Source organism: Squalius cephalus (assembly GCF_949319135.1).
Source record: "Squalius cephalus genome assembly, chromosome: 11".
Lineage (NCBI taxonomy): Eukaryota > Metazoa > Chordata > Actinopteri > Cypriniformes > Leuciscidae > Squalius > Squalius cephalus.
The window spans coordinates 11290385-11434563 of NC_137132.1; the positions used below are offsets into that span (position 1 = coordinate 11290385).

The 144179-nt window shown below is 36.8% G+C and overlaps 1 protein-coding gene across 2 annotated transcripts; it reads right to left on the bottom strand.

Annotated features, from left to right (window-relative positions):
• Positions 1-403: 403 nt before the first annotated feature.
• LOC307166831 (leucine-rich repeat and fibronectin type III domain-containing protein 1-like protein) lies at positions 404-111591 on the bottom strand. 2 transcript variants are annotated; one of them, XM_079885528.1, is made up of 8 exons: positions 110892-111591; positions 63129-63321; positions 43845-45235; positions 15317-15948; positions 10289-10402; positions 10034-10119; positions 9581-9904; positions 661-937 (listed from the first exon to the last, which is right to left on the bottom strand). In XM_079885528.1, exons 3-5 carry the CDS (start codon positions 45221-45223, stop codon positions 10335-10337), a joined length of 2079 nt encoding a protein of 692 aa, XP_079741654.1. In that variant the 5' UTR covers positions 45224-45235; positions 63129-63321; positions 110892-111591; the 3' UTR covers positions 661-937; positions 9581-9904; positions 10034-10119; positions 10289-10334. The 2 variants fall into 2 exon arrangements, with proteins under 2 accessions (XP_079741653.1, XP_079741654.1); XM_079885527.1 differs by lacking the exon at positions 10034-10119 and having other exon boundaries at positions 404-937.
• Positions 111592-144179: the final 32588 nt, after the last annotated feature.

A 144179-nucleotide genomic window follows, 5' to 3' on the forward strand; every position in this document is an offset into this window, starting at 1 on the left:
GATTTATAGCGTTTTGGAAAAGAGCTCCTCATTTACCGTTCGTTGCACTGCAAACAAGCAGACACAGTCCAAACTGTGTAAAGGGTGACCAATAGTATTTATGTCCATCGTATGCACACTTCAGAATCTCGCTGGAAGCAGAAAGTCATCCGGGCACTTTTTGCATACTCTTTTATGAGTACTGTGAATTCTGACATATTTCTTTTGTCACATACTGTTTTACGCCTACTATAGTAGGGAAGTGTGTGATTTCGAATGCAGCCATAGCTTTCCTCAGGTAATTTACAGTACAGCTCTTTAGTGTTCATTTATGTGGGTGTTTACTTTCTCGACCTGACAAAACAGAATCTTGTTCAAGCTTTGACAAATTTAGCACGTGTGAAAATAATTTAGCATATTTAGTGATAATTGTATTGCCTGCAACTTTATTGTTTATAAAGGGAAGAGGAAATTAACAGTTAGGAGAGTGTATCCATTGACAAGAAAATTCCTGAAAGGAATGTCACACGTTAAAATGAGACCATTAGAATTGATCTAGTCTTTTATTTTATAAAAAAAAAAAAATTCACACACCATAAAAATTACATGTACAAAACTATAAGATCTTAAATTGATTTATGTACAGTTACAAAAGAAAATGGCAAAATAAAAAGTGACCAAACAAATTAACATGTATACTTGTGCTCCCATTTGAGACTGCTGCCGCCGTCTGTTTGTTGCTTTCAGTCCTTTGAGTTTCAGTTCTCACTGGGCAGGAGGGTCATGGATGACACTGTAAATCCAGTTGAGATGGAGGAGGATGAGGGGGAGGAGGAGGAGGAGAAGGGCAAATTGATGAAAGTGCAGGAAGCACAGACATGCTGTTTACTTTGTCCCATCTGAGTTTCCTCTCACTGGTGCAGTTTGCATGACTGAATGGGAGGAGGATGATGAATATCTAGAGGAAACGAGAGAGAAACAAGATCAGAGCCCTTGGCAGAAGGTGTGAAGCGTCTAAAGAGATAAGAAAAGACTGCAGCCCTTGCCTAGTCATCGTGGAGCTGCTCGCAGGTCAGCTAACATACAATTTAGAAGAATGATTCAGTTCGATACAATTTAAACTCTATCGACAGCATTTGTGGCACGGTGATTACCAGAGTGAATTTATTTGTATGGAAAAATATAGAGAATTCTATCTATCTATCTATCTATCTATCTATCTATCTATCTATCTATCTATCTATCTATCTATCTATCTATCTATCTGTCTATCTGTCTGTCTGTCTGTCTGTCTGTCTGTCTGTCTGTCTGTCTGTCTGTCTGTCTGTCTGTCTGTCTATACTGCCATCCAAAAGTTTGGGGTTTTATTTAATGCGAAGAAGTATTAAATGAAATGAAAAGTTTTAAATGAAAGAAGTATATCATGCTCACCAAACATTCATTTGATCAATAACACAGTAAAAACAATTTAAAATAACTGTTTTCATTTCAATACATTACTCCAGTAACCATTTACTCCAGGATCACATGATCCTTAAAAAAAAAAAAACAACAACAAAAAAACAATTAATTCTAAAATGCTGATTTGGTGCTCAAGAAACATTTATTATTATTATATTTTTGTGGAAACGTGATTCTTTGATGAAAAGAACAGCATTTATTTGAAATTGAAATCTGAGACATTATAACTGCCTATATATAATAAAACACCAATATATTAAAATATATAAAATATGTATGTACTGTATGTATATATATATTCCTGTCCTGTATATATCCATGGTGGAATACTGTAACACTGTCACTTTTACTTCAACTTGCATGCAAACCATACATAAATACATACATACGCTAAAAATGAAAGGGCATAGTCAAACAAATTTATCCTATGACCAACTTTATGCCACAAATCCTGTCAACTGAGCTTAACTTCATAGTCTGAAGTCTTCAAAGACCAGAGGGAGCGGGTAAAATTGGCTTTCATAAGTGGAGATTGTGACATCTAAAATTATATTGATCTTATATGCATAAAGGAACAAAAGGAATCAACAGCAGTGCTGGCATTCTCTCAAATCTATGATGGTGGTCTCCTCTTTGGGCTTCTGGACCCTTTGGATGGGAGAACAGCTGATATAAATGTTAATTTGTTGGCAGGAGCAGCAAACGGTGCCGCCAAGCTCTGGGAAGCTTGAGAGACCATGAAAGCAGCCGGGATTAGACCAAATCTCTGCCAGTGACTCGACCCCGTGCCTTTTCTGCTTCTTTCAGATAATGTATTAGCCGACACCACCTTTAACAGCTCAACACCTGGACAAGGACCTCCATCCATGCAAACACCACAATCAGTCTCATATCAAAACCTAAATGAACGTCCATCAATATTGATCTGAGCATGTCACGAGTGATTTATTTTTAGCTCGGCCCTGACAAAAGAAAATTCACCGGCATGAATTTGGCCTCTAGAGCGGCCATATGCTCCAGCCAAGCGTGCTCAGCTCTGAGACAGATTCTGGATGTTTCACACCGCATGTGGCCTCCGAGATGGTTCTGTCTGGAGCCTCGCGGCATACTGTAGATGTGATAGAAGACCGAGCACACAACCAAAATCATCCAAACACAGCTAAGATCAACAGCTCCGGGCATTTGCATATTAAGTGAAGTTTCTGTTCCTGCTTGTTTTTAATCTCAGCCGTTTTCTTCTCTCACCTACCCCGAAAAAGCCGTGCGGTTCCGGTGTTTAATCTTGTTAGGTGAAAAATGAATGTTTTCAGTTTGGAGTGTGACGACGTAAACAGACTACTTAAGATACATGGGAGTTAATACAAAGAGAAAAGACATGCCGGTTGTTCCGGTGAAGAGACTATTTCGAGTATAAGAAAGAAGATAAATAAACTTCAAACTACAATCCCATTGTGTCATAAAAGCTTGATCCCTCAGCTCTTCAAATGCTTGCCCCGAAATCTATTTATAATTCACGGCAATCAAGTCTAGATTTGTTAATATCTTTCGATTGCCCTGAAGCTTCTCCTAATTTTTGAAATATATATGTCAACACCAGTGTATTCAAATATGCTCTATTGTTCAAAAGTGTTGGGTCTGTCAAAAATGTATTTATTTATTCTTATTGTTCAGCAAGGATGCATCAAATTAATCAAAACATGACAGTAAATACACTTATAGTATTACAAAAGTTTTATACTTCAATTAAATGCTGTTCTTTTCATCAAAGAATCCTATTTTCACAAAAAAAAATTAAATAAATAAATAGCAAAACATATAGTGATACATGTCTCTTGAGCAGCAAATCAGCATATTAGAATGATTTCTGAAGGATCATGTGACTGAATACTGGATGGAGTAATTTGTTGCGGTAATATTTCACAATATCACTGTGTTTACTGTATTTTTATCTAATAAATTCAGCTTTGGTGGACTTCTTTAAAAAAAAAAAAAAAAAAAAAAAAAAAAAATTACCTACCCCAAACTTTTGAACGGTTGAGTAAATACTTTTTTTTTTTTTTTGTGAACAAAAGTACTGTACACATTTAAAAGTATGTTATTTTATTTATTTATTTTTGTTCTGTTGGCAGTGCAATTTCTTTTAATCAGCCAATCGAGAGGACTTTTTAAAGACTAATCCACGCTTAAATTAAATTGATGAAGAACTATACTAAACCCGTAGATGAAAACTTTAGCGTAAACAAGTCCAATCTTTTTCATCAGATAACGAGGACGGTATTTAACACTCAGAGAATCGTATTACTTGGTTTGGCTGCCATTATAGCTTTCATTATGAGTTATATTAGCACACCTTGATTCTCGTCAGCACTATTGATTCTGCAATTAAATCCAGCCGACCATTAGATATCAAATAAAGGAGTCTTTCAATGGATTTTGTGCAAACCCAGGGGCAAACAGTGAATGACAGCTGGGTATAAATCACAGAAAGCTCTTTAATAAAACAGCAGTCTGTCATGCAAATGACACACAGGGGAATGACAGCCACATCACTTTCCAAAAGAGAGAGATAAGTAAACTCCATTTCAAATCTAATCACTTTAATGCTAACCTATTTAATTGACGCATACACTTGCACATATGTGTATGGAAGAATGTGTATATGCATATAATGTTCATCTTTTTCTGCATACACTGAGTGTAAATAATAATAATTATTATTATTTTTACTAAAAAAAATGCTACAATAAAAACCTGTTAATTGGTGAACTATGAATTATATGTTTATGGTAAAAACAGTCAAATAACATTCTCAGAAGTCCCTGCGTGACACATCACATGATTACATATTTAGATTTTCATAATATTTTTATTATCAGTAATGCACCATGTTATGTTGCATTTTCTGTTAATGTTTAGTGCATTATTATTTTAGTGTCGTGTGTAACCCTAAGGTTTTTTTTTTTTTTTTTTTTTTGCGTGTACGACACTGTCTATATGTGACCCTGGATCACAAAACCAGTCTTATGTTGCACGGGTAAATTTGTAGCAATAGCCAACAAAACATGGTATGGGTCAAAATTATAGATTTTACTTTTATGCCAAAAATGATTAGGATATTAAGTAAAGATCATGTTCCATGAAGATATTTTGTAAATTTCCCACCTTAAATATATAAAAGATTTATTTTTGTGAATGGATGCAGCACAATCGCCAATAGAAATGGACAATTTGAAAGGCGATTTTCTCAATGTTTCGATTTTTCTGTACCCTCAGATTCCAGATTTTCAATAGTTGTATCTCGGCCAAATATTGTCCTAACAAACCATACATCAATGGAAAGCTTATGTATTCAGCTTTCAGATGATGTATAAATCTCAGTTTTAAAAAAAATACACATAAGACTGGTTTTGTGGTCCAGGGTCACATATATGAATGTTGGCTATAATTTATCTGATTCATCATGTCGCTTTCTATTTTGTCATCTGTATTATCATGGTGGTTATCAGTATATGTTTAGGTAAAAACAAAAGCAGATTTTGTCCAAGTAGCTTGTTATATTATAGCACTTACTGATCTATCTGGTTATAAAATATAGCGCCAATATGTCATCCTGAAAAGGTTAACATTAGGTGAAATCTCTGAAAAGATGCTTGATCAACATCACAGTAACCTGGTTGCATTCAAATAAAAATTGGAGAAAACTCTCAATTTGGTGAATGTTTCAAAAACTTCAATCAAGGAAAGAATTGGAATGTGAATTAACAAACATATTAACATTGTGAATAATCCATCAATTTTCCAAACCACCTGTCCTTTGTAAAATTAAATAAAATTAAATAATTTTTTTTTTTAAATGTATTTCTTCAAATCACAAGCCATGGAATGTGGGCATTATATCCTGGCTGTTGCAATATTCGGAAAGGATTTTGTGAGTGAGACCTCCTCCGAACGAAACAAGATGCATTTGGAGAAGTCAATGTGGGCGACCATTTAAATCCATCTGGTTAATCTAAGCAGTGAGTAAATTCGCGTTTTCTCTGACCCTATGAGGGGAGCATATGGGCTCATGGAAAGGGCAAATTTGTGAGTCATTATATGTTTCATTTCTAATTTCAATTAGCCAGAAAGGAAGGGTCTCCAAGAAACAAAACATTAGCAACAAAACCAGCAACGAACCGTTAATTTCGAGGAGCGTGGCTGTACTATGTGATTAACAATGTTGTGGTAATTACTAATTGCGGAGTACTTATCTCAAAGAGGTGGAAGGTGGAACAAAGAATTAAGGTATCAGCAAACATCCCCTCTGGGTGAGCAGACATAGGCCAGATAACATCGCCGTGAAAACAACAACAACAAATCACAAGAACAGCTCATTAAAACAGCAGCAACTATGCTTTTCCCAATTCCAATCCAATCCAACACTGGTAAAGGACATTTCAAGGTCTTTACCATGAGCCAACTGTCTAAACCAGAGGTGAGATTGCATTTACGATCCCGATATAATTAATTATTACATATCAATATGTAAAACTGCTCTTGTAAGTGTAATTTCTGTATTAATGGCATTTCTGTGATTAAATGGCAAATATGTAATCAAAACGGACAACCTGCATAAGCGTCTGTGGCAGCAAAATGTGTTCAGTGAGCTTATCGCTGTGTCATCGGCATGGTGAAGTGATTAGTCACGTAATGATTTTTTAATTGGCGAAGAAATGAGGCTTGACAAGTCAAAACGAAATGCTAAGTGTGGCGAAGGGGTGCCAACAACTAAAATACTGTGTAATTGCAGTTCAGTTGGACTTAAATATAACAACTTAGATGCACCACTGAGAAATGAAGGTCTGAAATAACAGGGTTGGAAAGCTTAGTCATGGAAAATGTATATTTTTTAGCATCATTACTCCAGTCTTCAGTGTCACATAATCGTTCAGACATCCTTCTATTATGCTGATTTGCTGCTCAGGTAACATTTATTATTATCAATGTTGAAAACAGTTGTGCTGCTTGATATTTTTGTGGAAGTTGTGATACATTTTCTTCAGGATTCTTTGAATAGAACAGCATTTATTTGAAATTTTATGTTTTGTAACAATGTAAATGTCTTCATTTGTGATCAGTGTAATGCATTGTATGCATTATTGCTGAATAAAAGTATTACATTCTTTAAAAAAAACGAACTTCCCCCAAACATTTAAACAGTAGTGTATAATTTATGTAACAATTAGAAATGATTGCTCATTTTTCTCTCAGCTATTGTTGCTAGATGCCTGAATAGCTATGTGGATAGTTTGTCAATGGCCCTTACATAATCAAGATGGTATCACAGAGGCAAATCTCAGTTGACACCTGAGTCCTGATAGCTAGGGTTGATTCACAGCTTTAAGCATTGAAACAGGGGAATAAACATCTCAATCCATCTTAACTTTGCATCTCGAACTTTTAACTGCTCTCGTTTCTCAAAGTCATGGAAAAGAAGCAGAAGCTTTGATTTTGGGATCAATAGCCACGTGAAGCGCCAATCGTTGGCCTGTCAATTTATCCTTGTCAGCTCCTTTAACAGGAAGACTTTTAAACAGAATCCCACTGATTGCGTATAACATCGGCATCAAACACCTTTCTCAGGTCACAGACAGCCAGGCCACATGTGTCATCAAATTCAATCAATATTTAATCAAGAGAGTTGCAACTTAATCGACAGCTAAAGTTTTTGAGTGCTGTTTATTCTCTGACAATACAGTATGTAACCATTAAGTATTAAAACAAAAAGTATTATATTACACATAATATACACATATATATATATATCCTCCTATTTCCTTAATATCTTAACTAATTTTGCTTCTCATGTAAATTTCTCTTGATTTAAGAATTTTTAGATATCTGTACTGGAAAACAAGACAAAAATGCTGAGTAAGAAAATATTTTTTGTAGCGAACAATGAAAGAGAGATCACTAGAGTACGTTTTACAAGAAAATAGTAGGTCTTTCTATAACTTCAAAATGTCACGTTTAATTAATTGTTACCAGCAGATTCTTTGTAATTATTTCTGAAATTATAAACCAACTTTTTTTTTTTTTTTTTTTTTTTTTTTGACGTGCTATTTCAATGGATTGTTCAGTGTCTGAGTAACATTCCCTGGTGCATTTGGTTTGCGTGCAGCATCCTGTATATTTCTTTTGACATGCTTTGTCAGACCTCTTTTCTGACATCACCAAGCATGAATGGTGAGGGAATTTTTAGCAACAGTTAAAAAATAAATAAAAAAACAGTATGATCAAATAATTCATGAGGCTTGTTGCACTGTTTCTGAGTTTGAATACAATCCTTATATCCACTGTGCAACAACTTATGCTGTTAAGTCACCTTAACCGTAATGTAAATTGTAAATTGTAAATTGTGAATGGTTCCATTATAACCTCTGCTTGACGTCAAGTCTTAAATGGGCAAAATGTACATACTTGGCATTTACTATGGCCTTATGTTGGCATTTGTTTGTAGTCAGAGGTGATACTTGAAGATGAAAGGTACTGATTATGCAACACAAAAAAGTTAATTATATTTCCACATGAGTGATCATGAGTTTTGGTAGAGCTTCTGATACATGAAGCTGAGGTTCAAGACATTAACTGATAACCTCAGGACAGACACAGCAATGTCAACACAAGAGCTGAGAGCTTCCTAATCACTGACTCTGATCTCTTTTGAGTGAGCAAACCTTAGTGAGCAAACCTTACTATATACATAGACTCTTATGCTCATATTGCAAAATATTATTACAATTTAAATTAAATGTTTTGTATTTTAAAATTAGAGCTGCACCGATTACATTTTTCTTGTGGGTCTCAGTAGGTTATTATTCAGGTAAGAAAGTAATCAAATGTAAAATAACACTGGATAGTCTTCATTGTAAAAGTTGAATACAGATTAATGTTTACAATTAAAGTAACACAACTTATTTAGTAAAGAGCAGAGAGTGATTTTCTTTGTCTTTTGTTCTTTGAATAACATGACAGAAAGCAGCAGGAATATTAGACTACTGTCACTTTAAGAGTTTATGCACGGATCCAATACACTTTTACACAACGTGTTATCTTTCTCAACTATTCCAAAACTGATTGTGTTTAACTGAATACTCGCCAAGATGGGTATTTTTTTTTTTTTTTTATTGCCGTTTTTTGCCTTTATTATGCCAGGACAGTTAGTTGACAGGAAGCAAAGTTGGAGAGAGAGAAGGGGATGGGATCGGGAAAGGCCCATGAGTCGAGATTCGAACTCGGGATGCCCGAAGCATAACTGCGCTATTTGCCGCCGCGCTGCCCACGAGGCTATTGGCACAGACCAAGCTGGGCATTTTGACATAATTTTGTGTGTAAACCACTCATTTTGGTACTCACGACTCACAAGCTGCTTGAGACTGAGAGGCGGCTTGTTCGCTTCAATTATATACATGTAGATCAGTGGTCTGAGCACGAAACTTGCAGGAATACTAAAATGATGCACAATACAAACACTATTTAACCGGAGCGACTGAGAGGAGTGAGTGAGAGGAGGCGGGTGTGTGTGTGTCACTTTGCCGACGGAGAGAAGAGTGCAAGATTACAAAGCTGATGTTGTTTCCTGTGCCGCTGGTAACAAAACAGACTCGGGCAGCTCGGAATCGGAAAGACATGAGACTGGACGAGTCTCGGAAAGACATGAGACTGACTACATTGTAGATACAGTATTTATGTGTACACATACACACAAATATAGTGGTATATAGAGTGGCTTTTTTATGCGTTGTTTTAATTGTTTTGATTTGTTTTATTTAAAACTAGATGGAATTGGAAGAATTACAATAACTTTGGATTCTATTATGTCTGTGTAAAATGAGCCCTATGTCACATACAAAAGCATTATCGAGAACAACATTCTACATAATTTTATTGACAAAACATTTTGTGTTGTTAAACCAGTGAGAACAATAATGAAAACTGATTGAATTTTGATGTATTGCATCTTGATAGTATACGTTTCATAAGTAAAATGTTAGACCCATTCAACTTTAAGGAAATGTTTCTAATGTTTCAGTTTGCACTGACAGGTAGAGACACATTTAAGGTGAATATTCGCTTTCCAAAAGAGCAAGTGTATACTCACCCCTTCCAGTGAGGTGTTATTCTCGAACCCAAACCGTCCAGTAAACAATGCATGCTGAAGTCGGCAGCAAACACATAGACAGTCCCGGCCGCGGGGATGTAAAAGGCAATATGTTCCAAAAGCCAGCAATGGAGAACAATTATTGTGCTCCGTTTCCATTCGTTGCAGTAGTGGATTGAGTCCTCAAATATGTCCCGGTAGGAAACGGTTGGATAGTCCTTGGAATACAGTGTGAGAAGTGAACACTCAAGGGAGAAAGTCCAGTAGGGGTTCAGACAAATTATCCCATATTCCTCTCCCCATAATCGGATGACCTGGCGAGCTCTGGGATGGGTTGAAAACAGAGAGAGAGATATATAGAGAGAGGCCAACAATAAACAAAACAGTTTCAAAACCCAAATGAAGAGCAGATGTCTCAGCTGGTAGTGCAGATTTTTTTTTGGAAATACAAACCCGAATAGAGAACAAGTGCATCTGTCACACTACACAGAACAGAGATGAAACAGAGCTGTCATATGCACCAGACAGGACTGCAGAAACTACGCCAGAACCCGTGTAAAGAAAAAATGTGTTTGTTATGTGTAGGACAGTCTCTTTGTTTTCAGTCTCTCACAGCGAAGTTTTGACCATTTACAAAAATAAATGAACTACATAAAATTCCACATAGCAGATGACTTTAGAAGAAGTAAAAAAGAAAGGTGGCATTACTCTTCAGGGATGATGGCTGTCTCTTGCGGGACAGCGGAAGGAGTCATCAAATTTTAAAGTCGCTCCAATCTCGTTGAACCCTCTTCTCGTCACTGACCTGTGGGTTTGCGGCGTCTAGGGAAGACAGAAAAACAGCCGTGAGGGATGGATAGGACTGTGCTAGTGACAGCACAGAGCGTTCTCTCGCCTCTCTCAGAAGACCACTAAATGGGAGTCTGCTGGCGGAGGTGAAGGAGAACAGCCGGTCTGTGGTGTAGTGCAGCTGATCTTCGCTACTACCAAAACTGCAATATAATGTGTCACAGAATAGATAAATAAGGGATAATATGCAATCAGCTGATTGTGAAAACAAGATAAACACTGATAAGGTGATCAGGAAGCAGAAAAAAACTGTGAAATATGATATCAAAATATCGTAGTAATACCGATACAGTATTTGATTTTTATCCCAGTTATGTGGCTATACACAATAAATAAATAAATAGACTTGACTTTTTGTGGCATTTAATTATAATAAATGTATACTTCAAATCTTAAAAGTATGTTTTTTTTTTTATTATCATTATATAGTATTAATGAAATAAAATGCCACTTAAGTGTGCTTAAAGAGAGTACACTTTCATGTCTGTTTCTTAAAGGGTTCAATAGTTCACCTAAACATGAATATTCTGTCATCATTTACTCACCCTCAAGTTGTTCCAAACCTGTATGAATTTCTTTATTCTGCTGAACACAAAAGGAGATTTTGAAGAATGTTGGTAACCAGACAGTTTCTGGTCCCCATTGACCATAGTATTATTATTATCATTATTTCCATACTGTGGAAGTCAATGGGGTCCATCAGTTGTTCGTTCAACAGAAGAAAGAAATTCATACAGGTTTGGAACAACTTGAGGTTGAGGGTGAGAAAATTATGACAGAATTTTCGTTTCTGAGTGAACTACTCCTTTAAGTGCACTTTTAAAATGTGAACTTCGTAATAATGCCAAATTAAAAGTTTTACTTTATCAGTTTAAATCATTGTTTTATTAATATTTTGTTGAGCACATGTAAAGTACATGATTATACTTTTAACTTAGTTTGTTATTCGATATTACTTCACATTCAAATTTCAACACATATGACACCATAGTTTACCATACATTTTCGTCAGTACATTTGGAAGTACACGTGAACCATATTTCCAAGAATATAGTAAGTAATTATGAAATAACATAAAGATGTACTTAAGTTGGTTAATTTCAAATAATTTAATTTAATGTAAGTTTAAACTATACATTATTTTCATTTCATTGCAATGAAGTGTCTTGTGCACTTGAGTATATTATTTCCGTAGTAAGTACTCTTCTTAAAAGTATGCTAAAGTGTACATCCTATTCACAAGGGGAAATATTAATATGATTGATGAGATACGAGACTAGCAAAGCTGCTATCACAGAACAAGGACAAGCGTCAAATATACAGCTGCAACTGACCAATCAAGATCAAATATTCTAGAGAGTGTGATCCTGACTCTTATGTAGTGCCAAAACAAATTCTCTGCTGGTACGAAGTCTTTTGATTTACAACAAGCAAACGTCTTTCAGATGTCAAGATCTGTCACTACTCTTGCTGTTCAACTAATCAGCAAACTGTTTGTTGCACATGAACAGAAAGTAAATACAACATACTCTTCCATACACGGATTCCTCTGATGTATTATGTAATGCACAAAGCCATTTTGTATCACTCCATGTTGTTTATCGACTGTGTGTTGGTGGGATGCCATTTTTGGATCAGTAGCTATACAGAAATGCAATCCTGTGAGGTATATGTTGGCGCTTTTGAATCCAATGTTTTGTTTTGTTTTGTTTTGCTGTGAAAACGTATAGATATGTTAGGTAAAGTATTATCACACATGCAATTAACACATGAGCATGACAAGTAATATGAGTATCAAATTCCTGTTTGTACATTTGCATTAAGTAATTAAATTCATATGACTTTGTTATTTGACATAATCAGCTCATACTACAATTCACACACTGTAGTAAAAACTATTTTTTTTATAACTACCAAAAACATACCGTGTAGCTAATACTACATGATTTTCCCAATTATATATATATAAAAAAAGATCCTCAAAAAGTGTATGTTTGGACTGTTTGGAAAAAAAGTCAGCCAATAATAATAATACAGTTTTCAAATTTTTTATACAAATTATAGATTTGATACACCAGGCTCAAATTCAACCCTATTATTCAAGAAAAATGATTCACACATATTATCCACACATATGTTTTTCTTTATATGCTTTCTTGCGTGGTAACGGGGTTGAAGCTAATCAGAAACCACATATAAAATGAATATTAAATGAACCAGCACATATTATGCACTAGCATATAGTATTCTACTATCTATTGAAGTTGCCTGTGAATATTATGTAGGTTAAGCCTCTAATTTTTATAACCATTTACTGAAAAAGCTAATAAAAAAAAATTCCCCGATCTTAAAGAGCCTATCTGTGTCATCATGCGCCTTCAGACATAATACATTTTAATTCACATCCTGTGCCAACTTAGTTGATTGATGATTGCATTTAATTCGTGGTCATTAGGTGTCTGAGTGACTGACGGGATCAGGAGAATCATGGAAGTTCAGCCTTCTGCATCACCAGCTCTTGACTGAATGGTCTTTATCGATTTAACGATTTAAGGATGAGGTCCTCTTGAATTCCATGAGCATTCATCTAGAAACTGCAATTACCTGATTGGACCCATAAATCCAAATTCCACAAAAGGAAAAGCTCTTCAAGGAATACCTAGACGTGGTCCATTGAATCAAGTGAATAGCTCTATTCCTGGCAATTACAGGAGTCTATATATGCACTCCGAGCAGCTGTAAAGTGCCAAGGCATTGTTAAACGCACACTGTCAAAGGGTCATATGAATGTGCAATTACCTGAAAGCAACCTTAAGCATTTTAAATCAAACGACTTGCCTTTGGTTTTGGCGTGCTTGCTGTTGTCTGGTACCTAAAACTGTATTAACTATCGCCTGGTACACACTGCACAATTTTCCAAGTCATCGGATCGCTGTACCTCTCACACTTCACAACTGTCTGGGGTACCATTTAGTTGCTTTTGTGTGCACAGCACACAACATTTTAATATCACCGACAACTCTGTCTGGTGTACAAACTACATTTCGTGAGCTTAGAATTATAAGGTCAACTTTTGGTCGAAATTGAGTTTTTGACATAATCTGATCCATTAGGTGTTTATTAATGCCTGTGTGGTGTTATTTTTGTAATAAAATATGTTGTTAGTAGTTATTAATAAAATAAAAAGGTTCCATCTCAGTTTTGCCAGCTGGGATGTAAAAACTTTGATGCTCAATATCTCGGAACTACCCTAAACGGAGATAGAACCTTATAATTCTAAGCTCACGATTTCACAACCAAACACAAGCAAGAATGGAGACAAGAAATAATGAAGCTCCGAATAAACATACTGTTTAATCCTCCAACTCAATCTGGGACGGCATTAAAACAAACCATTTACCTGCTCATGACTCTGGAATCTTTCTGAAGTCCATAAAGAGATGCAAACAAGCTGTTGAAACTAGACGCGTCAAAGCGAACGCTCTTTCACTTTTCCTTTTGTCCTGTTCTCGACAGACTCAAGTGCGTGGAGTATGTCAGAAACTGAACGCGCATCTGTATACTGAATCCAGTGTAGACAGTGATTAAAATGGGTTCTATTAGCTTTTTGACGCAACGCTCGCATCCCGTGTAGGCAAATGTCAGCCGTCAAGCAACTGGATGCCAGTGGGAGGGCGCCTATGTATTGCTCTTGCTCTATCTTGCAAATACTCATTGAAGTCCTGTATCATTCTGTGTGGCGTCACAGATCACGCAATATTAAAATGAGCCATTTTTGGAGCTTGATTAAATAAATGCTTTGTTTTTAATAAGGGGGCATGTTTTAAAGGGGACATATCATGAAAATGTCCATGTTTAAGTGCTATAATCAGGTCCCCGGTGCATCTACCAATCCAGAAAACGTGAAAAGTGACAACCCAGTAACTTTGTTTTGGTAAGCCTTTCTCTGCAAGCATTTAAAAAGATAAGCCGATCAGATTTCGCTACCCATCTGACATAGGAAAGGGATCTTATTATAATATTACTGCCCCTTAAACTGCATGTTTCCACCCACAGCGCCACTGTGGTTTGGTTTTCGCAAGTGACAACAGTGTAACCAGTTCTAACGCAATGGCAAAAGTTTGTGCAAAGCATACAAACTGTTCTGTCGTTGGTTGCACAATCGAGCACAGAACACTATTTAGAGTACCAGCCTCAGAGGAGACAAGAGAGCAGTGGATTTATTTTATTATCAACGGAAATCTCCCAGAAACAGTAAGCAAAAACCTGCTTGTGTGCGCTAATCACTTCAAGCCGGAGTGCTTTCGCAACCTTGGACAGTACAAAGCAAGAATTGTTTCAAAGTTGAATCAATGTAACTCCACAACAACAACAGAAATGTATCCACTAAGCATTCAGAAACATCCCGGTTCAGTCTAAAAGTTGCAACCTCTTCCTGAGTCTCTCTGTAAGGCTGCACTCCGCTACTGGCTATTTCTGAGATTTTGGATGAGTGTCATTATAGTATCCGAAGCTCGTGTATAAGGATTGGCCCTCTTCTGAACAGGGGCAGGGAGCAGCAGCTCATTTGCATTTAAAGGGACACACACAAAAAAAGGCGTGTTTTTGCTCACACCCAAAAAGGGGCAAATTTGACAAGCTATAATAAATGATCTGGGGGGTATTTTGAGCTGAAATTTCACAGCCACATTCTGGGGACACCACAGATTTATATTACGTATTGTGAAAAAGGGCAATATATGCCACCTTTAAGCTATGAAACTTTCAGGATTTTTTAATGGTACCTATTATATGTCAAAAATCAATGCAAATTTGATCTCTCATGTCATGACCCCTTTAACAAATGTAACCTTTTTGTAAAGTGTTACCACATTTTCTTTGACTTACCTCCTTGTGTGTCCGTTGTGCTTGTACCCTCTTTTGAGGAAAGTGAAGGACGCCTCTTGAGCTCTATACAAGTTCTGGGATGGTGCCTTTGTGTGGGGGAGACTATGTCCTCACAGGTCATCTCTGAAATCTGCACAGCTGTCTCAGAGTCTGTGACCAGCACCATGGCAGTGGAGTCTTTTAAACTAGCGGTGGCCCCAGCGGCCCCCCCTAAACCCGCTCCCGAGGCCTCCTGGCCCTCTACGATTTTGGAGCTGGAGCGTGGGACCTGCCCCGCCGCTTGACCCCCGTTCGTTTGCGAGCGTACGTTCGTCATGGCGGTTCCCTTTCCAGAATCTGCCCCCTGATGGCTATAGACTTTATATCGGATCATCAGGATGATGATGAAAACGAGGACGGAGGCCACGATGATTCCTCCGATGATGATGATCATGGTGCCGCCCAGGAAATGGCTTCGGAGCGACTGGCACTGGCTGTACTCGGTCTCCGTGACAAATGAGACACAGCCCACCTGGCGCGTGGCGGTCAGCGAGGTCATGCCATCGTCGTACACGGCCAGAACGCACAGATCATACTCTCGTCCGGATACGAGGTCTCGCACCAGGAAGTCGTAACTTGTGGAGGGAATCATTCTGCAAGAGAGGCAGGGAAGAGTTGAACATTATCATGTATTCCTCAGATAATACATGAATATAATTAAGATTAGCCAGCATGTGCATGTATTATCTACGGCCACATGATCACATTAGAGAAACTTGAGTAATAATATCATAATTATGAATAGTATGGACATTATGTTCATGCTCAATGATGAATTTAATATACTGCAATGCAAGTTATTGCAGAACTACTTCCCATCATGAAAAAAAGAGCAGGCAAAAATGTACTCTTTATTAAAAGGCTCCATCAACATAAAGTCAAAATCAATACCCAAGATATTACATTGGTTTCCAATAAAATTTACAACATGAATAAGGTATGCTGTAAGTGTAATGAAAATCTATAGGTGCAGTGTTAATATTTAAACAATATACAGTATAAATATGTTAGAGACTCTTCCCCGGAAAATCTTTAGAAAGTAAAAATTAAAAGTAAAAATTTCCCAGAAATAAAAAGAAAAATATACATATGAATATATCTTGTATCTTACTGTATTCATTGTATCACATCATTTTATCAGACACTGCACCAAGATCACAACAAACAAATTTTGATTGGATTTGAATGTTTTATTATTATTATTTACGGTGCAATTACTGAGACAGTATGGAAAATACATTATTTGGAGGCATGTATTAATCTGATTTGCACATACTACAGACAGTGTGCGTCTTAGTATTGCTTTTAAAATTATTACAATTACATTTTATATGCGACACTCTCCTTGAGGTTGACATCAAGGGATAAATTATTTTCTTTTAGATAAATAATGTAAGAGCTTGACACAATTAAACCTACATTAAGTATTCTATTGCTTCAATTGACTATTCAAAAAGTCATTAGAGTTCATTGAGGGTAACTAAAAATTGACCATTTATCAAAGCAAACATTTCTGTGAATCTCTCAACTACAACGATTAGAGAGATTTTCAAGAACTATGGTACCCATAACACAGAACTCAACAGTCATTAGATTCAGTTCAGAGAAATCCTGGTTCTTGTTAATCTGTGCATTTTCCAAGCACTGATACTGTACATAATAATCCCACATATCATGACTAAGCATCAAAAATACCATTACAATTCGTGGTAGACCAGTGTTGATCTCATTGTTAATGCATTGATATTAACATAACACATCTGCATTATACATTGCATGTGAAATGCAAATGGTGACATTGAGGGATATTTTAGTATTAAATGAATAATCTTATGTCAGATTACTTGCACAGTATTGCTTGTTAAAAGAAATCACTTGCTTTTATGGGAGCTTCTCATTCCATCTCGGTCTGAAAAAACAAAGTTCTGTCATGAAACTCTAGATGGCACAGGCTGATCCTTAACTCAATATGCTTGTACTCACATCGTCCTCTGTAGGACACATCTGATTGGTTCCTGCTGTATCAGCAGCCAATGAGCTTGCTGCTCAACTTTCAAATACTTGGTCAGCTTTTGCTGTAGCAGTTGCAGCACACTTTCAGAAACCCTCCACCTTCCCCAGCTCCACCTGTATAGATCTGCTACGGGTAATTCATGTATGCTATTGTACAGCAGCAGCATACTTCCTCACAGCAATGTGCCGTGTATGTATTGGACGTAGCATGTCCAGTACATGCTCTGAAACAGCAACAGCAGCATAACAAATGCCAAGACCAAACCTAATATATTATAAATGAATCTCATAAAATGCACAATATAAGCTTGCTGATAATTTAGTGGGAATCATAAAAGTTATTAGTGATGTCCCACTCATTGAGCCAGTGCTCAAATGGCAACACTGGAAATCTACTGTAAAAACAAAATAAAAATAATAAAAGATTCTGCATTCAGGGATATTTTGATTGAGCAAGCATGCAACATTTGAACTGCTGAACCCGAGAGCAGAAAAAAAAAAAAAAAAAAAAAAATCCAGCCTTTAATTCCACAGAGGTCACTGGAAAGTCAAGTTAGATGCTATGATTTTTCTCCCATACCTTTTTCACTAAGAGTATGATGGTGAATAAGAATATGGTGGTGTTACACATTTAGGTCAGCCAAAAAAAGAAAACCTCATGTTTATTTCAACCCTTTATGCTGTGATCTCTCTAGAACACAAAACTAGAAAATGTTATGCAGCTCCTGCCATTAAAGCCCCAAACAAGCCAAAAAATGATAGCTTTATTTGAAAAAAAGACTGAAAATTCAAGTACCGATCAACACTATTATTAGGAAAAAAAAGGTTTGATGTGGTTCAATATAGAACCCTAGAGTTCTTAACTAAAATTTAAAGAACCCTTTATGCCAAAAAAGGTTCTATATAAGGGTAAATGTCTTAAATGATTACTTTTATGTGTTTTTTTCCCTACAAGCTGCTTAATTCATAAAATGCATTAAACAATGAATTAAAACAAAATTAATTGATTACCGGTAAAACTAAATCCATAAAATGATCCCATGATGGGAATCCCTAAAAGGTTTTATATGTGAAGTGCCTGACAGAACCTTTGAGGTAACCTATATAGAGTGCATTTCAGGGGCTGTTCACAGAATGCGTTTTTTCCAATCCACTGCTCTATTTTTCCATTGTTTGATGTGTTTGACCGTTGCGCTCACGTCTTGCGTCTTTTGCAGTGTCTCGTTCATGACACTGTGTTCTAAAAATGTGGCGCTCAAGTTAAAAAGATAAAATAACAATGATAAATTGAGAAATATGCATCATGTTACAACGTGGCAAAGGAAAAAACAAGCAACTTCTGGTTATTGATTTTAAAGCCCTCTTTGAAGTGTTCTTATTTGCGTCCGTCCTTCTGTTCATTCAACAAGAAACTGTGCCTTTGTTTTTCCCATTGAAGATGACATGCGTCAGATCCCTCTGCACCTTAATTCATTACTCAAACACACTTCACACACGCTCGCTTCATTTGCATGCAGTCGAGGGCCTTTCCTTTCTGTATGATATTAGGGCCTCCAGTAAAGTCTCAAGTTATTACAGAGGTATTCCAGGCAAGAAAAGATCTGCTAATAATGAATCAAAACATAATACAATAGAGGACTGTGTGCAGCTACGACACAATACAAATGTTCAAATTAAAACACCCAAAATTTGGTGAACAACTGAGAATCCTTTTCTCTCTGGTGCCACACAAATCAAAGCCGTTCTCCATTTTTGCAAAGTGCTTTATTGTTGTCATACTCGATTCTGTTGATTTATTAACATCCCCTGTCTGATAAAGGCTGGAAATAATGAAAAACAGTATCGAAAGACTGTAAGTTTGAGTTTTTAAAACACACCTCACTGATTCTTCAACGGAAACATGCATTACGAAACAAGGTATTAAAATAACGTCCTTGAGGGAATCACGTCCTCCAATCCCTGCATTCAACCAACAGTAATAAAGCACTGCGGCATGAAAATAACACGACTGCTAAGCATGACAGTGTTAGCGCACACCTGCCATAAACCTCAGTCATTTATTAACTTTACTGAAAAGAAAATATAAGAAAACTATGCTCTCAAAGAGAAATCACACTAATATGCAGTGGGGGAAAAGCAGTTCATTTCAATGGCGAGGTGAAACATTATCATAAAAAATATTTGGCTTTAAGTAATGCCTGGATGCTAGTAAGGAATTGCCTCATTTGTCATGCTTACAGACAAATGATGCACAAAATACAACATATGCTGCTTTTTATAGCAGTTCGGGCTAAAAAAAATCGAACAAAATGTGCTGTAAACCTATTTGTCAATGCAGTTTTTCACAGTATGTTTTTTTATCAGGCAATATAAGCGAACATATAAACCCACATGGCATGAAAAAGGCATGCAAAGGCCTACACTGCCGTGCAAAGGCAAAAGACCGTAACTTCGTTTTTGGTCGAAAATTAGTTATTTATATTTTTGGCACATTCGAGACCTCCTTTATCATGTGGATGAGTATCTTGATTCAATTCCGTTGTTTTTTTTCGAGAAAATAGTTGTCTTAACAGTAACTTCCAAAAGCCCATGAGAAACCAAGGCAGAACACCATAACACCAGTTACCGCTCTTTGGCTTTGTTTTGGAACGCTCAAATTGAGTTACGGTGCTCTGCCTTTGTTTAGCTGTGCGCCAATATGAAGTTACTGTGCCTGTGTTCTATCACATAATGCAACCTACCAGACTGTACGGTTATCTGCCTTTGTTTTACTGTCCTTTAAAATTAAAATTACGCTCCACCGTCGCATTCCCGTCTAAAGGGTAAAAACGCAAACGTCTGCTAGACAGTGACGGTTGTACGCAGGCACGCTGACTTGTTGTTGTGTGGCAGACAGTGCTTATAGCCGCCTGGAGTGCATACTACATCGAGTTTCACACACTTTCGCATCACCATATGCACACAGATTTCCCCCCATAACGCTCGTCTAAGCGCATAATAAAAAGTGATAACGCAACGGCACTTTTGCGTTTTCTCTTCAGATCGTTTCCGTGTAAACATAGCCTAAAGCCCGCCTCACCCAGTTCGGGTACAGGACCTGGTTGAAACACTCATGCATCTAGCTGGCAGAGTGCCAAAACTTCGCCGGCACCTTCAGCACCGCCTTCAGTACCGCCCTCAGCACCGCCCTAAACACGGTCGAGCCAATAATGCTGGACTAATATATCTATGGAGGTATTTTGTCATGTCAAATGTATTAATAATGCCATCAGAATGCAACCAAAGCACAGGATAGCAATAAGTAGATGGTTATAAATAATTGTAAATCATACAAAATAAATGCCATGATCACTATATTTTATACAGGTGTTACTATAATGATTTTGTTAATGGTGATCATCAACTAAATATTGATAATGTGGAAGTTACTGCCTTTTGCCTTGGCATGACTTCTCACTTTTTGCTGACAATACAAAGGCAGAGTACAGTAACTTTAAAATAGTGGTCAAAAGTCAAGTTTGAGCTCAAGATTTTTTTATGTATATAATTTTCATTACTAAAACATCTATTTGCCAGATTTGCAGTGTCCTACCTATAATTAATTTGGCGGGACAACTAAAAATCTTTAAAGTAATTTTTCTCAGTTCCACACTCTAGCGAGTTAAGGTCTTTTGCCTTTGTAGGGCAGTACACTGGTCTCGCTGTATGGTTTTTGATTCACTAGATTTACTAAAAAGGATCGACTCGCAAGAGAACTGGCCCATAAGAGTAATTTGTTTTGCAATTAGACTACACAACATTGGTCATCCTATATTTTGATTTTCTAAAAATAATAAATTCACAAGAGTCATTTATTTCAGGAATCAGGCTACTCTGCCTCCACCGTTTGTTTCTGATTCACTAAATAAAACCAACAGAGTAACTTTTTTTTGAGAATAAGGGAGCATTAGTCCACACAGTAGAGGTAGTGACCCAAAAACATTGCGTGCATTGCAGATTTTTCCAACACAGTTGCATTTTTTCCATACGTTAGCATCCTCTAAGCTTATTTATTTGTATAATTATCAGCGCTGTAGTCTCCTGCGTACCTGACCAGTTTGTTAACAAGGGTCTGCTTGGGGAGCATCGCTGAGTTCAATCTTTCTGTACGTGCGAGCAGAATCCCGCCACAGCAAGATTGCCTCTCGCAGGTTATGATCTCAATGCTGCTCAGTTTCAGGGACCAATTTATTACACCAATTTATCTCATATCAGGCCACAGCTAAAAGCATGCCAGCTAACTCGCAGCTTAAAAGCTATTCGTTACAAAATGCTTTATTCTCATTGCATCAAGGTAATAATCAGGTTCTCAAAATTATATGTACAGTCAGCTGTTAAAACAAACTGAACCAGAATCGATGAAACTGTAGTTTATTAAACTACAAGCTAGTCATAAAATGAATGAATCAGTCAAGCTAAACTTTTAAAAAAGCAGTTAGCTCACTATGCTACTAACAAAAGGTAGATAGCTGCTAAAAGCTATTCAGGTAGTTCATTTAAAAATAACAAATTCAGAAATCTTAATTAGGGTGATAGTATTCACATTTGTAACTTTATTTAGTGTGGAATGTTGCTGTTTGTGCATGAAAAAGGTCTATTATTTCTGAACTCCCTGAAACACCTTGATCGAAGTCGAGTTTTCTTCTGGGAATGTACACGTCACAATATTCCTCATTTAAATAATTCCCGCTCAAAGCATATACAAAAAGGCCTGGTTGAGTTGTGTTAGTAGTGTGTTGAATCTCGTGGTTATGATAAGGGGCGTGACATTTCTGAAACACGCTGGAAGCAGCTGACCAATCATAACACACTGATCCAACTGACCAACCAGAGCACATTGTGCTTTTCAGAAGGAGGGGCTTCATGGAGACAGGAATTAAACAGAGTGTTACTGACAGACTGAGAAGAGAGGTGCTGCAACAATGTCAAATATGTGAATTTTTTTAAGCATAAAAAAAATATTGTAGTAGTCCCCAAAAACTAAATCAAGATTTTGAAAAAGAGCTTAATAGGTCCCATTTAAAAGTCAACCGTAAATACAACTAAGCTCCCTAATTTATACATCTTAATTAAAATAATTTTTAAATTGGTAAATTGTTTAATTTCAATATTTTGTGACATTAAACTATTATAAAAATATCTAAAAATGCCATACCGACTTGGTGCAAATTATACAGGGCAGTGTTTCAGTGGTTAACTCATCTTATTCAGCTATATATATATATAAATATATATAATAGTTTTTAATTTTTTTTTTACTAAAAAGCATCGACTCACAAGATAACTGGCTCACAAGGAGTAATTTGTTTCAGGAATCAGGCTAGCCAGGTTGTGCATGTTTTTGATTGACTAAAAATAACCAACTCATAAGAGGAATTGGCCTATACTGGACATGCTATATGTATCAATTCATTAATTTTATACATATATCGCATATTTTTTAGCATATTTTTTGTATTTATATGAAGCCTCAGAACCTTTTTCTAGTGGAATGCAACATACATTGTTTATCAATATGTTAACAAGATAGAGATTGATGAATTAACTAAGATATGTTTCTATGGGATTGGTGGATTGAAGTCTGACTTGAATGTCACAGGCGGCATTGAATATGTGCCAGCTGATATCTGATTCCGGACTGTGGAAGCACACAGACATCAAGACAGAGACACAGAACGTTCTTCTGCCCAGCATAGAACTCAAAAAGACATAGAACTCAGTTGGACGTAAAAAATATTTCAGTTAAACTCAACATAAAACAGCATTCACAACACATCTCACATTATGGAAGTAAAATATATCTTAAAAAATTGTGAAATGTGAGTGTTAGAAAGTCAACACCCACATTTGAGGAGGCTGACCAGAAGATGAAGGCTGAAGGTCAAGCTCACCCTCGAGAGCATCCTGACATATTCCAATGGTGACGCTTCTTTTTTAAAAATCTATTGTTATGGCTATTATTGCTGTAACCTTTACTACATGAAGATTAACCAGCATTAAATTACTATTGTTGACTACTCACACAATTTTAGAAAGGCCACATTACCTACAACTCCACAATGCCTGAATAGCTATTTGGCTATTGGTTTACATTAAAATGAAAATAGAAATAAAATAAACAATACATTGACATCCAAATCCACTTTTGGTTTAATGTTTAATTCAATGCTTTACTTGTCTGTCACAATAATGTAATGTTTTCTTTTATTTATTTAACTATGTTCATTTGAGGGCTTTTCTCAGCAAATTTTGACTTGAGCAATTATTTGATTGAATTAATTACAAGATATTCTGATTAAGTAATGAAAATGACAGGCCTAGTTATTACATTCTAATAAAATAAAATCAAGACAAAAGTAAGTGCTCTGACAAATCATACAAAATATGACTAGGAATATTCATAAAAATACTTTGACTTTAAAATCGTACTAAAGGATGGAATAAATACATTATTTATTTACACCATTCAATATTTTTGAATGTTTTTGAAAGATTATGCTCACCTAGTCTGCATTTATTTGATCAAAATACTGTAACAATATTATTGCAATTTCTGAATTTTCAGCATCATTTCTCCAGTCTTCAGTGTCACATGATTCTCCAGAAATCATTCTAATATGCTGATTTGATGCTCAAAACAAATTTCTAATCATGAAAAAAAGAAAAAAAATCTGGAAACTGGTACAGGTTTTTCAGGATTCATGTGAAATAGGAAGTTCAAAAGAACAGCATTTATTGGAAATATAAATCTTCTGTAACCTCATAAATATCTTTACTGTCACTTTGGATCACTTGGATCACAAAACAAAACATCTGACTAACCCCAAACTTTCGAACGGCAGTAAAAGTTGTAGTATAAGTTGGAGGACAACAAAAGTCAACCCAGACTATATGAAGCTTCATGTTACATGGAGCTGTACTTCATCAGAGATATTCAGAAGCAGTTGACATTGGGATGTCAGACTGCTGGCAGGCCTGTGGAGAGGGATGGAAGAATGGAGGTTTTGCCCATTCCTCATTCCCAGAAGAGAGCCAAGGAGACCATGAGCCTCAGGCAACTCAAGATGCTCTCTATCTCCTTTCCCAGCTATAGAGAAGGTCTGTTTCCAGTTTGCATGCGAAACGGAGTCTCGCAATGCATTTGCAAGTCTCGCGTTCCCAAAAAAATCCCTGGGAGCCCAGTGATGTACAAATACATTTTTCAAAAGATGGAGACATCCAGAGAGCCACTAGGTAATGAATTCTCCAGACTTCACCCCGTTTTATGATACTTCATTACCATTGGCTCCTTCCTCATTTGAATTCCGTGATAATAATCGTATGCAGTTGCATAACAGCTTCCTCATTACAAACTCACGGTAACGTAGAGCCATTGCCCTCCGTCCCAAATGCACATTACACAACGGCGAGCTTCTGCGTGTCTTCGTCTACCTTGTGCATTGTGCTAGGACTTGCATTATTGATGTGCGGTGAATTTCTAAAGAGCTTTGCAGAGGGTAGCCGGTGGGCGGCAAATACAACCCGTCTCCAAGCCCTCAATGTCCCTCTTCTTCTGCACCAGGACACCAAGCATAACCGACTGCGGATTCACTTATCACTTATTCATAAGCTCACATCAGTGGTCTGTACCTAGCAAACATAATTTGAGTAATAGAGGTCTTCAGTTGAATTTGGAGGTCCTTGAATATTGATCCTTGTAACCAGAACAGCCAGAGAAATGGCTTAATGCTAACCTGAAAGCGCAGACCTTGTGAAAAAAAGTGCACTTACCTGTACCGAATGTGCACTTGTATTGCACTTCAAATCTTAAAAGTATATTTTAAGAAAAACTGTACTTGTAGATAATATAATATTAATGAAAAAAGTCAATTTAACGAGAGTACACTTTCATGGCACTGTTTTGTAACACACTTTGTAATGATATCCAGTTTTACCTTAAATATCAAGTTTTACCCTGAGGTTCATTTCTAGTCAGTTTTAATAATCGTTGTGCTATAAAGTAGTACACTTATATAGATGTGCTGACTTGCATACTAAAGCACATGTAAAATACTAGATTATTATTTGAATTGTATTGTGTTTGTTGAAAATACATCTAAAGTTTGTTTTACTAAAGTGCAAATTTATTATTGCAACATGTAATTACTAATATTTAAATATATGACATACAAGTTTTAATAGAAATGACATTAAAGTGTATTTTAGTTTACTATAATTTCTTGTCAGTATATGCAGCAGCCCTACTGTACACAAAGACAACAGAAGTAAATATACATATATATATACTTATGTCCTACTTAAGTAGATCAAAAAAGTAGATCAGTCTAAAGGTCAGTTCTGTCATGACAACTCTGTAATGGATGCATGGTAATGGATATGAATGTTGATATGTTGGTTTGGCGGAATAGATATGCTACGCTGCTGCTGTTGGTTATTGCTGCTGACAGACTTGCTACTGTCAATACACACACAACACACTGCTGTGAGCAATTAAGACATGCTGCTGCTGTACAACAGCATATATGAATTACCCGTACAGATCTATACAGGTGGAGCTGGGGAAGGTGGAGGGTTTCTGAAAGTGTGCTGCAACTGCTACAGCAAATGCTGACCAAGTATTTGAAAGTTGAGCAGCAAGCTCATTGGCCAAACAGCAGGATCCAAACAATACATTTTCATTACTTTAAGTGTATATATATATATATATATATATATATATATATATATATATATATATATATTATATATATATATATATATTATATATTGTAAAATGTTAAAGTGTAATAAAGGTATGCTAAAGTGTACTTCTTTTCCACAAGGGTACAAACCAAAAGCATGTAAACATTTACTCTGAGAAAAAGTGAATGTTGGTGGAAATGTAAAGCCTTGTTAATAATTAATGCAATGCATTTCCACTTTGCTCGGACACTCCTTTGCTTGTAAAAGGACACCGCTACTTCACTCTCCCGTTACTGAGTATAAATGAACGGCTTGTGTTGGTTTTAGCAGAAAGCCGAATGACCGTTCAGTCAACTGTGAAATGTCTGGAGCATGTGTGTAGATCCATGCATAAATACCAGCCAACACACAAATGTCCTTGAGACTGCAAGTTGTTATTAAGACGCTGTAATGTCTGAAATCAATCTTCCAATTAAATATGAATTATAATGTTGGACGTTCTTGAATTAGAGGTTTTATAGGTTGCATTTATTGCCTAGATAACATGCATAAGATCTGAGGATATGAAAATATGTTACAAAATGTATTTTTCGAGCTGTCAAAGTTCACATGTGCACTTAAAGGTTCACCCCCCCCCCCCCCCCCCCCTATTTTGAAGAACACTGGGGTTAAAACAACATTAAACCTATCACTGAAACATTTTTTTAAATATGTTTGGCTGAACCATCCCTTAAAGATGTCAATGTTTAACATAATGCTTTTGATGTTTGATAATACATGATCATTTATAATGATAATTTCATTCTGGTTTCTAAAGACTGGTTGGTAATCTTGCGATTAATTGTGCATTTTATTCTATTTAAATTTTAATCTGTTTGAGACTGCTTTGTCCAATATACAATACACACTATTCAAAAAAAAAAAAAAAATGCATTCAATTTTAAAAGCCATAGATTTATTAGTGAGAATATTTATGAAAATGTTAAAGTCAGATGTCAACATAATACAAAAAAAAGTAAATATTTTCTAGATAATACTTTATTGCAAATTTACAATATGGCTTAAGTACTATAACAAATAAATAAACAAATGGCAATTGAAAAAAACTTGATTACTTGATTATTGCCTTTCACACTTAATATTTGCCTCACACAATATAATATAGTATTTCATGTACTGGGAAACCATAATGCATATATGAAAACATAAAGCTACAGGAACACTTGAAGGTTATGCGTGTCACAACTAAGCATTAGAAATATAAATGAAATATATTATAAAATACAGTCAATCTGCTTCATGGCCAACTTTAACATTTTTCCATCAGAGCATCATAATTATGAAGAATTGCAGAGTGTGCCAACATTTAGCAGCTTAGATTTAAATTAAAGCACTTATTATGTCATAGCCAATTATAAGAGGCGCTACCAAAGATTAACTCAGTACAGTAACTTACTGAAAATTTAAAAACATGAATAAGTCCCATTTCTTTCCCTAAACACTCTATTTTTGTATATGCCAGTACCATTTAAACATAAAAACTCAACACAGCTTTATTTGCATTCAATGTAATACTATTTTTGGCAAACCGTCGCACTTGCTCATCACAGACCACAGTGAATAGAAGTGTTCAAATCGTTCTTCCTTTCCAGTCATCTGAATAACATCAACTAATTAAGAAAGACGGAGACTGCTTGTTTCCTGCAGGTAAACAGTGGCTTGTGTGACATCAGTCTGACAGTCGCCCTGGAGTCGAATAATCACCGCAAATGAAGGTATAACGGTAGCTCGTGCTCAAGGAGATGTCTGATTGGAGTATGATTACATCCAGTCAGAGAGAATATCTCTATATTGACATGAGAATGCGGTTGAAATTGCATTTAGGCGTGCCTGCCAGTAAAGAGGCGGTGACATGCCAGTGCTTTCCTCTGAGAAATGTCAATTCTATCCTCACATGGCCCACGGTCTTCTGGTCAGCCCGCACTAGTGTGAGTTAGAGCTGTCTCTGAGCTAATGTGGTGTAAAGTGAGCTGGGCCTAATAAAGCATGGAGAAATGGGAGTCGACAGACCCAAGATGTCATCAAGGAGTGGGTCAAGAAAATGAGACATGCTGAATTCTGCTATATTAGTCTGGCAAAACTCAAAACTAAGCTGCCACATTTGTGTTTGAGTCTGTTTAATTGTCTGTTTAATTTCCTATCTGCTTATGCAAGAGATCAGATAAACTGTTAGATGCATCCTGGCACAGTCATTTGCAGTTTTTTGTCCCGTAAAATACTCGTAAATGAGAACATTTCTAATACCATCTGTCTACAATCAGTAAGTGGCAAATCATACTGGTGTTGTGCAAGTGTGGCGTCAAGCCTCAGATAGGCATTTATTAACATAAAAATAAACATAAAATGTCCAAAAAGGGGAATAAAGTGTCTATGGGGATAAAAGTGTCCAAAATAAATAGGGGATCTGGTGTTCTTACACTGTAAAAAAATTCTAACCCTCCCAAATCAAAAATTGCAAGTGACCGATAACATCTAAATTTTTCACTTGGGCCACGTGAAATTCTGTAAATTTCAATTGGCCCAAGTGAAAATCTGTAAATTTAATTTTATAATTTACAGAATTTCACTTGGGCCAATTGAAAAATTTAGATGTTATCGGTCACTTGAAATTTTTGATTTGGGAGGGTTAGAAATTTTTTACAGTGTATTGAGCTGGGGCAATTGCAGTGACGGTAGTGCTCAGATGGGTATGTCCGGGTAAACATATTATATTAAAATATTATATATTAATTAAATAATATATTAAATGTATAAAGGTTAAATAGATGTATAAAGATCAACGCGTAAATACCAAATACAATGTTAATAAATATGTTTACTGTTATATACTACTATACGGAGCCCCTAAAGGGACATGGTAAAGAAAAAAAGCTGTTTTTGCATTCTCTCGCAAATGTTTTGCGTTCCCCTGAGAAACTTTGTGTTCCCTCGCAAAACCGTTTGGGTTCCACCAAGAGACTCGATCACAAAGAGCTCAAAAGGTTTTGCGAGGTTTTGCGAGTGAACGCAAAGATCTTTTGGGGGGAACGCAAAAACAATAGGGGCTTTCGCACTGGGAAGTTCAAGGAACTAGCCACTAGGGGGGTTCCCCGAGAACTAATGGTTCCCTTGAGAACATTTTCCTGGTTGCAAGAAGTGACATAAGCCGCGCTTGTTGTTGTGACTTTTTTTGTTGTTGTGATTTTGTTGCGATTTTGACGGCGCAGCGGACCTTTATTTTGACGGCGCAGCGGACCTTTATTTTGACGGCGCTGAGAACGCCAGAGCTCACAGTGCTCGCATTCTCAGTGTTCATTAGTTTACGATCTGTCTAACAGTCCTGTCTAATGCGTTATTAGATAGAACTGTTATACATAGAAAGTAGACAGCATATGAAAATGTACAGTATTAGTGTATACCGTGTGGTTGATGTCCAATGTTGCTAGCTAAGCAGAAATACATAATCATGTCTGGCTTGGTCCCCTCAAAGTTGCGTTGGATTTTCTCTTTAGCATAAAAGTTAAGAGGCCCATCTATCACTGTTTTCCATGTTCGTACAGTTTCTGGAGTAAATATACAGGCTGTAATCTGTATGTTTACACTACTTTTTTTTTAAAATGCCGAGTGTTTCGCGTGCATTCGGCCAATCAGCGTACACTAATGTCACTGGTAGTTCCTATAGTGCTGGTTTAGACCTACTCTGAAGTACAGTAGGAGCTAAATTAATTCCTCCAAAAGGAGTTCCTAGAACTAAAGTCGTTCCTAGTTCCTGCGTTGCAAACTCGTTAAAAACGTGAACATGTTCTAGGAACTATGAAAAGGTTCCTCCGGTGCGAAAGCCCCTATTGATTTATTATTTTTCCACTATCTAATTTTTTTCCCACCACCATGTCCCTTTAGGGGCTCTGTACATCCTGTTATTGATGTAAATGTTATAAATCTAATATCCTCAAATGTAAGTTCATTCGGACATTATCCCAACACAATGCAAACTAAACCTCGCCAGAGGGCTAAGCTTCCAACTGAGGTTTCTTCTTATTTCACAAAACATATTTAAATCCCACCTAACCGCCTTAATTGAATATTAGGAGTTCATATTTACTTTATATTCACATCTCAGTACTGGATTCTAATGAGTTTCCTTTTTTTTTCTATCAGCCATGGACATTTGAGCTGGCCATAATTGGAAGAAATACAAAATTGGAAAATATACCAGAGGCAAAAGAAGCAGAAAGCTACGAGAACATGAGGAGTCAAACCGCATTCTCATATTTCTGTGTAAATACCGTGGGCGATCCGGCCACACTGGGAAAGATGCATTCCCGCAATTAAATCGGTACATGCTTAAACAGTCCTGCTGACTCCTCACTGCAGTTCTGAATGCTATCTCGCGCTCAGCCAGGGGAGGAAACTGTTTGCGGTAACTGCCTGACAGACTGGAGGAGAGGAGGATCTGATTGTGTTTCACAATGCCGGCTAAACAGCTTTCAATGCCAGTGGTATGGAGAGATAGGGCTTTTGTAGCAAAGCTGCTGTCCGACAATCAACTCGTTAAGTCTCACAATATGGCTTTTCAACTCGCAGACCTTGCGTAGGCCTCAGGTGGGCAGCGCAGGATGCTTCATCGTTTTATAGTCACATCTGCCAAAGCAATAGCTATAATTTTACACAGCATAGTGAAAATAAATGGCCTACTGGATCCAGGTCAAGATCAAACACTCAACAAACTAGGCTCATTCGCAAACTGCCCGGATAATCCATCAGTTCCAGTCCGAAAGAAGATTCCCAGCCACCTTGAATATTTCTATATGAATGTCCTCAAAGGAAACCTCTCTCTCTTTTTTTCTCAGAACGTTGACTGGCTTTTCTTCTGCCACATCTTCAAAAAAAAAAAAAAAAAAAAAAAAAAAAAAGATTTGCTGGCAAAAGTTGCACAATAAACAAAGAAAAATGGTCAGAGAGAGAGAAAGAGAGAGAGAGCAGAGAGGAAAAAGCTGGTTCAACAGAAGAGCGTGGCCTCATAAATCTCTCCCCTTTCCTTCTAAGGATCGATTGATTTGATAAACGGGGAAAAATATGATGGTGCTAGTCACTTCTTCAAATCTGCCTGGTTTCACTGTAAGCACAGGGACTTTAAGTAGCTCTAGGAGGAGATGGTCTGGCTCAGAAATTCCTTTATTGCATTAAAGTGAAACCTCAGTCACACATGCTAGCTAAAGGGCTTTGCTGTCTAGCTTAAGGGGAGGGGGTGTACTTACATTACAACGGATGCATTTCATCCTACATAGCGTTCTTTTGATCGCTGAACTGCACTATGATTTTGAACGATTTGGTATTGAGACCCTTGTAACTCAACCTCGTGTATTCACGGTAAATGTTGCTTCTGAAACGGACCGCTCAAACAAATTTGTTTCACCCTCATGTTCTGTTAAAATTCACTTTACGGTTTTTGTTTGAGGTCTCAGACCCCATGGTTATTTGGAAGCTAAACTCTTATTTTCCCTTCAAAATCTTTTGAGATGTTCCTCTGGGTCAAAGCCCAGACAGATATTACTGAATCTGTATCCCTCAATTTTAGACAAGCTCTTCACACTATTTGGGGGAAAAATCAAATTGCTTTTTTTTTCTGTGAACAGGATTTAAAATGCCCTTAAAATAATTAAAAAGCTGTAGGTTTGTTAGAAGGGCTGCACAATTTGACTAAATAGTTTGTGATTATATCTCAATTAGTGTTGTCAAAAGTACAGACTGCGTCTAAATGTACTAAAAGTACTACATTTTAGAATGTGACAATACCCGCATTTCCCTCTAGCATTCTGAGCGCTGTTGAACGGATTAAACACCTCTGATAGGCCATTGTGTTGATGCGCTCAACATACATGCCTGTGATTGGCTACAATGATCAACGCTTCAAAAACATGTTGTCTTCACCGAACGCTTACACAGATACACACGGGAGCGTTTGAAAGCAGGCGTCTATCAGTGGATCCCTAATAGATAGCTGATAGATGCTGATAGACGCCTGCTTTCAAACGCCCACGTGTGTATCTGTGTAAGCTATCGGTTAAAGGAGAACTCCAGTCAATTTTAACATTGACCTCATTTTTTTTGTACATTTGGAGTGCTGTCAATACAGAGAACAACGACAAAAATCGGTGTTGCCTACACCGTGTTATCCTCTTTTTAAAATTTGCACCCTGTTGACTTCAATGGGGCAAGTTTTAAACCTGCTTTTAGCCTCTTAACATCCTTGATGTGTCATTACAAGTGCACAGGTCATGTGAGTGATTCCTTTAGAGTGAACGCGGGTCAATCTGACTGCAGTAGATGTGAAAGATATGAATAAAAATTATGTTTATTCAGCCAGTGCACACACCTGTATTTACATCCTGTTTTCGGTCGAAGTCCATAGTAATCGATTGTCGAGTTCACGCGCATGATCATAGGTACTAAACCAATGCGCGTGAACTCGACAATCGATTACTATGGACTTCGACCGAAAACAGGATGTAAATACAGGTATGAGCGCTGGCTAAATAAATATCATTTTTATTAATATCTTTCACATCTTTTATTAATATCTTTCACAACAGTCAGATTGACCCGCGTTCACTCCGAAGGAATCACTCACATGACCTGTGCACTTGTAATGACACATCAAGGATGTTAAGAGGCTAAAAGCAGGTTTAAAACTTGCCCCATTGAAGTCAACAGGGTGCAAATTTTAAAAAGAGGATAACAAGGTGTAGGCAACACCGATTTTTGTCGTTGTTCTCTGTATTGACAGCACTCCAAATGTACAAAAAAATGAGCTCAATGTTAAAATTGACCGGAGTTCTCCTTTAAGAAGAATCTGTTCAACAGCGCTCCAAAATCTAGAGGGAAATGCTGGTATCGTCACATTTTTAAAATGTCAGTAACGAATTGGTACAGAAGTCGGTGCTTTTGACAACACTAATATATGACTAATAATATTTATTATTACTGTATTTTTAAAATAAGTAAACACAGCATTGTCAAAGTTGATATTGTGGATTTATATATGGCCAGAGACTTGCATGTGTCATTATATTATTAACATTTGACCAAAATCAAGGTCAAATGGAGTTACAAGGTTTTTGAACAGCAAATTCCTGAGATTTTAGAATGCATCGCATTACATTTTCATCAACTTCCAGGTTAGAAAGTTTACTGTAGCTATGTGGGCGCTCAATTGTTTCTGCCATGGCCAAAATCTCATGTTCTTAAAAACTATTTATGACAGAATTGACCATGACTCGATGACAAATGCTAGACTAAGAGTAGACACTCTTCTCCACTCCTTAAATGCATAAAACATTAGCCTTTATTTGTATAATGTTTCTTGAGTAAAGAAAACGCTGCACTTATTCAAAGAACCAGTTCTTTATTTACCCTCCCACTGCAAACAAGCAGAGATGGTCCAAACTGTGTGCGGCACTTTAAGCTTCTGTTTTGTTGACAACAGCTGTTAGAAAAAAGCAATTAGTCTATTTTCAAGTTTGGCGAAAATGTTTGGCACATGTTGTGCTCCCAAAAAGCATGTTATAAGCAACTCAAACTCAGAGCAGTTGCAGAGATGAGAACATGTGGAGCATTTCGTGTGAACAGAGCTGCTCTGAGACACTGAAAACAGCAGATCATGAGTTGCTCACGTGTAAATAAACAGTGCTGCGCTTCACATTGAAACGCGCAGCGCATACATTTATTTAATTAATCACAGCCTTTACAATTTAATAATCGCACTATGCCATGTCACAATTAATCATGCAGCTCTTGAGACTGCTATCCATCCAGCAACATTGTTTGTGTTGGGGTGAGAGTGACCCCTGCAAGAACCCATATGTGACCCTGGACCACAAAACCAGTCACATGGGTCAATTTTCTGAAATTGAGATTTATACATCATCTGAAAGCTGAATGAATTAGCTTTCCATTGATGTATGGTCTGTCAGGATAGGATAATATTTGGCCGAGATACAACTATCTGAAATCTATCTGAGGGTGCAAAAAAATCGAAACATTGAGAAAATCGCCTTTAAAGTCGTCAACTTTAAAAATTGCCATTTATGTTCGCGATTGTGCTGCATTCACTCACAAAAATAAATGATTTATATATTTACGGTAGGAAATGTACAAAACATCGTCATGGAACATGATCTTTTCTATATGTAAAGCAATCAATATCCTAATGATTTTTGGCATAAAAGAAAAATCGACAATTTTGACCCTATTGCCACAAATATACCCGTGCGACATGTGACTGGTTTTGTGATTCAGGGTCACATATTACAAAAATGCAGTGAAGCAAATAGAAGTAAATACCAAATAGAAAATTATATTCTGAGACCCTGAACCCAAGTAATGTATAATTTTTCAGGAAGATTAAATTGAAATGTACTTTATGAATAGATTAGGAAAAGTCAAAATGGCAAACAGAACATGAGAGTTAAAATGCATTCTTCTATAACACCGAACACCCAATATCTATAGTAGATAAAAAATCCCCAGTGTCGCAGCTTACTAATACATGCTAATTACACCCCCACAAGGAAAATTAATTTCATGCTTCGTTTAGAACGACGGCGGTATAGAGGATGGAAAAGACATGAAAAATGTCATAAAAATCAATCAATAGGTGGCTGATTCTCCAAAAATGGTAAATAAATGCAATCCATAAAGACGAGGTGCAGAAATGTTTAATAACTGAAAGGTAAAGTGTTTCAATGTTAAAACTTCTACCCCTGCTTAATGTGGATAGACAACAATTAGTACATCTTATGTACGTATAATTCTCTCTTAAACACAAAGAAAGGGAAATGTTTTAGTAGTACTAATTAAATATGTTTTGTGATGTAATTATAAAGACATTAACATATTTTCATGATTAAAAAAATTTATAATAACAGCCAAGTGCTTTATTATTGTAATCAGGCACCAAATATTAAACCTAACAGTTTGTTTTAAATAATTGTTAGCTTTCTGCAGATATAATTGAACTTTATGCTTTGAAAACAGTCATCATCATTATTATTACTTTTGCCATTATGTTAGGCTAGAATGTGTTCTGTTCTGAAATTTCATTTTTAAATTATTAAACCACTATGTATTCAAGAGGACAACATGGTCTGAGGCAGAAAGAATCTTGTTATTTTTAAAAAGTTATTTTGTTTTGCTAGATTAGCATCTTTTTTTTTTTTTTTAAGGCTACCTGTTGTCGGCTGTCATTAAAATCACTATCTAGGGCAGGGAGAGCTGTTTTATCTGGAGGGCCATGGCACGTCATTTTAATTAAAGCGTGTCGTCTTGCTCCGGTATAGAGGGAGGGGAGTCATAGTGACGTCCATAATTAAAAATTGATCTGGGGCACTGCAGGAATGATGAAATTCCTGGGAGGGAGGAAGAAAAGAGGAGGATCGGTTGATCGAAATGCAAACTAAACATTTTGACAGTCTGCATCTTTAAGTGGTTAATAAGGTATGCATTCATTGCAATAGGGCTGGGTGGGAAATAAACTGTAAAAATGTAGTTAATAGAAAAAAACAAAAAAACATTGTATGTGTTCTGCACTGTTTTTCACACACGCACAATACTGCTCAAAAGTTTGGGGGCGAAAATATTTTTTTTATGTTTTTGAAATAAGTCTCTTATGCTCACCAATGCTGCATTTATTATCATTATTATTTATTTATCAAAATGTATTTATCAAAAAAAAAAAAAAAAAAAAAATCCAATTTAAAATAAATTAAAATGTTTTCTACTTTAATATATTATACATTGTAACTTATTCCTGTGATGCAAAGCTGATTTTTTTGCATCATTGCTCAAGTCTTCAGTGTCACATGATCCTTCAGGAATCATTCTAATATGCTGATTTGCTGATCAAGAAACATTGGAAAAAAAATTGTGCTAATTAATATCTTTGTGGAAAACATGATACTTTTTTTCAGGATTCTATGATGAATGGAAAGTTCAAATGAAAATCTTTTTATAACATTATAAATGTCTTTATTGTCACTTTTGATCAATTTCATGCTGAATTTCTTGCTGAATAAAAGTATTAATGGCTAAACAACAACAACAAAAAATCTTACTGACACAATTTGAACTGAAATGATTCACAGAAATTAATCGAACTTACCAACTAACATTGGTTTTCTATTGAAATATAAAACAAAAAAAAGTTCTGAAATTATCGAGAACAAAAATGTAATGATAGATGTCCAATGGCATGATCTTTATGAAAATGTACATGCATTTATTGTAAGAATTCTACTAACAAATGATTGTGAAAATATCACATTCTATTTGTTGATGAGCTATAATATATTTAGCGACAATATGCCTCATTCATGAAACTTTCACAAATGTATAAGTAAATGTTAATAAACCTTTCTCTCCAGATTTGCAAACACTTCCTAAACCTCAGATTTAATTGTTAGACATGTGACTACTGTCCAATGAATAAAGGCAAGAAAATGTTAATATGCACACTTTGAATTTGTATAGTGAGCAACAGTAGTAGCTCTATCAGCAAGATTGACAATAGCAAAATTGCATTACTAGATCACTGACAAGTTGCTAATATTGTATGCACAAATATAGTATTTGGATGGGGATTTGTGCACCAACAGTAATCTAGATTGCAGCCTTTAATCTACCCAGATAATGGCCTTTCATCACGATAATGCAATGGTATCACACTTGCAGAGAGTTTGGCATCTGAAATGGAAGGAATGGTGCAGATAACACAGACTTCACGCTCTCTTCTGCAGTCCAGTGATGCCCTTGCTGGGAGTCTTTTTAATCAGCTCATCAGTCATTCATGATGAATGAAACATTAGCCCTTCTCTGCCTCCCAGTTCACACATTAACCATCTGCTAATCAGGACTGATTGGGCACAGCTACTCTTTAAGTTCACCCAGGGAAACATGACCACGACGTGTACTTTCCTTCTCCATACATTTCCCATTACAGCCGGCATCCCGCCATGATCAGTATGTGGGCTGTGTTTGTTTGCCATTGTAACATGCAACAACCTCTCTGAGTCACGGGAAAGAATCCTTTAGCTGGTTAGAAGCCTGGTGGGAAGATCCCATGCTAAAGACCAGCACTCAAAACAACACATAGCTGTAGTCTGCTCAATAGAAATATATAAGATGGCACTATATTTTAACATTCATATACCAGGCGCATCACATTTATGTAATCATGGCAGGTGGTGCAGGGTTATGTTTCATTTAGTTTCATTGACATGTTTCACCTAGTTTCATTGTCAAGGGCTGCATCTGAAATCACATACTCTCTTGAGTAAGTACTTATTTTGAATAAGTAATTACTTTGTAATCACTAAAAAAGTATGCTTTATATAGTATGAATGTGTGTAGTGTGAATGTAATTTGGATGTTCTACATTCTCCATGTCATTATCATGTGACCTACCAGCGCCACTTACGTCGCTTCACTGCCATTCACAAATCCTCTCCCGTGGCCTCGTGGGATAGTAATCTCATCACTTCAGAATCTCATCGAAGCTAGAAGGTCATCTGGGTACCGGCCTACTCTAGTATGAGTACTGTGAATTTGGACATACTTCTTTAGTCACATACTCTTTTTCTCCTACTATAGTAGGGGAGTATCCAGTTTAGGATTTAGGATGCAGCCATGGATTTCATTGTTTACTAGTTGCCTGAGTTTGTGTAAGGCTTGTTACCATGGTTTCTAGCTGACTTGCGCACCTGTTACTTGTTCCGATCATTCTTGTGTATTTAAACCCTCTGTTCAGTTCAGTTTGGTGTCTGGTGTCTTCAGGGTTAGGTTTGCTCCTGTGTACTTTTCATGTACCTTACTATGACAGATTTTGTTCTGTTTGTTCAGTTTAATAAAGTTAGATTGTTGCTAACAGATCCTCTACTTGCTTCATCGGTTCCAAAAGTTCCAAACCCGTGCCATAGGGTGAACACTAAAATGGTGAGCTATAACACATAATGATGGGTTCATGAAAATTATAGAACAAAATACATATAACTAGGAGGAAAAATACTTTTTTACCACTAAAAAGAGCTTTTCGGTGGTTACAATCACATAGCTATTGAACACAAGTGGGTGCCAGACAGGCAGGTTGCACCAACCATCTGTCCCCTGTTTCAGTAACAAGCATATCCACCTTTTCATCCAAAGGCACAATTTACATTGACTGCTTTTAAAGCACACATGTTCTGATCTAATTAAGATTTCAGGGAAGCTTTGGACTTTGCTTTGGTCTGGCTGTGAAGTGGATAATTGCTGTGTTTCTTTAAAAGCATCTGCTGGGGGCCCAGTGAAAATAAACCCCTGAATTTTTCGGTGCTGGTTTAATATCCATTAAGAAAGCAATTAGCAGATTGCTAAGAGTAAAACCTTTCTGCCATTTGTATTAGCAGAACACCCATCTGCCTGTGTTGGGTGGCAACTAATTAAAAGTAGCAACGCTACTTACTTCAATTCATTTTCAGTCACATGAAAGTAACTGGGCTGTTTTTAAAATAGTAGCTATACAGTCTTGTCAGTAACAAACTTTTTTTAAGTTTTTCATCTATTATTTATATATTTTCTCATTATTTTAGCTTTATTTATATCATAAAACGATTTTAATAGTTTAAGCTTTAGTTAAAAATTACAGTACAAAATTGCTTCCAGGTAGTGTAAATTTATGTATTCAAGTCTAATGCAACTTTATATGAAATTCTTATTTGTTTTTTATTAATTTTTTGACACAGTTTTGATGATGGTAATTCAAAATGGTAATTCACCACTAGTGAAAGTTTTGCTTTATCTAATTTAATAGATTTTTTTTTCTTCTTCTAATCCATTATCCATCCATGCATCTCATGTTCAGTGACATTCCCACTGTGTGATTCACAGTTAAACAGTGCAGAAATAACCAATAATGCACATGAACATACCCACAATACTCATGGTACTGTCACTCGCACCAACTGTGAATTTCAGCACGTCATTCACTATTTGCTTGTCACACTGTATTAATTATTCACTATTCAGACAGGTTTTCCCTGAGGAGTTTGTGTTTTGCAGAAAATCCTGTTTAATCCCATCCGAATTGAACATGTCCGGCTAACTCTACTCCTTCGCTTATAATATATGTTGACTATGTCAAGTTCACTACCTGGTGCACCTTATATATTTCAATCTTTTGGTCAGGGTAAAATAACAGTTGGTGGTTCCAGTACTGCTGGCATCCCATCCAATGTACAAAAGTAAATAAATAAGGAAAGTCTGATCACAAACTCTTCTGAACTACTTTAAAAGTCAAGTATGGTGCTCATTTGATTTAATTCCTCCCTTATACACATAATGCTGAAATTATATCGCATATGCAAGTCTTGCACATTTCAATGGGTTTCGATCCTGTCCGAATCAAATCACATAATAATTGTAAATTAAACATTGTTCGGAAAATTAATCCTATCCGAAGAGTGCTTATCGGATTTCAGAATTACAAGATGGAATGGAAACGGAACAAAAACCAGCGTTTTAGCTGTTAAACAACAAAGTGCTCAGTCTCTGATTTATGAGGAGCTGCTTTTAACCACTTTTACCATGCGCTACATGGATAAGCTTATTTTCTGCAGTCTTACACAAGGCTTTCTTAAGGATCTTTATTTAGGGAACACAGCTGTGCTCTTTTCTTTCTCAAAATAAAACACTCAGTCTCAGAGAATAAAAGTATTACCCTCACAAGATGTGCTTTAAAGACAAAGCCAAGCATATGCTGCTGCTCAGAGCATTCTTTTGAAACAATGATAATTTGCAACTGAACTGAATTTGTGATCACTGATGTGTGATCACTGATTATGCTTTCTTCCCATCAGACACTTCTATAAGCAAAGCCACTTAATCAACCCTTTCAATGATTTTCAATGACAATTAAGGCACATTTTTGTTAACTCTCCTGTACACATTAGCTTATGGCTATACTAGCACCAAATGCTACTTTCAGCCAAATGATAGCATTGAATGTGATTTGGATTACTTAGATAAAAGCCTACCTAAATGTGCATTCTTTCGCTGCTTACAAAATCAAATACTTCTCTACTATATAGTATGCGAAGTACACCAAAAAAGTAGTATGTCCAAATACATAGTTTCCGGAAAAAAGTGGGCGAAAAATACCCACATATCCTACTACTTCCGATGAAACTTTACTATCCCATGAGGCCACGGGAGAGGATTTATGAATGGCAGTGAGTCTGGCAAGTCTGGAATTTTGAAATGGAAAATAACCCTGTACCCTTATTCATACTATATAGAACATCATTTCTTATACTTGACAGTCACACAGTAAATTCAGATTCAAATTCCTACTCAGATAGCATCCAATTTCGGGTGCACCACATGTCTACGTGTTTGTTCACATTTTGCCTCTACTTCGTGCTGATGTTCCTGGATGTTATTCTGACATGTATTGGCCTGGATGAATAAAGTGTTTTTTTTTTTTTTTACTGCAGCCACTTCACACTAAAGCCATCTGTCCCCAAGACTTTTTATACTTGGCTTTGCGATTGTAAAATTCAAAGTTTGCCTTGATAAACGCTACCTTTTTATTTACTTTCTATTTTACTTTCAATTCATATTCAACTCAAATTCAGAAATATAATTAGAATTTCAAGGTCATTCAATTAATTTCTGAATGATGCACAACCCTGGCAAACACATGAATTTAACAAATTACTAAAGTGCTGTTGCCTATTCGTACATATTCATATTCACATACCTACGGTGCAGTCTTTTTGGTGCAAGGCCAGGGCTGCGTTCCAGTCCAAAATTGTCATGCCCTTTACTCGCTAACTTCCCTCCGTCTCGTTCACTCGGATGTACGTCATTGCTTACGTTGCACGAGTGCCCACTACTGGCGGAAACTGCGGCGGGCTGAACTGGAACGTCCTAAGCCCTTGATCACTTGGAATCAGCTATGGAGTTGATTTATTATTTGCATTTTTTTTTCCTTTAAGAATTTGTGTAATGCAGCATACAAATGTTTATAGGCGTGTTTGGGTTGTTTTAAATTAAAAAAAATATATAATTAATATATCATAGAGTTGTTTGTTGTGGTGATGATTAGATGAGATCTGTGGGGACGTCACAATCATACTGCATTGTGGGACATATAGGTGCCTGAAGTGTACTTTTGAAGTAGACTCGCTCCCTCTGTCAAAATCAAGGGAACGAGGGTCTGTCCATATAAACTTCCCTCGTCCACTTCACGAAGTGGAACGCACTTCAAAATGGCGGCAGGGATTCCCCCGAGGGGAAGTGCTTAGGGAAGTTCGCAAGTGCGTGTCTAAAAGAGGACTGGAACGCAGCACAAGTGTTTGGTTGGGCTCTTTGTTTTCATGTGTCATGTGATCCCCATGTTTCCCTTGTGTTCATGCCATGTGTTTGTTTAATTTTGTATTATGTTCTCATTGGTTCATTGGTTTCATTAAATTCAGGTGTTGCTCAATTGCTCATTAGTAGTCTGTGTATTTACAGCCCTGATTTTGCCTTGCGTGTTTGTCAAGCTTTATCATCTTTTGATGCTGCAGTCAACTCCTGTGAGTTTCATGTCAACACCATGCTTTAGTCAAGTTTAAGTCATCTTTATTTTCAAGTTGTTGCTTTGTTTGTACACTTTTTTCAATCATGAAATAAACTGCATTTGGGCTCAGAAAATTGGCTCTGCTTCAGTGGAACCATTACAGCAAGCTCAATGTTACACAAATGAAAACAAAAGCAAATGGCATGAACACAAGGGAAACATGGTGATCACATGACACATGAAAACAAAGAGCCTAACCAAACACCAGCCTTACAATAGGCAGCCTTTCATTTATGGGATAAAAAAAAAAAACCTGCATAAAGTGACGTGCTGGTTCAGTGTTCTTGTCCCCTCCAGCTGTCCTCTAGTGTGAAAAGAAAGCAGAAACCTATTTTGATGTCTCTATTCGTCTGTTCTTTTGGAGAGGCTGTTCAAGGTGTTACTCTTAGCTGTCAGTGGTACATGTACTTCCTGTGGCATCCTGTCAGAGGGAAGTGTGGCCAGTATCATCACTGATAATAGACCACAAGTGCCTGTCCAAATCCAGCATAACCTTTATGGATTTTTTACTGTTTTTGTACGTATTTACTCATATCATGACTCTGACTCTAATAGAGAAATATGGTACAATGTGGCCTAGACAAACCTATTGACGCTTATTCAATCAGAAGCAGGAGCAATGTGGAGATTTGGTTAAAAGGTCAAAAAAAGAAAAGAGAAAGCTTAAGCAAAAGTGACTGGATGCCTTTTTTAGAATCAATCGTTCTGCTTTAATGCGCATGAGGTTTGGCAAGCTGGACTTCTCCTTGGGATGACCCAGTTTCCCAGAATTTCACAGTAATCCACTCTTAAACATTTACTGTAGTTCAGCTGAAAAAAAAAAAAAAGGAAAATATAAGTGCTGCTTATTGCTCTACTTATACATGTGGTGTGAAGTCTTTTGATGTTATATAGCTTTATATGAATCAAAATTATAATTTGTAATTCCCTTTTCTAAAATCGTCCCCTGGACTCCTTTTGTGCAACACGAAAGAAAGAAAATCATATACTGTAGGTTTGGAAGGACATGAGGGCAAATAAATAATGACAGAATTTTCACTTTGGGTGTACTTTAATAACTTTAATATTTTGGGTCCCTTGAATAATGTTAAGGCATATTTATATTATCTGCATAGAGATAGCAATATTGGGAATGTCATTAGTATAATTAATTTGAATTAATGCATAATTTCCATTAGTGCCCCTTGCCTTTATCTTCAAATCCAGCATGCACAGAATGTTCTTGTATCCCTGAACTAGTATCATTGATTCATAAAGCCAAATTATCTTTCATCCATTCAGTTTTTCTTTTCTTCCAGAAAATGTGTTTAGCTTTTATGGCCATTCTTTCACTGTAGCATATTGCCCAAGGTTGTGAGATGGATGCTAATTCACGGTCTTCCCCAGCACCCAGACTAATTAAACATACAGAACAGCTGTGAATGAGAAGATATCACAATTGCTGTGGATTCTAAACATTAGAAAAAGACAAATTAGCCTGGTTTGTGCCCACCTCTCCCAGCACATATTTTGTTTTCTCTTTCACGTCAAAAAGAATCATCTGTTAGTCTGACCATAGAGTCATCTTCTCTGATATTTCTGTCTTCTTTCATGAATGGGATTTCTGAGGCTCAAAGAACATTGAGCACAAACACTTTGAATTCTGGATATCCCACAGCTTTAGAAAGTGCTCTGGGAATACATGGTCCATAAACAGTGCAACTTCTGACAGATGAAGCAAAGATTTTCTCTTTTATCGTGACAAAGACATCCTGCAGTGCAATACAGATAAAGTTGCACCTGTCATTTTTTGTCATACTGAAAAATGAAGCACAAGGCAGGTCCATGGAGATGAAGGCCATTGATTGTTCAATTAAACAATACAGTAAATAAACAGCAGCAATATTTAAAGCAAGTCCCAGTAATGACATCAATTGAGATACTTAACAACACAAGAACATCATATCATTGTGATACACTTATAGGAGAAGGCTAGATATGTTATTAGATGCCAAATTGCACCACAATAACATTGCCATGTTAGCACAACCATATAGCCTTCTTTGTAATTAGATTTCTTACCTGTAGACCAAGGTGTCATCTGCCGAGCTGTTGTACTGAATCTGATACATCCTGATTCCAGGGAAATGTTGTTGCGAAGGCCACCTGATGAGTGCCGAATTTGCCGTAAGCTCAGCAAGTACCACCTTCCTCTCCTGAGACCTGGTCTCATTGCTGACTGATGAAGTCGACTTAGCAGAGGTTAGAATATCGGATGGACCTGGATCAGGTTCTCGGATCCGGTTAGTGCTGTTAGCTAAGTGTGGCAGTGGGCTGACCACCAACTCCACAGTGCCTGTAGATTCCCCCGCAGCATTTGACGCAATGCAGGTAAAGACTCCCGTATCCTTCAAGGAAGTGATGTTGATCTCCAAGCTCCCGTTGCTAAAGCTTAAAGTACGGGAGGTGTTGGCGATTAGACGGCCCTCTGGGGAGATCCAGTGAATGTCTGGGTCTGGGTCCCCATTGGCCTTGCATTTCAGGCTGGTGGGTTGACCTTCCATGACAAAGGTTTTGGGAGATTTCCTTGTAATCACAGGGGGATCACAGATGAACTCCTCTTCTGGAATGGTCCAGAAGTACTTTGCCATAAGGTCGGGAGGTGACGCGCAAGTTTCCAGGTCATCCTCTCGCGTTACCCTTCTTAGCCAGAGTAGTTCACAGTTACAATGTAGTGGATTCCCTCCAAAACTTAGGACGAGGGAGGAAAGGGGTGACCCTTTTGACTTGGCATAAACTGGTATCCTAAGGAACAATGGGTCAGGGGGTATTTTCTTTAGCTTGTTGGATGTCATATCCAGGCGTGCTAGTTTGTGTAGGTTCGAAAAGACTCCTAGAGGGACATGCTCTATGAGGTTATGGTCCATGTTGAGAGTGTTTACATTGGTGAGGCGTCCTATAGTGTCCCATGGGATATCCACCAGGTTATTGTACGAAAGATCCAGGTCCTCAAGAGTCCCCAAAAAGTCATCAAATGCATGTGGCGAGATGTTGTGCAGTTGATTGTTGGCAAGGATAAGGTGCCGTAGGTTGGTGAGTCCTCGGAAGTGGTCGTCCGTGATGACGCTTATGCGGTTACTGTCCAGGTGCAGTGCACGCAGCCGCTTAAGATCGGCAAAAGCATAAGGCAAAATCTGGCTGATGGTATTGCGGGACAACGTCAGGTGCAAGAGACTGGTCATGTTTGCGAAATCCCTCCTCCTTACTGCGGTGATAAAGTTCTCTGTGAGACGCAGCTCCACTGTACGCCGGTCGATGACTGTTGGCACAAAAAGCAGGCCAGTCTTGGCACAGAGGATGGCTAGAGATGGCGACAGGTTCTGGCACATGCAACGCTTGGGGCACAGCTGCCCCGAAGCAGACACAGCCAGCACCAGAAGGGAGAAGATCAGCCACTCCATCTCTCGGGGGAACTGCAAGACAAGCAAACACAGTGCGCCAGTGTGACAACATGTACTCCACAGGTGAAGTTCTAAGCCAATGACTTTGTAAAATGCAATGTCACTGTATTGGATGAATACATATCAACAACATCATGTTGCTAACACTGGCCTAGAGTTAGGGCAATAGTTTGTAAAGTATTTTTTTTGTCACTATTGGGCTCTGTATACAAATCCACAATCAAATTCATGTTTGTTACAGCCCTGCCCCTGTTCTTTAACTTTAGTTTTTTTTCTTCGTTTTTTTGTGAGAAATCTAGGACCGACTCATTGGTGGGCGGGATTGCCCTAAAGAAAACCAGCTGTACATGTGGCAACCTATTTAAGAAGCTCCTGGATTTTGTCTATTTCTCTCTCATTTTTGTTTTGTGTATTTTTGTGAAGAGTGGGTTCTAGGCATTATTTATTTAACTTTAAATAAACCTATATTTTCTCTATTGAAACCCATCTTGTGAATTGGCCTCTTTATGTTATGACTTTGATCCGGGTCGTAACAATGTTCTTTTTGGGATCTCAGAGATTCCAAGGCTCTATTACTACCTTGGAATGTGCACTTAACAGTGTATCAAGTTGAAACTTCATGGCTTATTTTTATTTTTTATTTATTACTTTATTTCAATAGGGACAGTACGCAAACATGATTCCAGCCAAAAGCTGAAAAATATGCATTGCGAATACATATGTATGCATACATATATACACCCATAAAAGAACACTAGATACCTATTTTAGGGATACTTCCAACCCTGGCAGCATATATATAAATGAATAAAACAATTTATTACATTTAAATATGTGACCAGCTCTGTTTTTTTTCCAAACCAGTGCTTAACCATAATTGTGAAAGGCTTTATAACATGTACTGCTTTAATTTAAATTGGAAACATGTCAAAACAATCAAATTGATCTCAAACAGAAAAAAAAAAAGTGATCAGAATGGATGGCAACCACATTTCCAAAATAGTGCACTACTTCTATTTAGTAAAGCTGAGAGGTGAGGCTTCAATAATATCTGGCTCTGAGTCTGGGCTTTGACTAAAAGAGAATCATATTAAAATAATTTGAAGGGAAAATAATAAGTTATTTAAGTTACTCTCATTTGTTTCAGACATACGTTTTTGGGGCCTCTGAGAGAAAAAAGAAATGATATCAATACAGAATAAAGGTTAAAAAAATAGGTTATTTATTTCACCATGCATCACAGCTTACAAGATACACTGATGTCAAAAGTAAGAATCCTTTTACCACAGCAAAAGCAGAATATGGCTTTTCAATGTTATGGTTGCACAGTAATGTAGAATCAACTCATAAGTAGTGTGTGTGGAGATGATGCAAGGTGGCAGAAATGTGTAACCACTTGAAACTACATTAGCAAGTCTGCACTGCAAAAAAGAACAAAAAAAAAGAAAAAAAGGAATACAGCATGTTTTCCTATGTCAAACTAGATTCCTTCGAGTGCAAACATAGAAATATCAGAAGAAAAAAGAGGCCAGTAAAAAAAAAAAAATAATAATTCACACATATTTAATTGTGTTCTCCTCTCAATCACAATACAACCAGTTTTCATTTTACAGAGAACGTTCAATCAAATATCTGCACTTCATGAAATGTGTGCATCTCAGCAGGTCTTAAGGTAAGTGTAAAATAGAGATTAATCTTTGTGTATATTAAGCTGCCACGCGACAGGACTGAAACCACAACATTACGGAAGCAAATCTGTCCTGCTGAAACAAAAAAGTATTTTGCTGAGATGCATCTTGTGATCTCTTTAATAGATGTATAGCGGTTATTGTGATTATGCTATGACATCATACAGCAGCTCCTCTTGTTGACAATATTTATGACAGTTTCAGCTGCCATACCGTTGGTTTTTACAACATAACGGTCCATGTGAGACTCATTATTGGCCATTAAATTGTGTGTGACTTTGGAAAAAGGAATCATACACATGGAATTAATAAATCATGCCACTGTCTTCAATATGTTTTTTTTTTTTTTTTTTCTGTTTAGGCATTTAGTACTTAGAAATGAACACAGATTGAATCCAATGTAACCATGGATTTAATTATAGTTGCCTTGAGTGAGCCAAACGGATTTGCATCTCATACAACACAACATGGGCATGTTAAAAAAAAACAAAAAAAAAAAACAGATAAATTCTCTCATGGGACTTAAGACTTGTTTCATAGAAAGTTCTCTCTGATGTACCCATCTGATTTGGCATCCAGTTAAATGTGTGTTTTTCTGCACCACTGGCGTCAGCAAAAAGCCTGCTGTTCTTTGTACTTCATTACTGAATTATCTTTATTTAATTGTTGATGATGTGACATGATTCTGGATTGTTCTTCAAAGCTCCTCTCGGATTTGCATTTATATCAACAGGTCTATAAGCTCAAAACTGAGCAGAAGTAGGTTTATTTAACTAACATGATTCGATTGCAGCTTTAAAAACAGTATATAAAATATACTACCATTCAAAGTTTGGTGTCACATCCGATCTGTGTTAGTGTTTTGCTTGAGTTGGACTTTACTTGAGTTAGTTTTGCGCTGTTCTCAATTCAGTTTCCGGTGTTTGTTCATGCTCTTCTGTTGCCATGGGTTTTGATTTGCCCTCATGTGTTCCACCTGTGTCTTGGTAATTATTTTGTTTAGCCCCAGGCTGTGTCTGAAATCGCCCCCCATACCCTTAAATAGGGCACTATTTGAGGGTACAGCCATTTGTAGTGGTGTCCGAAACCAAAGTGGACATTATCAAGTGCACTCAATCAATCCCATAATGCACCACAATAACGAGTGTACGACTGATGTATACTCAAAGGCTTGATAATACCCATAATGCACTGTGAGGGTTGTGCCGAATTAATTCCTGCGTCTTGCCAGAAGACTGCGCTCACAGATGAATCAATTTCGAACACATGTTCATTGTGTCTGTGTATTTGTAGCCCTGTTTTTGGTTCAGTCTTGGTCTGATCTCCTCATTATGTAAGCGTTTTTTTTTTTTTTCTGTTTCTCGAGTTTTGTTTCCTGTTAACCTAAGAAGCATGTCCCTGGGTTTATTTTGATTACAAAGAGAAATTGCTTGCAAATAGATCAAGCTCTTTTGTTTTCGTCTTTGTTTGCAACACATGACATTTGGGGGCGAAGTGACACATTTATAAAGTTACAAAATATTTATATTTCAAATAATTCCTGAAATTAATCTTTTGAACTCGAACCCTCTATTCACTGAAAAATCTTAGCATAATATATAGCATAATCTAAAAAAAAAAAAAAGTTTTCAGCATGTTTTCTACATTTACCATTTTAAGAAATGTTTATTGAGCACCAATATCAACATATAAGAAAGATTTATGAAGGATCATGTGACTCTGAAGACTGGAGTAATAGCTACTGAAAAATTAAACTTTGTAAGTGCAGTGAAAATGAATCAAAAAAGAACAGTTAAAATAAACAGTCAAAATAAATAGCTCTTTAAATTGCAATGATATTTCACTACACACACACTTTTTTTTTACAGTATTTTTGCTCAAGAGACTTCTTTCAAAACCATTAAAAAACCTTACAAACCTCAAACATTTAAACGACAGTGTACATTGTTTTTTTTTTTTAAATGTAACACTTGTTGAAATGCAAGGGTAAAGACAATGCAAATTATTTTTATAATGTATATATTGGTATAATTGGTACAAAGAATCCTGAATATCAAAAGAATATCAAGAGTCACTGAATTAAGCTAAAGCCACACCATACACAATATATCGGAATTTCCACTCGGAATTAGTAAAATATTAGTTCATGGCAATTCAGATACAAACCTAAATACCCTTCAGAACAGTAGCCATTCCTTCTTCTTAAACGTCTATATCTGTAAGCAGCTTAGATTTAAAGAACAAATGGTGGATAAAACTAACTGAAGTAGAAGGAGAGAGAAACACTTCTCCACTTTACTCTGATGTAAGTGAGAGGCGGTAAGTGATTTCCGGAGTCTTTCTACCGTTCCGTGCCTCTGCGACTGACAGAATTCCTAGCCCAGAGAGCTGTGATGCAATGGAGATGGATTACCAAGTCCATGTTTCTTTCTACCAGAGTGCCCATGGGCCCTGTGAGGTAAAAGTGTGGTGAATCGATATGAACTTCCTTTTCCTGGAAGGAATGGAGAAAAATAGCCTTACAGACTCTCAGAACTCTGATCAGATGCACCATTATTTTTAGCTTGTTTTGTTTTTGTCCGTCCATTCAAAGCGGCTGCGAATTAGTTGCAACTACTTTGCTGCAATACAACATGTATCATCATGTGACTCAAACCCCTTTGTGCTTCAATCAGTGTCATCCAGTGGAGAGCTCTAGAATCAAGCAATCACAGTAATCATATGCTGCCTCGGGACTCGAGACGTGACCCGCAGGGCGGATGTCATACTTGTCTGTCACTCACAGTGTGCGCCGAATTATGAACTGAATGAAGGCTACCGTATAGAGCTTTTCAATTAAAAATTCTCAAAGGATTTCATTTGGCACAATGGAGGCCCAGTTGGGTGTCATCAAAGACGGAGACCCCTTTGGGGTGCACCAAATTAGCTTGCGAAACCGAGTAAAATTATAAAAATACAACTCTGAGACCAGCAGAGACACAGACCTGAGCTTTTTACACGGGATATCAGCTGTCTCCAGCACTCATTCATCTTGGGTAAAATTATGCCCATTAGTTCATGTTGCTATGACAATCCAAAACAGAGAGTGCATTAATCACATCCCAGTATCAGGCATTTTATCTTAACAGTGGGCCTGTGGTTTGCCTCTCAGTATTGAACACTGATCTGAATTATATCAACACAATGACAACCTGCAGAAACAGGCGTTTTTTCAGGGCCGAAATGCTTCGAATACATAACGCATTCAAATAACAGCAGTTATCCATTTCCACTGTTTCCATGGCCTTTGAATCCATCACAAATCTCCCTAGTTACTGAAGGCCTCATTTGACTGCAGATGTTCCCTGGTCCATTTAACATGGCTCAAGTTTCCAAATGAGATGCAGTGGATTCAAATATTCACAGTTTGAAAGTCTTCTCATTGAAGAATATGGAGACGTTGCACTCAAAGACTCATGCAGGATGGGTTGTTAATTGTTTGTTCTGTGTTAAGTCTCAGAGGGAGACGATGCCCTGAATATCCTTGGCGCTGGATCACGAGTAACTTCCAGACTTGTTTCAAATGTTCAAAACAGTTCTTTAGGTGGTCTGCAAAATCCACAGCTCCTTTATGGAATCATTTGTTTTGTTTGTGGTACTCGATAGCATTAATTTCACAGAGCTCAAGGTGTATTTAACCCTGAAAATGTATTTAATTAGTGACGGACAATTTACAAATGGTTCATAAAACATTAAAGGCCCCGTTCATATGTAACTGTATTCCTAAACATTTGAAAATGTAATTTAAAATCACTATTGATAAAAAAAAAAAATATATATATATATATATATATATTAGGGCTGTCAAACGATTAATCGCGATTAATCGCATCCAAAATAAAAGTTTGTTTTTACATAATATATGTGTGTGTACGGTGTATAATTATTTTCTATATATAAATACACACACATGCATGTATATATTTAAGAAATATTTGCATGTATATACTGTGTATATATATTTATATTATATATAATTTATATTATATATAAATATTTTATATATAAATAACACATTTTTCTTAAATATATATGCATGTGTGTGTATTTATATATAGAAAATAATTATACTCCATACACACACATATATTATGTAAACACAAACTTTTATTTTGGATGCGATTAATCGCGATTAATCGTTTGACAGCCCTAATATATATATATATATATATATATATATATATATATATATATATATATATATATATATATATATCAGAGGAGAACAGTCAGGGCTAAACTATGTGTAAAAATAATATTTAAAAACTTTAAAATAAATCTATAGTAAATATTTTTGAGGAAAAAAAAAAAACCTTCAAATCTGCCTATTCAGTTTGTGTTGTGTTGTGTATATGCCCATTTTCTCCATATTCTGATTTTTCCACCTAACGCTTTCAGCTCTGTGATTGGTGGTCCAGCTGTCGAATTACATAGAGCCAATAGCAAGTCAATGCTTTTGAAAGCATTTCAGCCCCAGCAATTAGGCCTTTAAGCGAAACCCCAGGATGGCAGCATCAACCAAGAAGGAACTGTTTGCTGTTTTGGTAGTTAAATGAAAAAATGAGTCGATACCTTTAATATGAATTATGCGCGTCAGCCGCTCCCATTCATAAAAAACTCCCGTGCTGTCGTCATGACAGCGATACACAAAACAACGTCCCTCAGGGCTTTAGCTCAAAAATGTGCAGATTTGGAGAAATATTGATAGATTCTTTTAGATTCACATCATATTTCTATAGACAGGAATAATATTTATTGAATTTATACCCAAATGCGTCAATGTAATCTTTATGAGCGTTTGGTATTCTAATTCACAGTGTTTTCAATTCATACCAATAGCCTGAGGGCGCTATATGCACAGTAATATAGTCCATATATGGCACATGAAGAAGAGCCATGATCATGTGACATTCCAGGAAGCCTCGAACACACACACAGCTAACAGAGATCGGCTGTAATCATGCAGATAAAAGATGTTTTGAAGACAATAAACATGATTGCAATGATATCTGATTTGCCTGTGTTCTTCAAGCCATGCCAGGTATTTTTATAATAATAGATTATATTTATAATGTAATGCTAATCTATATAGACTTCATCATTGTGCATAATACTATCAAATAATATATTTTCTGTCTGATTTTTTTATCTGAAGCTAAATTAGATCACAGAAGATTATTTAAAACATTCGGCTTGAGTTATAAAGTACGTTTTGAGCATAAATATGGTTTTAATCTCATATATTGTCGTGTATTGATGGTGTGCTAAGCTAACATGCTAGCTAGCCCTAACTGTTAGTCACATGACATGGTCTTGAAAAACATTTAACTAAATACAGAGTTTTGGGCTTATTATCTTCAGATTTTAAACATAAAATGTTTAGACATGTGGCTTTAGCTGTAGTGCATTTCTAGATTGCTCCAGTGCCAATTTCAATTTTATTTTCATGAGGATGTTTCATAAAAAATAATTTCTAATAACTTTACAAAACTTTGAAGCTATTTATAACAATTTTTGTCATTACGACAATAATTAATTCTACATTTACAATAAACTGCCAGGTGTCAGCTTTCAAACGAGATCATACTTGTGCTTTTAGTACAAAGGGTTCATGAACTGTATCTGTTTTAGTTTGGGTATGTCATTTCTGGGGATTTTTCAAAAGTGGCGTTGCAGCTTAACAGGTTAAAATCGAACAGGTCACGTGCCAAAATATTCAATTCTGGCCGCCGCTGCCACTGTTTTATTTATGTTAAGCTTCATTTGAGAAAAGTCATTTTGCTGAATTACCGGTCAATCTGTAAATTTACCAACCATTTTTCCCAAATAAACCATACGTTTATTACGGTCTGTTATAAACATTTAATCATCTGCTGTCTAATGATATTATTAATTATCAACATTGGTTCCAAAACGCCACGATCGCTGTTCACTGTCTATGATGCGGAAGTGTCTGTCATTAATTTGCTTTGGTCTGAGCGCTAAATTAAATTTAGTTTTGTGTGTCATACATTTTGCAACCTGGCCAAGTTGTCACCATATTCAGCTTAAATGCAGATTGAGATTGTGTGACGATGCAATTATTTGTAATGAGGATTTGCATTTTATTACATTTAGTTTTATTTTGGTGACAACCCTCAAACTCACTTCGCTGACTGCTTGTTGCATTTCTAGTCAAAAGTAACTAATGCAGTACTATTGAAGAGGACATGGTAAGCTAGGCTAATGTTATGCTGAGTTTATTTTTTCCCGATGAGGGAAGGGGGTGAGAGGGCCAAGGTTCAAGAGTCACACTAAACTATTCTGACATGTTGTTGTTGTTGCCAACACTTATACACTCATATGCTAATGTCCACACACATAAGTACAGATTTAACCTACTTTATTCATATTAATGCTGAAAATCTCTATCTCTACTTTGTGTTTGGTAAAGGTCACACTGTAGGACACAGAATAAATGAGCATGGAACCAGGTGCACATAAACAGTGCAAAATGAAATGACAGTAGGAGGCAAAACTTAAACTATTTTTAAATTGAAGAAACTTTACTTCCTGTTGGGATCCTGATTAGCAAAATTATGCTAAGAGCACCAATAGATTGCCTGGTTAAAAATGTTATTTTTCACTCGACACCCATCAGTAACTGGTAAAATGTTTTACACGTAAGGTAAATGCATTAACAGTCATTTGTAGATAATTGCAAATATCTTCAGTGTGTATTTATGTCCATCTTTGCAGTCTAACCAATTCATCAAAATAAAATAAAAAGTCCTTAATTAACATGCCAGCTGTAGCCTATATAAAAAGGTTGGTCGCTGATTTTGTCAAATATGCTGAGAATGACAGTTTTCTGAATTAAAGAAGTCAAAACACACACAGACATGGAAATGTAAAGCTGGGTCAAAAGAGGAAAAAAAGGAAAAGTGGCAGTTTGGTTTGATGACCCGATGTGAATTCCAGAGGACATTCTTAAAGAGCTCTTTAATACACAAAGTGCTGCAGAAAGAGAAAACACAACACATACTGAAACATAATTGGCCGTGACCTTTGCGCAGGGCTCCTGCAGAACTGGGCAGCTCTTCAAAAGAGCTGTTTCAAGGAGAAAGGAAAGCAGTGGCATACTCTTTGAGACAGGCTTCTATTCAGCATCCCTACATGCAGCTGTCCCTCTAGGCCACTTTCTTTGATGTGATAAGAAAAATTATTTAAAGATATACGCTGCCTTTTGAAGATAGCTTTCCATGTGTTTTCCATTTAGAGATATTCGTGTAGCTTTCCACAGTGACTGTAAGATTCTGTAACTGTCTGGGTTTGATCATTTCGGGAGTTCAGGGGGCTGCCGGGGGGGATGCTGCGCCTCTAGTGGCGAAAGCTAAACTTGCGATGTTATTTTTTGAGCAGGTCAATAAAATAAATAAAATGAATGAAAGTAATACATAAATCAATATTTGTAATTAATATTTTGTGGATATAAATGTAGACCATGACCAAGCTCATATCTGTTTACCCTGTATCGTAGAGTCTTTTTTGTCCAATTTTTTTTTTAGAAAAATAGTTTTCTATTTTTGCTTGTATAGAGCTGTGATTGTGATACTTAGACCTCACTGTTCCTCCATTGACTACCACTGGTATGTAAAGTCTTTGGAGTGACTCCCGCCAGCGTTTGCAAAGACCCGCCCCCTTTAGTTACTGTTGCTGTGTCCGACAAGCCATGCCGCTCTCACGTCACACATCATGTTCTCACACAGTGAAAAATACATCGCGGAGCAAAGAGGACACTGACAACGCGCTGACAGACAGCAGCTTAATTATAATATGCAACAAAGACTCAACTTTCAAATTTAGTCATTTTTGAAAGAAATATAAACAATTAATACCTTTTTGTGGCTCTAATGTGTCGAGACAGATCGCTGTAGAGCCTCAGTTAAAGCTGCTCGTGAACCGATCATCAAATCCCTCTGGTTAATTTATAGCATCAAATAAAAATGAATGAACATCAGAAGGAATGTTGTTTCAACCTTGGAAAAACGTCAGTACACACCGTTTTTTGAGTTCAAATCCACCAACGTTAAGACGGCGGATTATGATTGGTCAGATCGCCTGTCAATCAAACTCCCTGTGAATTGTGATGAAAGGTCAATCTAGAGTGGCATAAAAGTCGCATGAATTCCAATATGACTGCATTTCAAAACAATCCGACTTTGATCTGATTTAGGCTTTGTTCAATCTGCCAGCAAAAATCTGATTTTTTTGCATATCCAGATTTTATCCAGGTGGATTTTTGCAAAGTCTGGACGGCACTCTTAACGCGACACACAACAATCATGTCTAAACCTGTGTGTAAGGTATGATGATTTTGGCCATGACTGCAGCATGGAACATCACAATACCAGTCTCCTCCACCGCTGAGTTTTTCTTGTGAGACAGAGGAGATCCGCACTGCGACTCGACATATTTTTCCTGCACGCGTTTTGAAAGCCTCATCAGATACACGGGTACGCCTACATCATTAGCAAAGCAACCCATGCAGATTGGTTGGTTGGCTGGACGCACAGACCTGAGTCACATTTTAGCAAAAAAAATATATATATTAAAAAAATTGGCCACTTTTGCTTAGAAAGCAATATCTATGGTCAAATGTCCAATTGATGTTCGATATTATGATCAGTTCCGGATTTAAAATGTCTCTTGCATATCTCCAGGATTGATTTGCCCTTTTAAAACACTGTCTGTAAATCTCTGAGTAAAAGCTACTGTCTACTTGAATCTAATTCTTGAATGATGAATCTAATAAATTAATCAAATGTGAAAGTACTAAGCTTTTATTGAGGCATTATGGCCGTCCCTGTAGAAAGCTGTGACTGTGCAATATTTTGTTCTGTAGGTTTATAAGCAGCTGCATTTATTGATTGCCAATCCTAAACATCCCCAGGCCCTAAACATACATTCCAATATGTTTATATATTTTTTTTTTATAATTGTAGCTTTTAAATATGTAGAATTGCCTTCCCCATTGCCTTGCAACAATTCTAAAGAACTTTTTGAAGACAAACTTGCAAATGCAACTTGTAACACTGGGACTCGGCCTGCCTGTAATATGGTTCTTTTAGTTGTTTTGGAGTGATATTCCACATCCTGTTTACTGCACATTTCATGTGCTCTCATTTTTCTGTCATTGATGTCTAACTTGTTCCCTCAGCTCACTATTCTGAATAGCAAAATAAATACAGAGGCCTATTTAGACTAGAAAAAAACCTAAAACTGCCACTGAACACAAGACAATTTCACAATTTGACATCATGAGCTCCAAACAAAACTCAGCAAAATAGAAAGGAAGTTTGCAGCTGTCATATCTTATTCTGTCATCCAAATCACTTCTTTGTGGAGATTATACAATTCCATCCTTTTCAACTAAACAATAAATGATGTAACCATATGATCTGCAAATCCATCATTGTTAAATAAACCTGATACACAATACATGAAAAAGCCGGTCCCACATTTTTGCACACAGTATATGCAATATAAGTACTTATTTTGTGGAACAGCTTGTGTTAATGTTAATGTAATAAAGTATATTAATGCAGTAAGAACATGATCATATGGGCGTGATGGTGTATAGTGTTAGCAATGAAAACTAAACTGTTAGTCACAGCATTTTCTCAGCCATTAAACATGAAGGTCAAACTTCATTGCACACACAAACACACAACTAAGATCTTATCAGCTCTTGAGACAGTAATTCAACACTCCAGAGCCCACGCTGATTTAAACCCCAAACGGTCCCTCTTCCAACGCGGTAATCTTTCCCTAAACAAAAACCAAATCACTGATGTTTACGGCCATGTAAGCAGGGCATTACATCACCAGAAGGGACATGCAGCAATATCTACAAAAGTGAATATAGTGTGTCTTACAACATTACAATTATTCAACTCTATTTAGAAAATAAATAAATAAATAAATAACACTGACACATCATGTGCCCTTGGATGTTTAAAGTGGACAAATACAGCATCAACAACAACAACAACAACAACAATAATATTTATAATTGTATTATCTGGCAAAGGGGACCAAGTGGACTGCCACATAAATTGCCTAAAAAAGGGTGTACAATGCCCTGGAATGAACACCAGTCCATTTAGTCCATTAATGCCTTTCAAAAGTACTCTTATTAAACTGATATGAGGTTTTTGTTGGACAGACATAACAGACTGCCTGAATGGATGTATTCTAGCCAGAGTGATTTATACTAATGCATCTGAATCAAAACCTATTGTCTATTCAAACTCCATTTTGAAATCACTGTCAAATGAGTTCAAGAGGTTTCGCACAGTGAGAAAATCACTGCATGAAGCGCATCATTGTTGTGATTGATCGCTTATATAAGTGCGCTCAAACAACAAGCCTCTATGCCGACTGATAATTATATCAACTCAACGGCTTCATCAAAAATTCTGAGATAATTTAATCTGACCCAGTTTGTGTGATTTATTTTTCTAGGCCTTGAACTCAAGATGTATTTTTCAAGTCAATAATCCATCATAAGATGCTTAATCCTGCCCTACAAACATACTCGCAGTTCAGCCGTTGTCCTCTCGGTTTGTCTAACTCTTCATGATGTGTTAGTTTCATAGTGAGATTCAACATAAGGAAAATGTAACCAGCGCATAAAAACTCTGTGCCCTTGAATGACTAAATTCTGCTGGGCGTTCTGCTGATGTTTGCTTTAATTAGCGCAGCGCCGCCTGGATACCCTCAGGAAAAGAATCTTGGCAGAGAAGCGACTGGGCTCGGTTCTGAGATAACCTCTCTCAGTCAGTGAACATATAATATCAGTCAACTCCCTGCTCTACAGCCTAAATGACCCTGAAACGCTCTGCCGCCCATCCTCTCCAGATACTGTCATCGTCTACTCTCTTCTGTAGTGTCTGGGCGAGCATGTGAAGCTCTACCGCTGAATGAGGTCAGCCAGACAGATGTGGTCTTGACACATTACCGCTGGTTAGCATAGACAACCTTTCAGACCCCTACTGCTATTCATTCATTGCCCACAGCGTGATAAGTTAGTTATATCAGCTGTTGCTGCCCTAACTCGCCATGTTTCACACTCCTACTGTATATGTGTGTATAAAAAAAACAACAAAAAAAACAACAGCCATTCTCTAAACTGCTTGTCGTACGTAGGGTTTTCAGTGTCTTTTTGAGGAAGACAAAAACAAACAGAACAAAACAAAACAAAACATCCATTCTCCAAATCGCTTGTCCTATGTAGGGTCTTTAGTGTATTGGGCAGAGGAACAAAACAAAACAAAACAAAACAAAACAAAACAAAACAAAACAAAACAAAACATCCATTCTCCAAACCGCTTGTCCTATGTAGGGTCTTTAGTGTATTGGGCAGAGAAACAAAGCAAAGCAAAACAAAACAAAACAAAACAAAACAAAACAAAACAAAACAAAACAAAACAAAACAAAACAAAACAAAACAAAACAAAACAAAACAAAACAAAACATCCATTCTCCAAATCGCTTGTCCTATGTAGGGTCTTTAGTGTATTGGGCAGAGGAACAAAACAAAACAAAACAAAACAAAACAAAACAAAACAAAACAAAACATCCATTCTCCAAACCGCTTGTCCTATGTAGGGTCTTTAGTGTATTGGGCAGAGAAACAAAGCAAAACAAAACAAAACAAAACAAAACAAAACAAAACAAAACAAAACAAAACAAAACAAAACAAAACAAAACAAAACAAAACAAAACAAAACATCCATTCTCCAAACCGCTTGTCCTATGTAGAAAAAAAACAAACAAACATCCATTCTCCAAACCGCTTGTCTTGGGCCGGAAAACAAAACAAAACAAAACAAAACAAAACATCCATTCTCCAAACCGTTTATCATATGTATGGTATTTAGTGTCTTGGGCCGAGGAACAAAACAAAACAAAACAAAACAAAACAAAACAAAACAAAACAAAACAAAACAAAACAAAACAAAACAAAACAAAAACATCCATTCTCCAAACCACTTGTCCTATGTAGGGTCTTTAGTGTCTTGGGAAACGAAACGAAACGAAACGAACGAAACGAAACGAAACGAAACGAAACGAAACGAACAAAACAAAACAAAACAAAACAAAACAAAACAAAACAAAACAAAACAAAACAAAACAAAACAAAACAAAACAAAACAAAACAAAACAAAACAAAACAAAACATCCATTCTCCAAACCGCTTGTCCTATGTAGGAAAAAAAACATCCATTCTCCAAACCACTTGTCCTATGTAGGGTTTTTAGTGTCTTGGGCAGAGGGACAAAACAAAACAAATCTATTCTCCAAACCGCTTGTGTTGGGTCTTTTGCGCCTCAAACAGCGCAGCAAAGCAAAGCAAAAAAATCCCCATCTATTCTCCAAACTTGTGTCTTTAGCGTCTCGAGCCGCAAAACAAAACAAAGCAAAACTAAGCAATATTGAGCAAAACAAAACAAAACAAAACAAAACAAAACAAAACAAAACAAAACAAAACAAAACAAAACAAAACAAAACAAAACATCCATTCTCCAAACCGCTTGTCCTATGTAGAAAAAAAACAAACAAACATCCATTCTCCAAACCGCTTGTCTTGGGCCGGAAAACAAAACAAAACAAAACAAAACAAAACATCCATTCTCCAAACCGTTTATCATATGTATGGTATTTAGTGTCTTGGGCCGAGGACCAGAACAAAACAAAACAAAACAAAACAAAACAAAACAAAACAAAACAAAACAAAACAAAACAAAACAAAACAAAAACATCCATTCTCCAAACCACTTGTCCTATGTAGGGTCTTTAGTGTCTTGGGAAACGAAACGAAACGAAACGAACGAAACGAAACGAAACGAAACGAAACGAAACGAACAAAACAAAACAAAACAAAACAAAACAAAACAAAACAAAACAAAACAAAACAAAACAAAACAAAACAAAACAAAACAAAACAAAACAAAACAAAACATCCATTCTCCAAACCGCTTGTCCTATGTAGGAAAAAACACATCCATTCTCCAAACCACTTGTCCTATGTAGGGTTTTTAGTGTCTTGGGCAGAGGGACAAAACAAAACAAATCTATTCTCCAAACCGCTTGTGTTGGGTCTTTTGCGCCTCAAACAGCGCAGCAAAGCAAAGCAAAAAAATCCCCATCTATTCTCCAAACTTGTGTCTTTAGCGTCTCGAGCCGCAAAACAAAACAAAGCAAAACTAAGCAATATTGAGCAAAACAAAAAACATCTATTCTCCAAACTGCTTGTGTTGTGTCTTTAGCGTCTCGAGCCGCAAAACAAAACAGAACAAAAAACAAATAAAACTTCTAACAAATCCAACTAAGTACAGGGCTGATTTATTTAATTTTTTTACACGCAATAATATTTTAATTAATTTGTAATAATGTATAATATTAACATATATAACATTGGAAACATATATTTTTTTATGCAATAGTTTCACAGCCCTAATATACAGTACACACTTGGATTGTAACAGTTATGTATTCCACCCCTTAAGGAATAAATGCACAAAACAATGCTGGGCACTGCACCAAAAAGTACAGCACCATTACTCACAAAACATCATAAATTGCATCTATATTTCTGCCCTATACAAAACAATTTAAGGACATGCAGACACAATCAACTGCTCTATATATGTACGGTACATTGACAGCACCATTTAGCTGACTTCATTCACTCAGTGCATTCAGAGCACCTGCATCGGTTTCACGTGTTTCTGTGGCATTTCGGTCATATTATACCCAAAGAAAAATGATGTTTCGGACTATTGATGCGACATTTAGAGTCAGCTGCCACTGAAATGCATTGGACTGAGGCTATTACCCAGAGGGCCTCACCAGTCAACTCTGAAAGCATCATGTTTCTGGAGCTTTAAAGAACCCTTCACGTTGAATTAGGCAAGGTAGGGTATGCGCCAGACCGTGGCAGGCCTGTTTTCCAGAAAGAACATACCTACTTCTTCTGTATTTCATTTTTTTACCTTTAGTTGACCTCTGACCTTAGCTGTGACTTTGTTGAGCTGGATCTAGCTTTTTTTCACGAATGCTACTAGGCAGCAAGCAACTGTATTTATTTTTCTTATACAACTATGACAGTAAAAATATTAATCTCTATGCCACCAAGTATGAGTTATGACTAATGGCTAAGGCAAAATAACAGCTAGAAACAGCTGTGGGAGGATATTAAATAACAGAAATATGAAAATTAGCTTGCAGTTTGAGTCGTATATAATACATGCCTGTTCTGTAACATGCAAATATGAAAGATGGAAACCATTAAGTATAAGAATATGAGCTGAGGAGAATATATATATATTTCTATTTCTATTAACTTACAGATTCCTATTTTAATGAAAAAGTTAACTCTAACAGCATATCTTTGTCTTTTTGTCCATTATATTGCCACTCAAAAACAACATCATACAATCTAAATTGAATCACGTGTGGAGAGCTTTGTGTGCCTTACAACTTGATTATGTAAACGCATCATATCCAGATGATTAGACAATAGAAAGCAGTGTTTGACATGGATGTGTTTTGAATCACACATCTGTCATTTTTGGATATGAAGTAATAAATGAGGAGAAAACATTCTGATTTGTTTTCTAATCTTTAGAACTGACAGTCTGCACTGTCATTTCACAAGTAATGAAATCAGATTGGTTTGTTCAGACAGTGTAGTCAATATCCGTTACAGTACATGGTTTACATAGTAATGACTGATGCATTTTGTAATGTATGAAGCTTATATGACATTGGGCATGTAAAGAACTACTTGAAATCCAAGCTGAAAGTCCAGGCTGAAACATCTGTCCAAAAACAAGAATCTGATTATAGCGTTATTTTCTAAACTCTAAAAATAAATGTTTTCTATTTGAATATATTTTTAAATGTAATGTATTCCTGTGATGTCAAAGCTGAATTTTCAGCATCATTCCTCCAGTCTTCAGTGTCACGTGATCCTTCAGAAATCATTTTAATATGCTGATTTGCTGCTCAAGAAACATTATTATCAGTGTCGAAAATGGTGGTACTTAATATTTTTGTGGAAACCGTGATACTTTTTTTTTCAGGGTTCATTGATGAATAAAAAGATGATACAGATTAAATGATACATTTGCATTACTGTTGAAATATTTGCATTACTGCTGAATATATATATATTATTCAGGCAAACAGCATTTTTTTTTTTTTTTCAAAAGTTGTTTATAGTATGAACAGCAAAAACATTGGATGAGTATTTAAATATATATATATATATATATATATATATATATATATATATATATATATATATATATATATATATATATATATATATATATAATATATTTAAATACTCATCCAATGTTTTTGCTGTTCATACTATAAACAACTTTTGAAAAAAAAAATAAATGCTGTTTGCCTGAATAAAACCTAAATGTCTCAAAGAATGTTAATAAAGATTCCTCTCTCAGAGTCTCATCAAGTTACGGCATGACAGCTGCCAACATCAACATCTCTTCTGCTTTTTCATTTTAGGTGTGAAATTCCACATCTAGGACAATGTTAAAGGGCCAGTTCACCCAAAAATGAAAATATAGTAATCTCGTTCCAAACCCACATGACTTTCTTTCCTCCACAGATCACAAAAGGCACAATTTAGAAGAATATCCAATCTGATCTTTTCCACACATTGACTAAGGCACCATAAAAGTGATCCCTACAATGAACTATATTTGATGTCTTTTGAAACCATTTGAAAGCTATGTTTGAGGAAAAGTCCTAAATGTAAATTATTCACAGTTATAATCTACACTGCAGCTCTCAAATCTAAAAAAAAAAAAAGAGCCTAAGGGAAGACTTTCTATAAATAACTAAATATCTAAATTTCAATTTGCTTGGCTTCAGAAGACTATTTAGTGCACACGTCACTTGAACTGCTTTAAAGAAACCTTTAGTTTGCTTTATGGTGCTTGACATTCTTTGTTCACTCTTCATAAAAGAGCAGTGCATAACATCTTCTCTTGTGTTCAAGGAAGAAAGAAAGTCATATTTTAGCAGGCTTGTGAATACATGATGACAGAATTGTGGTTGCATTATTCCTTGAACACCTCCCGGCAGTGTGATCTGAAGTGTACCTCTATCTGAGAAGTGTAGAAAGGCTGGAGATGCTCATGAAGGCTCCACTGGCAGCGTTAGCTCTGAGTATAGCTGCAGACTCGGGACAGGCTGGCAGAGAGCAGAGACTCGAGGCATTGGCCCGGGAACATGAGAGTATCTGCCGCTCAGAGCCACGACTGACAGCGTTGCCGATTCTGGAGCTCCATCCACCTGTGAAAGGAGAAAGGGAGGAGGGACATTTACACGAGACACAAAGCATGTCTGTCTGGATTTTTCGCCTCTCGGGACAAGACGGCCAATGCATTTCCAGGACAAAAACAAGAGCTAGACACCCGCTTTTCTTTTCGACTCAGAAAACAAATGGAACAAAAAGAAAACGGAATGCGGCAAGAGCGAGGACATTTATAACGACCCAGAAGTGTCACGCTGTTTGAACGTTCCTACCATCACTCTTGATAATAGCTGCCATACGCAATATATTTAGCTCCATTCTCTTTGAAAACAAATCCTTGTTATTATTTCAAGTGTTTCTTTTACAGTTGTCTGCCTCTTGCGATGCTCTTGGTTGTATCTGTCCCACTGGACAGTTGGCACAATTACAGTTTGTTCTGTTTTAATCTCTAAATGCATGCCACTGCACAAACAAACGCTGCATAAACCAGCACTTTTTTTTTCTCTCTCTCTCTGTCGATTGCACCATTTTAATTACTTCTTTCAGGGTGAACTGACTGTAGGTGTAATGTAAAATTTCCTCTATGAGCTTGTGGTAGTTGAGTAAATCTCAAAAATATGAGTCATATTTTAGGACCATTAGCATTGTGACACGGTTTTCATGATCATTTTGATTAATCTGATGACTCCAATTGAACTGGATTATGCAATAACTGATTGTTGGTCATGAAAATAATGCCACAATGCAAATAAAAGATAATAAAATATTTTTGTGGGATTCTGTTAGTTGAAGTGTGTATCATATTAACCCTCTTTCCCTACACACCCCATTTTGGCAAGTGGGGCATAAATGACATACCCAAAAATAAAAAAAAGTGTACTGCTCATAAGTCATTCTGAATATACACATAACTATATATAAAAATTTTTTTTTTTTTTTTTTTAGAAAGTCAACACTTAAGGGTTTACAGTTTAAAGGAATAGTTCACTTTAAAATGAAAATTCTGTCATCATATAATCACCCTCATGTTGTTTCAAACCTGTATGAATTTCTTTCTTCTGCTGAACACAAAGGAAGATATTTATAAGAATGTCAGTAACCAGACAGTTTCTGGGTCCCATTGACTTCCATAGTATATTTTTTTCCTACTATGGAAGTCAATGGGACCCAAAAACTGTCTGGTTACTGACATTCTTCTAAATATCTTCCTTTGTGTTCAGCAGAAGAAAGAAATTCATACAGGTTTGAAACAACATGAGGGAGAGTATATGATGACAAAATTTTCATTTTAAAAGTGAACTATTCCTTTAAGACTTATATTACTCAGACTGTTACTAAAATGGAGATATATGAGCTCAAACATAAAAAAACAAACAATAATGATATTAGGAATATCTTTTCAACATGACATTTGTTTATGGAATATTTCATTGTTCCTTATAAATGAATAATATGCACATGCAAATTCTTTTATTAATGTGTTCTCGTAATCTTTAACCCAAAAACGTTTCTGCCATGACAACTCTCGGAGTGTTTGGCATGGTAATGGATATGATCTGCTACGCTGCTGCTGCTGGTTATTGCTGACTTGCTACTGTCAATACACAACATGCTGCAGTGAGCAAGTAAGACATGCTGCTGCTGTACAATTACCCGTAGCAGATCTATACAGGTGGAGCTGGGGAAGGTGGAGGGTTTCTGAAAGTGTGCTGGAAACTGCTACAGCAAAAGCTGACCAAGTATTTGAAGGTTGAGCAACGAGCTCATTAGGCTACAGATACAGCAGGAACCGATCAGATGTGCCCTTCAATAGAGAATGATTTGATTGCAAGCAGATTGAGTTAAGGACCAATTAGTCTGCGATATCTAGAGTTTCATGACAGAACTTTGTATTAACTTCCACTCTCTTCATGTCGACTTGAAGCTGTCAGGTGCTTCCAAGTGGTTTCAAAATGTGGAGTTTTGTCAAAATGCTGTTTGGTCTGGAAGCAACAAAAAAAAAAAAAAAAAAAAAAAAAAAAAAATATCAAAAGGGTCGCTGAGGCTGTACGCTATTGTATATATAATTTATCTCTTCACCCAACCAACAATCCCCCCCCCCGCCCCTCCTCCTCTCTCTCTCTCTCTCTCTCTCAATCTCGTTTACTCTCCCTGATGATCTCTCAACTCCATGTACCTAATTAGAACTTCTTAATTAGACTTTTTTTTTGTCCCTTACTTTGATGAAAGCCAAGCCAAAAAAATCCTCTTCCTCAGATATCTTTTGTGCAAATTTTGCAGATTTTGTTCCTGCATAACTATTTCTATTACTGAATGTTTCTTCAACTATGGGCAGTTTTGGCCTTGTGGACAAAATGTATCTTAAAACACACTTTCATGCTCTCACTAGCTTAACAATGTGCACTGTACACACAGTCACAGGAGAATTCTGTCTATTTTTCTGTCACATACAAATGTGATTTCCCTCATATGTTGAACAATGTATTGTATTGGCCAAATGTTGTATTTTACTACTTTCACATGTTCTAAACTTTCTTCTCAAGGTCTTCATCAAAAAAATGTAAAAAAAAGTTTGTTGTGGTGGACAGGATGCCAATAAATGTATTATGTTTTTTTAACGCACACACACACAAACACACACACACACACACACACACACACACACACACACACACACACACACACACACACACACACACACACACAGTTAAAACGGTGTGGTGTAAGCGGCCCCTAATTTAATAACTAATGATTTTTACAACGGAAATGGATCAATCAAAAACTTACTTTAGCTGGACAATACCTTTTTTCTAGAGCTGCTGTAAAGCCAAAACAATCTCTGTTCCATTAATTTCCTATTACTGTAACACTGTAACTAAGCTGCTTTGAAACAATCTGTATTGTTAAAAGCGCTATATAAATGAAGGTGACTTGACTTGACACAATGCACACACATTGGGTTTTCATGTTTTATGGGGACATTCCATAGACATAATGATTTTTACACTGTACAAACTGTGTATTATATTCCCTAACCCTACCTCTAAACCTACCCATCTTTCTGCATTTTTACATTTTCAAAAAACATGACTTAATATGATATATAAGTTGTCCAAAAAAATGTCCCCACAAGGATTTCGGATATCTTTGTGGGGACATCTTTGTGACGTAGGGTTTACCAGGACCACCCACCCACACACACACACACACACATGCTTTAAATATTGGGGAAATACAAAATGGATGCACTTTATTTTACAGTATGTGCACTTACGTGCATTTACAGTGTACATACCTAAGTACTGGCCCTGGGCAATAAGGTAACAACATGGGTTCAGGTTAGATTTAGGGGTAGGTTCAGGGTTACCTAGTTATTACCCAGTTATTGCAATTACTATGATAAATGCATAATATGTACATGGGGAACAGGACTGTAAAATTAAGTGCTACACAATCATATTGCATAATCTAAAATGTGTGCCATCATTGATCTTATACATGCAAAAGATGTATATGTCTCCTGCAAGAGAATATGTGCTGACTGAGTTGATCAGCTTAACAATGCAATATCCTCTCATCACACCGGCTTTAGATCACAGAGCTCCCAGTCCCTATATCGAGTATGACACAGGGTGCAGATTAGTGTCTATGTACATGGCCGTTCTCTCCTCAGTGCATCATCAGAATGAGCCCAGCTGCCTCGGGAGAACAAGCGTTTCTTTGTCAAGACTCTGACTCACTTTTGGCCTGTCCTCAGTGACTCTGTGTTATCCGCCTGCTCTGTTGAGCCCCAGAGTGAGGTTAAAAAGACAGAGGAGCAAAGAGCTGTATCCAATATTCTAGTGGGGTGTCACGGCACCCTCTGATCGTTCCATTACCCACCGTAGCACTTATGTATTAATGGCTGCCGTAGATTTTTTTTTTTTTTTTTTCAATACAAAGGTCATTTTTTCCTGTTAGTTCCTCTCTTTTGCTTTGAAGTGAAAGTTTCTTTCACAAAAGCCCTGGCATCTTAGGCTGAGTACACACTGTGCAGTTTTTACCACAATTTGGCCAACTGGGACACATTTCAGGATTTCTTTCATCATAGAGCAAGATCGTGTGTAGGCATTGCACATTTATTTTGATGGCCATATTAACAGGGAATAGCATCCACATTGCCTGCATAAGTGATGCTGTGGAGCAGGAACAGAAGCATAGATGCAACTAGTATAATTTAGGCACTGAGTCTATTTTCACCACACATATTAACTAAGCAATAAACTTAACAGAAAATACATTGGAAATGCATTATAATCCTGTTATAATAACACACTATTTTGCATTACGGAATTATTGCAAATTGCTAATTTATCCACATTTATTAAAAAATAAATAAATAAAATAAAAAATAATATATAACAAGACGACTCCAAACCATATTTGTGTGTTTTAATGAGAATGTCAGACTCCCCCACAGAACCTGATTTGAAATTTACAATCGTTGTTAATAAGTGCTTAGTTCTGCAGCCATGATGTGTTGAGCCAATCATCTGAGCCATAAATATCATTTTACTAATTACTTGATGCAAATAATTCTAGACAACATGAAATTAAGATTTTCCGGACTAGTTATCTGGATGGATGGACGGACGGATGGATGGATGGATGGATGGATGGATGGATGGATGGACGGACGGACGGATGGATGGATGGATGGATGGATGCAAGCATGCAAGCATGCATGGATGGACTGTTTTCCAATATAAGAAAGACTGTTCATGTTAAATATGTATATCTGCTTAAAGTTAATTTTATCAATGTGCAGTGCTTATAAATGGCCTCAAAGCTAAGAGACACAGACTAAATTCCGATTTAGATTTCACAGAGTCTATAAGCTGCGTTCAACCCACTCGACAATGCTAAATCTAACATGCTGGAACATGTGCTCACGCCCAGCCGGCATAGTCTGGGAATCGCACGAACACTCTCAGTGGGGGTTGCCGTACGACTGAACGTGGGCTCGGTTTGTGATTTCAGATGCCAAACTGCTTTGATTTGAGGAGACTGCGCTTAACTCAGCATACGATATGCATCCAGGCACACGCCATTTACATCTCTCTCTTTATGAAATGAGAGAAAATATATAATTGAGAGGATCCATCCTCTAACGATAGGGAGCAGCAGTAATTGGCGAGTAAACACGGCACTCAAGCCTCTCGAAGGAAATAAAAGTGGGAGCACACCAAGCCAAACAGAGAGTGCATTAAGATGGGATAATGATCCCAGCTTGACTTAGATATTCCGGCTTTATCGTTCCCACCCACACTTCAGGCCTCAGCTGAGCTGCTCTGCTGTGACTTGCGCATGGAGTTCGGTTTTTCTCTAAGTGTTCCGTGGAGACGTGGTCCTCCCTCCAAACTAGTCCATTAGAGGCTGGGTCAATACCACACAGTGGGTGAGGATGAAGGGGTGTGAACGTGCTTCTGCTTGTGTCATCTCAGAGAGTGTTTCTGGATGTGTGAGTTCACATACGTGTCCCGATGTCAGTGCACTGCCTTTAAAAGCAATCACAAATACGGCTGACATATTGTACATGAACAATTTGATTTGTCGATTGCTATTGAAAAGATAGATGTCGCTTTTCAGCTTACAAGGGGGTACTTGGGGGGATGAAACAGGATATTCAGGATATTCAACTATAAAAAAAAAATACTGGACAAGATTTGATTTTTCAATCAGGAATTGATTGGATGGTGAAAAGTGGGTGTTGCACTCTTAAAAATAAGGTTTAATCTATTGTTCAATCAATAAACTTTCACTGCACAAAAGATTGAAGTGCCACTATTATGTTATTTTAAAGGTTCCTAATTCTGTTTTGGATATCTCCTAAAATAGGTTTACATGCATACTTTTACAGTCACCAACTGGAGTGCCCTTGAGAACCACCAGAGGGCACTCCAAAGACTGCATTACCCATAACCCACTGCCCAGACTATCAGCCATGATTGTATTCAGCTGTTGCTTGTTAGTTTCTGCCTATATAAACCTGGTTAATTCAGTCACTCTTCACTAGGACTTGTTAGTTGTTCAAACACTGAATAGCTCCAGCATTGAACTGAAAACAGCCAGTGTGGATAGTTACATGGCAACAGCTTTGCAAATAAACAAGCTGTTTTTAAAAATATGTTGTGTATTCATCCAGTCAGTGTTTCTGACCTCTTAATTTACAGTGTGATATCTCAAAACCAGAATTCTCAGGATTAATTACTAACCCATGGTAATGAGTATGAATAACCATTCATGAAGCAAAGACTTCTTAATACAGTTCATAGAATAGAATAGAATAGAATAGAATAGAATAGAATAGAATATATTCTATTCTATTCTAGAGGTCAGAAGGAATATATATATATATTCCTTCAGACCTCGAATGCAAGGTTTCAGACTACACAATATCAGCCCGAATTTGGCACAATCCATTTGACATCAGATGCCGTTTTGATTTCATCATTTCATCTCGTATAGTGAGTCATAATGGAGGACAAACAACTCCATGTCTGCAACGCTTCACAACGTCACAACATAAATACTAGGGCTGTGTCTGAAATTACCCCCTATACCCTTAAATAGGGCACTATTTGAGGGGACAGCCATTTGTAGTGGTGTCCGAAACCATAGTGGACGTTATCAAGTGCACTCATTCAATCCCATAATGCACCGCAATAATGAGTGTGCAACCAATGGATGCTGAATGACTAAAGAATACCCACAATGCAGCTGAGTCAATCATCCATCCATTTTCCGAACCGCTGATCCAATGTGGCTACAGCGTAATATCATACAGGTATAAATTCAGTTTAAATTGATTAAATAGTTTAATTAAGGTTTATACATGCTAATTTCCACGACAGATTTCAATATTATTTTCATTACTACTGGAGCTACCAGTTTGCTAAGTTTCAAATGATTATTAAACAGCAAGCACAAAATATACAAAAGCGGCAGCCCTTCTGGAGCACTCAGTGTCCGAATTAGCATCACACTAGTACTGGGATTAGCATTAGGCTAGTACAACTATTGTTTGTTTATGCTCTTGTGAAGCCAGTTCCGCCTTCTTGATGACATCATGCACATCATTAAAGGCAGCTAGCGATGATTGATTGGGAAGCAACGTGTAGTCTAATATGTTTCTTGCCCACACACAACAAAAATTTAGGAGTCAAAATCACATAATCGTGCCTATCGTAACACACACATATTGTGTAGTTTGAACCTGGCATAAAAAAAGCTCATCTGACAAAGTGGACAGATGAATAGCTTGACAAAGCAGTATTTATAAAGGTAAATCTGTTTTGCTATGCAGTGCTGTGTTGCACATTTTGAGCAATTCTTTTCATAAATTGCCGCAATAAATGTAGTGCTCTTGCCAAGGCTCGTGATTTTGTTCTTGGCTTAAAAGTTCTGCACTAACTTATACAGCAATTCATTCAAATAGGTCACACTAAAAGCACTCATAATGAACAGCACAGCATTTGAAAAGTCCATTCTTTCTCATTTATTTTGGTTCCAGGCAGCAGATGGGCTGTGGTTGATAACCAGTAGATGTAGGCTGCCTGTAATAGGCATAAAGTTGTTCAGAGAAGAGAGCCAGCTTTATGAAAGAGAGGCTTTAATGGCATTTAAGCAGAGGAGGGGAAAGACTTATGGTATGAGAAGCTTTTCTTAGTAACCTGTGGAAGATTCAGCTAGATAAAGTAAATGGGACGACCAAAAACTAATCGATAAACATGATAATAATCAAAGATGGAAATTACAGATTAGTTGGGTCTTATGGATTAGTAGGGACAAATAGAGTGCAATAGTAAAACAATACTCATTGCTCAAAATCAAATATTGTATTTATTTACCAGTCACAATCCTAATCTGGTTTGGCCAAGCAAAATTTTAAGAGTGCTATTATTTAGTTTAACAGCACTGGAATGTTTAGCCCTCCAAATTTGGGTAATTTTGAAGAAAATGGGTAACCAAACCAAACCAGTTGATGGGCCCCATTGACTTCCATTGTATGAAAAAGAAAAAAAAAAATACTATGGAAGTCAATGGGGTCCATCAACTGTTGGTTACCGACATTCTTCAAAATATCTTCTTTTGTGTTCAGCAGAAGAAAGAAATTCATAGAGATATGGAACAAATTAAGGGTGAGTAAATGATGACAGATTTTTCCATTTTTGGGTAAACTATCCCTTTAAGCAGCAAGTTACGTCCTTGTACAGGAAACTCATCCCAGAGAGTTACTGACAGACTTGGAAGTAAAAATGTTGAAAAAAGTGTGTATAAAAAAATCAAGCATAAAATCCTATTCTAGTAGACCCCCAAACACAAAATCAAGACATTTTTAAAAAAGTGCCTCTTTAAACATTGTCAGTAATTACCAAGGTAGAAAAAATCCTGACCTCTGATGTATTAAAATACAGAGTTGAATGGCTATTAAATATCAGTAAGATTTCATGTGTTCTGTGTAGTTTTTATCTTTTGGTAACCTCGGAGGAGGCAGTTTCTCCCTCTAATTGAGCATCTGCCTTCCTCCAAGTCTAACCGAGCCCAAACTCCCTCTCAGCACAGCTAATCATTTGTGCTATATTTAGCTGGAGTTGTGCCTGCCTGCCCATGTCTTCATGTTTAGCCTTATCCCTGGGCACACGGTAATTGTGAAACTTGTTTCGTAAAAACAGTACCACCAGAGGAAAAATAAACAAGTCCTTCAGCAGTGTAGGGATTTTGACTAAGGGCAAAATGCCAGCAGGTGGTCATGTTTCGCAATCGCGGGGATAATCGGTGCAAGGCCACCTCAGCTCACCACGAGGGGCTTACCGCATGACTCAAAGAAAATGTGCGTCGAAATATTTAAAAAAAAAAACAACAATGCCACCAGCATTTGTGTCCCAATTCACTAAGCACATAGTGCCAAAGGCTCTGTTTCTCTGCACCACAATCAAGAACTTTTCAGAACAGATAGCACAATCTCCCAGAATGCCCCCCCCCCCCCCCCCCCCCTCCTCCTAATGTTTGTATATGTGAACTAAAAATGCATTCAAAACAAACACAAAAGTGACTTGGGGACTCCAAATCATTTTCCAGCATGCTTTCAGGAAACAAAACATGTTTTATTATTGATCATCTTTGCAGTCTTGCACTCGAAGGCACCATTTTGCATATTTAACTGATTGGGTTACTCTTTTGTTCTAGTTATGGTTGTTTGATGATGAGTCAAGAGAAACTAAACGAAACGGAAAGACTATGGTCCGAGATGCTGGGATAGGCTCCAGTATCTCAGCGATCCGACATAGGGCAAGCGGTTTGGAGAACAAATACAACAAAAAGTAACGTAACGTAACATAACATAAAGTAAAGTAACGTAGCGTAACGTAACGTAGCGTAACGTAACGTAACGTAACGTAACGTAACGTAACGTAACGTAACGTTAATTAGGGGAAAAAATACAAAATAAAAAATCTAAATCAAATAATCAAAATAAATAACATTTTGCTCTAACCGATTACCATTAGGAATGCTGGAGCCAAAGCATAAAACACGGTATCTGCTCAAAGAATGAATCAAAATGAAAACATTGAGTTTCTAATCCCTGGTTTTAAGAGTCTATCGAGCACTGTAAATTGCATATTATAATATTTTGCAGAGGGTTCATTGTGATCGTTATCAGTCACTAAAAGTGGCAGGCAATGTTCTTTCCCACACACAATCTATATCCTCAGCTCTCCATCCGTTCTAGTGAAATCACAAACAAAATGTACACAAATCACATTCACATACATTTACCATCGGATTAAAAAGAGTCATTCAATCCTGTCATCATTTACTCTCCCTCAAATTGTTCCAAACCTGTCTGAACACAAAAGAAGATATTTTGAAGAATGTCAGTAACAGTTGATGTACCCCATTGACTTCCATAGTATTTGTGTTGCCCTACTATGGGTTACATCAACTGTTTGACTTTTTAGAGTGACACCAATGGATATGTGTATTTTTGTCTTCTGGTGTTTCTGCGCTGTTATACTCAGCAGAAAAATAAATAATAAACTAGATATAAAAAAAAAATATATATATTTTTAAAAAATAGACTCAAAAAGGCATCATGCTCTTAAAGGCCTCCATACGATAAACAGAGAAGAGAGCACAACATTCATGAAATACATTCTTGCAAAATCTTTCAAACATCTACCTTAAAAGTGCACATCTTTCCCATGGCATCCAAAAATAAAAATAAAAAATGCAACTCTGTGTATTGTTTATGCTGCATAATAACATATACGTGGCAAGTACCGCCACATCTCTGTATGCAAAACCTCTCTATACAGAGCCACGGGAAAAGGCCAGTGCTCAATGAGCGTCAATGTTAGGAACTCAGTGTAGACTTAGTGTTAAGACGGGATGTGAGCCGTCATGCAAATGGAGGCTAAGAGGGATCGTGAGACGGGACCCCCCAGCAAGCCCTCTCATCATTACTGTGAGGAGACCACAGTACACGCCTAATGGGCTCCCCTATTAGAAGCCATCATTCACAAATCCCTTTGTCACGTACCACTGTAGCGCTGCTCATTCGCATAGAGATCCAACACGAGTGCTTAAAGGGGCTGAGATCAACATGTTCATGCTAATGAGGCAGCATGTGGCCACACAGAGACGTCTGTGTGATAATAGTTAAATAGTCACTTGAGAAGTCCATAATAGTGTAATACTGCAGAGATGGGGTTGAAAAATCCACAAAATTATACTATTCATGCTGGAAAGCACTCAGATCTCCAGTATTGGTTGTGGCTTTATGAAGAAAAGGAAAGAGACAGAAATATGATCATTGGTCTATGAGATATAAAGCATGCCTGAGTGTAGTATCAGACTCGTTTGCGCATAAGCACTTTCTGGAAAAATGCACGCACTGATCTGAAGTAAATGAATAAATAACAAAAAAAATGACAATGAATGCATAAACGAATGAATGAATTATAGAATGAATGAACAAATGACAGAATGAATGAATGAATGAATGAATGAATGAATGAATGAATGAATGAATGACTAAATTAATGAATCCCCATACTAACTAACACGCTTTGCCTTACATAAAACGCCTATACAAACCAAGCTTTTTTGCACTTAAAAAAGTAAACAAACAATAGCATATAAATTAATTAACATGCAAACAATAAAATAAATACATGCTAACAAACAAACACAAATACATGTAAACCCATATACAAACTACAGTAACTAGCTTTTTTTTGCACTGTAAATGAATAAATGAATGCACTTAAAAAATCTTATACAAAGTAACTAGCTTTTTTTGCACCATGTAAACAAACAAACAAACAAACAATTTTACAGCAACTTGTAGTTTGAAGAAAACGTGGTATGGTAACATTACATCGGCTGTGTATATACTTCACATTTGTGAGTTGCTTTGAATAAAAGCTAAATGAATAGACATAAATGTAATTGCTCATCAGGGTCTGAAACAACAACAAACTAAGGAAAAAACTATGATCAGTCATTCGTTCAGACAGTGCATTTCAGTCTGGAATAGACTGGTTGTTGAGCAGAATAAGCTGCAAAGTGGATCAGACTTTATGCTGACGAAAAGTCTGGCTCTGTGAAACTAGCCTATATGCACCAGTATCCGGTTAAAGCTAAAGCGCTCTGCTAGGAAAGTCAAAAATCCGTAATCCCAAACCAAGACTTAAAGATGACAAGACAAAAAAGACTGAGAAACTGCCAAAAAAAAAAAAAAAAAAAGACATCCCCAGTCTCTGCTGTACATGGACAATTGGACAGCAGTTCTTGTCAGACTGTCAGTTCCAGTTTAACTCCTGTGAAAACAGAGAAAAGAATATAATAGCAGAAAAGGGCAAGGAGTGCAACTCGACGAGAAACAGGCCATGTGCTTTAGAAGACATGATAGATGTTGTAATTAATGTTATTGTTAATTACAGTGCTGTGTCAGGTGAAAACACTCTTTATGAAGCACTATACAAAATAAAACACTAGAGGCAGAGCAAACAATGCTTAGTAGTTAGTCAAGCTTAACAAACCACTGTCTGTTTTTCTACTTTATCTGACACTAAAAATATAGTTTAAGTTGATCTAGTCACAAAAAAAGAACAACAAAAAAGAAGTGCTGTGTTGATTGAATGTGCACTTGTACTTCAAATCTTTTAAGTATTGTTTTAATGGTTGCAGAGAATATAATATTAATGAACTAAAGGGCATAAAAGTGTACTTTAGAGTTTTAACTGATCGTTTTCATTAAACTTTCATGGCCCCCAGAATATTTTTTTGTTTTTGTTTTAATATCTGAACATGCAATATATCAAAAGAAAGAACAGAGCCTCTGCTTAGAAAAAAAAAATACAAACTTTTATTCTAGCTTCATACTTTCTTTTTTAATCAACACATTTGAATGTGGGTTCGATTCATAAAAAAAAAAAAAAAACATTTTGAACAAAAAGCGGAGAAAATTGTGTTTTTGTCCAAGGATCAATTTCACGTCCGGATCAGATTCAGAACGATGATCAATACATATATGGAATAGATTGAATCCATCAACACCCACAAAGCTTCACAGTCCTGTACCTCTTCCTGGGTCGACATTTCATTCAGCAACATTGGCAGTTTTGATTCATATGCTGTTTAATATTGATGATCGTATTATTTTACATGTGCATAAGCAATGCTTCTATCGCTTTTATCTGCTTCTTCTTCGCCCGTTTCTCGATCTGGAGATTCAGCACTCTTTCAGAAGATGCGTGTACGCATTATCTATTATAATAGCGCCCTCAACCGTATAACAGTGAAAACATGGATTGTTGGAAAATTCTGTCAATGTCAGGGAAGCGTTGTGTCATAAATTACGGAAAATGACATTAATGGCAGGGAAAGAGTTAAGCACTGCAGACGAGGAACACTTTCAACAACTACATCTTCAAGTAGTCAACTTAGTGTTACACACTAAATTAAGCATTTTTTTTTTTTTTTAAACTGACATGACATTTTTATAGAGTGTAGATTTCAAGAAGGCTTCTGAACATTCCCAGCATCTGGCCCATGTCTCATTTTACATGACACTTCTGAAAGATGAGACGTTGGTGGGAACAGCTTCCAGAGAGTCCCACAAACATGAATGAACTCTGAGGGTAAAAGAGTTGTGCTTTTGTCACTCGAGGGATATATTAAAGGTCACCAGAAAGGTGACCTTCAAGGCAGATGAAAAGAAAATAGACCTCTCCTTCCACATACACTTCTCTGACAAATGTGATCCAGCCTGGAGTCAGAGGAGCTGGCCGAGAGAGTGTTTAAAAATTAAACCCACTCCATCTTAAATGGCTCAGCTTCAACTATTATGCATCATGAAACACGTGTTCTACATGGTACTCGGATATTGAGCTTCATATCTAATTTTTAAAGCATCCACCTCCCATATACAGTACATTTATTAAAGGGAAATATTTGAATATTCGGTCATCATTTACTTACTCTTATGTTGATCATAACACATATAAGGTCCCTTTAACATAAAGGAGAAAGAAAAGAACCATGATGATGCTTCATTAAAAGAATAAAATTACATTTTAGTGCTATTTTGTATTCTGTATGTGTATATATATATTAGTGGTGGGCCGTTATCGGCGTTAACATGCTGCGTTAAAGTGAGACTCTTATCGGGCGATAAAAAAAATATCGCCGTAAATCTATTCTCAAAGTTGGGTTGGGAGCTGGGTCTGTACTACGCAAGCAAGCTATGGTGACTTTCACCTTGATATTTTAGCGCGGATGTATACCTAGCCGAATTCGGTTCGGTGTTCGGTACGCATTTTCAAACCGAACGGTTCGTTGGACCATTTTTCCTGCCGACCAAAATTTCGTTATTTCAAATGTAGGCAGGTCGCGCGTGGCAAGCGCACTCATAATGTAAGAGACGCTGGCGCGACCATAACATTGTCCGACATCAAATGGCAATTAAACGTAATGTAAGCGGAACGAAACTGAGCTACTCGTTATTGTGTGGTTGACAGACCCTTGTTTATAAGTTTGGACCAAAGCAGCGCGAGCCGATCTTGATCAAGCGACACTGTTACTACACAGCGCTAAGAGTTCAGTAAATAAGTATCCAGTAAATAAATCATTTGAATTCGCTACTTAAGTAATAACATTGCTGCGAGATCTAGTGAGAAACATTCACATGTCTCCGTTATTAACGGATCAAACAAGTGCGTGGAAGCCAGGAAGAAACATTGTGCCATGAATAAACTATCCAGTGTCCACAGATCTGCAACATTTACCATGGATTTACTGTAGTGACACTAACTGCAACCATGGAAGTTTGGCAGGAATAGGCTATAATGCTTTCAAGTAACATTACGTTGGTTTTATTTTGACATTATGAATAAAATTGCTGCCTTCAATAGTTAATCTGAACTAAAAATAGACCTTTGTTATAAACTATATTTATACTACTATATTTATATATATATATACTACTATATCTTTGTTATAAACTATATTTATACTACTATAAACTATATTTAAACTATACTACTACAATATTAGGCTACATTTCATTTTTTCCAAGGAGCTGTTTTGTTTTATATGCTCATAAGGAGAGTCTATTATAACTCCATCATTGCTCAAAGTAAAAAAAAAAAAAAAAAAAAAAAAAAATCATACTTTATTATGCTAGTTTTAATAAAATAAAATAAAAATCTCTGGCATTTCTCCACAAGTTCATTTAAATGTCACTTTGTATTTAAGAAACACGTGCCCTTTAGTCATTATTTGGGTAGCACACATATTCTGAATGCCTTCGGCAGAATTCAAATGAGCCATTTTAATCTAGATTAATCTAGATTAATTTCAAGATTACAGTGAGATTAATCTAGATTAAAAAAATTAATCTATGCCCACCACTAATATATATATATAAACTTTCTTGAAAATAATGATGTGTACAGTATGTACAGTACACTTATGTATGAAAAGTTTATGATTTTTTTTTTTTTTTTTTTTTACTTGATGGTTACACCACATGACACCTTTAGAGTCACTAAATTGAAACACTCATTAAAATTTAACACTACAACAAGGTTCCATTAGTTACCTTTAGTTAATGCATGAACTAACATTAACTAACAATGAGCAATAGCTAAATTTGTTCCAGTAGTTATTAATCTTGGTAATTGATAGTTAATTATATTACAACTGTTTATTGTTAGTTCATGTTAACTCAGGTCCAATAATATTAACGGATTCAACTTTTGATTTTATTTATGTATTAGCAAATGTTGAAATTACATTAACTAAGATGTGTTCTCTTTCTCCACATTGGTATATCTACATTCAGTAATAACCAATGTGTACAAAGTTGTATTACCAAAACGTTATTTCAAAACCAAATGAACCCAACATGAAAACCAAGAATACAATTTTCCTTTTCATTATCATGTACATTTTGATCTGTCACTGACCCACTGATGGAAATAACATGTTGCCCTAGCTCAGTTTTCAATGAGGAAACCAAAACGACATTCTCAACTTGTTGTGTCGGCTGCGAGAGTGCAGCTTGAATTATAAATGTATCCCCTCAGCAACATGCCACAGAAATAATCACACTTTTTTTTTTTTTCATTTAGAGGTGAGGAAAGATTGAAGCAGACAGAGAGGGGAGTAAAATATCTCTCTGAGGAGTCATGGATCTACTATAAACCAGTCTAACCTCATTCTCGGCTTTAGTGTTTTCCCAATGAGAAGAAGCATACAGGGAGTAAGAGAAACCAAAAGACATGAAACACATTATCCACATACCTATTCCTGAGGCTTTGCCGCACGGGATCTTGTTGCTAATTTATTTCATTATTTCAACATCGCTGAAATAGAGAGAAAGAGGGGAGAATGTGATCCGAGGCACTTCGGGAAAAGCAATCTCAGCTTCAGGCTACAAAATGCATGAGAAAAACGGACTACTTTTTATTTAAAATAAAGCCATATGATGTGACTTAAACTGTTAATAATGTCTGCATCAAGGGAAGAGAGTGATAAATTTAAGATTAGGAAATGCTTATTATTGTAATTGTTAGACACACCAAAATTACATGTTTAACTGTGTTGCACTACAATTATCCCGATAGTTCAGTTGGGTGGGATCTGCACCATTGTTCTTTGATTCAAAATGTCTTTTTTGATAGGTTCATCAAAAAGAACACTTTTTATTTGGGTTACAAATCTTTTAAATGGTCCCAAATCACTTGATTAAGAGAAACAACACTGCACACTGATTTGAATGGCATTCCCTTTGCAGTGTAGCTTGGACCTGGGATCTTTTTTGACGATATTTATTGTGCATGCAACTGACAATCACACACAGGCATAAGTAGTTGTGTAGTTGCTTATTTGATATTTACCATGGGGATGGGTGACCATTTAAATGTATTTGATGATAATAATCACAAAGAAGTATCTTTAAAAACAACCAAGGCTGCAAATATTTGATCGAAAATACAGTACAAAAAGAAATACTGTGAAATATTACCAAAATAACTGCTTTCTATTTGAATATATCTGAAAATAATACTTCAGTCTTCACTGTCACATGATCCTTGCAGAATAAGGCATTAATATGTGCTTTATAAGTACTAATAAACATCCTAGTAATACAATAATATTAAACGAGCGGTTTAATCCAAGCCCATCTAAAGAGACATGATATCTTAATATGATGAACAGATTTTAATTTAGTCTTTTATTTACATATAAACATTGATAATTTACCATAACAATGATCTCATCTAAATGTTTGCTCACTCAATGTATCTGTGTGTTTACAATGGGGTAATTTTGTTACACACAGCACACGAAAGCTTTATTTCAAACTTTGAATTGAATTTACAAATTCATAGAATAAAATAAAGATACAAATGATATAAACAGTGCTTTAAGTTTTTCAGGTAGGTCTAACAGTGTAGTATTCAGAGTTGAGGGTGATTTTCTTTTTAACATTAGTGACAGACAGCATCAGGAATATTAGGCTGCTATCACTTTAAGAACAAATGCACGGATCCAATATACTGATACACGTGTTTTTGCCTACACTAACAATTATTTATTAGGTAACCAAAAAGTGCTTCATGTGGTAACATTTCATATTTTAAAAATCAAAATATGTCAAAAAATATGATTTAATATTACTCTTAAATCGGACTAGGTAACACCACCGAATGTTATTTTTAACTAGCAGACAATCTCTACTGGTTTCTCTTTTAACTCAGAATACATCCCACCCGCAAGTGCCACCCTCTTCCATCCTTCAAAATACATCATCCCTTTCACGTGGTCAAACGTGTCTCTTCCTGAATCTTTCAACTCACATTGAATCTTTGACTATTGAGACCAAATAGGAAGATTATAGCCCCTCTCCACAGCATGCTTTTGAACTAAAATCTACAAAGAGACATGACATCAATACCATGCCAATATCTGGCTCAGCATTAGGGATGAAGGTGGCAGCGCAAAGCAATTTAACAGCTGAGGCTTATTCCCCACAGAGGAAAATGACTTCGGTGCCAACTTACTTTTAACTTAATGGATTTTGCCTTTGCTTTCACTAAGGCATCTTCATGTTTGCTGTGCTGTGTTAAAACCCTTTACTCTAACCTAATACTCTTCATAGCCGGAGTACCCAAGACACCACTTAGCCATGGTGTTCTTAACAACCCCCTACAGTTTCAGCCTGCAGATAGAGGAAACCTTCACTAAACCTTCATTAACCCAAATACCTATTTGATTATCCCAGCTTTAACATCTAATGAATTAAGAATAAATAAGAAAACACATACAGTATATATGAGCAATATCACACAAGTGGGAGTGTGACATGGCTCCTTATCAGCATGGCTGTGATTCGGCCGATAGCAGCCTCGCTGATATAGAGCCATGTCGCATGACTTCGAGTGTGATCGCGTTTATCCAACAGTTCGACGGCACAATAAATAAATAAGAAATGACAATGGGGAACTACTTCCTTCCACCACAGATTCAGATCTCAAGTTAACATGCAGTTTAACTGAACTTTAGAACTAGTAATGAAGGAACGCTGAGTTGCTTTATTGAAGTTAAAAGCTGGTGTATTGTTGTGTAACACACTTTAAAGTTATATGCTATAAGCTCTATGCTAAAATTAGTATGTAGAGTAGAGAAAGAGATTGAATGAACATTACCTGCATCTGATTCAGCATTCATTCTTCAGGTCAATCTCATATTCATAATACGCTTATTTGTCGTAGTATCGTTTCAACGATTATGGGGATTTCCCATGACAACTCTGGTCAATTTGGTTGTGTCTTTTATATCCTTGTTTCAGTCCCTTTCAATATAAAAGTCTTTGTTATTGACTCATCTATAAAGTCTCTTGTCACCATCTAATGGCGTAACAATTTAACCTGCACTCAAAATCACTAACACAGACCGTTTCTCAATACCGAATAATACTATTAAATACTAGCCTATACTTTTATTATATAAAATATTATTTGTTGAATAATAATATTGAATAAACAACAATAGCCATTATAAAAGTTGCTAAACTATTCAGTCAAAAGTACAAAGGCAGCACTCTGATTCAGCATTAACATTATATAAAAATAAAAGTTATGAAACTTTGCCCTCAGCAACAGAACAAATAATAGATTAATCAGCCTGATCTCACGGCAATTTGTACGAATTCTACGAGGTGGCTAATTCGTACGAATTCATATGACCTCACTCGTACGAATTCGTACGATTTTTGCTAAATCGGACATATTTTACGAATTGCCCAATTCGTATGAATTCATACGAATGACCTACCCCTGACCCCGCCCCTAAACCTACCCATCACGTGGGTTTAGACAAATCGTACAAATTCGTACGAGTGAGGTCGTACGAATTCGTACGAATTAGCCACTTTTTTAGCACTCGTACGAATTCATACGAATTGGTCGTGAGATAGCGTTGGATTAATGAGACCAAAGATTGAGACGATATAGAGGCATATCAGAGCCAACTTCGAATTCCAGAAGAACTGGTCGAGGTAAGGCTGTTCTCAGCGAGTCCATGAGCGCTGAACGGTTGCTGATGACCTGGAGCTCACATCTCCGAAAACGTCCAAGCAAATTTTCAAAAGGGCGCTATCTTCATTAATAAACCACATATTTGAAGTACATTTACTATTACATTATCTCCTAAAAGCTCTTAAAACTATTACACAGTATTTGTAAAATGATGGTGGGTTTGCTCCTCCGCCATGAAAATCAGAGTGAGAAATGCTGCAAGCGGAGTGATACCAATGGTGAGACGGTTCCTGTTCTAGAATATTGCATGCCAATCAGATTCGAGGACCAGTCCTGTTAATTTATAATTTTTCATTTTAATTATTAATTTTTGTTGTATATAACAACAAAAACCTTGCTTCCGTTTGGATAGAAGGGTAAACAGTTTTTCCTGAATGCTTTGGGGAATAAGGCAACAGTGGCAAAACGTCCTAATCTCCCCTGAATGACGCCAAACTCCAAAGGGAATTTAACACAACAAAGTTTACACCACATATCTCATCACCCTGCGATTGCTTTTTCCTCTGTTTGCCCTTTATAACAGTTTCTGCAGTCTTCCGGCGCTATTTTTAGTCTGTTGCAGTCAGTTTTGTGCTGTATACTGCCTGCTTTAAGCTCTGACTTAACTAGAACTGTGAAGATGTGTCACTGATTCTACAGGATCCCATATGCACTATACAGGTTAGAATAGAGCATATGGAGGAATTTAAATAGACAGATGAATCAGTGCTAGAACTCAACTTTACATACAAAAGCTATTTTTTTTTTCATTTATATATTGCATTTACACACATTAAACAATAATACAAAATATATGCACACATTTTTTAAACCTTGATTATTTTACTCTCAGGTTTACACACTGATGCTCACATAACAATAACTAACTAACTAACTAAACCACATATTCATTTCATTTCAATTTTAAATTTTCATTCTGTTGTGTCACTTTTCCAGTCAAAGGTGAATATTTAATTGAGTTCATCATCAGAAATGACAGACCCGACTCGGGCAGAGACATATTTAGGGATGCTGTTTCCGGAGTCTGTGATTTACCTGTCGTATCTTATGAAACATTCAGCAAAATGTTTGAAGTAGGAGTAAACAGATGCCTCAGGATGTTTTTCTTTTTCTTTTTTTTTTTTTTTTTTTCTGCTGAAGAGCATTAAATATTCACATCAAAACTAAACTTAGCTATAAGTTCAATATCATATTCACCAGAAACATTCACAGTTGGAGTTTAACTGAACTTCCCCTCAGAACTGCATGAGATACGGTCTGCCATATGCTTAATATATGTTTCTTATTTTTAATTGAATTATATCCATAACAATTTTTTATTTTTTTTTATTTTTCTTCTGGACTCAGATTTAATAATTAAATTAAATGTTAGTAATCAAATAGCATGTCTTATTAATTAAAATCATGAAACTTACACAATTTGACAAAAATGTTTTAATAGTTTAACAAATAACATTTTTTAGGGCCCTGTGAAATACGTTTTATTTTTTCTCAAATTCCATTTTATTTTTACCCAAATGCCATGTTTTTTTGTTATAATTTTTCTGGATTCCATTTGAATGGTTTAATTACTTTTTAATAATCAAAAAGCATGTCTAACATAGTGAATTCATAAAACTTTAAAAACGGCATAATTTATTTTATTTATTACGTATTTACTTTATTATTATTATTATTATGATTATTACATAATATGACCCTATGAAATATTTTATGTATATGTTTGTTTGTTTATTCGTTCATTTATTAGTTTAGTTGTGTGTGTGTGTGTGTTTTAATCTTTTTGGGATTTATGATTTAATAAAAAATGTTGATCATATGATCAAGATAATAAGGACTAAAACGTGAACAATTTATTTAATCTATTAAAATGTGATCAAATGAAATTTAAACAATTCCTCCACAACAGATGTTTACTTTTAAAACAATTGTTTGATTATTCCTTGAAGTTTTAATAATTTTGTGTACATCTCTATACTTTTGATTTACTCATCCAAAACATGTGAAATGTCACATTATACAGTACATTCCATTGTATTATATTTTAATAAATGAATACTCTTTTCCTCCAAAATGTTTTGTGTGTTTATAAGTCAAATCTGATTCCGTACTTCATCTCCCTCCCAAATAATTTAATTGATCAGGACTTGAAGATAGAAAACTGTTCCTAAGTCTTATAGGATCAGTACAAAGGCAATGAGTCAGACTCGGCCAAAAGACATTTAATCAACTTGACCACTTATTTGTTTAACTGCCAGTTAATGCTTCTTAAGTGCTGGCCCATAGGGGATTTAACCTGGGCTTTTATGGATGGGTAAAATAAAACGTCAACCAGTGTCTTTCTGGATTGCACTTGAACACCTAAGATTTCAACATGCAAACTCGTCTTCCCCTGTGACCTCTAACATCTGTCTGTGAAACTGAAAACTGCCTGAGTTGTTCATCCAACCACATTAACACTGAGTTACTTTGCTCTAGTTCACACACACACACACACACACACACACACACACACACACACACACACACACACACACACACACACACACACACACACACACACACACACACACACACACACACACACACACACACACACACCAAAACCTTTCAGATGTTTCTCATGTTTTTTTTCTTTTTGTGGTTATAGTTTAAAAAACAAAAGACACTTTTATTAAAGACACATTCTCTAAAAAGTCTTTATATCTATAAATATTTTTACTGGAAAATAATAATAAAATATGATTGTATGCCGTAAGTGCATTTTTAAACAGATTACTTCATTCATAATCGACAACAACAGACAGACAAAAAAAAATGTAAACTTCAGCAACTTGCTAAAAAAATGCTAATATATATTCTCAAAATGAATAGATTCTGTAATATATCTCTTGAGTCTGAATGTTTGACAGCAGCAAAGAGCATGATGTATATGCAACATGATCTCATGAAAGTGCTCATCTATAGCACGAATGATATTTCTCATATAATTTATATGCCAAAAAGAGTTTTTGTGTTCAAATGATACGCACTGTACAGCCTGGTCTCATTGTTAATACGTAGGTATTAATACGTAATTTTCAAAGATAGAAAACGTACTTTTTTGTACGTTTGGATAGATGCTGAAACTTATAATATGGACGTATCTGCAACGTTTAAACGTAACATTATTACGTTTTTACAGCTAAAAAACGTAAACTATTTACGAATTTTTCATATCATAAAGATATCTGTATAATTTCCCTTTTACCATTTTATAGATAAATGTAAGATCCCTTAACCCTACTCCCACACCTAAACATACCCATTTTATAGACAATATTAAAATGATAAAACGTAATAATATTTTGTGAATTTATGTTAAATAAACCAAATATTACAAAATGGTTAAATGATTAAATAAGGTATTTTTAAGGTTTTAAAATGTATTCTTGTTTAACACCATGTAGGCTAATCCTCCAAAACGAGTTTGCAGCAGAAGGCACGAACAGAGCGAAATGTTATTATTTAAGAGTAACGTTAAACTGTATTAATAAATGCGACTTAAAATTTAATTGATAAGACAATTGAATGCAATAGAGTCAAAACATTAATCCCACGATTTTAATATGCATAAGTTAAATAGGAATACGTACAAATGTGTACGTCGGTAAAGTTGTTTATACGTAAATAAATTACGTTTTTGTGCTGTCAATACGTAAATATTATACGTTTTAGTGCTGTAAATACGTCAGTATTATACGTTTCTGTGTGTATAAAACGTAAATAAATGTACGTATGGTAGAACTATGCTTTACGTAAAAATACACACGTATTCTCATGAGATCACGTTGCACTGTAAACCCCTTGGGTAGGATTAGGGGTGAGGAGGGCGTGCATATTACACGCCATAAAGTGTGTATCATATGCAAGCGAAAACTGCGTATCATATGTACGCAAAAACTCGTTTTGGGCGTATAAATGATACGAGAAATATCATTTGTGCTATAGATGCGCGCTTTCATGAGATCGGGCTTGTATATGAGAGACATTAAAAGTTAAAAGTGCTGTTTTTCTCTAAGTGGTTAATTATTTTGTGGTGTTTGTTTTTGTCTCCCAGTTGAAGGGCAATTGTATTACTAATTTCCCTGTCTGCTTTTAATGCATCAGAAATTAGCTTTGACTATTTGCAAAGTAACTGCACATAATGCTCTTCTACATTCCCACTTTTCCATCATTTATTGTCACCAATTTCAATGTCAGTTTTCTTCTTTGTACGACTGATGATGTCGAGAATCCCTCTAGAATCCCTCTAGAGTCTCTTTAAGAAATGTGTAGTTGTGGGTACATTAAAGATGTCTCACCAAAGAAACTAGCTTTTATTGTGCATCATCTGATGAGTAACGCTGACCAAATTTCCCCTTTTAAGCAGATTACAAAACATACCCAATGCACAAAAAGCTTATGCAATGGAATTGTGCTGTCTTCCGGTTTCGTGTAAACCATGAGCCACCGGATCCTATATATTTCATGATCTCTTAGTCTTTTTGTTAGCCCGACTCCTAGCACGCACACATACGCAAGTGCCCCAGATTGCCTTGCTTCTCAAAATGTGTCTTAACCGGTTTCTTAAAATGACTTCAACGCTTCATGACAAGAGATTTGGGATTTGGCTGCAATGATTACAGAAGATTCCTGAACACAAAAAGAAAAGAAGAAGAAAAAAAAAACGCCTCCGCAAATCGAGATATACCAGTTATTCACATCCAACAAATATTAATGATATTTTCATTCTCAGTAGGATTATCCAATCATGAAGAGAGACCTTGGAAACACGGCGCCTTTAGTAAAGGCTCACAAGCTGCTTTTCAAGGACACTGAAGCCTGCATAACCAATTTTTGTATTTTCGTATTCAGGCAAGCACAATAAACATAAGGTGAAAACAAGCTCGTTGGTCGATTTTTGCTGTAAAAAAGGTTAACGGGTTCATGATTTGACATTACATTCGAGGAAGACGAGGAGGAAGAGATGAAGCAGAGGTAAAAGCAACCCTGACAGATGTGCGCCGGCGGGTTAGAAGCCTCTTCACATGTTCCTGTGCAGCAGACCCATGATTCTCCTTTCTGCTTTCTTACGCCACCATACAGTCTCTTTATCTAAAGCAACATATTCCAGGGAGAGCAGCATGTTTCAAAAAAAGGCAACACTGAATGTTTTTTTTTTTTTTTTTTTTTTTTTAAGGACTGGGGCTTTCAAACTTCGAAATATATATATATATATATATATATATATATATATATATATATATATATATATATATATATATATATATATATATAAATGCATCATAAAAGTGGTCCATTTGACTCATACAGTATTTAAAGTCTTCTGAAGTAATACAGTATTTGTGGAAGAAACAGACAGAAATTTGAATCGCTATTCACTGAAAATCTTGACATTCACAATAAAATAAGATCTGTGCTCAGATTGTTTCAGATGTTTTCGATAGCTATAGACATGTAAATGAAAAGGTGAACTGAATGGCAAAGTCTAGGGTTCATATAAACATAACTTTTAGAATTTGAATTACATGGATCAGTGCATGTCAGTATAACTGAGTCAGATGTGTTCAATGAATTGCTTTATCCAGTTGACCAGTGCACAGAATTGGTCTGAATGATTTGTTCATGAATCGGATTGATTGCGTCTGCAATAGTTAACAGCTCACTGGAGGTGAAGATGATCAGTGAACAGCAAACTAAATGGACTTTAACCTGTTAAGCTGTAACCCCACTTTTGAAAAATCCCCAGAAATGACATACCCAAACTGAAACAGATACAGTTCATGAACCCTTTGTTAACAGGTTAAAGGGGTGGTTGATTATGATTTCACTTTTCTAACTTTAGTTAGTGTGTAATGTTGCTGTTTGAGCATAAACAACATCTGCAAAGTTACAACGCTCAAAGTTCAAAGCAAAGGGAGATGTTTGCTTTTAAAGAAATTGCTTTTTAAGGACTACAACAAACGGCTGGTAGGGACTACACAAGCTTCCTCCTAGGTTAGTGACATCACTAACCCTAAAATTTACACAAACCCCGCCCCCGGGAATGTGATTTATAGATTATCATGACAGAATATGCCAATCAATGACTAGAAGATAACTGCACATAAGCTACATAAATTCAGAGTCTAACCATTCAGAAATGTCCTGCTGCTTCTACATCTTGTCAACTCTTCTTGGGTCTCTCCATCATTGTCTGAATCCGGTTTGAACATAAAAGGCTAAAAGTTTTAGAAATTTTCAGTGCATGTCTGTGTGAGTGCAAGCTGTTGAAGCTCCGCCCTCTGTGCCTGGAGCAGCAGCTCATTTGCATTTAAAGGAACAGACACAAAACGGTGCGTTTTTGCTCACCCTCAAAAAGTGACAACTTTAACATGCTATATAAAAATATCTGTGGGGTATTTTGAGCTAAAACTTCACATACACACTCACATCAAATACTTATTTTACATCTTATGAAAAGTGCATTATACCACCCCTTTAAGCCCAAAGCCCAAAGCCCAAACGCTTACAGTGTGTGTGATGTAAATTTCATCATCAGCATAGTATGCATACTGTACACAAGCAGCCCGTATTCTGTACGATTGTGCATGTGTGCCTTGATTATTACACACACACATATATATATATATATATATATATATATATATATATATATATATATATATATATATATATATATATATATATATACATATTTATTTTTTGTGTTGCATAAATTAGTTTGTCCACAAGGTAGCAATGCTGGACGAAGCTGTTATTTAACAGTCAAAAAAGAAATGGAAGAGACAATGGCTACATCCGAAATCGCATATTTCCCTAGTAGTAGGCGAAAAACAGTATGTGACAAAAGAAGTATGTCCGAATTCACAGTACTTATAAAAGTGTAGGCATAAATGACCTACTACTTCATGGAAAAGAGCGTCCAGCACATTCTTCAAAATTTCTCAGTTTGTGCTCCAAATAAGAAAGAAAGTCATACGGTTTCGGAATGACAGGATGAGAAAATGGCGCCAGAGTTTTTTTTGGGTGAACTATCTCTTTAAGCTAAATGTTTCTGTCATATTCAAGACTCTATTCTGCACAATAAATCATCAGTGAATCATCTCAGATCCTCTAGGGGAAGATTACCGGTTAGCATTTAACAGTAACTGACCCTGTACGTCCTTGTAAAACAACAGGAAATTACCCACGGGGCGTTAATGTACTAAACTGACATGTGCTCTTGTTAATATTCAGACAGAAGGAGACGAAGGTGAAGCAAGATTGGTTGGAACGGTATATCTTTCACATTTACATGTTGGGAACAGTCAATGCAGCTTCTCAAAGACTGGCACAGATGTCATTGGCAAGTTACACAGATTCAGAGGAAAATGGAGCGGATCTCAAGGACACTAGGGTAGATGTGATGGACAGATTGGCCTCTGGATATAATTATGTAACCGTGAAAGGTGTGGGATGACGCTTAGATGAGAATCTCCAATGAGAGAAGGCATGAAAAGCACACATTCGCAGTTGTTTCCCTCTGGGAAACTTCCTAAATGGGGATTTTGTCATTGTTGTGCCCTTGTAAGGGCAATAAGGGCCTCTCACGTTGTGGGGAAAAAAACCTTTCAACGAAACACACTGATGGAGCTTGAAAGCAAGTCAATTACGCTTTTAAACAAATCACGCTAATTATCAATTTACTGCTTGCACAAAGAGAGTCCAAACAATAGAGAAACAAACAGAAAAATGTGAATTGCTTTTCTAGCAATTTATAGGCTTGGTATAGCTAGAGTGTTTGTGTGTGTGTGTGTGTGTGTGTGTGTGTGTGTGTGTGTGTGTGTATGTGTGTGTGTGTGTGTGTGTGTTTTTTTTTTTTTCATTGGGTAGCGGGTCTCTGGGGAAATGCCGCCCACATCTCGCCCTTACTGCCATCACAAGGGCTTTAACTGAGTGTGATTCTTGTCCTGTTCCTGGCCTTGCATAGATGGCCCTCAGGGACAAGGTGCTTTAGGAATATATTGAATGAAAAATAAATGGAAACCACTGTATACAGTGTAGCCAGAAAACTCTGCTATTGAAGTATGAAGAAGCCATTTTAGTCGTAAACTCTGGTTGTATAAAACGTGAAATCTTGATAGCACAGAGGAAAAAAAAATGTCTGAGCTGATCTACTATTGTATACATACAGTAGTGTACATAGTGTTCTGATAATTGTGTCTTTCAGGTGAGCACAATAGTCTTGTCTGTGTATCTGGGTCTCCCAGGAGTGTTCCTAAACATCAAACCTCAATGCAAATGGATTAAATAACAAATTTAAACACATTCTGAAAATAATTACAAATGTGAGCAAATTTCGAAACTCAATTATAACATATACTGTATACATTAGGGTTGTCAATTTAATGCATTCATTTAATTAATTAGTTAATAAAAATTAACTCGTTAAAATTTAACGCACCCAACCTGCTCCAGACTTACGAAGGTCATCTTACATTTTAAACAGTTGATTGGTGACGAACATGAAGCAGGGCAACAGCTCACTGCGTGATGGAGCCTGTATATAGAACACAGTTAGAATGCCCCTAAAATTCTAAATATCAGGCAAAAGTGCCTTTGTACAAGTTATTGTCTCATATTTATATCATAATATAGTTCAGCAATATCACTCAAGCAACGATCGCAATATCACAAAAATGCTGTTTTTGTCCCAACTACTGTAGCACGAGTGCAAATGTACGGAGCCCTTAAAGGGACATGGTGGTGGAAAAAATTCTCAAGAGAACGCTAAAGTTTTGCAAGGGAACACAAAGTTTCTCGGGAGAATGCAAAAGTTCTGCGAGAGAATGCAAAATATTTGAAAATATTTTTTTTTCAAAAAATATGATCCACAATCATGTCCCTTTAGGGGCTATAAATAAAAATAAATTAGTTAATATTGCTATATTTTAGACACAATATTGTCCGCTTTTGCTTAATTTTGCGAACAAAAATATTACGTATAAAGCAAGAGCAGAACTGTTGTGCGTCTGTTGTGTGTTGTGTTTCTGAATGAATCCGCGTTTTGAGTGAATCAATCGGGTGAACCAATGATTCAATGGCCCATTTATAAAGAGAGCCATTTCCTTCATTCCTGAATGAATCAGCCGTTTGAACGATTCAAATCAATGAATGACTCAATGGCTGCATCCGAAATCGCATACTTCCCTACTATATAGTAGGTGAAAAACAGCATGTGACAAAAGAAGTATGTCCGAATTCACAGTACTCATAAAAGCGTAGGCAAAATTACCCGAATGACCAACGACATTCAGCGAGATTCAGAAGGGTGCATACGATGGACACTGGAGAGGATTTATGAATGGCAGTGAAGTGACATAACTTGACTCTTGTAGGTCACATGATAATGACAACATGGCAAATATAGTACGTCCAGATTACATTCATACTATAGAAAACATACTTTTTTAGCGGTCGTGAAGTTATTACTTCAAAATAAGTACCTACCCAAGACAGTATGCCATTTCAGATACAGCCAGAGACTTACTCATTTAGACATTTACCTCCACCTACTCGCAGTTTTAGTTTCTAGAGTATAATTTCATTAAAAAAAGAAGTCATTTTTGCATATTAATAAAAAACCCATTAAAGGCATAGTTCACCCAAAAATGAAAATCCTGTCATCATTTACTCAACCTGAATGGCCATTGAAAATTTATTTGTAATACATTCTATGTTGAATAAAAAACTACCGGTATTTATATATATATATATATATATATATATATATATATATATATATATATATATATATATATAACATTCAAATTGAGCTGTCAAGCAATTACAAGAAAAACACAAAAAAGCCTAGTTTGCCTATATAGGCATGCAAGGCTTTTCTTTGTGTTTTTCTAGTCTCGGTCGGTAATGAACTACATTGGTCCATGCAGCAAGCACTTCTTTGTATCTTGTTCTACAGAAGCCATCTTTCATCTGGTAAGTCCAACATAACACCAGATATGCAGTCAGTGGGGCTCTTTTCCCTCCCAGCATACCCCCCACTTCCAGCGCTTCAGCAGTTGCCCACTGCGGGGAGCCTCTTCCGCTGCATTATGCACAATGATGTGCGCCTTGAAACTGGGAAGTACTAAGCAGCAGCAAATCTCCATGTGTTCCTCTTTGTTCTCAGTGAGAAGTCTTGTTTCCTCCTCATCTGTAATTTCACCATCTCCACCCAAAAATCCAGAGCAGCTGTCACTGTTTCCAGTGCAAAATCCTCAGAGGTTAGACGCTTTGGTGCAACGAGAACGACATACATACGGCGAAACTTCACAGACAATATGTTGTCTGTGTTTAATAATGTATACAATAAAAGGTAGATCTTTTTGGAGCATCACACCTCAGGTGAGAATCTGTTTGTTGGTTGTTTTTCAAGAATAGACAGACATGTGGAAGCTTCACGAGGTACGATGGGCCACAGTCAGCTTCCGTGGAGGAAGTGTGAGGATGAGCAGCAGAAAGCAAGAGGAGAGATGTTACAGCAGACACCCCTCTCACCCCCTTGATAAGATGTCATACATCAGATGGTGTCAGACATTCCAGTAACAGTGACAACTTGTGATTGCTGTGGTATTGAGGGAATCCAGGTCTTGAGGGCCTGTGATTCAGGAGCTGTCGCGTTCTTGTCACAACAACCCTAACCCTTTGATCAGCCATTGGAAACAACCAAACCCACTGGAACCTTTGAAATGCAACCGTGACAACAATAGCAAGCATGCAGTGTGACGGTGAAACGGTTAGAAACTCTGGAAAGTTTGAAAGGGACAAACACTCAAGATGCTTTGACTCCCACGTGAGATACGACAAACGATAAAAGAGTATCTGAAAGATTTATTCTGCCTTGTGAACGTTTTTTAGATTGAAGAACGTGAGAAGGAAGAGTTGGTCCAAAGAACCCTAGTGAAAAAAATAATATATACTAAAATGTATTTGGAATACATACATTTTGTGCTAAGTATACTACAAATACATTTACATATTTATGTACTTAATAAAAAATACCTTTCAATTGGACTTTTGGCATACTAAACTGGTATACTTAAAGTCTTCTAAATTGGAACAACTAATTTTGTACTAAATGCACTTTAATTGTGCAGAAATAGTGCTGAAGTCTTAAGTATATCTTTATATAGAGTTCAGAGTTTCTACCTGATTGTGCCAAAGTGGAAATTGCAAGTATAGACACTTTAAATATCTTGCATTTAAAGACTGATTTTATACAGAGATCATGCAGTCCTTTTTAATAATAATATTAAAACACATGTTAGGCTTAATGTTAAGAAATGTGCATTGTGCAATAAAGATATACTCCAAATAAAGTTTAATTATAATTTTATATCAATAAGTCTTAAGTGATATGTCAATAAAAATGTTAATAGGTTTGTAGTAATCTTAGTATGAAATTAATGTCTTTTAAATGTTGGTATATTTTTATTTAGGGTATCCATTATGAAGAATAAAAACAAACAGCTAAAAAACACATACAAGTTCTTAGAAATGAACTAGTGAAAATTTGGTGAAAAACTTTTATACCAGTCTCAAGAAAAGTTTAAATTAGCCTAACTAAGGAGCCGTTTACACAACACCGTTTTCAACCACAAATTGAAAATGTAAACTCCAAAAACGTGAATTTGTGAAAACAGGTGACGTCATGTGCATGCATATTAAGTGTTCAGTCTAAAGGCGCGTAGTGTTTCTTTACAGAATGACATCGCCAACTACTGGCCTGGCAGCAGAATACAACGTTTTTAGTCGTTTTCGCAGATCCGTGTGAACGGGATCGTTTTGACAACATTGTTGTCTGTAGGCAAAAAACGCAAAAGAAAAACTTATGTTCTCATGTAAACGAACCCTTAATGACTATAAACTGTCATGTGGTGTAGCCATCATACAAAAATGACATTTCACAACCTGAACTAACCTTGCCTTGTCCTAAAAACATCTTCTGATTTTCTTTTGCTCAGCATGTTGGTTGCACCACATGACTTCAAATCAAAGGGATTTGTCATTGTTGTACCCTTTAAATTGCACATTCTGCACAAACCTGCTGAAGTTTGAAAGCAAGTCAATTATGCTTTTAAGTAAATTACCACCTTTGGCCAAAACACTTCTGGAATAGCACATTTCTTAAACCATACACTAGTTGCATGGTCTGTATGTGTGGTAGAGCTAGTAACACCCAGATTGTAGTAGCAAAGTGGTGTTAGAAAACTCAACACCTCCTACATACAAGGACTCATGCCAACTATCCATCTTAAAAGGAAATTGTGAAGGAGTACTGGCAGTGTATAAAATGTATTTTGCACATACTCACAAAACCTCCTCTTAGAGTGGTTGTAATGTACTAGACAGGTGTGCTGTGTGAGCAATAGTTTCATAACACGAAATATATTTTTATTACTTTAGCTGCAGTAAACATTGTTCTTCCTCTGGACATTATTATTCATCATTGCTGCTGAATACTGCAGAAGATCTGACAGAACCGCTCGGTTTTCCCACAACACAGTGACGAATTCAAAACCGGAATAGTGCTTGAGTAAATAATTTATTCCAAAATCTCATTAATTTCAACTACAAAATGTAAACCAGAAGATTATTATTGTTGATGTTGTATTACCTCTAAAAGTGCAAATGAAAGTGTATGTATGAGATAGTTCCATAAATAAATAAATAAATCTTATTGAGATTTTATGATTTTGAATTTTCTTCTTTTTTGTCTAAAATCATTCAAATGTATCTGGTTAAATAATAATGTTAATAGTAATAATAATAATACAATGAATGAAATGAAATTAAATAAATACATAAAAATATATACAAAATAAATTATGATAAATAAATAAACACAACATCACTATTGCTCATATGATATTTCTTAATTATGGTTTAATATTAATATGATTGAATGTTTTTTTTAAATTATTATTATTATGATTATTATCCATGTACTATATTGACAGCTTGCAGCAGACCTAGTTGTGTTTTTTTCTTGTTTTCTTTAATTCCAGCCATTCCCATCATTCCCCCACATAGACGTGTCACTGTATGCACAGGCCCTTCTCAGTCAGTGTGTGCCCAAAACAGTCACATGACCAGCCTCTCACACTCTGCAGCATTTGAGCTATGTGCGAAAGAGAGAGAGAGAGAGAGAGAGAGAGAGAGAGAGAGAGAGAGAGAGAGAGAGAGAGAGAGAGAGAGAGAGAGAGAGAGAGAGAGAGAGAGAGAGAGAGAGAGAGAGAGAGAGAGAGAGAGAGAGAGAGAGAGAACAGGGAATCCAAACTGTTTGTGCTCAGAATAAATGACTTAATGACTGTGAGGTGTTCTTTGGGAGATGCCACACAAATTGTAGTTACCAAGCAACCCACTCATTATCATCCATCCAATTGCAGTGACTGAATTAAGAGAATGGAAGAGATGAACCTAGCATACTGACAAACATGTATATGTGAGAAGAACAATGCATTGCTTCATTGATTTTACAATTTGGGAAGAAGGTAAAGTATGGTAAAAAATAAATAAAAAAACGTAATTGCGACTTTTTATCTCACAATTCTGACTTTTTTTCTCACAATTGTGAGTTTACATCTCAGAATCTTTTACATCTTTTTATCTCAGAATTGTGTGATACAAAGTCGCAATTGCGAGTTATAAAGTCAAATTTGTGAGATATAAAGTCACGATTGTGTCATAAAGTCAAATTTACGTGTTAAAAAGTCAGAATTGTGAGATATATTCTGAATATATATATTCGCAATTCTGACTTTTTTTCTCGCAATTGCGAGTTTAATATCTTGCAATTCTGACTTTCCAACACGCAATTGTGAGTTTATATCTCGCAATTCTGACTTTATAACACTCAGTTGCGACTTTATATAACGCAATTCTGACTTTATAACGTCTCGGTTACTAATGTTCCTGAAGGAGGGAACGGGAGACGTAACGTCGACGTGACGATGTAATTGGGATCCTAATTACTTCATCACGTTTACATTACGTGGAACGTGAGCGACTGAAAGGGAACTCACAATTCTAAGAAATGAGAGATGTAAAGTCACAATTCTCTTTTAAAATGTTTTATTCTGTGGCAGGAAACAAGCTTCCATAGCAAAGCCATGAGATCTAAGTATACTTCTCAAATTTATGCAGAAGTGCTTTTGGATAGTTGCATATTGAAGGAAAATGGCACATGCAAATTGTTGTTCAACAGGTACGCACATAATATCTGCTCAGAGATCTGAAGTGCTCATGGTTTCACTTAGAGTGGTTACCTGGAAATGGCATAATAATTAGGCTATAAACTAGCTATATTATTACATAAAAAAAAAATTGTTTATGTTTAAGGAACGTGCGAATCAAAGCAGAATTACATTTGCAGGCCTATATTCATTAACACATTACTTCAAACTACTCCTCCGCCATTGAAACGCTGTGGCAGTGATTGCATTTAAAAATAAATCATTATACCAAATGAATGTTCACAATGCTTTTTTTCTTCCCCTTTTTTTAGATTTGTGATCATCACAGCAGATGCGACCCGACAGATCTGGATGTTGAATGAAAACAAAGCACGCTTAGAGTGAGAAAATTATACCTTAGGTTAGTTTTCCAACTCAAACGTAGTCGCCCTTTGTACGCACCAGTAAACACATGTGGATTCAGAAACCCTTCTCTGCCCTCTCCATTCTCCAAAGTCACCTCTCACCTCAATGTGTGATTCGTTGCCTCTGTTGTTCTTATCGCTATCAAAGTGACGCAGCTGTAACTCCCCTGCATTGTAAATGCCATGTCTGACTAGCAGCACATATTCAACAAGGCACTTTGAGTATGCAGTAGGCCTATTATATAGTTCCATAAAAACTAATGTTACTGGCAAGAGAACAACAGGTCGGACTCCACGATGAATTGAGAAGTGAGCTACTGTTAGTAGTTATGCCTTCGAATTTAAAGACCCATTGAAATGGTTTGATTAGTGCAGTTTTACAGTATACTGAAGGAGATCTATACCTGGATGAAGTTATCTGTTTGCATTGCCATTCATCTCAAAAGCAGTTGCTCGGCTAGCGCAGAAGCAGTACACTGCCTGAGAGTTTGTATCATTGGCAAAAGCAAATTAAGACACATACATATAATTAAGTCAATCCCTTTTCCACAAATTAATGGTTGCAAAATATGTAAGCAGTATCACAACTAAAAACGACGATCTTTGATTTTCTAGCTGCTATTGTTAGAGGTAGATATATTTCTATAGCAAAAAGGTGTTTTTGTCATTACACTAAACAAAATGTAATATGATAAGCCCTCAATATATATGAGAAATAGTCGCAATTGTAAGTAAAATCGAAATTGTAAGATATAAAGTCAGATTGAGAGAAAAAAAAAAAAAAGAGAAAAAGTCGCAATAGTTATATTAGATATAGTCACATTGTGAGATCAGGGCTTGACATTAACCTTTTTTGCTCACCAGCCACTGTGGCTAGTGGTTTTCCAAAGTTACTAGCCACGTAGGATTTTAACTGGCCACAATTTTGACATCAATAACATGGGGGAAAAAAATGTCATATAGATATTTTTTGTACAAATCTTAATAATAATAATTTGATTAATAATTTGCTGTCACTTTAAGACCTGACAAATACATTATACTGTTACCAAGGCTGGATTAGTACCCCCAGGGGCCCCTGGGCACTGAAGCTCATGGCCCCCTCTCCCCTACCTGACAACCACACCCTCCAATGGAGGCACCAGAATTTCAGAATTTTGAATCAGAATTTTTGGTGGTGTTTTCGCTGAGATATTAGCCTAAAACCACCGGGCGAGCTTCAAAATGGCGGCCGCCAGAGAGCTCAAATTCGGGTGAGGAGGTCACCCTTGCTCGAATGCGAGAGTGACGGGCCTCGAGGACGCCCCCTACCTGATCGCCGTTGGCTGGGACCCCCAAATTTGAATGGCTTTAACTCGGGGACCCGGGACCCTGGACCTCGTGGGTGGGCTCGTTCGAAAGGCCTCTTCCAGCACTACGATCGATTAGAGTTTGGGGAATACTGAGCGAGGGGATCTCGAGATATACCTTTATAAATATAAGGTATTTTCATTCACCTTGATATTTTTATATATAAAAAAAAAAACTCCCATCACGGAGGGCCCCTCTCTGCGCAAGGGCCCCTGAGCACGTGCCCAGATTGCCCGTATGGTAGATCCAGGCCAGACTGTTACACATGTGTTTTCTTTCTCAACTGTTTACGTTCACCTGACGTAAATTCTCACCAAGACCGGCATTTTTACATTATTTTGTGTGTATTTGACTGTTCGAGTGTGAAAAGCAGTGAAAAATTTGGTACTGAGAGGCTTTATCTGCGCACACTTTGGGTGTAAGCACAAAATCTGCAGAAATTAGTCAAATATGTGCAATACACGCAATCTTACGCAATCACGCAAATTTAAGCCCTGTAACACCAACAATATTGATCCGGAGAAAAAGAAACGAGTGAGTGAGGGGAGGCAGGTTTGTGTGTCAACTCGCTGTCGGAGAGATTAAAGAGGGAGAAAGTGCAGCTGGTATCGTGCATCTATTCTGTGGAAATGAGTATCAGAAGCATTTCAGATATTTCAGTAATGATTGAAAAATCTATATTTTTGACAACACTACATTGCACTTATAATTTCAAATGCCTTTTTAAAAGTCTACAATTGAAAAATGTACATATAAAATTCAACCAAAGTGGCTAGTAGGAGTGACTACGTTATGCGGGTGTTAATGTCAAGCCCTGTGTGAGATATGCAGTCACAATTATGAGAAATAAAGTCACAGTCACCTTTGTACTTTTTTACACTGAGGCAGAAATGAGCGTCCACAATTTAGTACAACAATGCTAAATGCTAAATTAGTTGTTTTGCTCTGATAGATAATGGGCTATAGATTAATACAGACACAGCATCTGAAAAGTGGAAGCATCACATGACTCAGGCACTTGTATTGCATAACGATGTTTGTTGACTCATCAGTGTTAGATCATGTGGTCGATTACACATTGTGTGCTCTGCATAGTAGCAATCAAGTCACTGCTACATAAGGGGAGGCGGGTAGGATTAGTTTTTACTTTACTCTAAAAAGGCTTCTTGTTTGCACTGTTTGAAACACAGAGAAGCCATTTAATGGCTTTCAAGTCATTTCTAGATCCTGCCCAATATGCATTACAGGCTGAACTGGTAACATTGCATTTACGGATCCAAGGTCAAAAACACAAATGGGTGAAAAAAAAAAAAAAACATCTCCTGCAGCACTCTGGATTGTGTTTTGGTGAAAAGCTTTTGTGATAATTCAGCAGAGGGGGCAGATTAAGAGTTGTTTGAGGCAAATAAACCCTGAGTGACTCTTAGCTAAGAGAGGGGGCATTTTAGCTGTCAAGCATGTGCTTAATCTAGCATTAAATCATATGATCGGCATTAAGTATCCAGGCCAGACAGGATCTGATTGAAGAGCAGCTGGGGCAGCCTCTCTCTCTTTACCTCTCTCAATCCTGTTCCCACGCCATTATTGTTCCTTTGACATTAGTCCTCATGTACAGTGTCCATACAAGTAGCTAGACCCTATTTAAACATGCTTTCACTCTGAATACTCACTTTACCACCATTAAAAAGTCTGATCACTAAACAGTGACATTCTCGATCATACTGTAGGTGGACCAACACTGTTCGTGACACAGCTGTCAGACAAGCACGCTCCATTTCTCCTTTCCAATGAAATCGCTATATAAAATTGCAAGAAAACGTGCAACCGTTATATGGGTCACTAACATGAGTCACAACAACAAAGTCACACTGTGACAGATTTAAATCAGAAATAAATTCACAATTGTAAGATTACATTGTGAGATAAAGTTACATTGCGAGATATAGTCACATTACAAGTCCTATGAGAAAGTCATAATTGTAATATATAACTTCACATTGTAACATATAAACTCACAATTATGAGAAAACAAAAAATCACAATTACTTCTTTAGAACAAATATATAATACAAATTAGAGTAATAAAACTGCCCTGAAATTGATTATGAAATTTTTGAAATTTAATATATTAATTACTAATTACAGCATGTTTATTTAATACACATATTTATAAATTACAACACTCAAATTCAAGTCATGCGGTGTGATCAGCAAAGTCCTGTGATGCACAAAAATTCAGAAAAATAAATAAATAAATATCAGGAAATTATATCATAGAGAAAGAACCCTGCAGATCTTAATGAATGTATGTCAATATCAATAAGTCCCTTAAAATATCAAATAATTAGGGATTTTCATCTTGATCATATAGGGCCAGATTTACTAACAAAGCAAACCCTGTTTTGGAGTTAAACAAGTAATAAAAACTCAGTGAGTGTTTTAGCGCAATTTTCTCACCTCATGGGATCACAACACTAAGAGATAGTAAATCTTTTCCTGGATTTTTTTTGTGCGTTCCCGAGATTAGACCTTCCTTAACATAATACCGAAAACCCGAAGTCTCTAGGTGGTCTGGTTGAGGAGTAGATAGAAGTGCAAGATTGGTGCGCACAGACAGAACAGAAATCATGAGTTAACAATCGCAATTTGTCCAGTGGAAAATTGCACTAAAAACTACTGTCAGAATTTACTAAAGACACGCAGTGAAAAATTAGCGCTGAAAAGGTGTGCACACAGTTATTATGCATTTGTAAGAGTTTCAGACTCAAAATTTATGGGAGGAGAGGATTTAAATGAATCATGAAAGTTGATTTACTAAGGTTTGCTCTAGTCGATTTACTGGTATTTGCGCCATGTCTTAAACCAGATGCTAATTTGTGCCTGACCTTAATGCATATGCAATAAGATCAGTTTACTGCTCTTGGTAGATCGCGTTGGTCATTATGGAAATGATCCGGCTGCGTCTGTGTTCTTTACTTTGCGCATCGTCAGTAGATCACGTACAGATACAGAACATTTTGTTATTTGAATTTTTTTTGCGTTCTCATGCTAATTTGCCCTGTTTAGTAAATATCGCCCATGGGATGGAAACGTTGCTCTCTGCAAAATTCCAATTTAAGTTAAATTCGCAACTGACATTTACATTTATGCATTTGGCAGACGCTTTTATCCAAAGCGACTTACGTTGCATTTCAAGGTGCACATTAACATCCTTATCAGTTCTTGCTTTCCCTGGGAATCAAACCCATGACCTTGGCAGTGCAAGCGCTTACGCTCTACTGTTTGAGCTACAGGAAAACTTTCAATGCAAACATAACTACTACTGTACATGCTGTTTTAATTCCTCTAGTCTATTTAAAAATAGTCAGAGCAAGATTCTAACTCGTAACATCAGGCAAGAAATACCCCCTCAGCCACATCAGCTCATGCTCAGGTATAGGGGGTAGAGCCCTTCTAATGCCTCGTTTCCACTGAGCAGTACGGTACGGTACGGGACAGTACGGTACGGTACGGGTCTGTTAACCATGATCTGGCTAGCGTTTCCACTGCCAACAGTACCCTTACTTGATAGGCGTGGAGTTTCGATCGACGTCATTTTCGCGCGAAGAAGAACATAGTAAACTACAATGGATGACATACAGCAGATCTTGTTCTTGCTTCTCGACATGTTTGTCACAAGAAGACAAGCGCCGACATTAGGCTTTTCTCATTATCAAGTACGCAAAGTTTGTACTTGCCATGTGCGACTCCTACAGCGCGTTCTTAAAAGCGTCACTCAGCTCGCTCTGCTACTCCGGATATCTCTGTTAACTTACTCTGTATGTACATTTTAAGCAACAATAAAACGAAATATGTTATAAAACACCACTCTGCCTCTTTTCGTTTTCATTTAAATAAATTAAACATTATAGGGACACAAATGTGGTTCATGCGCAACGCATAGCCTATTGATTATTCACTGCACGTTATACGTTATTCTATTTATAACAAAACGAAATTTAAAACACAACCCTAACGTTACCTCTTTTCGTTTAAAAAAATAAATAAAATAAACATATTCCAGGCAATATAAGCATTTGTACAAATGTTGCAATAAACATCAGTGATAATCTTGTAATAAAAATGACAAGAAACCATATTTATTTTTGTAAAATTTCAGTTTTATCAATAATAGCCTATATAAAAGTTTAAGTAAAGTACAAGAAGCTATACAATAAGAAATAAAGCAAACAATTCAGTCAAATATCCAAATGCAGCGCGCTAGATAGTCTAACATTACAAGTAAAGTTAAACACAAATAACTTAGCCCTCAGCCAAAACGATTGACAGGGAACTCATTATATATTCACGGGACCAAAGATCGCCCGTTAGGTCTACACAAAACGAATTATATCTTATGTTTAACCACTACCGTCGGAGTCAGCGACGAACGCCGAGGACTAGCCGAGGAAAGGCTCATCCAGCCGGGAAACATGAGCGCCGAGCGCCCGCTGAACGCATGGATCTCACAACCGGGGAAAAAAATAATCATCTTTATAAATAACCACAGATTTGAGCTTTAAACAACTACATTCTCGCCTGAAAAACTCTTAAAATTACATTTCGTGATACAGTAACAGTAGTATTATATTAAACTTTATATTAAAAAATGGCGCTTCTTATGTTGTCATTCCTCTTGTAGCACGCGCAAGTGACGATTCTCTGTCAACCAATCAACGTCCTGCAGTGAGTCTAGCTCCACCTTTTAGTACCGTTCCACTGTGCTAGGTACCCCAATGGAAGGGTACCTAAAAAGTGGTACGGTACGGTTCGGCATTTTGGTACCATTCACAACTTTTGATAGTGGAAACGCAAATAAATGCGTACCGTTCCGTACCGTACCGTACCGTACCGCTCAGTGGAAACGAGCCATAAGACCAAGATTCTAGAAATCGTACCCCTGGAACGTGTCGTTGTTTTTCCTAGATTACGGCAGTAATCTGCCATCGACCCCTTTTGGGAACGTTGATCCGCCCCAGATTGTAATCCTACCGACGAATACCCACAAAACACACATACAAACCATCCCTTGCAACATATCAGCTGTATCACTTTCAATAAATCCACAGCTCAAGAGAGAAGCCCCTGCTATGTAACCCTGAGCAGCACATCTGTATGCATTTGGACAGAGGAAGGACTGGAACAGAAGCAAAAGCCATCCCGCCGGATGTCTATACGAATCCCATAATCTGACCCGCCTCACCCATCAATGAGAACAGGCAGATGGTCACTGAAAACATTTCTATTTTCTTCTGTATGGCATAGAAAGAAGCAAAGCTGAGCTTAGCTGTACAGAGAGACTGAAAGATAACTCCGGAGACAGAAAGAGAGAGACAGAGAAAGGTGTAGTCGAAGGTCATGGATGATTGACTCCATCACCACTGGAGGTGCAGCTGGAGACAATTGCGTCAAGAGAAAATGCTGATAAACACACTTCTCCGCGCAGTTACACGCCAACCGGTAAAACACAGCGGAGATAAAAATCCATTTCAGGATGCTCTGTTTTTTGGGTTTACAATATCTCTCTGTGTATGACAGCTACTCACACATCTCAATGAGCTGGGAAATGATGAATACAAAAATCAACAGGAAGCAGAAACAACTGTACAAATTCACTTTGGCAACCTCTTTACTTACTCAATGAAGTGAAAGCATACTGGGTCTTTTCCATGCAGCTAGTAGCACCAAAGGGAACTGAAAAAAGTAATGCAATTTCCAAAAAGGCTTCCCCAAATGCTTCCCAAAGCCCCTTCTGCCCATCAAGACAGAGGGGCGCCCTAGGCGGAAACCGTTGTCTCTATCAGAGTCTGCCAAAAATGAAAGCTACTTTCTGCCTCAGAGAGATATAAAAAAGATAATTGTGAGATATAGTTCATATTAAGGCTATATCACCTATTATGAGATATGAAGTCCCATTGTGATATATTTAGTAAAGTCCCATTGGAATTATAAAGTCGCACTGGAAGATATAAAGTCGTCATTTTGATTCACATTGTGAGATATAAAGAGGGTTATTATAGTTCACCAAAACTAAAACTGGGCAAAACAAGATCCACTGTCCATTGTCTATAGGGTAGAGAAGTCACTTCTGTTTCAAGCAGCTTTCTGTTGGTCAAAAGGGCACTATAGTGGAATCTGCATGGGGAACTTTTTCACCCTGACGCGAAACTCCTGATCGCATTGATTTCTATTCTAATGACCGTATTTTGCCAATGAAATCTCTTTTTAACTTCTTATCCTGCTCTAAAGTCACATTATTGTCACATTAAGTTCAAGTTATTCGACCACTCAAACAGAGCAATATAGAAACACCACAGAGATAGCTTTCACACTCTTTGAGAAATCAACTTATGAACACAGGTTGTTGGCTGTTTTTGCACATTAAACCGGAACAGGGAGAAAGTATTTTAGGGTTTAAATGCTCAACCTTCACTTCACGAGGCATATCTTTGTTATATTTAAGAAAGGAGTGGCCTTCACACTTTTGGCCTGATAAGGGAAAGTGACTCTGTGCTAAGAATGTCACACTTTGAACAAAACAAAATGCCATTCAAATCCTACTATCTCAAACCGCTGAGTCACTTAAACTCTCTCGGCTCCAGGGGCATGTACGATTCGTTACTATTATGAGACGAAGATAAAAAGAAGAGTTAGAGAATTCAACTTTATGGCTGGGTTTCTTAAGGATACGGATATGAAAAGACAAGTTTTCTTTGGTTCTGAATAGTGAGAACAAGAAATGTCTTTAAAGTAGAGGCTAAAGTTTCTGAATGTTAACTTTCAAGGACTGACACTGGCACAAATATGAAATTATACAAAACAGGTAAAAGAGCAAAATAAGCCACACAATCTGCGATTAATGTAATTTGCGTGCCACGGTTCCCAATATTAATACCAACAATTCCCAATAAAATGACAAAAGTGAGCTTGACTGCACTGCAAAAATGATTTTTCTTGAAAAGTTGTTTTACAACAAGATACTATTTCAGCAATTATAATTACAAGCACATTTTCTGATTGATTATTCTGATTGATCTGAGTATATGCCGTCATATGATTATCTCTGTTTTGTGGTCATGTGATCCTGCTCCACCATTTCCCTATATGCCAAACTCAATCTCTTTATTGGAGGGCACATAACTGCTGATCAGTCCCGAATGAAGAAGGCAGAGCGTTCACTGTAACTTAACGGTAGACCCAGCGTCAGTCAGGCAGCAATGAACACGAATGTGCCGAGACACTGTCATAAAATGATTTTCATTGAGCCAAGGAAAGAAGAAAGACAGACTGTAGGGATCGGTCATCCTTGAAAGGCCAAATAGGAAGTGATGGTTTCCCACAGTGCTGGATATGTTTCTCTGCAGGAACCCCAGAATGGATTAGTAAAGGCTTTGGCTGTGGTTTCACTGGCTGTAACCGTAGATCAATGGAGGGCTTTGGAGTGCAGGACAAATACATAAAGTGCACTTAAGCAAACCTTAATTATACCAACAAAACAATGTTGAAGATACACTGAACACTGGATTTGAACTGAGAGAGCCAAATACAAAATTTTCTGGGTCATATTTCATATAATTATTATACTGAATTTAAAACTGCTTGTGGTGCGGGACGAACTGTTGGTAAGGACTGGATCAAACACTATCAACATGCATTTTTAATATATGAAACACTAGGAACCTTTTACAGTTCGGTTTTGGAATAAAGTTGTGTATATAACTTTAAATTCTTGAATAACAAAAATCAGGGTACAAAATTAACGTTTGTCAAGCGCAAAGAATCATTGAAAAGAAAATGCTCAATCAGTACTTTCATAAATTGCACACTGCAAAGTTTCAGGAGGACAACCAAATTTAAACGTGAATCATCTAAATTATTGAAATTGCGATGATTTACACAGCTGTAACCGTAATAAAATATGAGGATTAAAATCGAGTCTGTTTTTGTAAGAGGTTACTGTACAAAAATACTGTATGTAGCCTAGCAAAACAATTACAAAGGGACAAGGAGATGAACAATACATTTAATTATGATTAATCATTTCATCGCTGTCTGGTGTAAACCTTTTTATTTTTATTCTTATATCATTACTATTGGTCACCATTTACGTCTGTCTATTTAAAAAATACAATGTTTCTTCCATTTCCTGAAAAGTGGCATTGTTCCCTCCCGGCTGGACAGTGATATCATATAATAATAATTTAGAATGAAAATAATTACAATATATATTATTTTAAATAAATATATTATTAATTCTTAAAATAATAACCCATAAAAAAAATTGGCTGGTAAAAATAATAATAAGTACAACACATTTTCTCTATTCGCTTGCCATTGGTAGGCATTAAAAACCGCTTATTTTGGATCCTGATTACAACTGGTTTCATACAAAAAGTAACTGCCAAATCCTTGTATTATTCCAAATGTGAGTACTCCAGTGAGAGCAGTGGTAACTGCATACTGTGAAAGCTCCTGTTCTTAAGCCCTTTTTTTGGACAGAACTAGTTTCCCCTGAGGAGGTCAGGTTAATTTGTATTTTCAAAGACATACTTTGTGATTTTAATCCTCTGAAATCAAACACGTCTGTTTTTTTTTTCTCACACAACCAAAAAAATAGCAAATCACCTACTTTTTCCCCCCTCTAACTCAGGGGTCCTCTGAGAAATGTAATCCTGTCCGAATAGGAACGTCTGCGGAATGATACGCTTCTCCTCATTTATTTCGACCTTCATCGAAAACCGTAACTAAAGTCAAATTTCTCATTGCTCTGCCTGCTGCACCTTCATTATGGATTTCAAACTTCTTGCCAGCTTTCTGGGAGGCAGCAACAGTTGGTGGTTCAGGATCTGCTGGCCTCCTATCCGACGTTAAAGGAAAATTAATTCAAGGAAAGTCTGATCGCTGACTCATATTTTTACAATAAAACAAGACGGACAAAAATTTGTAGCGAGTTGTCGCTAATACCAAAGATAAACACACTAGCCTTTAAAGCCCACAAGCTTTAGTAGCCTCCTCAGGTCTAGCAGAGAGCCATTGATTTTGCTGAGGTGTGAAATGTTTAAGCAAAATATTGATGTGCTTACAACATAATGGAAGAACAGTCCTGACCTCCTCCATCCTTTACTCCGCTTCGCTCCCCACCCATATTACAGCCTCGCCTCCATCTCGCTGCCCGCATTGTGTATCCGTGTTGGCTTCCAGACCAGATCAACTGGAAAATTACACGTCTGGCCGTTTAAGCTCCATTGGTGAAAAGTCTGTTGTCGGGCATCAACTCAAAAGTGGCAAGAGTTCATTTAGCGCGGTCGCCGGCAGAGTGGGAGGAGGAAGACTAATAGGTAATAGAAGAGCAACACACAGGCTAATACATCGGAGCAATTAGCCGCAAGCCGAGGCTTCTGTGGCGTGACGGAGGCCTGAGGGTAATTGCAGACCCCACTCATCACTGCCTCTAGTTAATACAGAACTCTGCACCACATGGAGAGAAAGAGAGAGAGGACTTCCTCTTCCTCTACCTCTTCCTCGCCCCTGCTCTCCGCTTCCATTCCAATCATCCCTGAGCACCACTCTGCTTCACAGTGAGCCCACTCTCTGTCTTTCTCTCTGGAGATTGGAGTGTGCACCCTGGTCCTACCACCTGCTGAAAATATGACAGTCTGTTTGAAAAGCCCGGGATGGAGTGTTCAATCTTGAGCACACACTCGGAATACGGCCTCGTCTGCATATTTGGTGTTGGATGGCAGAGAAAGGAAGGGAAAAAGGAGAAATCTGAAACATTCCTCTCAAACTCACTTGGCACTTATGGAATTACGCAACAACCGGTGGTTAAATTACATTTAGTGGCACCATGAAACCAATAAAGCTGACTAACGTAAAACGCTTACAGTTGACGTGGAAATCAAATTTTAAAAAGTATTGGTAACATTTTAGTTTAGGGTCCAATTCTCACTATTAACTAGTTGCTTATTAACATAAATATTACTAGGATATTGCCTGATTAGTACTTATAAAGGACATAGTAATGCCTTATTCTGCATGATATTCTACATCCATTAATTCTACCCAATACCTAAAATTAACAACTACCTTACTAACTATTAATAAGCAGTAATTAGGTGTTTATTGAGGCACAAGCCATAGTTAATAGTTAGTTAATAGTGAGAATTTGGATCCCTAAATGTAAGTGTGACCAAAGTATCTGGAAATAAATAAAAAAAAGAATAAATAATTTGAATAGTCTATTAATAATCTTAATAGATTTTTTTATTTATTTTTTATTATGGTTGGTAATTAAAATCATAGTGATTATTTGATCAAAATACAGTAAAAAGAGTAGTATTGTGAAATATTATTACAATTTAAGATACTGATTTTCAATTTCATTACTCCAGTCTTCAGCATCACATAAACAACTAATGATTAAATAAGTAGATAAATGTGCAAATAAATGACTAATAACTTAAATAAGTACATAAATAACTTATAATTACATTTTTAAAAAAACGACACGAGTGATTTCCCCCTCAAAACCATTAGATTTGCACAGCTCAGGATGAGGTTATTATTTCTCTAGAATATTTTTTGCTCAAAAAGACTCTCAAAAACAGACCCTTTCGAACAGGATCATTTGGACACCAATAAGCTCAGAAAGGTTTCACCAGGAGAGTAGAAGTCCAATCAGTGCCATTTTCAGCTTTTAGTGAGCCCTTTTCTGCCATGCGTGTTCACACTGCTCATTTGACACTAGCAGAAACTCAAAAATGCTGGGAAAAAAAGTCTTGCAAATCAATCTAATTCAAAAGTCACTTCTTCATTTCACGCAACAGGGAATGAATCATGATGCAGCAGACAGAAAATAGCCATACTGTGTTCACTGTGACAGATGCAGCAAAACCAGACTGTTCTGCCAGCCCAGTTCTCACAGTTAAATGGCGACTCCTAAAACAGTGCCATGTGCCTATTAACGGGACGTGTTGGTCCCAAATACAGCTCTGGAGATTTGTACAACACGCATGAATTTCATTTGTCCTGCCGTGTTATATTTGAACGTCACCAACCATCCATCATCCAATATCTTATACGGGAGAATAAAATAAACTGGCTGCATGTGGTTATACTAGGACAAATACCACTGACTAATATATTAATATTAAGTCAGAATATATATATATATTTTTTTTTTTTTTTTGCATATCATCGTAAAATTAAATATGGCAAAAAAGCAACACAACTTAGACGGTGAAGGACGTTAAAGGGAAAGAGAAACGTATGTTTGCTAACAGCACATTGGGATTAAATTAAGACCGGTTATGAAATAACCACCTGCACCTAACATGACTCAAATGTTTTCAGGCTACATGAGCTATAGCCCATACAGAACACGCATGCATCTACACCCCCTATCTGTGGACAAGAATAAGACATTACATGAGCTTTGCAACTTGACATTCAAAACTCCTCCAATTCCAGGTCTTTGGTTGTGAAGAGAGAAGTAATGGGGGTTTATCTTCATTTTAAAGCAGAACAACACTACAATGCATTATTGAACTAATGTAGAACAGTGTTTGTTAATGCATCAGAAAACAATAATGACACATGCCACCTAATGGCTTCATGATGATTCTCGCAGGACATTATTTGCATTAGAATGAAATGTCAAGAAATCCATATGCACATTGAAGACAAATAACATTTGATGACCTGCTGCAGTGACTCAGAATACTGTATACATAATGTTTTCCCCCTGGTAATTGGACACATCTTTGCTGTTAAATTAAATCAGTAACAGAGGTCTGGTGTATTTAATACCTTTAGTAATTTTTAAAATGATAAAGCATCTAGCCAAGGAGAGAGAGAGAGAGAAAAAAACTGCTGAAAACGTGGGCAGAACATCTTGTCATGCAGAAAACCCAATCAGGGTGTGCTGCCACCATGGGTAAAATATCTGGTCAGGCAGAACTAACCCACAACCCTAACCCTAACATTAGAAGGACTATTATATAGCATATCGTTTGTCTAAACACAATTTCGCATCATTTCATACCACCATTTTAACTAAGTCCTTGCACCGATGCAAACATTCAAGTAATTGCATATGCAAATAAAGAGGAGAAAGTGAGCTATCAAATTCACGATGGGGAGAATCGTGGCTCTGGTGCATTGCTGACCATTACTCAGCATCGAAACACATCGAGATATTTGCACTGGGACGCACATCACACTACTTATAATAATAACCTATAGTCATCAGCCTGTGCTTGAGATTAATCTGAAATCAAAAGATCGGCAAAAACGTCCAAGACAAGCCGAACAGAGAGAAATAGTTTGTGCTGCACAGTCAATTAATTCCAACAATCTAGAGAGTCTTATTAGAAAAGGTTACCTTTCCTCTGCGATGCTCCTTGTCCTCCGGTGTAAAGTGCCAGCCGGTGGTCGTTTGCTGAGGACAGGGTGGGATAGCTCTAATTAAAGCGGCATTAAAGCCGGGGGAAAAGATCAGACAGGTTCGGTACGTTTGCACAGTACCTTAATGTTCTTCACAATGTGCACCAAAAAACAAGATGTTTTCATTTTCTTTACGCGATACAATTTGCCGTTACTTTTGCTTTCGCGCAAAAATAGTTCCCATTCTCGCGCTCGACCCTTTCCCAGGTGCGTCGAATCAGATATCTAGTTTCCTTGCCTTTTCAGTTTCACCTTGCAATAAAGAATACATATCCATATGCTGCTGAAATACAGGACAATCCAATCCGTCAGAGGTGTAGATCCTCGAGAAGGAACCCTCTTGCAATATCATCCTGATAGATGGGTGAGTTAGAAGACAAATACACTCGAAGCGTCTGCTCTTCTTGGAGCATGCTGGAGAGTGGGCGTTATTGGGGTAGATCTTCACGGCTCACTGCCAATAAGCATGCATGCCTCCGCCTGAAGCGCTGCTCCTCTACATGCACACAAACAGGCTTTCTGTCAGTGCGGGTGGAAGAAACTTGTGACTTTGAGCTTGGTAGGAGGTAAAAAGGACACATTATTACTCAGAGTACGATAGGGGAACTGAACTCAGTTGAAACTAACGGATAGTGCTGAAATGGTTACCTAGCACGTGAGCGCGGGTGCAAATAAACGGTAATCTGACCATAGAAGCACAGGCGCGGTGATTCAAATGCGTTGCGCGCTTTGGTTTCTTTGCCCAGCACCAGTGTCAGTGCTTGTTCAGCACCAAGGACAGCGCACACGAACTCGTTTACAAACAGATTTTGTGCGTGATTTGTATGACTGTTTGTAACAGTAAAGCATTACTCAAAGCGTGTCTCTGGGAGAGGGATTTTGTCACTTAACGATTCCATAAATGATTAATGATTTGCTTACTATTTATTTGACATGTGACTACTTTAATTTATGTAGTATTTCTTTCCCGAATACTTATTTTAGATAAATGTTTATTTCACTTGTCTCTTGTACTATTGTTTGCAATTTGTTTATGTCGGACTGTTTACATGTCTTTTTTTTTTTTTTTTTTTAAATCTTGTTCAACAATTTAAATAAACCCTCCCTTAGCTGTGTGAAAGCTAACAACAAAATCACCAAAATTATCTGTATGTTGGCGGTATATATGGCAGCTTTCCCTGTTGTATCGAATATGGTATCGAATATCGATATTTCTCAAGATATCTTATGGAAGTTAAAAATGTCAGTATCGTGACAACACTACTATCTATCTATCTATCTATCTATCTATCTATCTATCTATCTATCTATCTATCTATCTATCTATCTATCTATCTATCTATCTATCTATCTATCTATCTATTCCATTAACTTCTATTACAACACTCTTCAGTAATGTGCTAAATAACCTGTAGAATACATTTACAAACTTAAGTGGATAACTTTTGGTCCCCATAATTCAGGGTTTTCCATGGTACACACACACACTGTGATCACATGATCTCAAAGAGTTTGTCACATGACCTCAGCACATTGCATATTTAACTCGACATGTAGCATCCATTTATCATTTTGGAAATACAACTGTTATTATGAATTCTTATTTGTTTTCTAAATTGTCTTCACATTTGCAAGTCCAGTCAAATAATATGAGTCAAGAAAGGTGCTAAAAATTATGACTGATATTACTTACAGTTCTGAAATTAAAAGTTAAGGTGAGTGTAGGCTACTGTCAGATACCATATTCTGTGCTCATTTTGGTAAGTGTTCTAAATATACTTATCATACATTTTAAATAATTTCAAAGTCTGATGGCGCCTAGAGTTGAGAACTTGAGAACCCATGCAGTTTTATAAGAAAAATGTTAACAAAAGTGTCAAACAAACACTGTGTTTAAACAAAAACAAAACAAACAAGTCTTGACTTGAACAAAACCACGAACCATGAACTCACCAACAGCAGATTACACAAACAAATCTAGACAAGAGACAACAGGAACATGAAAAACTAATGACTAACAAGATACACTAATAATAAAAAAATGAACCTATCAGATCAAAACACATGAAGCAAAGGAAGCACATGACAAGATCACATGAGTGGCAATGGAATTACATGACAGTTTAGCATTTAGCAAAAGTTGGTCATCAGGAAACTTGGACAAATACGTTTTATGATTGATTGTTGTTTAAATATTAGGAAACATTCAATGTATCTGTTGTTAATAATTGCCACAAGAGTTTGTTCAGAAAAAAAAAAAAAGGAAAAAAACACCATACCTTCCACCATGCCTGTCTCATGTTGTTATGAAAACTTAATATGCTCACCCTTGTGGCACATGATGAATAGGTTAATGCGACTAATATGACCCAGGGACCTTGGGAATGTCACTTAACCCCAAGAGACCCTGAGAGAATAAGGAAAACAGATGTGAAATTCCACAAAATGGAGGACTGGTGGATGGATGAAAGAGACAGCATGCCTGCTGCAGTACTCATTTGAGGCATTAAAAGCAATTGGCGGCTGATAAAGAGAAGTAGGAAAGTCGATAGGAGACTGAGTGAAAAGAAAAGCTGAAGGGTTTGTGTGAAAATACACAAACACTCCGGAAACAAAGCGTGTGTCTAAAGGGCCGATCACTGAATCAGAAAGAAAGCAAGAAAGATGAAAAGTGAAACAGGTTTGTGTGTGCTGTAGAAATAATAGAAATAGCTGACAGACAGGAAAGGAATGACTAAAGCTGAATAATTGATAATAACTACCTTGCAGAGTGTCAGATGTGGGGAAAATGGAAATGATTTCAAGAACTTCTGCATAAGTTCATTTCATTGCAGGCGTTTATTCTGTGTCAGATCACCTTCAGCTTTTACTACATATTTGGAATCTGCATGAAATCAATATCAGCCTTGTTTAACCGGTCTTATTGTGAACAATATGCCACTTTTTTACAATCCAGCACAGCCAAATAAACTCAAGTCCAATGGATAACTGTTGGATAAAATCCACCCTCTTATATTTTTTATTCTTTTTCTTTTTTCTTGTTCGATAAAAGTTTCACTTAGAAATATTTCCCAATACAGCAGTTAAGTTGGTATTCCAATTCATGCCGACTTTCAATTTTGACAACTTTTGCTAATCTAAGAACAAATACAAATACATTTGTTACAGATACATACAAATATGGTTGTTTGACTTGTTTAGGTAACTTGTCACAAATACAAACTTGTGTTGGCCATGTTTTTATGTGTCGTTTTTTTTTTCACATAAGAATGTTTTACTCCTAAAGAAATTAAGAGTGCTGGCCAGCCGAATACTCACTTTTTCTCTATATTAAACACTTTAATTTGTGAAATAAGTTAATAATGATTGTAAATAATATATTTCTGCAATGGCATTTTAATATTTGCCTTTGTTTGATGCATCCATACCAATATGTGTAAAAAGTCCAACATCACTGTTGACTAAATACATTTAACTTCTTCCTGTTTATTTGTTTGTTTGTTTGTACAATGGCTTTTGCTGTTCAGTTGGGAGTTTGTTTTACCATCCTTGGCATGATAAGTCTTAAGTTGTCAGCAGTGTTGGGAAAAGTTACTGTTAAAAGCAATGCGTTACAATATTATGTTACTCCCTTAAAAAGTAACCGATTTCGTTATGTTACTTTTCCTCATCTGGGGTGGGCTAAAAGTTATTTCTAAAAAAAAAAGTTATTTCACACCAGAAGTGAAAATAATAATTCTCAGGCTGGAGGAAATGCAAATTCACACCTGTACAGTAGAGGGCGCAGCTCAAACAAACCTTTCAACAATTCTGCCATTCTGGATCACAGAAGAATAGGAGAAGAAAGTTAAATGCTGCGTCTCAATTCGCCTCCTTAAACTACGCCCTAAAAGTATGTACTCTTTTTGTGAAGGCCTGTCAATCATCTTGTCAAAGATAAAATCCACCACATTGTATATATATATATATATATATATATATATATATATATATATATATATATATATATATATATATATATATTTTTTTTTTTTTTTTTTTTTTTTTTATTATTATTATTATTTATTTTTTTTAGATTAATATTTGATTAGTCACTCAAACCATTATCTAAACCTCTTACCGTCGGTCGCACACATTCACCATGTTTTGAAGTTTTTTACTCGTGTTTGTAGTTCTGAACCCTACAAAGCACAATGGGTTGTGGGCAATATTAGACTTTAGAGTGAGCACGGATCCACACTTCGAAAATCTACCGAAAAATAGACCATCCTGGGACTTCTAGCACACTCTTTTCAACATACTATGGTAAATGGACTGCATTTATATAGCACTTTCACAGACCTATGGCCACCAAAGCAGCGTCAGTATTCGACGCCCTAGGATGAGAATGCGTTGTACATATAGCCTCACATTCACCTATTCACTCACTCATTCATACACCGACGGCAGTGTCAGCCATGCAAGGCGAATATTTGATAGTATGGACATTGAGACACAGGGTACGTTTAAAAAAAAAGAAAGAAAAAAATGTGAGCACAATTTCTTTTTATTACAATAACCAGCTTTGCATAATTAGGTTGGCAATACTATTTAGTCAGTGACCATTATTAGATTATTTTATTGGTTCTAATATAAGCATCCAATTTAATGATGACAGACAATGAATAATAAATGATTTAATCACATAAATAATACACAGTTAAATGAAGAATGAGGAGGTTTGAGATTACTTTTGCAACTAATATTGAAATTGGGCATTAATGCACTGTAATTAATATAATTTATTATTCGTTTAAAAAAAATATTTGGATCTTCCAAATATTTAAATATTATTTATGTATTTCTACACTACACTTACACGTTTTCTTATATTAAGATGTATGACTTATGCAAACAGTTGAAGAAAGTTTCTGATATCATAGAGTTCACAGAGCAGGGCAGTCACTGCAAATCACTCAGACCAAAAGTGACACTGCAACATGGCCTTAAGGGATTCTAAATATCAATCATATGTGTACACATGAATCAGCAAGAGAGGACAGGTTTGTGTAAGGTGTCTGCTGCCATGTAAGTAATCTGTTTAAACAGTCTCAACCCTGAGGGTGAACATCTTGTCAGTACCTCTTCTGTTTTGCACATATAATCTACATTGCGCTGGTCTTCAAATGTGCTATCTGGAGCAAACTTGTATGCTGGCCAAGATTCATCCTCTTCTTTTTTCTTGAACAGTGATTGAACTAAATGCAAAGTAATTGCAAGTGAAAAAAAAAAATGTAATTGACTAATCAATCGCCTCATAACAACGAATTAACTGATTGTGCTAACATTAATTCTACGATAAAGTGTTTTTGTTTCACTTATATAATGTAACTGTTACTGTATAAGTGTTCAGTCCAACTTCGTATAATTAGCAGTTGTTCATTTCAATATAATTAGAACAAACACAGTCTAGAAATAATATTGCTTAGTGTAGCTCAAGGCCAGATTTCAAATGAAACCATAATTGTTGTTTTAGGTGGTCTAAAATGTTTAATTAAGGCTTTTTTATTAGTTAGTTTGTTTAATGAAAAGAACCACTGTTTTAGGAAGACATTGTTTTTGAAAAGTTTTTGAAAGAAGTCACTGGCTGCTCTTATTTGATAAAAAAACACAGTAAAAACAGCAATACTGTGAAATATTACAATTTTAAAGAACTGTTCAAATATAATTCATTCCTGCGATGGCAAAGCTGAATTTTCAGCATCATTCCTCCAGTCTTCAGTGTCACATGATTCTTCAGAAATCAGTCGAATGATTTGCTGCTCAAACATTTCTTATTATCATTTATGTAGAAAATAGTAAATATAATATTTTTTATAGATATTTTTACTACATTTTCAGGACACATTGATGAATAGAAAGCATTTATGTGAAGGATAAATATTTTGTAGTATTATAGGCTAAATGTCTTTACTGACACTTTTGATCATTTTAACACTTGTTAAAAAAAAAAAAAAAGTGAATATAATTTATTCATTTATATTCCCTCAAACTCTGTGCATGTGGATTGTGGGAGATCTGAAGGCTGTCCAGACGGTTGATAGGCTACAGTAGAAAAAAATCAGTACTACCTAACTAGAGAAAAGAGAGAGAGAGAGAGAGAGAGAGAGAGAGAGAGAGAGAGAGAGAGAGAGAGAGAGAGAGAGAGAGAGAGAGAGAGAGAGAGAGAGAGAGAGAGAGAGAGAGAGAGAGAGAGAGAGAGAGAGAGAGAGAGAGAGAGAGAGAGAGAGAGGCTGTTGCTTTTTCTTTTGCCAAATAATTAGTAAAACTGTAACACCCATAATGCACTGGGCATGTTGCCGTCCAAGGCCACGCCCACCAGTCTGCTATGGATACGCTTGACCAGAGTCAAACACCACCTTGCTTTAATAGGAAATACTTCTTAGCAAACTTTTAGTTATAATGTTGTCGCCTTGGATTGTTCCATCCCGGGTGCAAGAATTCAAAGAGTAAACGTTTAGCGCGTGTGAGTTACTTTCAGTTTCCAGTACAGATCCAGCACAGTAACGTTAGTTGTAGTCAAAATTTTAAACTAGGTAGGCTAACGTTATTCCATAAAATAACGCAGTAAATTAATGTTATAGTTTTCTTCTTCAGTAACTTAAAATAACTTATTTGTGGGAGAGGTTATTAAAAGGGAGGGGAAATATGTCATTCTGATCCTCACTCCATAACGTTACCAGTCGAAGAAGAAGATTTCATCATCCAAGCAAAACGCCGTCGAGTAACGTTACAGGTAAGAAAGATGTTGCCATAGTGTTCCGTTTTTACCAATGTTGATTTAAAGATTAGACAAAGTAGCCTACGATATGATTTCAGTGATAAACATACCCTTACAATAACTGTTCTGTTTAACCCTCTGTCGATCCGACTGTCATGGAGCTCTGGAGCGCTCAAAACAAACGCGAATTTCTCGGTCCAGATAACACAGTGACCATTGTTCATTTACTACCGACATTGTCACAATACAAAGCGAGTTGAAAATCGGCAAAATTATACCTTAAGATTCTGACCAGATACTTTCTCATCACAACATCTAGCAAGAAACACCTCTCAATAATGTTGTTATTCCGTCAGGTCAGTTTAGGTCTCAGGTAGAGCTACACATTCAGGATAATTTGACAATCACAATTATTTGGTTTCAAATAGAGATCACGATTCTGAACAGTGAACTAAACATGTAATTTACTTGCAGTTCTGACAAAATATTAATTGCTGCTGTCTATTTAAAAATGTTTAATTCATTTATATATATATATATATATATATATATATATATATATATATATATATAAACATGTTTGAATGATTCAGTTACTCACTCATAAATACTTGAATGAACAAATCTCTTGAATGAATGAGTCACTTTTAAGTCACTTGTCGTCACCTAGTTGTGTAAAGATGTAGCCTAATCAATACAATCGTTAATTGAAGCGCCAAGTTACTTTCAAAACAGTGATTTGCTCTATTTTTATTGCTACTCCTGGATTGGGGTAATGTGTGCTAAATGCTGAAGCAGCCATGAGCACTAATACTCACAAGGGCTGTTGTTGTCAGCATGAACTGAACTAACCCTTGGATGCTGTCCAGCTGAGAGGGTTCAAGGCCAGGCTTAATCTGTGTTGCTGTATAACAAGGACCCTCTCAAAATCCCTCTGAATGTACACGAATCCATGCACAGGTTCATGCATCTTAAAACACTCTACAGATCCCCGGAATAAATGGATAAAACACAATAGGCCTTACATGTACATATTTACTCTAAAGCTGTCTGACACAGCTGAACTTCAGTTGTATCCACACTGATTCAAGCTGAAAGCATATAAACACATACTACTGCAAATGTGTTGCCAATAGCTTATACTGTGTTTAAGTGTTTAATGTTTGCATAAGCTATATTTAGCTCTAGTTTTAGATGTAATGTTGAAATTCATATTTAATATTTAACACTAGTAAATTAAAGTAAAATTAATATTACTTTACATTGTTTTTTTTCTTTTGATCTAGGCCTATATATGGAATAATTCAATTTAAACTTAATAGCAATCAATATTTTCAATTATTCCTTTTATAAATTAAGTCATACAATAGTAAAAATGGATGTTTGATTATTATTTTCATATTTCAATGCTTTTTTTTTACCTTTAAGAACTGTTCTTTTGTTCTTTTTTCTTTAAAAATAAAATAAAATAAATACTTTAGTCCAGAAGCGATGCATTAGATTGTTCAGAAGTGACCGTCTGTAAATATATATATATATATATATATAAATGATGATCTTTTTAACTTTTAAACCATCAACAAATTCTAAAAAAAAAAAAATCAGTTTCCACAAAAAAAAATATGAAGCAGCACAACTGTTTTACATAATTTGAAATGTCTACAGTAGAGGGGAAGATCCATTCATTTGCTTTATTTAAAGTTATGTTTTTATGTCCTATCCTGTTCAGATGGTAATACACAAATGTAGACATGTACACATTCAAGCATTTCATACAATGGGCTTAAACAGCTCGCCTTTTACAGCAGATTTAGTTCATAAACCACTGACAGCCATCAGCATTAGTAACTTACTTTTCGCGCCATCAGTCTCGTGTTCACTCAGGCTCAGAGGATCTCCCATTCTTGGCTCACTTTGAATCAGACTTGTGAATTCAGTGAATTGTAAACTGGAGACTTGCTCTGACCGGATCATTTGTATCAGTGAGTTGTTGATTTGAGAACAGAATACGATCATATTGGTCCAGTTCACAAATGAATGGTTCAATGCGATTTGCAATGCGATTTAACAGGTTAATTGAAAAGAATAAGCTCGTTCACGAATCGGACACAGCTATCGCGTGATTCGCCTCTCTGAGCGGGTGACAAATTCTTTAGTTCAAAATAACAAGAAGCGACATGTTTTTATTAAATGTAGGCTAGTTGAGTGAAAAAATACAATACTATGCTTTGTAATGTAGTGAAATAAAAGTTTCCCAAAATAAAAATACTCTTATAAAGAAAGTAACCAAACAGTTGATGGGCCCCATTGGCTTCCATAGTATTTTCCCCCTTGTACTATAGAAGTCAATGGGGCCCATCAACCGTTTGGTTACCCATATTCTTCAATACATCTTCTTTTGTGTTTAGCAGAAGAAAGAGATTTATACAAGTTTGGAACAAATTGAGAGTGAGTAAATGATGACAGGATTTTCATTTTTGGGTGAACTAGCCTATACTTTAAAATACTTTGTTACTGTCCACCACTGCTGGGGGGCCACAGTGGTCTAGCAGAAGTCTCCCGGCTCCCACAGGCCCCACATATAGCGCCAACCCCAGAATGACTAAAATAGTGTATCAACCGTCTGGACAGCCTTCAGATCTCCCACAATCCACATGCACAGAGTTTGAGGGAATATAAATGAATAAATTGTATTCACTTTAATTGAAATTCCCTGCAGTCACGCCTCAACGGTCAGAACACGACCCCCCGCTATAGGCCCCGTGGCACTTTGAAACCTTCTTGTCATCAGAGATTTTTTTTTTTTTTTTAAAGTAGGATAAATTGTGCATGTTGCATTGTTGATATTATCTCCCAGTTGTGCCATTTTGCTGTGGTTTCTGAACAGCGTTTCCAAGCTATCAAAGCATTCAGTTATGGCACTTTGATGGCTGAGCTCAGATGAAAGGCCTTTTTCTGAACACTGTTCTGCGACATAAGGAAAGAGAGAATGTTTTAGACAAAGACAAAAAGCTTTAAGTAATCATTCCTTCGGGGTATATTTCCTCAACTGTGCCCAGTTCACAATGCGCCGTTATTTATTTGAAAATCCCATTGTCTGTACTTGTCAGAAAGGGAAGATGGAGAGAAGGATTCATCCATACACTGTCATATAATCCTCTTACATAATACTAATTCTAAGGATTGTTCCTGATGTATTTATTTTAATTCATATTTATTCTGTTTGCATGCCATATTCATAGATGCCAGGAATGGGTTAAGTTGCAAAATGTAAATCAAACAGCAAACATGATGAAACCGACCAATGAGGTTGAGTGCGCATTAGATTACTCTCTTGCTGGCTTAGTGTCGGCGTCATTTGAGATGTACTTTTACACTTTTTATAGTATTAATCCATAAATCTCAAAAACATTCTTGTTAGAGTGTTTTGCAGAAGCCCTATGTAGCATCTCATCGCAACCGGCAGATGGTTTAGCCGCGGACCTGCGATGATGCAATAGTGCGGTTACATCCAAACGGAAGTGTTGACCTCAAAATACAATCCCTTTGATTGAAAAAGATGTTGCATCCGAAATCACATACTTCCCTACTATATAGCCTAGTAGGCGAAAATCAGTATGTGACGAGTAGTATGTCCGAATTCATAGTACTCGTAAAAGTACCCGTATGACCTAGCTAGGTCTTCCAGCGAGCTTCTGAAGTGTGCATACAATGGACACTTTACTATCCCATAAGGCCATGGGAGAGGATTTATGAATGGCAGTGAATCGACGTAACCGACGCTGGTAGATCACATGAGAATGACAACATGGCAAATGTTGTACATTCATACTACACACATTCATACTACAGTATATAGAACATATATTTTTTAGAGGTCACAAAATAAGTAGGCTACTTATACCAAATAAGAGAGTATGCAATTTAGGATGCAGCCATGATGGTATTTTTGGTTTTGGTTGAAGATGGAGGAAAGATAATGGCTGCTGTTGCAAATGAAAACAAATAAAAAGCAGAAGCGTAGGAGTAATTGTCACCTACAGAGTACTTTCTTGCTGTTATAATTGGTTGCTGAATTAAACCGTTTCACAGAAATGTAATTTATGCTGCTGATGAAGCCGTTACCGTTCCCTATATGAAACTGCTGAAGAGAAGGAAGACGCGTGTTGCTAGGGTTCTGAAGTGAGCAGCTCCAGATGTGCAGGCTTTCAGCTGTGGTGAAGTATGTCTATCACCTTGGAATATTTTGTTGCTTGACCTTGTCCAGTGTGATATCTCTTCACACGTCCCTGTCTGCTGTAATGTGAAGGCGTACAGTCAGTGTGTATATAGGGAAGGCTGTTGTCATGCATTTTACTTTGCAGTAAAAACAGCATTTGAAAACTTGACTACAAACAAATATTTTACTCTTTTACACTCTTATTACCCAGAATAATACAGTTCCATGCAGCCTAGCATGCACTCTCAGAAAAAAAGGTACGAAAGCTGTCACTGGGGCTGTATCTTTTCAAAAGGTACACTTTTGTTCCTTTTAGGTAATTTGTCCCTTTTAGGTACTAATATGTACCATTAAGGTACCAATATGCACCCTTTAGGTACAAAAATGTACCTTTTAAAAAGGTACAGCCCCAGTGACAGCTTTCGTACCTTTTTTTCTGAGAGTGTGGATAAGAGCAGGGAGAGCAGCAATAACGCCCCTAAGGGTAAACAGAACAGAACCAACATGAATGTATGCAGCTATTATTAATTCAAGATTTTAAACTACAACATAGGGGAATCAGGGGAATCAGAATGCCAAATCCTGACTGGGCGAGAGGAGGAGCTGGGGATGGAGGAGGGTAATTAGCTCCTGAGAAACGCGATAGCTGCTGATAATACTGAAAAGCTTAGGCTATGTATACAGTGATAGGCGTCGTATTCCTATAGACGTGGATCAGCTGAGAGTCAGCTGATGCGAGCTTGTCTAACGTGACCTGCCAGAACTGATGCTACGCTTGATTTCTGTCAGGACCACTATCATCAAATACGATTGACAATTAGCATATAGTTTGGATTGGCGATATGGTTCCGTTCTGGGCGAGAACTCCCTGCGCATCCATGTAGCCTAGCATGGATAAGAGCAGGGAGAGCAGCAATAACCCCCCAAAACAAAACCATATGCCAATATCCCCCAAAACCAACTGACAGCGCAATTCTGGATGCTTTTGCAGTTACCTGAGTGAGCCAAGACCTGAAAAGCTTGTGCAGCAGCATGTTACCAACAATACCGGAAAGCCTTAAGCAACAAGTATGTTGCCCTTCCCTGGATGACCTAAACAAGTATGTTATAGCAACAAGCATGTTGTCAATACCCGAAATGCTTAAGCAGTAAACATGCATATTGCCATGAATGACATGCCGTCTGAAATGAAGAAGTGAAAATTGAGATATCAAAATTAATCTGCTGCTTGCTTGTGGTTGTACGATTCCTTATGATGCGGTTTGCCTGCCAAATTTTGCCATTTAATATATAGTATATATCAAATGTTATATCAATATTATATATACACTGTTTATATGTTGCGAAATTGTCACTCATACTAATATCAAAAGTTACAATTTAAGTAAAAATGTTAGTTTAAATGAAATTGCTTTCAGCATCTCAATTTAACAGATTTAATCTGACCACATAGCGATAATGATAATTTACAACTGTAGAGATTTCTAATGACATGAGTTGATGTGATATGCGGGCAGGAGAGATGCTGGTGCTCAGCTAGTCATAGGATGAGAACCTGTGATGGCAGATGTGGTACAGATGTGAGCCAGGGGTGAATCTGGGCGTGACAGGAGCCAATGAACCTCGGGATGGGCGTCTTAAGCTATGGATAGAGAAAATAAATAGAAGTAAAGGAAAGAATTAAACTGTATTTCTCAGCATACAGAGCACAGAGCTGGATTAAAGCAGGATTAAAAGCAGAATGTGGGAATTGAACTATATGCCTGGATAAACAGTCTTCTGTCTAGATTTAAACACAGAGTACAGTGTGTCCTGAAAATTGCTAGGCATGTAAATATGGATTATTTATACTTTGCACAGGAATTACCTTGAGAGATGTATAGGGTAATAAGGTATTTTAAGCACTGAGCAACTTTATACAGTAAGTAGTATTTTGTAATTGATAAAGAACAAGTAATAGGCAATCAGTGTATCAATGATAATATGACTGATATAAACAAGCATTTTGAACAAGCTGCAGCATATTTATGGGAACATTTGAGGTCTGCATTACCATAATCCAGTGACGAAGCTATGAACATGTTACATAACTTTTCTGTCTTAAAAAGAAAGCATAGGCCTATTCTATAACCTTGCAATATTTCTGAGAAGGAAAAATACTGTTGTAGAGACAGATATGTGGCTTTTAAATGACAATTCCACCCAAAAATGTCCCAGCTACTTTGTAAAGAAGCACAACGTGCCTATAGACTGAACACGTAATATGCATTTGTATGACGTCACCATTTTCATATATTTGCGTTTTTATAGTTTACACGAAAATGAACGGTATCATTTTCAAAAATCACCACACGCTTTCAAATGTTTGCGTTTTCAGGCCCCCAAAACGCTATTGTCTTGTGAATGAATGACAAAAAAACACATTCAAACTTTTTCACTTTTAATTCAAAACAGCGTCTTGTAATGCAGAAAATAGGCTTGTACTGTTAGATCTACTAATAAAAAAGTTTTTATTAAATGAAGTGTGTACTTCACTTCACTGACTGTGTTAAATTGCTTGTTTTTTGTGTGTTTTTTTCAGCATCATAAAGTGCCTATTTGACAGCAATACTGATAGACAGAGATTATGTGATTGTAGGCTATATCAAGGGAGTGGTACAAAATTGTTCTTGTTTTAAGGGGAACAAAAAAAAAGTATTTTTTATTTTTATTGCTTTTTTAAACCACAAGCACAAGATGCAGATTCACTCTATAAATAACCATGTGTCTATTTTATTGATCTTTATAGGGAATGACTATGGGCTGTTTAGAGGCGGTGCTTTGTGTAAACATGTAGTACAAAATAACATATCATCTATTGCATTACTGTTCATATTGTCTATACCACAGCAGGGAGGCCTAAAGGCTTGTTGCATTTTCAACTTTTTAAATGGGAATATTGGGTATATGGGTATATTTCCAAAGTTAAAATATGTATGATATTTAGATAAGGAAAGCTATACATGCATTGCCTTTGGCTTGCTCAGTTGGGGATATTTGGGGATATTTAATTGAATTAATCAATCAACGATACCATTGATCAGCATTACCAAACGTGGATGTTCCACTATAAACAAACATTGATGTATTGTTTTAATTTATTACTGTGAAGCTGCTTTGATACAACCTATGTTGTGAAAAGCGCTATATAAATAAACTTGACTTGACTTGACTTGACATTGTTTTTTTTTTAAATCAGTATAGAGATGGGTCATACTAGTTTCATGACTCACGTTGCTTGACTATTGCTTGAGCTTTTGTGTGTTATTGTTAAGGACATAAATTCAAATTAATGAGCGGAATTATTCAAATGCAGCATAACAAATGGCAAGACAAGTACATCACGATTAAGTAAAGACGTATGCAGATGTATGCCATGTATACAATAACATCATGGCATATAATGAAGGCATACGTAAATAAAGTACACATAAATATAGCCAATAATACAAACTGTCCATCAATTGTAATGACTTTGCAATAGTTACATGGATGGATTATTAGATAGAAATCTAGGCTATACCCTCTGTTTAGACCTATATGATTTTAAAACCAATTGCTTTGATGTGAAATTTTATAGAGGTAAAAACATCTTGAAAACTTAATTGATTGCACATAAATGATCTTTATCCCGCTCCTGGATGAACTGGTTTCATAAGTTCCATACATCTAATCCACAGGGAAACTCAAATGAATCATTGAAAGCGTGGGATTGAGAGATCTGCAGCTTTCCTGCACTCCGTATCATTAATTAGTCAGCATCGCCAGGGGTATCGCAGGCCTCATCTCCCATGTCTAATAACAATCGGGAAAACCCAGAATATCAAATCATTAATAGACCGCATTTCAGTTCAAGCTCTTAGGGTAACTAACCATTACATCAGCCTCTGTAGGTATTGTGATGGAATTCCCACACATATTATTTAAAACTACTGGAAAGAGCTTTAAAGTTTGTTTCCTGGAGCTAGCTAATGCAATTTTCCATGACATAATGACATCAGTGATATGAAAAATGAATAACGTGATACTGTACTGTAACCTAATGTGTGGTTACTGCTTGCTGGTGTTGTGTTATACTCTATAGGTGTTCACTCAGTGGCTTAAGCTTCAATATGTTAGGATGCTTCCATGGGAACAATGTTATGGTATGTTTACACAAAAACGATGCTAAAACGTTTTCCTGTGCGTTTTTGTGCATACAGATGGCAGCATTGTCAAAACGGTCCGCGAAAACTATTAAAAACGCTGTATTTTCCTGCCAGGCCAGTAGTTGGCGATGTCACTTTGAAATAAACACTACGCGCTTATAGACTGAACATGCATAGGCATGTTCTCACAAAAATGAGACTTGCACTTTGAAACCCTTTTTTGAAGTTTGCTTTGTTAGGCACTCAAAATGCAGTTGTTGTGTAAATGAACGGCCAAAATGCATAAAAAAAAGCTGATAATAGTGTTGTGTAAACAGCCCCTTAATTAATCTAAATCAAATTAAATTGATACAAATATTAACATTTAAATATTAAAATATTTTTAAAGAAATTTAATTTGTACATCAATTAAATTAAATTAACATTGAATTAAATAGTTTAAAATATTAAACCTATAGTGTGATGCGATAAAATAGCCTAATAGCCTATGCATAATAAGCTTCATACCTATGTGGACTGCTTTATGTAGGTGAATATGCAGGGTCGAATATGCAAACATCATAGTGCCGGTGCTAATGTAAGTAACACTTTTACAACCAGCATTTGAAGATTGCATTCTGTTTGAGAGCTTACTTTACTTTGGCATAATGGCATTTGGACCTTCTTTTACCATACACTCTTCTCAAAGGGACTTTGTCAGGAGAAGCATATTTTATTGTTCCGCCTTTTGTTTATTTGATAGGTTGGATGTTCTCTTGTGCTTTCTGAATTTCTTTGTCCATCATGGTCACTACACTTCATTAATGGCTGAAAATATCCCATTGTCAATGCAGAAAAGGAACAACTTTACCGGTGTTGTTTCGCCAACTGGTCTGAAATTCTCCAATACTGGCATATTTATTGTTGAGCCCTTCTGAACAAAGCAGAGCATTACTAATTTATGAGTACACTACAGCTCTCATTCCTACTGCTATTTAATTGCCCTCTGCAAATATAATTGGATTTACCTCTACTAAACTAAATGAAAGCCTTTCTGACATATCCACTCATGGGATTTTTCACACGTTTGAGCCCTAATCGCAGCATTCGGAATATCATCAACCCTTCGTTCACTTACTCTTCAGAGTGTGCTAAAACACAACAGACCCAAAACAGATTAAGAACCATTTACCAGAGCTCTACTCACTCATAGGTGCCGTAATGATGTAAGGCTGCCCTCTCTGACAAAGTCAATCTATTTCCATAGACGTCTAACCTTTAATCGCCCCTTTGAATTGCCGCTTGTAAATCTCGGCTCACAGTAGGGCTCTTCCTAAGTGTCTCTTGGTTCTCTTTCTTTCTATATTCTTTCCTGTCCTCTTGGGCTCCGTGGGCAGTGGGGCGTGGAATTAAGAGTCACAACAACGTTACTGGACGGTGTGTGGTTATATTGTTACGAGATGAGCCCTGGATAATTCATGGCATCACAGAATAGCTGTCTGCATCTAATGGGCCACTAAATGACATTTGCAGTGGCGTTGACGCCACATTGGTCGGCAGACTTATAAAGTCGGGGACCTTTGATGTTTTGGACCAGCATAACACTCACATGCAGGGTTGCCAACTTTCATGCATTAGGGTCTGTCTCAGGCTCACACAAATAAACTAAATCTCATGCCAAATGACTGGACAATTAAAAATCGAAACATTTACAGGAAACGTACATGACAGTAACACTTTCAGAGGAGAGAATGTGTGTTCCTGAAATTAGATTGTGGTTTGTTTTTCTTCATTATATATAATGATTTAAAACTGTCTTGCTGCTTCACAACTGTGGACAAATAAGCTAAATGCAGTTTATATATTAAACATTTATTAAACCTTTAGGTATGCAATCGAAAAGGTTTCTGAAAAGTGAATCTTGTATAACATTTATGTTAAGTGGTCGAATGATCATTTCTGGAATACTGTGTTACCAGTCCAGCCACCCTGTTCACCTCAATTTGTGCTGTTTGTTGTCCAGAGAACATGCTGTCATATTTTGTACATCTCAGAGAGTTCATGTTAGGATAACTAATTGTGTGGTTGGCTGGGTTTGCAAATAAACTAATAAAAAGGCTGACACATGTCACAACATGCGATCAACCAAAATGGAGGGCACTTTAAGGACAAGATGCTCGCTTAGTATAATTCTATAAAATCTATTGGATTTAAAAAAAATATATATATTTTTTTTTTTTGGGCTGTCTACAAGGACTTCATTACTATGTTTGAAATCTGAGATGGCTGTCTTGACCTTCCAGAAAGCATTTTTGGATAAAAGAACTGTAGCTCCTAAAGAAACTGGTTTCAGACTTTCAAGGGACTGGAACATCTTAATGGTGTACATTCTTTTTTTACACTGTGCAAACTTAAATGCTTGGATTTCTGTGATGTATTCTAGAATGTTGTTGCAAATTTTGACAAAATAATGTTAGCCGGCTAACATAAGCCAAGTTTCCATCCAGTTCTTCTGTTCTGTTATCGATAAATATGAAAACATGCGTAATTTGTGTTTCAAATAATTACTATACTATATATAGTTCTTCTCTAACATTTACAGTGAAAAATGTTCAGAATTTAGATTTCTTTTTGCCAGTTCACAAAAGTTTTAATAAATTTGACATATTAAACGCAAGACTAATTCTGTCATGTGACGCCACATTTATTTAGTAACACAAGACAGTGCATAGTAACAAATCTCACGCCGCAGACACCACATATACCACATTAAAATGACCTATTATAAGCGGTCAATGCTAAATGGGCCTTGAGCAGGTTCTTAAAAACTGATATAGATTTAGCAGATCTAATAGATAAAGGCAGCTCATTCCATAATCTCGGTCCCATAACAGCGAAAGCGCGATCGCCTTTATGTAGGCCTTTGGTCCTTGGTACGACAAGAAGTTTTTGATTTTCTGAGCGCAATGATCTCTGGGAATTATGAGGAATCAAAAGGTTTGCAAGGTACACGGGGGCCTGATTATTTAGCGATTTATATACAAACATTAAAATCTTGTACCGTATTTAAATACAATTGAGTGTCGTCGGCGAAACAGTGGAATGATACTCCATGCTTTCTAAAAATGCTACCCAGGGGGAGCAAGTACAAAGAAAAAAGTGCTGGAGAGAGAACAGACCCTTGCGGTACACCCCAAGGAAGGCATCTTTTAGTGGAGGTCGAATTTCCATATTTGACTGAAAAATATCTCTCTCTTATAAAGGATCGAAACCATTTCAGAACTGTACCCTTTATGCCCTCTGTGTGTTCGAGACGAGAGATAAGGATATCATGATCAATCATGTAAAGGATGTGCTCAGATCCAACAACACCAGTATAACAGCATTAGAGGTCGACCGATTAATTGTCCGATTTTTAGCATTTTTTAACATAATCGGCATCGGCCAATATCCAAGTATATCAAGCCGATTATTAGGCGGGCGCATCTGTGGGCAGCCTAGTGTTGTTGTTGTGGAACACGTGTTTGACGCACGCTGCGCCTAGAGTCATTTTCCAGCAGAGTGAGCAGACCTCATCCAGTGCCTTGTCTGTTTTGGTGGAAAGCTGAAGGGAAAGGCTCTCACCAAGCAAAGGTTGTCTCACTGGATAATGGAGCCATTGTCTTGGCTTACCAGACCCAGGGTCGACCATGCCCCCTAGGGTGAGGGCACACTCCACCAGGAGTGTGGCTTCCTCCTGGGCTTTAGCGCCAGGAGGAATACCTCTGAGTTTTTCCATATGCATCCCGTACTCGGGTCATATTTGTATTCTAAGTCCTTCCTACGGGTAGGCGCTGTGTTACACATTCCACCTGGGATATGCTACCTAGTGTACCTTGGTATTCTTGCATTAAGCCTAGCCCTTCGGCCATGCTAGTCTCACAACAGGGAGCTCAGATTTGCGCAGGGCACTGGTAGACAGCCGCTGTGGTGTGATTGAATTGGGATCCCCATTTCGTCACTGACGTAACTCGTAGTGACTGACTGAAAGGGAATGTCTCGGTTACATATATGTTACCCTCGTTCCCTGAAGGAGGGAACGTCCCCCTGCCACAACCGCTGTACCGCTGGAACAGCTGGGAGTTCAGTCTCGGCTCCTCAGCACAACATAACAGTGTATTAACCACAATGTGTTGTATGTAATTTTATCTTGTGATTTTATACCTGTGATTATCTTTAAAGGCTGCCTTTTTTACATCTGGCTGGGGGACTACCAATGAAAATTAGCACTTTTGAGCTAACTCGGGTACATTTACATTGTTTTAATGTTGATTAATGTACACTGTCCCCTTTCAAATAAAGAAAATGAAAAATGAAAAAAAAGTGCTATAGCTGAATAGTTAGGCCTACTACAAACTACTATATTTTAATATTGGTCATTATAGTGGTACTTGGAGAGCCAAATATTTTCTGAGGTGGTACTTGGTGTAAAAAGTTTGAGAACCACTGTTCTAATGCATTCTGGAATTTTCTCCTGCATCCTGGAATCTTCTCATGCTTTGTTCTTGTCCTAAGATTTTAAACTCAAATGTTTGTCCAGCCTCATGGATAAGTTCTGACCAATTAGGCTCTATCTTTATTTGAGAGGTGGTATTTTCTTCACCTCTCATCGTAAATCATGCCTTATCTGTGATCTCTTTACTCTCCAGCTCTAGCAGAGAGTAGAGAGGGTACAGTTTAGACATGATTCCTATTATAAGAATACAAAACATTTTACACAGATTTCAATCAAGCCATCTTCTGAATTAAGAACATATGATCGTACTGATAGGAAACAAGACACACTTTCATTCAAACATATAATAGTTATAACAATTACATGACTTGTATGTGATCTAAGCATAATAGTAACATATATAGGTCGTAGACATAATATAGAATTATGTAGTTGAACGATGTTTGATTATAAGTCAGTCAGGAATTGTTTTGGGATGAATTTTATGTATTTTGATATGCAAAGTCTCAGTCTCTGTGGTTTTAAGAGATTTCAACCCTGGGGTCGTTCAGAGGTCCTTAAGAAGGAGGTCTGTTTTAAATCATTTGTCTTGGGATTAAACAACCTCTGCCGTTATCTTGGTGGGTCCTGAGCTGTGCCATCTCTGAACCAATCAGTATCTTCCAAACTATCTAACACTGACACGTTCTTCCTTTAGCTGGGCTCATCTCTTTGAAGCTTGCATGGCCGTAAAGTTCTTAGCTGGGGGTTTCCGTTGGTTGGTCAGTAGACTGGCTGGAGTCTGGATTTTATGGTTCTGGATTGGTGATGTGGGGTCTGAGGTGCTGAATTTTGTGTGAAATTATGCTTGAACGATTCATCTGGAAGATTCATTTGTGTTTGCTTCGCCCTCAAATCCTACAATAGAATAACCATCAGACATCAACTAGTAATTTTAACATTGAAACACTGATGCAATGTTGATAAAAAAATGCTCCCAAAGTCTCATCCGTTTGCTCTCTTCACTTCAAACAGACGAGGAAAGCCAGGCGGGTGGGGAATAATTTAAGGTACTTTAAATGTATATGGGACACGTTGCCTGATTTAGTCTACCTGCTCAGACTGCAAACCAGCCTTCATCCTTAAAACCCTGATGATTGGAGGATCAGCGCCAGGAAGAAACTTACGTTGATGTCATATCAAGTATGTGACTTGTGACACATAAATAATTTTCATATGATAATATCAATGAAATGTAATGCATGTTCCAAAGCCTAGTGAGCTGCCAGGAGCTGTACTGTAGATAGGAAGCAGTGCTGGGGAATCTCCTTTGAAATGAGTTTCCAAGCTACTGGCTACTCAAGTATTTAGATGCAAGCTGCTAACAAAATGTAACATTGAATATATTATATCAGACTACTGTATAAGATGATTGAACAGATTGTGCACTAAATACAACTAATAAATATAGAAAAATGCTTCCCTTACTTAATCTGATGGGGGGGAAAAAACTATGTCACAGTGATTTCTCCACAAGGACACAGATCAATCTGAATTGTTTTTAACAATTTCCATTACCTGTCTTAAAAAATATGATTCACCGAAATTAATTTCCATGTGGAAAAGTGTCTAATTCTACTGAATATGTTCTTGTAGTGTACTTCAAATATTAAAAATAGGCTACTGTATAGTTTTAAACAACTACAACAGATATAGAATACTATAGAGAATATTAATATAATATTTAAATAAAAGACCACTTAAGTGCGCTTAGAGTACACTTTCCTACTTAAGTACACTTTTAAAAGTGCCTAATAATGAATGTAAACAACTTACTTGTACCACCTGACTGCTGCACATTCATTTCGGCATTGATAGTGTTGATGTAGAAACGCATAAATCCAAGTCTGAGGACGTGAACGCAGCATAATCTTGTTGTTTTGAGTCAGGAGGAACTGTAAAAGGCTGCTGCTGTTTGTTTTAGGCTTACATTCAGTTCATACTAAACTATGTTCTTCCTATAATATTTTTTAAAGCATGCATAAGTGCACTTCATTTTCAAAAGGACTGGATTCCTAACACTAAAAATAAGAGACTGTAGTTAAAGAGAGCATTTTGTCATGCTACATCGCTAGCTTTACTGTGTAGCCTTCATGGGGCTTCAAAAGTTTCAGTCCCAAACCAGCAAAATGATGTACAAAACAGCTTTGAAGACCTGTAATAAGTGCCAAGCAGCTGGATGAATGAAATCACTCTGAAATGTTAGCAGTGTCATATTGCACCTCAGGTTCACTCAAGCCAAGTTATTCCGAATGGAGTGACATGTAAAACACCACTGTACGTTGAAGCCCACATAATTTTCTTGAGTACTGGCGAGAAGTCGAGAGAGAGAGACTGGCGGAAGTCATTGGGCATGTTACATTTACAATCATAACAAGCAACATCCCGCTGTTTATCATCAAGTGCTAGGACTATTTTGTGTGATTGCAAAGTTTAGGAGTAAAACATTTGAATACATTTAAAACTTATGAAGTGTTTTGCATCTACATGTTGAGTACTAATAGATTTTGATTCAGTTTATTAAGGAAGCTCTTGCTTATGCAAGAAAAAGAAAATGACTTCACAACAAACAAGCTCATCTCCAAATTGTTAGTCATTCATCATCTAAGGTGCCATGAGGGAAACAGAGGCACTGATGTGTACCTCTTGTTAAACACTAGTTCATAGAGATGTCAAGCCAAATGAATGAGAGTTCATAAAGTTCCTGCATAGGTAGAGCTGCCTAATCGAATAAAATACATTAAAGGACAGATAATTCTGAACAAGTATATCTGCATGCTTAATTTAAAACAACTACATTATAATGTGTTTGTTGGTTCATAGACCCCAGAATGTCTTGAAATCAGTTAATGTATCAAAACACATCATCCAGATCAGATTCAGAACGTTGATCAAAACATAGATCGAGTGCATCGAGCCCATCAACACCCCTAAAGCTTCACAGTCCTGTACCTCTTCTTGCGTTGAACATTTCATTCCGTACCATTAGGCAGTTTTGATTTATATGCTGTTGAATGTTTGATGGTCACTTTAGCTTACTTGTGTGAAAGCAACTTCTATTTGCTCCATCTGGATTATGCAGATCTTTTTATTTGCTTAGTTTTGGATCCGGAGATGCTGTACTATTTCAGACAGCGCCCTCTACCATAAAACAGTGAAAATACAGATTGGTAGAAAAAAATAAAAAATAAATTGTCAATGGTGGGGAACCATTCTGCCATAAATGACGGAAAATCGCATCGATGGTGGGGAAAGAGTTAAAGGAACAGGTCACCCAAAAACTTAAAATTCTGTCATAATTTACAAACCTATATGACTTTTTTTATTGCATGAAACCCAAAAGTAGATATTTATCAGAATGTCCAAAGTGCTTATATACAATAAAAGTAAAATGGCGACCACATCCAAACAACATTGGACCCTACTGACTTTTGTTGAATGGACAATTTGCATTTTACTGATAATGTTCTCAAGTGAAGACATGAGAGTGAGTAAATTATATATTTATTTGTTTATTTTTGTTGAACTAATCGTTTATATCCTAATGTATCCATTGGTTTTTAATAGATACTATAAAGATGAACTATTAGCCCAGAATGTTTTCCCGAGGATTGCAGAATTATAAAAAAGTTACTTTTAAAAAGGTCCCATGTCATTCCCACTTTAACAGTTTGAGCAAGGGGATTTCAAGGGGATTGTTTTGAGAACCTGTCAAAAACATAATGCAGGGTTTGCACAGAGGCTGTTATTGAAGTCTATGGGGCAGCGCTGACCAGGGTGTGTATTACAAAGTGACCTTCGGTAGGAAGTTTGAATGTTATGATTTTATGATGCATTGTTTGAACAGCTTTATGTGACAGCTAGTGACATGGATGGCCTACCTTAGAAGTATTGTTCTTTCTCAACTCCTCAACTACAGTAGGCCTAACTTTTCTTCAGTAAATAGTAATAAAGAAAGCCTCTAGACTAGAGGATTGTGAATGAAATGTTTTATGTAATGGCCTTAAAAGAGGTCAAAAGGGTATTTCAAAATGAAATGTTTTGGAAAAGTGCAGACTAATAATACATCACATGATCAAAGAATCTAGACTTACCCAAAAAGTGCCGAACACAGTAGAGCTAACAGATTAGCTTAGATCATTACAAACCAATCACCAGATCACTATAACCAATTACAATGAAGAATACTTGAGTGCATTGATTTGCAAGGTATAAATGTACATGTATCTTTAATTCCTGGAAAGAGAATCTCGGGAGTCGTGTGTGGTGCTGCACAGCTGCAGAATAGAAGTACTAAAGTTTATTGTACACTTTATTACTCGTTTTTTGTTTAAATGAATTTCTAAATGAAATAATTAAAAAGGGCAGAAAACAAAAACAAAACAATAGAAATAATTTAATCCAATAATTTTAATCTAAATTAAATGAATGAACAATTTTTTTTATAAAAGATTAAATATGCTTCAAAGAAAAAATAGGGATGAACTAAAAAAAATCTGTCAGTGACTTTTGGGCATTTCTTGGTTGGCCATCATGTGGTCCCATCATGCCATCTTTGACCTCCTCCTCCTCCTCCTCCTCCTCCTCCTCCGCCACCTCTTCATCTTATTCCTCCTTGTTAAGTAAGGACACTCTCATATGTCCTGACTACAACTACAAATATTCTCAAACTGCTGAGGTGTGTGGCTGCAGTCTGAACAACAGAAGATGGAGGCTGAGGCCTGGGAGGGTTGTTTGGAGGACTAGGAGATGTGCTGGGAGATGGCAGATGAAACTGATAGTTCCTCTGAGCATGAAGGACCTGACTCAGGCTCAGGCTGAGTTACCCCTACTCCTCCATGGATGTCAATACCACCATAAATGCCATCTGAAGCACTTGTGCCAAGTATTGACAATGCCTTTTCTTCCTCTGCTGTGAGAAGGGATGACTCATTGGGCCTACCACCTGTTTTATTAAATGTTGTCCTCTGCAGTGCCCATTTCCTTTTAGCAAGGCTTGCCACTTCTTCCTGACCTCCTTCCCTGATCTTTTAATGCCCCTAGTTGCAGTCAGTTTTAGCAATATCCTCCTAGATTTTTTTGTTTTTGTTTATTTGTTTGACTGCTGAAAATAATACGTTTGTATAGCTCCACCTCATCTAAAATGACATTTAATCTCCTCTTTTAAAAAAATGTATTCTTTTTTTTTTTTTTTTTGGTTCAGCCATTTTGCTGGTGTCTCCACCCGAAGGTTTGTGCTTTTTATAGATTTCAAAATACAAGCGCGTGCTACAATTACGAGCCATTCTACAAGGTGACGTTTCAGCACTTGACAAATGGACAGCGACTCTTAAGTAGCACTTAAAGCACAGCTGCGTGCGATCGTGCTAAGTCCGTTTTTGTGAAACGCACGTGAAATGAACACGAACGTTCGGAAAGTCGCTCATAGAAAATCCTCGTAAGTGCTAAGATCCATCGTTATCTGGAAACGCAGCCCAGATTAGTAGGTTGTATTCATATTGAGAATTTCCATGACAGGTCGTGATAGGTCGAAGATCACTTGATATTACTATTACTCATAACTGAACTTCTAATTGATGCTAAAATGATTTACACTATTTCATGCACTGGTCAAGTTTGAGATTTTTGGCTATTTAGCTTTTCATAACATGTTGTTTCAGACTAGTGAAAAGAAAACATCTAAAATACACTTAAGTGTTTTAATTGCACTTTATCTATTTGCATGTGTAGGCCATTTTCTCAAAATTAGTTTTTTTTTTTTTTTTTTTTTCTCTGGTTCAAAATCTCCATTTCAGTAGCAACTTTACATTGCTAAAATAAAGTGTATTATATATATATATATATATATATATATATATATATATATATATATATATATATACACATACACACACATATATATATATTAGAGGTGGGCATAGATTAATTTTTTTAATCTAGATTAATCTAGATTAATTTTGAAATTAATCTAGATTAATCTAGATTAAAATGGCTCATTTGAATTCTGCCGAAGGCATTCAGAATATGTGTGCTACCCAAATAATGACTATAAAAGTAAGTCTTTGAGAACGGGTTTCTCAAGCCAGGTGGCGCATTAGACCAGGGGCTCATCTCCTGTTTCCAAAATGCATCACAAACTGCTTGAGAAAGCTGTTCTACTCATAGACTGTAAAAGGTTACTACTGTACTGTTACCGTACGTAGGCAACATTAGGTAGGCCTATGTTATTATCAACTACTATAGGCTATCAATTAGGGATGGGCGATATGGCCTAAAATCCATATTGTGATATACATTGCAGCCTCTTGCGATAACGATATTATAATAAAACCATTTCAGAACAGGTTACACAGACCCTGCTAAACAACTGCTAAATGTTTTTGTTTTTTTGAAAGGGTGTATGTAGTTTTGAGAACATATATTGTGCAAAACTGTAAGTATACAACATAATTTTGCAGATAAATAAAATTTAAGTACACTAGCTGCAGAGACTTAAGTAGGTCTAATGTTTATTATGGCTTGGAGCTTATGAAACCCCAAATTTAAAATTAGAATATTGTCTAACCGATGTCTTTTCAGTTAAAAAGAAACAACAACGATTCTTAAAATCGGGCGCTTTTAATAAAAAGAGATTATGTGCTACACCACTCACTAAGATATATTGGGAATAATACGCGCGCGCTGGTATTCAGTGATATGTTTCGTTTTGAATTTGAGGTGGTAGAACGGATTAGTCGTGTGTTAACTTACCGAACTGTTACACCACACAGTCTACGTCGGACGGCTTAAATCCGAACCAAGTCCAAATAATGGATGTTCCACCGATCTTTTACACCAGCTTTCACTTTCAGCCGTGTTTACTTAAGATGACGACGAATATGATGCGTTCCAGCCGGGTGTTCCTCGCGGCCGCGGGTAGATTGCGTCATCATAGCTTGTGTAGCTTGAGCCAGCTCCCAACCCAATTTGGAGAATAGATTAACGGCGATATTTTTTTTATCGCGCGATAAGAGTCTCGCGTTAACGCAGCGCGTTAACGCCGATAACGGCCCACCACTAATATATATATATATATATATACACACACATATATATATATATATATATATATATGTGCGTGCGTGTGTGTGTGTGTGTGTGTGTGTGTGTGTGTGTGTGTTTGTGTGTGTGTGAATTTACACATGTAGTTTTTACCCTGTAGTCATTAAAAGAGCTTCTCTAGCTGCAGAATCACAGCTGTTAAGGTGATGATACACAGGACAACTTTTTGAGCAATGTTGCTGGGCAATGTTGCCGTCAACGGGCAACCAGATGAGACACAGGGCCCATGACCGATCTAAATTATCCAGATAGAAATGGTTTCAATGGGAAAGTGCCCAAGCAACAATCGCTCGGCAAGATTGCCCAGCAACATTGCTCAAAAAGTTGCACTGTGTATCATCACCTTAACAGCTGTTCAGTTCCCATTGTGTTCTTTGTGCTCATTAGGTTGCAAAATATAGTTACAAACATATTTCTTCTGTCACGATATATGCATGCATACAAATATGTGAATTATCAATCAAGCCCAACAATCTGATGGATATTACTTTTTATGCATAACTTGGAAACAATCAAGTTTGAGATCATAAACACCAATATCTAATGCATCTCCAATTTCAGCAAGCCAGACAATTTATGTTAGAGTGAAGACATGATCGAACACCACGCTCTCTCCCATCTCATTTCACTTGTCAGGCTAGTTGGGAGCATCAATTTCAATATATCTCTTCATCTCAAGTGATTCTGACAGCATTTAACATATTCTAAAATATTAGACGTGTCAGGGACAGAGAAGACTAATAACAAAAGAGTGGAACACCAATATGGCAAATTCATGTTTTGATCTCTGCTAAAAATAGGCATAGTCAAAGTCATTAAAAAGGCCTGATGATTTACAGCTGCCGTTTTGAATATGGAGGACTGTAGTCTGTAAAGCTTCTTGCTTACCAAAGTAACAAATGAACAAAGGCAAATTTTACATTTTGCATTATCCTTTAAACTGGCCTCTAAAATGTGTGGCTGAGCACATTTTGAATTAAAGTTCAAATTAAAGAATAGTTCATCCAAAAATCAATTATTCATATTATTATCTTTGCACCATGATGCAAGTGAATATTGATGCATATCTGTCATTTACAAATATTCACTTGCATCATGGTGCAAAGATAATAATATGAATAATTAATTTTTTTTTTTTTTTTTTTTTTTTATTTCAGCTTACATTTATTTCTTTAATTATTATTGTTGTGCCAATAAAGGGTTATTTAGAGACATAAATAATCCATCTAAAAATAAAATAAAAAAATCTCAAGAACGCCTCAAAATCTTTTGGTTGCTTATTTGATGTGTGCATAACCAGCACCTGTGGGGTTGTTTTTTTGTGAGCTCAACCCGTGGGCAATCATAGCTGTCATCGGACTCCAGTATCTGAAGAGGAGGTTGTCAAATTTACCACATAGATTGGTGGCAGCAGGGAAAATTGTGTTGTTTTGAGATGGTGAAACATGAAAGTAAGAGAGAGTGTAAATATCGGAAATGTAAAAGGGGAAGCTTGTACCTGGATGTTCAAGAAGAGACCTAATAGAGCAGTTATAAAGGGACGAAGGCTGTTTCGTGTTCAGAAACACCAAAGAGGACTAGTGCACTATATTTTTCAAATTCACACTCGATTTCATTAAGCTCTTATACTGTTATATGTGACCAATGGAAATTATTTGAACAATATTTAGAAGAATATTGCAGCAAATACTGCACTCTGTCCATCTAAAGTATTGTCTGGTACAACGATTCTTCCAAAATACATCATGTTTTCACTGAACAATTTGCTACAAATTATTATTAATCCTGTCAATATAGTCAATATTTCTCTCCTCTCGGAATTCAAACACCGTCCAAAAAAGGATACATGCACATGCAATATATCCCGAATATAAACCTCTTTTACAGTATGCTACATTCAATTCAAAATACTCATACTTCTGTAAGAATGAAAGTGAAAGATGACAGAATTATTATTCTTGTGTGAACTATTTCTTCAAAAAAGAGTTAAAAAAAATGCTTTAAATTGCTGAGTGACATCTAAAGAGACATAATTATTACCCATAAACATGTGATTTAACTGTTAAGTGATTCTTGTGTTCTTTGTTCATTAATGTGTTTAAAACAGGCAAATCAATGTCAAAACAAGGCATTTACAACTCTATGACAGCCACTGAACCAATTAGCATATTACAGCCACTCAATCAGCATTTAATTAATTAATACAATCGTTGTGCCACAAGACAAGATCATGTTTGTTCGACTTTATTGTCAGTTTAAGCTTCTTTTCAAAAAGATAACTGAGCTCAGATAACTGAACTGTGGGCTGTGCTTATTACAGTCCACACCATTAATGGTGGAAGAAAATTTGGGGAAACAAAAACATATATATATATCAATAAATGTACACTAACATGTCTCAAACGGATTGCTGGATATTACTATTCAAGCAACTTATTAGCACAGTAACTGAAACACAAACTGGGAACCAGGAGGAACACTAATGTTCTTGTTTCATGGGGCAATTATTTATTCTGTGGCAGTAAATCTGTAGAAAGGTAAACTATAGCAACATAAGTGTACAAACATTAATACAGCATTTAAAAACTTAAAGGGCCACTGGCAACCACAGTGCAATTTAGTGAGGAGAGGAATGACGTGTGCTCTCTTCGGCTCGATAAAGACCACTCTTGCTGGAGCATTCTGGATCAGTTGCAGAGGTTTGACAGTGCAAGCTGGAAGACCAGCCAGGAGAGCATTACAGTAGTCTGGATAGAACAAGTGCTTGGACAAGGAGTTGTGTAGCATGCTCTGATAGGAAGGGTCTAATCCTCCTAATGTTGTAAAAGGCAAATCTGCAGGATCGGGCAGTTCTAGCAATGTGGTCTGTGAAGTTAAATTGATCATCAATCACAACTCCAAGGTTCCTGGCTGACTTTGAAGGAGTTATGGATGACGAACCTAGCTGAATGGAGAAGGTGTGGTGTAGTGTTGGGTTGGCCGGGACCACAAGCGGCTCTGACTTCGCAAGGTTTAGTTGAAGGTGGTGGTCCTTCATCCAGCCAGAAATGTCTGTCAGGCAGGCTGAGATGCGAGCAGCTATCGTTGGATCATCAGGCTGGAATGAGAGGTAGAGTTGTGTGTCATCAGCGTAGCAGTGATAGGAAAAGCCATGTTTCTGAATCACTGATCCAAGTGATGACATGTAGATGGAGACGAGAAGTGGTCCAAGCATGAGCCCTGAGGCACTCCAATAGCTAGATGTTGGGTCTTAGACACCTCACCCCTCCATGACACCCTGAAGGACCTACATGAGAGGTAAGACTTGAACCATTGAAGTGCGGTTCCCAAGATGCCCTTCATCTTTGAGATTGACAGATGGATCTGGTTGTTAACTTTGTCAAAGGCAGCAGACAGTTCCAGCAGGATGAGAACTAATGATTTGGAAGCTGCTCTTGCCAGTCTCAGAGCAGTCTCAAACCAGACTGGTTGTTGTCCAAGAGGTTGTTCTGTGTTAGAAAGGAAGATATCTGGTTGAAAACAACTCGTTCAAGTGTTTTCGCGACGATTGGAAGAAGGGATAACTTTCCAAATGTGATGGATTTAGAGTGGGTTTCTTAAGCAGTGGGGTTACCCGAGCCTGCTTAAATGTTGTGGGAAAGGTACCAGTGTGAAGAGATGTGTTGATGATGTGCGTGAGTGCGGGTACAAATGAGGAAGAAATGGCTTGAAGTAGTTTAGTGGGAAAAGGATCAAGCGGACAGGTAGTAGGGTGATTGGAAAGGAGGAGTTTGGAGACTTCTGTCTCTGAAAGCAGAGAGAAAGAGGGTGGAATGTGTGTGTTAGCTGGTAAGATGTGCATGTCATTTTGTGGTTTGGTAAAATGGCCGCTGATGGTGGTTGTTATCATAATGAAAAATGTGGCAAAATCGTCTACTGTTAGGGTTGATGAAGGGGGAGGAGGGGAGGGTTGAGAAGAGAGGAGAAGAATTGTTAATTTTGTCGTGATAGTAAGTCATTTTAGCAGTAGAGATATTAGCAGAGAAGGAAGAGAGAAGGGATTGATAAGGTCAGTAAGATCTTTCAATTTGTGCCACTTCCTCTCTGCACCCCTGAGTTTAGAACGATGTTCGCGGAGAACATCAGATAACCAGGGGGCAGAGGGTGTGGCGTGGGCGGGCCTGGAGGAAAGGGGCAGAAGTTGTACAAGCAGGATGTTAAAGTGGAGAAAAGAGTATTGGTTGCACTGTTAGTATCTAATGTTGAGAGCTGATCAGGTGGAGGAAGTGTGGATGAGACCAAAGAGGATAGGCGAGAGGAGAATGAGCGTAGGTTTCGCCGAAAGGTGACCTGTGGATGAGTGTGTGTTGTGTTCTGATGCAGGTTGATGTTGAGAGTGAGGAGGAAGTGATCTGAGGTGTGCAGTGGAGTGACCAGTGTATGGTCAATGGAGCAGTAGCGCGTGTAAATAAGGTCCAATTGGTCACCTGATTTTGTGAGTAGCCGCAGTAGATACTCGTTTGAGGTTGAATGAGGCAAGCAGAGTGTGGAAATCAGCAGCCTGAGGCTTTTCTAGGTGAATGTTGAAGTCTCTAAGAACTATGAGAGGGGTACCATCCTCCAGGAAGGATGAGAGTAGCACATCAGGCTCCTCCAAGAAACTGCCAAGCTGACCCGGGGGACGATAAACAACTACAAAATGGATTTTAATAGGACTAGTGATGGTAATTGAATGCATTTCAAATGAGCTGTTGTCACACAGAGGTGGTAAAGAATCACATTTCCAATTATTTGAGATGAGAAGACCAGTGCCTCCACCCCTTCCGGTCAGGCGAGGGGTGTGTGAGAAAGTGAAGTTAGTGGAGAGAGCAGCAGGTGTGGCAGTGTCCTCTGGGCTGATCCAGGTCTCAGACCTGGGCCATAGGCTGAGACCTGAATGACTAGAAATAGATGTAATGAAATCAGCTTTATTTACAGCGGACTGGCAACTGCTTCTCAACTGTCGTCAACTACTACTGACGACTGCTTCTCAAATCTCGGAGTTCAATGCAGGATTCGCAAACCGCTTGCTCTTGAAAGATGGTGTTCAAAATACTTAGTTTTGAGTTTTATATTGTGTAGGTCTCCTGCTAACTGGTTAACTCATATTATTAATACTTCTGCTAATCAGTTGTGGGCCACTATTACCTATAACGGTGTCTATTAATGCAGATTGTCTGTCGTTCTCACTACCTTGAGGAAAGATTAAGCATGGAGAAAGATTTGTTTTACCAACGTTTATGTTACATCAGTCATTCACGCTAGAGCACAGATAATGTATACTGTACATTGCATACATGCACTTTTATTGATACAGTTGATCCATGTGTTCACCGCAATATATTAGAAAAATATACTCGCATTGATATGGTCACAGCGACGTCATTGTTCGTTACTGTGTTTAGTTTACGGTGTAGGAAGCCTCAGGACACGCAGAGCTTATGTTATGGCAATGCGTGTTTTTGTTTTCTTTGCGTGCGCTGTATGGTAGTACGCGGTACACCAATCACAACAGACTGAGCTGTCTGGCAAATCAGAGCAGAGTAGCTCGCGGAAAGGAGGGATTTAGAGAGATTGATTGATCTGACGAGTTGTTTGAGAATCATTGAAAATGTGGTGATGTGCAAATGTATATTATGAGGAAATGAAACAGTTTTTTGACCTTTGATGCATGTAAACCTGTTATAGGAGACTCCAAAACAACATTAGGAAACTTTAAAATAGCATAATAGGGACACTTCAAGTAGATGTCTACAAGGGAATGTAGGTCTGCACTATTATAAAAGTTTACATTAACATTTAAATGTTTAGTTTTTTTAAATAAATGAATGCATTTATTTTTCAAGGAAGCATTACTTGGATGAAAAGTGACAGTAAATGTATAATGCTACAAAATATTTATATTTCAAATAAATTCTGTTCTATTAAACTATATATTTATAGTTAAATATATACAAATATCTACATTGATAATAAATGTTTCAGATTGATTTGCAGTTTGGAAAACATGCTTACTGGAAAAGCTAAGGATAAGCTACTTAAAATCACCTGCTGAAAATATTTAGTTAAGTAGCGTCGCTATTTTTAGTTAGTTGCTCCCCAACACTGTTTTAAGATTATTGTAAATGTCCCACGCTTTCTTCTGACTTTCACTCTCTGAACCTGAGAGGAGCTTTATTTCATGTCTGGGAATGACGGGACTAAAAATACCATCTTTACTATTAAAAATGTCATGATTTCTCTCCCATCTGTTAAAGTATGCTTACAGATGAATGGACATATTAGCATTCAGAGTTATATATTTATGTGATTGTGTATTTGTGTCACATACAGAGAGAGAGAGAGATAAAGATGAGGTAAAAGGACTTTAGGTAAATACGTACTGTCTGAATTCCTCGGTCCATGTGCTAGCTGCATAATCTCTGATC

Bases quoted from the DNA above. Each gene is read 5' to 3' on its own strand.
- LOC307166831 (XM_079885527.1), bottom strand. From the start codon at position 45,223: ATGGAGTGGCTGATCTTCTCCCTTCTGGTGCTGGCTGTGTCTGCTTCG. The intron at 15,949-43,844 runs GTAAGAAATCTA...CCTCTCTTGCAG, and splicing joins GATGACACCTTGGTCTACAG to AATGATTCCCTCCACAAGTT. The intron at 10,403-15,316 runs GTAAGTCAAAGA...TGTCTTCCCTAG, and splicing joins CACAACGGACACACAAGGAG to ACGCCGCAAACCCACAGGTC.